The 121,896-nt window shown below is 39.9% G+C and overlaps 1 protein-coding gene across 1 annotated transcript; it reads left to right on the top strand.

Annotated features, from left to right (window-relative positions):
- Window positions 1-2,926: 2,926 nt before the first annotated feature.
- On the top strand, window positions 2,927-92,658 carry TUBGCP3 (tubulin gamma complex associated protein 3). Its single transcript, XM_037140984.2, has 22 exons — window positions 2,927-3,223; window positions 16,572-16,679; window positions 19,967-20,034; window positions 26,487-26,564; window positions 27,520-27,734; window positions 29,630-29,805; window positions 31,963-32,081; window positions 32,856-32,981; window positions 36,043-36,111; window positions 36,473-36,605; window positions 38,305-38,471; window positions 56,243-56,353; window positions 56,677-56,785; window positions 61,023-61,212; window positions 63,309-63,444; window positions 64,295-64,363; window positions 68,521-68,656; window positions 77,440-77,528; window positions 77,637-77,768; window positions 82,364-82,504; window positions 88,994-89,110; window positions 91,545-92,658. The coding sequence occupies exons 1-22, from the start codon at window positions 3,148-3,150 to the stop codon at window positions 91,701-91,703; spliced, it is 2,724 nt and encodes a 907-aa protein (XP_036996879.1). The 5' UTR covers window positions 2,927-3,147; the 3' UTR covers window positions 91,704-92,658.
- The last annotated feature ends 29,238 nt before the right edge of the window (window positions 92,659-121,896 follow it).

Below are 121,896 nucleotides of genomic sequence, written 5' to 3'. Positions count from 1 at the left end.
TTCTGTTTTTGGGGGGTCCCTCTTCATATTTCCAAGAGTGTCAAAGAGGAACCTCCCAGGACTTACGAAGGCTGAGGCTGGGGACTAGCACCCACATCATACTAGGCAAGGTAAATCAGAGAATCTGCCCAGAGCCAAGAGGAAAGGGATTACAAAAAGGTGAGAATTCTGGGATGCATGGTTTATTGGGGGCAAAAAATGTGGAACACTAATTTACAGTGCTTCCTATACAGTAGCATAAATGACCTGTTTTTAAGGAGTTTAATCTTATGGGGTTAATGATTAAAAGTCTTTTTTGTTGTTATTTTTGTCATTTGCCAGTCACAGTTCCCCAAGAAGGTGACATAATTTGCCCTTCTATTTTCCTCTACCTCTCATTACTACTTTCAATTCTGTTAATTTGAGTCAGAGTAGAGGGATTAGGGACAAGGGTTAGAAATCTTTTAATTAACTTGGTATGTGATCATACCTTCCATCAGTAGCGGTCACTTTCTTACTGACCTGGAGTAGGCACCAATGCCATCTCTGCGGCAGGTGTTCAAGACCAACCCTCTTCTGGAATGCATGTATGAATTTTCTTGAGGTTCCCACACAGTGGTTCTTACTTGTACATGGTTTCCTGGCTAGGGAGATCCTGATGTCCCCAAAATAGCCTGAAGACTCCCAGAATCATCTCCTTTTCATCTCAACTGACCGTCTGTGGAGAGACTTTCAGGGCTGGAAGTGTCGATTGGAGGATTAGCAATGCCAGCTTGGCTACATTTTAATAAACCTTGAGGCAGTGCCTGCCTCCCATTTTTTTGTGGTGTTCTTAAAATGTAGAGTCCTCAGTTTTGTATTCTAGTTGCCAATTCTTGGACAAGTCCTTTTCTATATCCTATTACATGCCTACCACACTGGATTTTAGTTCTTTTATTTCCATCTGTAGGTGGGAAAAGTAGAGTCACATTTAGGTAAGTTTCAGTGACGTGGATGGTTGGAAGGACACACTTGCACAATGTCCACAGTGCTGTTCCGTGTATTCTCTAGTCTCTTTTCCTCTATGTGTCTCTCATTGTCACACTCTGGGATGTTACTGTCATGACTGAGACTGGGGCTCAGTCACTTGAGAACCCTGGCAAGCATAGCAGTAGGGCTGGGAAGGAGGAAAGCTATGAACACCTGCTGCTATCTGAAACAGATCTACTTTTGATATGCAGGCCTTCCAATTGCCTCACTCAGAGACAATCTTTTGGGCCTTTGTCTTGTGAGTCTTATGGCTTTCTTTTTCCTAGACTTCAAATGGTAGAAGAAGACAAATGCTTAAATGTATAGTCAAGTGAACAGGGTTCCTTTTAGGGTCTTGACCCTTCAATAGGCTCCATCTGACATCCCTAAGCTCCAGGAGGATGTCTCAGGGTGGTCCTGTTTGTAAGATTTGGCATACTTCTCTCATTCTGGAAAGGGAGGGGTAGAGTATTTTTTTTTCTACTCAGCTCACTTGGTTGTTGGAAGGGGACTTTTTTTTTTTTTGTTATTGTTCAGGCCATCTAGAGTTAAAAATTATTTTGGTCTTAATCCCAAATTCTCTGTGTTGGATAGCAGTTAAGAATGAATGGTCGGGGGAAATAAAGGCAGGGCCCTCATCATTACAATTTAACAAAGAAGGTAATACAGGAGGCTAGAAACAAAAGGAAGACATGTCTCATCAATTAACTCAGCAATCCTGAGCTCGGTTTGATAAGGTTGCTGGGTGTCCCCCACATTATAAACAACATAGTACAGGAGGAGGAGAGAGTCCCTGAGACTGTGTTGTGAAAAGGGGCTTTTGTAACAATCTTGCTAAGATTGTCCAGTGTTCTGAACATCATAAGCAGGAATAGCACAGAAGGGGAAGGTAGTCCTTGAAATTCTATGCTAGTAAAGGGAGCCTCTGTTAACAATCTCATTAACTAAGACAAAGGGCCTTTACTAACTGAGAAAGACTTGGTACCTGTACATTAAACCCAAGATTTAGAAGGGGGAGAAGGAGGGGCACCTCTAGAAGCCGGCTGAGGTATATAACCCCCAAACCCCCATAGTCAGGGCACTTGGATTAGCTGAGTGCCTACTTATAGCTTTTGCTCAAGTGTATAAATAAACTTGCTATTTCTTTTCCACTGAATGTCTCTTGCTTTAATTTGCATCTTGCAAGCAAGACAACAACCAAGCTAGGGGAGGGAGCCTCTTGACTCGGGTCTCTCTATTTCTCTCCCCATCTGTAACACCTATAAAGATAATTAGATTGGCTCAACTTGGGATGAGTGCTCACTGTTGGTCTAATCTACTAGTTTCTAGGATCCCACACCTTGATCAGTCGATGGGTGAATTGGCTCATTTGTTCCTGGTCTGCGCAGTTCTCAGTGAGTGCTGCTTTGCTTGAACTCATGTTTAAGTGTCTATAATTATCTTTATAATAACTTTCAGTTTATCTTTCTCTCTTTGGGCCTTTTCCCTCTCTTCACATGACTGTCTCCAATGATTATAGTTAACTGGGATAAGGTTTGAGGGTGGTGAGAAACCACACTGCTCTTATGAAAGCTAGCCAATGTAGCTGGATAATGTCAGCACTCAACGAAACATGAAAATCATAACATCCTGTATTTTTTAAAGCAGATTTCTTCCATCAAAACTATCACTCTAACCAATGACGATAAAAATATGGACTGTAAAGGCGCCACTGGGCACCTAGCACTTTCACAGCAAGTCAGTGGCTGGTCCTGACGTCGGGGACTCTTAAGGTCCCAAGCTCCGGGGGCAACCAGTGCAGCCAACAGCTGTAGCGGTTGGTGCCGGAACTTTGCAGGCCTGGCGCCGGTGGTCCTCGGGGAAGACCTGAGGACCGCGCCGGGAACTCATAGCCCAGAGCACTGGCGGTATCCACTGCCCGGAAGAAGTGGGGCATTGTGGGAAGGGCCCGCGGTTTCGGCGGGTTCCGTTAAAATGGCGCCCTTGTCGCCGGCGGTTCCCGCAGGGCCTTAGCGTTTTGGGGACGCAAAAAGCCCGCGGGGCGCGGGGCGAGCATAGGGAGCCGGGCGCAGCAGGGCCTCCTGAGCGCTCTTGGGCTCGAGGCAGGTGGGCTCGGGCCGGCGGCCCCGCGGAGCCTCCCGTAGGCAATCGCGGGCGAGGATGGCGACAGCCGACCAGAAGTCGCCGAACGTCCTGCTGCAGAACCTGTGCTGCCGGATTCTGGGCAAGAGCGAAGGTAGCGGGGCTGGAACGGGCGGCTCGGGGTCTGCGGCGCGTCCTGGAGGCCGCTCTCTGCGAGTGCAGGTCTGGGGCGTCCAAGGGACTGGCGGAGCCGGGGCAGGGCGGCCCTCAGCCTCCGCAGGTGGATTGTAGCGGAACGGCGAGGGGCGCGGCGCGCTAGTGGGTTGTGGCAGCCTCCGGCCGGAGGGAAGGGAGGGCCGAGGGGCTCCCGGGGAGGGAAGGACAGAGCCTGGCGTGGGCTGAGTCACCACTCCTCCCGCGCTTGATCCAGAGAGTGAAGCCTGGGCGACGTCAGCTGTCGAGCTCGTCCACCTTCTCTGAAGTCGCAGGACAGGGCAGGACGCTTTTATTTGGGTGGAGAGAGCGGCAGACCAGTCCCCAGTCACACGTCTGTGACATCGCTTAAGGACACTGCGGAGAGAGATGTCAGGTGGTGGCGAGCCACTTCATTTTCACTTTTTCCATTCGAATGTGATACAAAGTGGGTGCTTACGACATTTACCTGCCATATTTTTCTACTACAGCGGGCTGAGGGTTGGGTTTGATATAAAGCTCTTTCTGGGGGGGCGGTTAACATAGCGAATACTGCTACCCAAACCCAATTCTGTACAGTATGTAAAGTCATTCTATGGTTGTGGTACTGTAAAAAAATGGTATAGGTGTGGCGTTTCTTGATATTTGCTTTGGAGGGGGAGTGGGGTGTGAGGATGCACCATGAAGGAATTTTGTGGGTAATCGATGCAACTAGGTTACTTATTCCTTAAGCACCGTAATGTGGAAAAGAAATTGTGCAGTTTTTGCTGGCAGACTTTACGCAAAATTTAAAATATTGGGACTGTGTATTGACCTTTTCATGATTCATGACAATTAGTGTACATAAACTTACTGGATGTTCAGTGATAATCTTAGGGTCAAAAGGTGAAATCTTTTTGTCATTCTATTAAATGACGCTGACCTCACACAGATCTAGCTACATTATACGAAGTTTCACTCTGCCAAGAAATCTTTGGGCACCCCCACCCCCAGCTGCTCTGCTAGGTGCTGGTGATGCAGAGCGATACAGACAAGTCATTCCTCTTACATTCTAGGGGAGAAGACTTGATAAAGTAGCAAGACGTATAATGTTAATTAATGATAAATACTGTGATAAAAATAAAGTAGGGCAAATGGATGTTGAGGAAAGAGGTGAGGGAAAGCCTCTAAGGAGATACTTAAACACACACCTGAATGAAGTGAGGAAGGGCCCTGTGACCGTCTGGGGAGGGTTCTGGGTAGAGGGTGCAGTGGCCTTGTGATGGTGACGAACCTGTGGTGTGGTCTCCTGTGTTTGTCTCTGGCTCCTCTGTTTGTGCATCTCTAGTTACTTATCTTACTTGATGTTCCTAATCATGGAAGAGATCAGAGAGCTAAGATTGTTGGTTATGACATACTCACTTTAACATCAGCATTTTCATCTTACCAGTGGGTCTTAACTTTTCCTCCAAGGATAAACCACACTTTCCTGTTACAACTGGTCTTTGAATACCACTCATGAGGTAGCATGATGTTTCTCGATTTAAAAAAAATTTTAATTTGAGACTTCTTTCAGTTGGCTTAGTTTCTTTTCTTCAAGGAGGTCGAAACACGCATCTTTAGCAAAGTGCTGCACTGTCCTGTCTCTCCGTTTAGAATTGTGTCTAAGTTAAGAATAACTAGGTTTTCTGTGATCCTCTCTGAATTAAATAAAATCTATTAAAGATGGTGCTCTCTTTAAGATGGACAGCAAGGATTGTCAAAACAATCATTATATTCGTAATTACAAATAATGCTATTAATGAAGAATTTATAAGTATTTAATAGCTTGCCTTATTCTATATTAATTTGTCCTACCTTAGAAAAGGAGCAATATTAATTGCTACCTTTATAATTTTGACATTTAAGTTGCTTTTCTCTTCATTAGTGGGTGTTTTATCTGAAAACTAAGTAGAACATTTGATTACTTCATTTTTTAATGACATGATACAGCTAGTCCTATGCTTTTATAATATATTGCTTTTTTAATACTATGAAATTGAGGCATAATAGACACTTGTTACTTTTAATTTGAATTTTGTGTGTCAGTTTTTCATAAAATATTTAAAGAAATTTTTAACAAATTGGTTTCAAGGCACCTTCAGAGACAAAGCACTTACCTATAATGATGCATGACATTTTTATAAGCAGTGATTGTATAACCATTATTTTCTACCTTTCTTATCTTATAACAGCTGGGAATTTGCTTGAAACACATTAACTACCAACCAGTAACAGGAAAGTTTTCGCTTCACCTCCCTGCCCCTCTCTTGCAGCACATTTTACTTATGTCTTTGGTAGTCATTATTTCTGTTTTTGGAAACAATGTGCTTGATGTTAGAGTGTTTCAACTCTGTCAGAGGCAACACTCCTTTTCATACTCCAGTACTTTGTATTCTCTTTTTAACTAAGAGAAGAAGAAGAAATAAAGTATTTTTTATTAGATAAGTATTTCAACATGAATGCTTAGAAGTGTGACTGTGATACACTACATACTGAAGTCAGATGTCTGCCCTAATCTGTAACACCTCTGAGTGTGCTGTGAGCCCCAGTGCAGACAGATAAAGAAATGATGTCTTGGTGATTCATAGACCACAAGTAGTGCTGCTGTTGGTTTTATGATTTTCCACAGAGGTGAAAAGCTGATGATGAAGCTCCAAACAAAATATAGTCTTCTCTTGATTAAATGCCTGGGAAAGTCAATGCACTTTAAGTATATATTAAAACATATTAAATGTATATTAAAGTGTTCACTAAATGTGGATTAACATGTCTATGGAAATTTCAAAGTTTTAGGCTTTTTTTGCAAGTTGTACTTAATGAGTTTATTATTGTTATTTTTAAGTGCATTCACATTTAAAAGTGGTCTTAGTTTAAATTTCCAATACAGTAAATATGATTTTTAAAGATTTTATTTATTTATTTTCAGAGAGGGGAGGGGAGAAAGAGAGGAAAGGAAACATCAATGTGTGGTTGCCTCTCACACATCTCCTACTGGGGACCTGGCCTGCAACCCACTCATGTGCCCTGACTGGGAATCGAACTGGTGATCCTTTGGTTTGCAGGCCAGCACTCAATCCACTGAGCCACACCAGCCAGGGCCAATACAGTAAACACTGATAAATGTAACTCATAAAAATAAATACAAACTTTTAGGGGTCTTCATTTTAAGAATGTAAAGGAACCCTGAGACCAAAAAGTTTGAGGACCACAAACTAACATGTTGTTTTTATTTTGTTTTTGTTTTAGAGCAGTGATTTTCAACCAGTGTGCTGCAAGAATTTTTAAAACATGCAGTACCTATTAGGGGCACTGACCTCTTTTTCCCTTAGATGGGCAAATAAAAAGAATGAAAACAGTCAATGCAACAATAGCCATTCAGTGTGAATGAATCAAAATTAATACCTATTTTTTGGTCAGATTGGCAAAATGTATTTTTTGGTGTGCTGCGTAATTTTAGTAATCAGTTTATATTTGTACCATGAAATGAAAAAGGTTGTAAATTGCTCTTTTAGAGCATTGCTTTTCAACTAGAGCTGTGCATCAGAATCACCTGTGATTACACAAGAAACTGATAATATTGCTTGTGGCAAGAACTGGATGGAGACTAGACAGTAGTTGAGGGAGGAAAACTTTTTTTTACTGTATCTAATGTTACACTTTGGGTTTTGAAATCTCTAAAAGTGATACTTGTTCAATCTAATGGATCTCATCTCCTGTAGATCTCTGTTGAAGCTTGGCATCTGAAACATTCAGTACACAATCAGTCATTCTGTCCTGCATTTAGAGTGGGAAATTGCTGATGTAGGTGCTGGACAGAGCACTTATGGTTTACTGGTTTGTCTGTGCAACTCACTGTCCCTCCTGTCCTTTAGAAAAATACTATCATATACAGACAAGGCAGTGTTTAGAGGAGATGCAGGGTGGCAAAACAGGTAATGTGTTAGTGAACAATTTAGTCCCCCCATCACTTTCTGAACCCCTAGAAAGTATGCAACTGAACAGTTTTAATATTTACTTGAGCTGTGCTTATCTTGGTGCAAGTTCAGTTGTCTTCTTTTACCTGGATGTCTGTATAAATAACCCTTTTGGGACACAAAAGCCAATGTCTTTCATTTAAAAGCTTTCGTGCCCACATCTAAAGGTTCTTGGGAGCCTTCACATTTGGGATTGAGATCTTGCAGTTCCACTGCCTTTCTTGCCCTGGTTTTGCACCTCCTCTAGTTCCTTGCAGCCAGGGTTCCACTCTGCAGCCAGGGTTCTTTCTGATCAGATTTGTTGATTTGTTCCCTACTCGTAATCTATAGGATGAAGACCAAATTATTTTGCTTAAAGTTAAAAGTGGTAGATGCTTTATTGAGTTGTGGTTTTCATGGCTGTAGTAAATAGCATACATTTAAACAACATTTTCAGTGTAGTAATATAAAATTAACATTTATTGAGTATATACTATATGACAGACACTGTGCTTACACTGTAAGGTAGTGTGTGTAATTCTCAAATGACTCTAGGAGGTTGGAGTAATTATTATTAACCTCATTGTACTGATGAGGAAACAGACTTAGAGTAATTACTGGTAAGTAGTTTGCTCACTGTCACCCAGCTAGTGAATTGCAGGGCAAAGACGGAACCTAGGTCTCTGATTCCAGAGCCTGTTATCTTGAATTAACTCATTCCTACCCTGCTGTATAGAATCTGACAGCTTATTTCTCTTTGTGCTGAGTAGAGGTGGGCAAGTCATAGTCCTACCCATGGGGTGGCCTCTCTCCACCAGCTTGTTTTTAGAGTGTTTGTATCAGCAGTACAAACTCTGCTCTGTGGTACTTGTCACACAGTGTATCTTTGGATTCATTGGTGTTCGGTTCTTCAAGAAATATTTGCAGAGGCTTGGCAGAGGAGTATTACCTACCTCCTTTTCCAGGCTGCTAATAATTGCCTATCGCTCACACATACCCAGAGCAGATTGGAGGTAAAAATAAACACATTCCTTAGGTGCTTTGTGTCAAAACATGAAATGCTCTAATTTCTAGTCTTGGATTAAGCCAGATCATCAAAGAGGTACAGTCTGGACCCCTCATCTGGAACTCTTCTTGAAATGACTTTGGGTTTTATGATTTGGATTTTCGAATTCAGTGGCATTGGTGTCCTTTGTGGAGTAGTGTACTAAGAAAAGGAGCCCAGTGAATTTTAATTTTGTGTCCTTTTCATCTGTTTCTTTGACTTTTCACAAGGCAGGCTCCTACCTACCTTAAAATTCACTTCCTTAAAGTTTCGCTTCATGAAATCTATTTCATGAAGTCTTCTGTTATTTGCCACCATGGTGTCCTGCTTGTTTTCTTAGTAGCTCTTAGCACAGTGTAATTATCTTGTGTATTTATGTATTTATTTGTACCCCTCCCCCTTTTTTGTATTCTCGCCAAGGCCACCTTGTTGACCCCTATTTCTCTTCCCTTCTTGAGGCCTATGTGTTTGGCATGTAGTAGGTGCTTAGAAATTATTCATTGAATTACTGATGAGTTTAGTTATATTTAAAAACTGAATGCTATGTGGGTATTATTAAATTAGAAATTCGTACTTGATATTGTTTAATATTTCACATTTCAGTCTTTGATGGTAGGTTCACTAAACAAAGAATAATTGCCCCTGCTATTTTCTTTTAATAGTTTGAGAGATAGTGGGTGGCTGATGGGCTAGGCGCTGACTTCAGACCATCCTAAATCTGCTCAAACAAGCAACAGCTGGGACCAGCCTCTGTACCTCTCTCTGAATGGCCCCGGGCTCAGCACTAGCAGCAGCCATCTGCAGATAGCTTTGACAGGGGTGTCCAATTTGTGGTCTGTGGGCCACATGTGTCCCCGGATGGCTCTGAATGCAGCCCAACATAAAATTGTAAATTTAGTTAAAATATAATGAGATTACATGTTGCAGTGTATTTAATGTGTGGTCCAAGACCATTCTTCTTTCAGTGTGGCCCAGAGAAGCCAAAAGTTTGGATGCCCCTATTAGAGGTTACGCTGAGGGACCCCAGACAGAGAACACAGGTGGAGGCTGACCTTGGTCTGCACCACTTGAGAAACCCAGAACCCGTGCACCCAGTGAACAGTTATAGACCATGTCGGAGCACTACCCAACCACCTCTACAAGCCATGGACAGAGCTGGTTACTGGCCAGGGGTCATAGCCAGTTCTACAAGCTGTCTGGACTGCGTAAATCCCTCCCATTGACCAGCTGACAGCAAGCAAGACTTATCTACAAGAGGAGAGAGTACTTAGCCCACACCAAGGGAGCAACTTGAGTACACAGCTTGGGAAATGGGGAGGCCGTGCCACAGGATCCTACAGGACACCTACTGTATTAGGCCATGCTACCAAGACACAGAGTCAGAGCAGTTCTACCTAATACATAGAAACAAACACAGAGAGGCTCCAAAACAAGGAGACAAAGAAATATTGCCCAATGAAAGAACAGATAAAAACTCCAGTAAAAGAACTGAACAGTAAAGATAAGCAATCTATCAGATGCAGAGTTCAAAACACTGGTTGTAAGAATGCTCAAGGAACTTGGTACTTCAACAGCATAAAAAAGACCGAGGCAGAAATGAAAGATATATTAACTGAAGTCAAGAACAATTTACAGGGAATCTACAGCAGAGTGGATGAAACCAAAAATCATATCAGTGATTTGGAACATAAGGAAGAAAAAGATGTCCTATCAGTACAGCAACAAGAAAAAAGAATCCAAAAACTTGAGGATAGTATAAGTAGCCTCTGGGACAAATTCAAGCATTATAACATTTGCATCATAGGGGTGCCAGAAGGAGAGGAGAAAGAGCAAGAAATTAGAAACCTATTTGAAAAAATAATAAAAGAAAACTTACCTAATTTGGTGAAGGAGATAGACATACAAGTCTAGGAAGCACAGAGAATCCCAATCAAGATGGATATAAAGAGGACCACACCAAGACACATCATAATTATAATGCCAAAATTTAGAGAATCTTAAGAGCATCAAGAGAAAAGCAGATAATTACTACCTATAAAGGAGTACCCATAAGACTGTGAGCTGATTTCTCAAAAGAAACTTTTGAGAAAGTTTGAGGCTAGAAGGGATTGGCAAGAAGAATTTAAAGCGGTGAAAAGCAAGGACCAACAACTTAGATTACTCTGTTCAGCAAAGCTATCATTTAGATTCAAAGGGCAGATACAATCCTTTCCAGACAAGGTAAAGCTAAAGGAGTTTATCATCACCAAAGCATAATTATATGAAATGTTAAAGGAACTTAGCTAAGAAAAAGATCAAAACTACAAACATTAAAATAGAAAGAAATACATAACTATCAACAATTGAATCTAAAAAACAAACTAAGGAAACAGATAGAACAGAATCATAGATATGAGAACATTGGAAAAGTGGCCAATTTGTAGGGGGCCTGAGGGAGTGGAGGAAAAGGTGAAGGGATTAAGAGGTACAAGTAGGTAGTTACAGAATAGGCAGGGGGGTGTTAAGGGCAAGCATAGGAAATGGAGTAGCCAAAGAACTTATAGGCATGGCCCATGGCCATGAACAAAGGAGAAGTGATTGCTGGAGGGAGTGAAGGGTGCTGGGTGGAGGGGGCAAAGAGGGGAAAATTGGGACAACTGTAATAACATAATCAATTAAAAACTAAATTAAAAAAGCCTAAACAAAGAAATAGTGGGTAGTTTTTCATATATTTTAGAATCAGTAAGAAAGATAGACTGGAAATTTTGTTGGCAAGCAGATAGGGAAATTGAAGTTTGGTTGAAGAGGTGGAAATACCAAAGGTGTAGATAAAATGTAGAGACAGAGGATGAGGAGAGTGTTTCTGATATTGAAAAGTTTTGAACCTTTGGTTGAAGAAAATTTATAGTTATGAAACTTTTGGAGTAAGGATTTTTGTTTGAGGTACTTGAGTATGTTGTTAATGAACTATTTGTAAAATTCAGATTATGGTAATCTAAAAATAATTTTTAATTTGAATAGTTATACAGCTAGCCCTTTAAATGAGTAATTTTCAATGGTACTTTTAATATTCATAAAATTAATATATACTCAGTGTGTAAAAGTAAAAGAAAGTAAATACTACCCCAAATCCTGTGACTCGACAGAACCATTCTTTCTGCTCTCCCTCCACCTATGTATGTGTTTATTAAGTATTGAACACTTTTCTGTTGATACCATGGTGTTTATGAAAGACTGTGCATATGTGTGCATTCTTGTGAGTAGTTGTATCTTCTGGAACTAGGAAGGCATTTTGAGGAGCTGACATTTAAACACAACCAGATGAAGTGATGGAATGAGTCCTGGAAAGAGGTAGGAGAAGAGTGTGTCAGGGTTCTGAGCTGGAGCTGAGCCTGGAGTGCTCAAGGAATGGCAAGATTGCAAAGTGTGGCATGGCTGGGAGAGGCAGGAGATGAATCTGATGAGGCACTGAGGGACCAGTTCAGGTAGGCTGTCTTCAGGAGTTTGGATTTCATTATGAGTGTGATGGGAGGGTTTGAGTAGACCTATAATACTATTTATTATTTATGTCTTAAAAAGATTACTTTGCCATGTGGGTAATTTACTCTCAGGGGACAAAAGTAGAAGCAGGGTGATCAGCTACTTAGGAGAGTTATTGCAATTGGATAGTAGCTGTGTAATGATCATATTTGGGATATACTTTTAGAAGTAGAGTCAACAGGATTACTGATCTGAATAATTGCTTAAGAGTCTGAAAATGTCTTTATTTTCCTTTTTTCCTATCCACATACTTTTGAATCATTAATCAGGTGTAGAAATTTTGATTTGAAGTTGTTTTCCTCTGTCCTCTCTGAAGGTATTCCTTCATTACTGATGAGAAGTCTGGTGTTAGTCTGATTATTACTTTTTTAAAGTTATATCTGGCAGCTTTTAGGATTTCCTCTTTATCTTTTACATTATGAGATTTTGCTACATATGAGTTTTGCTTTTATGCTCTGAAATTTTGTCTGAGTTTGATTTGTAAAAGTTCATATGGATTAATACCTGGTGATCATCAATCGAAGACTGTCTACTCATAGAAAAATTTTGCTAGGAATTCTGTTGTCTTTTGTTGTGTGGGATTTCTCAGTTTGCATTTAATTTCCCTTTAACAGCTGTATTCTGCTATCGGCCTATTTTTAAAATTTGTGTTAGCTCTTTAAAAAACTTTACAATTATTCCCTTTGTACTGCTACTTTGCCTTTGGCAGCAATTATCTGTTTAGTTACTATATTTTGCCTGTTCCAGAGTGTCATATAAATGGAATCATATAGAATGCAATTTTCTGAGACTGGCTTTTCTTACTTGGCCTATTTGAGATTCATTGATGGTGTTGTGTATATCAGTAGTTCATTCCTTTAATTGCAGAATGGTGTTCCGTTGTATGAATGTACCAGAGTTGTTTATTCATTCACACATTGAAGGACATTTGAGTTGTTTCCAATTTTTAGCATTTATAGATAACGCTGCTGTAGACACATATACAGATTTTTATGTGACCGTAAGTCTTTATTTCTCTAGAATGAGCACAAGTGTGATCATCAGGTCATACAGTAAGTGTGTTTAACTTTTAACTACACTGCCAAAGTGCTCCTGAGCGGCTGCACCAGTTTTGTTTTCATGTGAAAGAGTTCCAGGGGCTGTGCATGATTTCTCACCAGCACTGGTAGGGGTAGTGTATTTTTATTCCAGTCATTCTAATAGGTGAGTAGTGAGATCTCATTTGGTTTTTAATTTGTATTTCCTTAATGACTAATGACATTGAGTATCTTTTCATGTGTTTCTTTGTCATCTTTCTTCTTGGTGAATTGCTTGTTCAAAACTTGCTTATGTCTTACTGGATTTTACTACCCCCTACCTCCCGACTGCCTGCTTATTGAGTTTTGAGAGTTGTTTGAATATCTGGATTCAGTTCTTATATTGGATATGTGTTTCACAAACATATATTTTTGTTTTTTAACAATGTCATTTGCAGGGCAAAAGCTTTAAATCTTGGATGAAATCCAATTTATCATTTTTTAAAAATAGGTCTTGATTTTGGTGTATTATGTAAGAACTCTTTGTCTAACCCAAAGTTACAGATTTCTTCCATTTTTTTCTGCTGAGTATATGGTTTTATATTTTACAGTTATTATCTTCTGTTCAAGTTAATTTTTATATGGTGTATGGTATAGGATGAAATTCTTTTTTGACTTTACCAAACAAAGCATTAAAATTTTTTTAAAATTGCTTTTACCTTTAAGAGTAAAGGTTTTAAATCAGAAATTAAAAAAAATATTGATACCTTGGCTGCAGACCAGTAAAATCATGATTTGTAAAAAATGGGTTTTAGAATCAGTGCAGAGGGTCCGGCAGAAGTAACACCTGCTCGAGTTTGGTAGGGTAAGTGGTATAGGTATAATAATTTACAGTTTTAATTTGAACATTTCACCTAAAATATCATATGGTGTGCTTGAGTGTGATGTTTTTATGTTACAGAATTACATGCTTATGATTTTGTAACAAAATGGGGTGTTATTTGTGCTGGACCTCATACACACACGTACATATGTATGATTTTATTTATTTTTAATGAGAGAGGAAGGGAAGGAGAGAGGGAGAGAAACATTGATCTATTGGCTCTTGCACACCTCCTACTGCTAACCCGGCCTGCAATCCAGGCATGTGCCCTGACTGGGAATAAAACTCGTGACTACCTTTTGGTTTGCAGGCTGGCACTCAACCCACTGAGCCACACTGGCCAGTACACTTTTTGAAAATAAACTTTTAATATTACAATTTTAGATGTACATAAAAATTGCAACAATAATAAAGAGTTCCTATATACCCCACAACTTTTTCCCCAGCATAAGCATCTTACTTTCGTATAGTATAATTGCTATAATAGTGATACACTAATATTAACTTTGTGCTTTATTTAGATTTCCTCACTTATTAAATGTTCCTTCCCTATCATAGGGTTCCATCCAGGTATTAATATTACCTTTAGCTTTCATGTCTCCTTGGACTTCTGTGGCTCTGACAGCTTTTCAGACTTAAACAGTTATTACTATTTTATTTGATTGCTTTGACAGTTATGAGGATTAAAGTTCAGATATTTTGTATAATATTTCAATTGGGATTTGTCCAATGTTTTTCTCATGGTTAGACTTCTGTTATATGTTTTGGAGGAAGATGCCAGAGGTAAAGTGCCTTTCTCATCATACTGTATCCAGGGTACACATTGTCAGGGTGGCTATCACTATGGATCTTGACCTTGATCACCTGGTTGAGGTGGGTTTGTCAGGGTACTGTACTGCACAGCACAGTTGAGGAGTGGGTATTATGTGTTATGCACCTCCATGAGGGAGTAGTATCTACAAAAATGTTTTAGCCTTTATTTTTTTTCTAAATTTCTGTGGAATCGTTGGTAATGATCCTCTCATTCCTAGATTTGTGTCTTATTCACAAATTTATGTTTATCAATTTTATTAATTTTTTTAATGACCAACTTTTGGCTTCACCTATTTTTTCCATATTTTTGTTTTAAATTTCATTGATTTTTTTGCCCTTCTATTATTTGCTGATGCTTACTGTGAATTTAATTTGCTTTTCTTTTTCTAGATTTTATTGTATAAGCTAATATTATTGATTTGAGACCCATCTTCTTTAATAAAAGCATTTTAAACTATAAAGTATCCTCTAAACACTGCTTTAGCTGTATCCCACACATCTTAATGTCTTGTATCTTCATTTTCATTCAGTTCAAGATATTTTCCAGTTTTCTTTGATACTTTCTCTAGCAAGTGTATTATGTAATAGTGTGTTAATTGATTTTGAAATATTTGAGGATTTTTTAGGTATCATTCAGTTAATGATTTTTAATTTAATTCTTCTGTTATAGAGAACATACTTTGACTAAGTTCAGTTATTTTATATTCAATAAGGCTTATTTTGTGACTCCTCCCCCCAAGTGCAGTTTGTCCTGAGACATGCTCCATGTGCATTGAGAAGAAAGTGCACTGTTTTCTCAATGAATGAAGTCCCCTGTAACTTGGGGGTAGTAGATGGTGGTGTTGGAGTCTGTGTGCTGGCTCACTCTCTCTTCTCTTTTTTTCTGATCACTGAGAAAGACGCTCTTTCAGTGGAGCCCGTGGGATGGGACTGTCTAGGGTTTTAGTTTTATTATTGGTTTTTGTTTGGGGTAGGGTTCGGCTTCACACTGCAGGGCGGTTGTGCTTTATAGTGGGAAGGTGGCGGGGTGCTGCATTTGACTAGTAATTCCTGGGTATGGGAATTTTCACTCCCAGTGTCAGGGAGGGAGGGCTGGATCCTTAACATTCAGGTGTCTACTTTTACTTCGTATCCTTTGCTGTTCTGGTGTTCCATCCAGACCCTGTTTTGCTTGCTTAGGTAGGGCAGTCAGCAGTTGTCTGGTTGTGTGGGATGGGGTAGAAGACTAGGAGTTTTTTTTCCATCTGGACTTTTAGCCAGTCCTCATCCTTCTGCCCTACTTCATCCATGTCTTCCGAGGTACGCAGTTTCCTTTCTGGAGCCTCCTGGGCTTCTTTGTTTCTTCTTGGCCTTTGTATACCCCCACTCCCAGACCCCTTACCTCAGTAGGCAAGGAGCTTCGTGTTTTCCTGTCCTCCTGAATCAGTTCTCACCAATCCATTTGTTTTCTAGTTTCTCACATTTTGTTGGCTTCTCTTATGCATTGTTTCTGCCTTTTCTTTGCCCTTATTTATTTGTGACTTAAAAAAATTTTTGATTCTAATTTAGTGGGTTTTATGGAGAAAGTGTATACAAACATCTGGTTTAAGCCATCATCTTTATCTAGAAGTGCAAACACACAGTTTATAAATTAATTGTCCATGTGATTGCTCCACAACCCACTTCTGGTTTTTGTTGGTTTGTTGACTTGAACCGTGGAGCCTCTCAGAGGTTGTCTTTGAGCGGGTTTACTTCTCTCGTGCATCCTATTTCTCACTGGCTTTAACTGTACCTTTTTAAAAAAAATGATTATCAATTCAATTTTTTTTTCTCTTAGGACTTTTCAGATTATCTGGGCTGTTGCTGCCTTCCTTTTTTATTTTATAGAACTGTTATTTCATTTATTTATTCATTCATTTTGTTTTGATTTCTTAAAAGCTTTTTCATCTTCTCAGTTAAAACCTTGGGAAGGTGGGAGGTAGGTAGATGCGTGTGCCAAGTCTACTGTCTTGAACCAGAAGCTTCAGGTGATCAAAAGGGACTGGCAATAAATAATTTGTGCTCTTTTATTTACCTTTCAGCTGATGTAGCCCAACAGTTCCAGTATGCCGTGCGAGTTATTGGCAGCAACTTTGCCCCGACTGTTGAAAGAGATGAATTTCTAGTAGCTGAAAAAATCAAGAAAGAACGTATGTATTTTTCCTAAATGTTGTCATGTGTTGAATTCTAAAACTTGTCAAAACTTAAGAATACATACACACACACACACACACATACACACACACAGGGTGGGGCAAAAGTAGGTTTTTGGTTTTGAGTATGTGAAACACAGTTTATTCTTGTATTATTATTCATTAATTGTATTATTTTCTGTATGAACTACACCCTCTATGTAGTTCCTGAGGTACTATTATATAAATATATAATTATGTTAAAATAAGGACAATTTAATTCTGTCTTTTGTTAGAACATAGTGCAAGAGGATTATTTTAAATACTGTCAATAACAACATACTTTGGTATAAGAGTGTGAGGAACATAAAAGGACTTAATATAACGTCCTGCTTATCTTGTGATTTGCAGTGTTTAATATTAGCACCTTTTGACCAGATAATATAGAACATTTACTATCTTAGAGGTAAACAACTCTTAGTGAGTCCAATAATTGCTTCTAGTAATTGTCAGCATCCAAACTTAATAGTACTTTAGAACTTACTATGTGAACATTTTAATTCTGAGATGATACTGAAAGCTTTCTTAAACATTGTTACCTTACAGAAGAAAGCTTTCCATTTTCTAGTATCTGGTTACTGATGCATTCTGTGTATGGTGGAGCTCTACCTTCCTTCTGTACTGCGGAGTGTCTAAGGGAGGGAGGCCGTGGACATGGGGGCCCGCCATGTATGAGAACCGCTCTTGTCTGGCTGGAGAGTTGTTTCCTCTGGTGGCCAGTTCCCCCTTCTCAGTTTTCTGGACTGTATGAGCCCAGCTCCAGCTGCCTAAGACGCCATCTTGCCTTCAAGGTCAGTGGTCTTCTTGCTGGGGCCTTGCTGTTAAACTGTGCAAATGAAACGGGCTTTGACTTATTTCTAAGTATGCTGGAAAATGGGTAATGAGACCTTCTGGGAGATCTGTTTTTGATGGCACAGTTTCCCACCCCAGCTGTTGCATTATTAACTGCACTTGACCAGTGCTCTGTGTGGATGTCCTTTTTCAGAGCTGTGTAACTGAGATGGTGAGATAGTTCATGGTAGAGTTCAGGCTGTGGCATGTGAGTAAACGGATCTGGCTGTGACTACATCTGTATGTTCAGAGCTTGATGAGCAATGCAAGTCTGAAATGAGGATTCTGCTGACATGAGTCAGATCTTGGTGTTTACTTAGTGTATATGACTTACTTAAGGTACAGGGGTAAAAGTGCAGTATTTCTCCCCCTATTAACTTATAAGAACTTTCTTGTCTATAAAACCGAAAGTAAGAACACTATTCTTGAACCCTGATGATTATTATACTTAAGATTATTTTTACATTTTATTTTATATGTTTGATTATTAGTGAGAACCACATCTAGTGGGTACTATATTAACAGACCATTCCCTTTACAGATGTACATTTCCAGGCTTTGTGGTCTAAATTCAGAGTTAAATAACTGGCAGCTACATTGTTGCAGTGAATATACTGCAAGAAAGTCTTGGAATTTCTTTTTTTAAAAAACACAACTGTCACCATGTACAATCATTTTCCTGTATGTCTTCTGTGTTTTTGAAATAAGTCTTGCTGTATATTGATGCAGTTTGCTGCTTCTGCCTGTTCCCACCAGCTGTCCACAGCTTCTGTTTGGTACCCTTGCCATTAACCCCCCAGCTCTGCTGTGACTCAGCTATAGTTTGTAGTGTTATTGATGGCCCTCTCATATCATGGTCACCATTGATCCATCATTTTAAAATATTTCTTAGACATAATTTTTATAGTTTAACATTTTTGTAATTTGATTAGTTTTTGTTAGTTGTGTTATGGTCGAGTTGGTATATTAGATTAGTTGAGTTATATGATCAGAACTCATCATGTATGATAAAACTAAATACCTTTTAGTTTCTTAATTTTTCACATTGATAAGTGGGGTAATTGTAACTAAAATTTTATTTTGCTGTGTTTAATAATCTCTTAGATGGAACTTTCGGGGGGTAAATATTCTGTGCTCATTTTTATTGGTATTATTTACTATTATTTTGTTGTCCTGTGACAACAAATACCTATGAATTAGTGTAGTCTCATTCTACAGAAGGAACATCATTGAATTTCATGGTTGTGTTCATTTGGAGTATTTTTATGTAAGCTTTAAAAGATAATAAGGTATATCAAATTTTAATTGCATTAGTTTTGTTGAATGCATTTTGTAAGAATATGTTTTAAAGATAGATTTACCTTTTGGCATAGGAAGACATGAAAGTGCAGTTGTGATTAGGGCGATAGGACCTGCTGTGGTTCATATAGTCAGTACATGATGCCAGCATCATTTCCTAGCTGATGAATATGAAAAAGTGTTGGATGTCAAGTCAGTCATTGTCTTTCTACAAAGGAATTTGAACATTTAAAGCTAAATGAGGTTGGCTGATAAAATTTTAAGAAAGTAGTCCTACTAAATTGGGATAATTAAACATGAAGGTTCTTTGGAGGCTACTGAAGCTGTAAGCTAGCTTTTAAAAATGGTGCTTTGTCTCCTGGGTTTAGCAGGGTTTCTTTGAGGGACACCTGTGCACAGACAGTGTGTGCAGCATTGCAGATGTGGGCGAATGGGGCCTCTTCCCTCAGGGGCCCAAGTCTTGTGTGTAGTCTTCATGGAGTGGAATAGAGCATGGGCCCCTCGTTTGTAATGGGGGCTTTCAGAATATTGTGTAGTGGAAAGCCTATGAAGATGTTTGCTAATAGAATGAATTAGTGGGTGAAAATTAGCTAATGAACTTCTGGTTATTTTGAAACATAATTGACTATTAAGTTTGCCGTATGTGTTAACAAAAATACTTAGAATGTATAGTTTTAAGTCAAACTATTATGAATGCTATACTGTTTTGTTATGCCCTTTGAATTTAGGATTCCTAAGATATTTTCACTTCATATTTCTCCCTCTAGATAGCCATTATTGACTAAAGTAATGGTAGTTTTCCTCACTGGACTGTTTAATTGATATTTGTCAATAGAATCTAAAAACTCTCATTGTTTCTATTACTGTACCTAATTTTTACATAAACTATTTGATTCCAGCCTAAAATTGTCCATGTTTTACAAATACCAGAGAAATTATATGAGTTGACCAAATTCACAAAGCTGAAATGTCACTTATTATGTAGCTCTTTTGATTCCTCAGCTCAGGATTCTCTTTAGACTTCAGAGTTATCAGTTTCTATAGGTGAAATAATGTCATAAATATGAATTTTGGTGTATGTGAGTAACATGCTTACTTTCCTTTCTAACTTACAGTTACTCGACAAAGAAGAGAAGCCGATGCTGCATTGTTTTCTGAGCTTCACAGAAAACTTCATTCACAGGTATCATACAAGTGTTCTGAAAGCCATTCCAGTGTGAATGCTGTGAAGCTATGAGAGGGATCTGGGAACATTTGAACTTTTCCATCTGGTATCATTAAACTTTCCTGTATTGAGTAATGGCTTGTAGTTGTAGACAGAGTTTGCTTTTTAAAAGATTTTCAGTGCTAGAAGTAAGTTTTAACTGGGTTTAATGCGAAATTGCTTATAAAGATGAAAGAAACTACACTGGAAAAATAATCATACTTATGTATACAATAAGTATATATTACAGAATCCTTAATTCTTTTACTGGGAGGAAGCACAAGCAGAAGCTCATCTTGTTGATACAGTTTCTTGTTTATGAGGTCCTAATTTGTATTGTTACAGTGAATAATTTAAAAAGTAATTTTGAACTTTTTGTGATTGGATGTTGATACTTGCTCACAGTGGTTTTCTAATCTATTTTTATAAGAGTATCTGCCAGCCTATACACCAATAAATTAATTGAATCTTAGGGTGAGATTTTTGTGATTCTGACTATAAAGGATCTTAGTTCATTTAGATGCCTCCTTCCATCTTTTTATAGAGAAGAAAGTAAAATATAGAGAAGTTTAATACTTTGCTCAACAAATATTAGGTTAATGTCACAACAGTGAAAATCTTTGAGTTATGCCTAAAGCTGCTGGTAATTTACTCATTATTTTTCCGGTCTTCCTTTTCATTTGTAAAAATAAGCCTAAATTTATTTGCTGACCATTTTGATTTCTTAATTCAACTTGATTCACTTGGGTGCACTTTTTAAGTTTGCTTTTTCTTCTTTGCTAATACCTAGCTGGTAGTAGTCCCTGACTGCCTCGTTACCTCTTGTTTCCATGTCCCTGTGCCGTTCACACACCTCAGCACACAGTCCCTCTACCAGACTCTCTTCAGTAGACTGATCCTGTTTAATACCTGTTCTTCTTTGTTAAAAAAAAAAAAAAAAGCTGACACCACCTGTAAATATGTTGTTTGCTGACTTTTTTGTGCATAGTTTTGTTCATTTTAACAATTTTGTTCATTTTCCACCCCTTATACATCTTTGATTTTCGGAAACAACTGAAGTAGATTGTCTGCACTCTTCCCGATGCTCGCAGGGCATTTTTACACAGACACTCCTTAGGAAACACGGGCTGCTTGCAGCTGAGCATCCCCCAGCTGGAAGCGCAAATGAGAGCATACTTTAAAAATTTCCTACCTCTAGGAGTCCACTCATATCCACCCTTATGCAACCTGTGTTTCCTTTGGTGTTCTCCCTTTTGGTGAATGATGATAATACCATTCATCTATTGCCAAAGACTAGTAGATATCATCATGACTGTACCTCTTTACCTAAATTTGGTCTGTCCCCAAGTGTTACTGATTGTCCCTCTTACATAGGCCTCTCATCTGTCTCTGTGGAATTACACAGACCTGGTTTGAATCCTGGCCTACAGCTTTCATTAAGTTATTTAAGTTTCACCTCTGCTTCACTCAGTTATGGAGTGAAGAGAATAAACCTTGTGTCTCAGTGTGGTTGTGATGATTATGGGATATGAGGCCCCCCTCCCCTGGGCACCAAGCCTCCTTTATTTTAGTTTTTGATTTAAAAATATTTTATTGATTATGCTATTACAATTGTCTCAACTTTTTCTCTGTTGCCCCCCTCCACTCAACACCCCCCACTCCCTCACGCAATCCCCACAACATTGTTTATGCCCATGGGTCATGCGTATAAGTTCTTAGGCTACTTCATTTCCTGTACTGTACTTTACGTCCCCATGGCTACTCCGGAACTATGTATTTGTATTTCTCAGTCTCCTTACCTCTTCACCCTTTCCCCCATGTTCCCCTCTGACAACCATCAAAACCCTTTCTGTATCCATGATTCTCTGTTCTTCTTGTTTGTATAGTTTATTTTTTAGATTCAATTGTTGATATGTGTGTGTATTGCTATTTTATTTATACATTGGATCTTCTTTTTCTTAAATAAATCCCTTTAACATTATACACAATAATGGTTTGGTGATGATGAACTCCTTTAGTTTTTTCTTGTCTTACAAGTTCTTTATTTGCCTTTTGATTCTAAATGATGTCTTTGCTGGGTGGAGCAGTCTTGGCTGTAGGTCTCTGCTTTTTATGACTCTGAATATTTCTTGTCAGTCCCTTCTAGCCTATAACATTTCTTTTGAGGAATCAGCTGAAAGTCTTATGGGAACTCCCTTGTAGTAACTAACTGCTTTTCTTTTGCTGCTTTTAAGACTTTTTCTTTATCTTTAACCTTTGGCATTTTAATTATGATGTATCTTGGTGTGGGCCTCTCTGCATCCATCTTGTTTGGAACTTTCTTTGCTTCCTGGACTTGCATTCCCATTTCCTTCACCAAATTAGGGAACTTTTCTTTCATTATTTTTGTCAAATAGATTTCTGATTTCTTGCTCTTTCTCTCTTCCTTCTGGTACCCCTATAATGTGAATGTTGGAACACTTCAAGTTGTCCCTGAGGCTGCTTACACTATCCTTGTTTTTTTGGATTCTTTTTTCTTCTTGTTGTTCTGATTGTTTTTTTTGCTTCCTTATGTTCCAAATAATTGATTTGATTCTTGGCTGCATCCACTCTCCTGTTGTTTCTCTGTAAATTGTTCTTTATTTCAATGAGTGTATCCTTCATTTCTGACTGGACCTTTTTATGCTATTGAGGTCCTCACTAAGTTCCTTGAGCATCCTTGTATAACCAGTGTTTTGAACTCTGCATCTGATAAATTGTTTATCTATATTTTGCTTAGTTCTTTTTCTAGGTTATGATTTGTTCTTTCATTTGGGTCATGTCTCTTTGTCTCCTTGTTTTGGCAGCCTCCCTGTGTTTGTTTCAGTGTACCATATTTTGCTGTGTATAATGTCCTCCCATGCATAATGAGCACCCACATTTTTGGTCCAAACTTTCAGGAAAAAAAATCTCCTGTTTTAATTTTTTAAATCAATTTTTATTTAATTATATTTAGAAACATATTGATTATCATATTTTAGGGTATTATTTTGCATGTCAATATTGTTATTGTTTTCTAGAGTTATGCTTTAACACATAAGCATAAATAAAAGAATTAAACATTTATATAGATATAGAATTAGCAGTACTCATGTATTGTGCGCATCCTTATCTTCCCTCAAAAATTTGGGTAAGAAAGTGCACATTATACACGGCAATATATGGTATTATGTAGAGCTGCTATGACTCGTTATCTTGGTAGCATGGCCTAATGTAGTAGGTGTCCTGTAGGGTCCAGTGGCACAGCCCACCTTGTCATCCAACCTGGGTGCTTGAGGTGTGCCCTTAGTGTGGGCTGAATACATCCTCCTTTTAAGTTGAGCTTTGATTGCTGTTGACAGGTCAATGGGAAGGATATACCCAGGCCAGGTAGCTACAAGAACCACTGACCATCTGCAGAGGATAAGCTATGCAGGGGCAGGGTGGTGGTACTCTGATGTGGTCCGTAGCTGTCTACTGGGTGTGCAGACTCTGGGGTTTCCCCAGGTGGTACAAGCCAAGGTCAGCCCCCACCTGTGTTCTGCCTGGGCCACCCTGCATGAGCTGTAAAGCAATCTGAGATGGCTGTTAATTGTGCCAGTCTTGGAGATTCCCAGGCAAAGCCAAGCTGTGAATCTAGGCTGGCTGCTACTACTACTTGGCCTGGGATGACTTAGCAAGAGGTATGGAGGTCACTGAGGCTGATGTTTGTTTGATAAGATTTAGGAAGTTGTGAAGCATGAGGCAGGACCAGCCATTCATATGGAAAAGTCACTGGTAACAGCTTGGGTGGGCCCAGTCAGTGGGGTGGGATGGAATCTGTGGGGATCTCCAGGGTGGGGCAAACAGTGTTAGTCAACAGATGGAATCTTCTCTTCGATGTGGCACCCGCCTGCAGGCTCTGTGGCTCTCTGGCTCTGTGAGGGGAGGTTTCTGACAAGGGACAATGGCTTCTGCCCACCTTTATGCCTGGGAGAAAGCTGTTCCTCAGCTCTTGCCTTGATACCAGACGCTTGTTCCTCCCTCTTTGCCACTGGTGCCTTTCAAGCTGTTAGTCTGGTGCTAGAGCTCAGGGGCAGTGAGTCTGAGTGAGTCCATTTGTGGGTTCTTTAAGAGGAACTGCTTGGGGCTCCAGCAGTTTTTTCCACTGACTCAATCTTTGCTTATTTTTGCAGCCAGAAGTTATAGGGACTTTCCTTCCTGGCACTGGAACCCTGGGCTGTGGGTCCTGGTGTAAGGCTGGAACTCCTCGCTCCTGAGATATCCCTCCCAGACTTTTATTCACCTCATGTGGATGTGGGCCCAGCTCTTTCTGCATTTCCATCTCTCCTACCAGTCTGGATGGATGTAGTTTCTTTAATTCTGTAGTTGTTAGATTCCATTCAAGTAGATTTGTGATGGTTCTCAGTGATGGTTGTTTTATATTTTAGTTGTAATTTTGATGTGGCTGTGTGAGGAGGTGAGCTGTGCTTACCTATGCTGCCATCTAGACTGGAAGTTGCCTGACTCCTCAGGCCTCCTCCAAATGGCAGCTGCTGGTGACTGACAGTCCTCTGATGCTTAAGGCAGGGGCATCAAACTCATTTTCATCAGGGCCCGCATTAGCCTCACTGTTGCCTTCAAAGGGCCGAAATAATTTTAGGACTGTATAAATGTAACTACTCCTTAACTGTTAAGGAGTTGAAATTACATTTGACCCTTTGAAGGCAGTGTCGAGGCTGATGTGGCCCCCCGGTGAAAATGAGTTTAACACCCCTGGCTTAAGGAAGTAGGATTGGTAGAGAGCAATTCAATTCTTTGGAGATAAGCAGACAACAGTTAGCTCCAGAGACCCAGCTTATAGGGGGTTGTCAAGGTTGCTTTAGCAGATACTCAGTCACTGAATCCCAGCTCGGCCCATGGTGATTGTCCTAAGTAGGGCCTGTGTGTCTTGCTTTATCTCCTCTGTAGTCTGTCCTTCATGGAACTGTTGTGAGTCCATTCACTTCCCTGTACAGAATCCTTCCCCAGTTGCTTGTTGCCTTTAGCTTAAAATCTATTTTTTTGGCTACAGCACATAAGGATCTCTTTGATCTGATGCTCCATTCAGATTTCAGTTTCTGTTTACATGTCTAGCTTCAGCCATACTTACCTCTCTCAGTTCCTTGGAAAGACCACGCCTATCCCCCTCTCTGCCTTTGTATCAGCCATCTTTCTAGGAGACTCATGTCTCTAGAAGTCCTTTCCTGAGCCTGGAGAACTTGAGTAATCCTTCCATGTCTGAAATGTAATTTATCATACAGAAATAATTTGCCCACTTGTATTCTTACTACTGGACTGAGGAGTCCATCAGAACTGGGCCTCTTCTGGGGACTTTGTTGTTTCTGCTAAATTCAGTTTTATTTTTAAAAAATACTTATTTTTAAAGAGAGGGGAAGGGAGGGAGAAAGGGAGAGAAATAATCTTTGCGCAAGATCGTTTGCCTATTACCGGGAACCTGGACTGCAACCCAGGCATGTACTCTGACTGGGAATCAAGCTGGTAACCTTTTGGTTTGCAGGCTAGAGCTCAACCCACTGAGCCACACCAGGCAGGCGTAAATCACTTTTTTAAAGTTAGACAATATTAAATACTTGTGATGAGCTTATTCTTTAGAGGAATTTCCAAGGAACATTTTATATAGTTAAGAACTTGTATAATGTAAGTAACTATACCATAATTTGTTTTGTAAATAAAGATATTGATATATTCTGTCTTCTACATCCAAAAGGTAACGTTATATGAATAGAGTAGAATGCTCTATAAATCCTGTTTAAATGTATCGCAGGTGGGCTGCTGTTCATGGTTGTAAATCAGGGCAGAGTGCTAGATAATGGAAAGTTAATACAATTTGTAGGACTACTTTACATAGAAACCTAGGGTTAGTTACCCTGACAACTAAGATCTTTAGTTTGGGTATGCAGGAGGCTGAGACTTACATCTTGCATTTTAGAATGTAAAAAATTATATTTTTATAATACTGTATTTTTTGCCCTAAATGGGACATTGGTAAGAGGGGGGCATCATATATTTTATGATGGCATTTTTCTTATAATGACTATGTTTGGGAAGTTGGTTATTATAAGAATTATTTCAAATGGGAAATATTATTATTCAGGAATAGAGTAATATGTTCAGGAATAGAGTAATTTAAAAAATATGTTCTTTTTATGGACTTTGGAGTTAGCTTTCAGGGGGGTTGAGGTTCCAAGGGTTTTAACCTCTTGAGAACATCATCTCTAGCCTTCTGGTGGATAGTGCTATTTATGATGCTTGTAAAATAAACAAATTTGGATTTGATGTTACCATATGAATTTTAAAATGCATTTTTGTTTTGGAAATAAGAATAACTTAGGAGAGAAGAGGATAAAACTGGAGAGTAATACACTTTTCTTTAATATGTTCTTTCCAAACAGGGCGTTTTAAAAAATAAATGGTCAATTCTCTACCTCTTGCTAAGCCTTAGTGAAGATCCACGCAAGCAGCCCAACAAGGTGAGGGGCTTTCTTTTAGCAGCTTCGTGTCTTTTTAAAAGACACTTTGCATCTTTTGTTGGGACAGTTATGCCAAAGTTTGATAGGAATTGGCTTTTATATTTAAGAAAATAATGAGTGAAACAATGAATTGTTTCACTTTCACATTATTTTCACTGTTGAGAAAATAATGAATTGGCTTTTATACTTAAGAAAATAATGAGTGAAACAAAAAAACTGGTGTAGTTCTCCAGGCAGTCATGGAAGGCCAACAGATTTTTTTTTCTTGTTTTTTAAGGGCAATTTTAGTCGCTGTTCTGTGTTTTCTTAAGATTTTTTTAGAATTATGTTATCAAATGTAATACTGTTTTATTAAGTAGGGTATAAATGATCAATTTTTATTTGATCAAAATTTTTATTGTGTGAAGTTATGAATATTAGCATAGCTGCATAATTCTTTTAGGATTTTCTTGTGTTTTCAAATATCATTATGAATATTAATTAGTTATACCAGGAAAAACTTTGTTGTCACACAGGTTCAATTTTTGACCTGTGTAGTGTTTGAAAACAATTTGGCCTTTTTGTGTGGTAGAGAGTTTGTTAAAATACTCTGTTACAGAAATTTGAGTGCTTAAAAATGAAAGAGTGTGGGTGAGTCATATTTATATCTAAAGCCTTATTCTGAGTAATGAGCATTCTTTCAGTATATAAGAATGTCATATTTTTATAAACATTTGAGTATTATCTGAGCTTTAGTTTGCATGGATTCTGAATAAAGTGTAACTGTCACACCATGTGGGAGTTTTAGAGTTCAGAAAACTTCCTAAAACAGTATCATATTTCAAAAGTGTAACTAATTTGCTGTTTAATATGTGTGAGATTAGATTACGGAAATAAAACTAAAATCTAAGCTTTAATTGTCTGTCGGTTTGGGGAAAGTGTTCTGTAATTTTATACCTCTATTTAATTTTTTCAGGTTTCTAGCTATGCCACGTTATTTGCCCAAGCATTGCCAAGAGATGCACATTCAACTCCCTACTACTACGCCAGGCCTCAGACTCTCCCACTGAACTACCAGGATCGCAGCACCCAGTCAGCACCGAGCTCTGGCAGTATGGGAAGCAGCGGCATCAGCAGTATAAGCATGCATGCCCTAAATGGCCCGACCCCCACTCCACAATCTCTTCCGGGGTAAGTCAAGCTTGCATACATAGATTCCTGAAATAGTAGAAATGGGAAAATCCTCAGGTTTTTCATCAGGCATTTTGTGTTCACGAAAACCATTTTTAGAGGCTTGTATGTGCCAGGAACGTTCTTGGCACTCTCTCTGTTACATTTTGTCTTTGGATTTTACTTTCCCTAAAAACTATTTTAGATAGGAATTCTTTCCACTTGTAATCTTAGTTGACTATAGACTTTTGGCCAACTCTCAACCTGTTAAGGCAAATGCATTTTAGTAAGGACCTAGTTCATCAGCATGATGAGGTATCTGATTGACATTTCTCTTGTTATTTTCTCATATTTACCTCTTAGTGAATATTATCCCCTTCGTTGATGTATACTATTCTCTTCAGAGAATTATTTAATTTATATTTAATAAATATAAATTAAAATAAAGGTGTCTCATCCTCAAATGCTGAGATTTTCAAACTAAGAATTAGGGCATCACACAGTGCAAGTGAATTAAGATGAGGAACTGTGGGAGCACACAAGTAGGATGTTATATACTTTGAAGTTTAACCTGCTGTCATATCGGATTACACTTTGAGGAAATACAGACTTGTTATGTGCAAGTTACTAGAAAATAGAATGTATGTAACACACTCGGATTATAAATGGAGTCTAGAGTTCTAGAAAGACAGCATAATACATTCTATAGACTTAATCTCAAAATTGTATTCTGGCTAAAAGAATAAACAGACTTGCTCATTTCCATATTAAAATTTGAAATAATTTTTGTCATGGGATGAAAAAAGTTTTATAGAGAACTTTGAACTGAAGTGATCTTTTAGAATTTTTTCCTTAAATTTAGAACTGTATTCAAAGATGTAGTTTTAGTAGTTGTTGACATTTTTCCCCATTGACAATAGAAAAAAGTAAGTTGTTTCAGGTTTTTGATTTCCTCTCTTACTTCATCAGTGGATTATAGGTGGACCCACTGATATTTTACCAGCAGTAAATCAGAGCTTCGCTGCTTAGAAACAGTGGTGGTGTTGAAATTTTTGTTTTTGCATTTTGCAGTCCCAGGAGGTGATAATGATGTTACAGTTTTCAAAATATATGTCAATGGAAATCAGCTATTGGGTTCTTAGATCTTCAAAGAGCATTTTGGCATAGTCTCCCAATGATTAAAAGCTAACTTTTAGACTTTGGATATGCTTTTGCCTTAGATTTTGTTTGTACATTTTTAAAAAGATTTTATTTATTTATTTTTAGAGAGGTGAAGGGAGGGAGAAGGAGGGAGAGGAATATCAATGTGCGGTTGCCTCTCACACGCCCCCTGCTGGGAACCTGGCCCGCCACCCAGGCATGTACTGTAGACTGGGAATGGTACTGGCGACCCTTTGGTTTGCAAGCTGACACTCAGTCCACTGGGCCACAGCAGCCAGGGCTTGTTTGTACATTTTTGAAATTAATTACAAATTAGGATTATTTTCCCCTATGGAGTAACATAAAGTCTGGGAAATAAGTGAGGACAGGGAAAAGGGACAGTTTTCCAGGTTTTTTCACTCCTGTGCATAACAAATGTTGAATGAATTAATGGTGTTACTATTGAAGTTAAAATTAGTAGTGAATTTCAAAGTGGTCTTAGCTGAGTAGTGTATGTTAATGTGTTTGTAAAGAAAAGTCAAATAGATTTTGTTTTTTATGGTAAGAAATATGTGTGGAGGTGGCAGTAAGAGCCTGAACGTCAGACTGATCATTGTTGTTACAGTGTTTGGGTACGGTTAAATCAGTTGCTTATCTCAGATTTATAAGATTATAATTTAATGTAGTAATAAAATAAAAATTCCTGGAAATGTTTTTGACTCTTCAGTGAAGAGCCTGGGTATTTGAGGATATAAAATGCTCCTTTCTTTTTTTAGACAGTCTCATCAAACTCCAGGAGTAGGAGGAGACTGTCTTAGACAGCAGTTGGGGTCACGTCTTGCATGGACTTTAAGTGCAAACCAGCCTTCCTTACAAAGCACTACCTCGAAAGGTATCCCCAACACTGTTTCTCGCAATACAACAAGGCCAAGGAGAGATGGGGACGCAGGCGGTAAGTAAAGATATATTTGAATGTAGCTTGTTTTTGAACATTTAGAATTTATGCTTCCCTTATTTTAAAATACTGATCAGGAATTTCTGCTTATAACTTTTAAGTGGTTTCTTGTTCTCATGATGAAGTTCAGAATCCTGATGAAGTTCATAATCCTAAATATGGTCTGCGTTGCCTTGGGAAGTCTTCTTTTGTCACCCCATGTAAATCAGAGCTTTGCTGCTGATTCTAAATATATATATTCACCCATCTGCTTTTCAGGTCACTGCCTGAGTGGTTTCCTCCGCCTGGATCACTCTTCTCTTCCTTGTCACGTTTGTTGGTGTCTTTCTGCCTTTCATTTTATTTTGCCTTTCTTTCTGGGAAGGCACCTCCAGGCTGGATCGGGCTCTGCAACACAAGTGACTGTTTTCACCACAGTCTAAGTTCCATGAAGGAGCGGCCATTTCTGTCTTGTTCATGGTGCTAGTAACTAGCATACTGCCTAGAATGATGAAGAAACTCCTTGTGGATTTATTTGGTGATTAAGTGAATGCCCTACTGAGTTTTAAAACTGTTAGATTCCAAAGAAAGTTTGGGTTTCTTACATGAAGACATTACAAATAGCAATATTTGGAACATGATTGTCCTGAAAAACAGAAGAATGGTTTTTTTTTGTTGGTTCATAATCTACTGATTCTGAAATTCCTCCAGCTATTTTCTGTGTGGTATGGGAGGATGAGCTCTGTCTCATAGACTTGTGAGGACATTTGTACACAGCTTGGCCTGCCCCTGTGTAGCTGCTCTCAGTGGCCTAGTTTACTGTCCTGTGACATGTGGCTGCTATGTACTCTTGGGCTTAGAAGCTAGTTTCTAGGTGGAGTCAGAATGCTATTCTCTGCTTTTTTGTTTGCTATGATTTCTGATCACTATCTAGTGTGTTCAAACCTTGGTTCTATACAAAACTAAGAGATAAAGGGCTTAAAAATATATTTGATTACTCCAAAAGAGCAGAAGAAGTACAAAAGCAGAAAGAAGTGGGATAAATAAAAAAATATACCTGAATAAGGTAAATTTAAATCCAAACACATTGGTAATTACAATAAATTCATGGGGATAGACACTTTGTTTAAAAGATTAAAACAAATGCTGTTTAGATAATTATACACTGTTCACAAGAGACATTTTAAATATAGGGACACAAATAAGTTAAAAGTAAGTGGATGGAAAAAGTACCTCTTAAACGAACACTAACCACGAGAAAGAAGGGTGGCTGTGTTTAAAGTTGACAGTGGCAGGAATGTTAGATAAGACAGAAGGACATTTCATAACAATGGAAGGGTCAGTTCTTTGGGAAGAAATGCTTCTAAATATGTATATTCACCTATTGACAGCTTCAAATACAGAAAGAAAAATGGAAATAACTGCAAAGAAAACAGACAGATCCACAATTACAATAGGAAAATTGAACTGCTCTCTCTCAGTAACTGGAAAAAAGTAGATAAAAATGGTCAATAATGATAGATAAGGGTTGAACAGTACTACTGCCAAATTGATGTCATTGATATTTATAGAATATTATGTCCACGGCTGACAAACAACCTGTCTTCGCCTTCAGACTGTGCTCCCTGGGTTCTCAGGGATCAGCACCTGGAGAACCCAGGGTCTGTGCTCTGGTTCACTTTCCCTCCCACTTATATATTGGATTTCTGGGCACTGTCCCCTTGTCATTATTTTGAGTAACACTTACCTTCTGACTTAGCTTTTGTCCCAAGGTTTATGCAAATTATAAATAACTTTTCTGCTGTATTAACTCCTTTTTATGGGTGTTGGGAATGGACCAAGGTTTGTACACTACCTGTGTAATAAGCCAGTTTTTCCAAACAACATTTGAAATAATTATCCATGCTTTTGTAATTGATTCGTTTTGCTCTTTGATTATATATTAAATTTCCACAGATTGCATTGTTTTTTAAAGACTTTTTTGTTTGAAGAATCACATGATCCCCATATTCTTCTCAGAAAATTCTTGTTTCTAATAACTTCATACTCTTCATCTTCAGCTCATTTATTTAGTTTTTAATTTTTGTCTGAATGCAAATATATAATCTGGAACTAATTGTGTCATAAGATGTATTTCATCTTAAATGAGTATTCTCTTTAAAAACCATTTTGCAGGTACTGTGGAGGTTACTGAGACAGCCCTTGTCAGAGACATTTTGTACGTATTCCAGGGCATAGATGGCAAAATCATCAAGATGAATAACACTGAGAATTGTTACAAAGCGGAGGGAAAGGTACAGTAACTAAAACCCCGTCTAAATAATGAAAAGATAAATGTGATCAAGAGCAGATAGGAGCTATTAATTTGTGAGGTGTAATTGGGATAATGAGGGCTGGATTTACAAAAGTTGTGTGTACCAGTCAAGTTGCACCATTAAGTTCTGGTTTATATTTCTCTGTGCAGTTTATGACTTGTGTAATCTTACTAGGGGGCCCTTTGTCAGCCTTTCTTACCCTTTTGCATCCTTTCCCTTGCATTTCTTCCTTTCCTTTTTGTCACTGATGCAGCCACCCCACTTAGCTGATTTCTGTATCCTGTGATGGTGATGTCAGAGGTACCTGAGGGACAGGGGTGGTTTGGCATCTCTGCTGTTGATTTGGCTTCCACATAAGGTGGCTTTGCTTGCTTTTGCTTTCATATTCTAGAATGTGCCTTTCTCACAGCCCCTTCTTGTTGATGTTGTGTCCTTCTGCACCTCTCAGCTGTTTACAAGGTGACTGACATCATAGACTGTCCCCGCTATGCTGGGGGACCCTGGCCAGTCACTTGCTGAGGTCATGCTACTTGACCTTGACATTTATTTGTAGGTGTTTTGCTTCCCTGCCTGCTACCTGATGCTTTTTGTTTTTCAGAATCTCACTGTTTTCACTTTAGTGATGGCATATTAGTTATTTGTAAGTTAAATGTGTTAAAGCCTAAGAATTATAATATTAAAAATACAAATGGTTGAGAGAACAAATTAAAATTCTAGTGTTAATTTTTAACTCTTGATATATTTACTTTTTAGGCAAACCTAAATAAATCTTTGAGGGATACGACAGCCAGACTTGCTGAATTGGGATGGTTACACAATAAAATCAGAAAATACACAGACCAGAGGAGTCTGGATCGTTCATTTGGACTCGTAGGTCAGGTGTGTATGTTCGCTATTACTAGAACATTTGGGATGTTGTTTGCCTTGGGAAATGCTTAACTTACTTAAAAGCTTATGAAAATAATTCTTAAGAAGGTTCTTTTTAAATATGGAAGCTTTACTATTATATCCATTCAAGAAAAATAGAAACCACAATAGGTACGGATAAAAATAATCAAATATAGCAAAATGTTTATATAGCTATTGGAGGACCACAAAAGCAAAAAAATACAAATGCTAATTACAACAGAGGTAAAACTGAGGAGCAGAGATCGAAGGTGTTGGGATTGTCAGGCTCCAGTAGCTCAGAAGAGGGGCTCTTAGCAGAAACAGTGCTCTGAGGAGGGGCTTGCTGGGACACGGTCCTGTGGATTTGGGAATGCTCCAGAAGCTGCAGATGGAAACCAACTGCTGCTGCTGGCCCAAATGGTCACAGCTGGGGCAGTATAACTGCTCCTTAATCTCTTGTTGCCTCTGCACACTGACAGGAGGCAGCCAACAAAGAAGAAGTGAAGTTTGTAGAGTCCCAAGTCCTTTTAAGTGGTTAAGCAGCATAGGATTTTGCCCTCAGGTTGATTCCTGGGCAGTAATTATTTCTAACAAAGTCTTCAAAAAATTACTGAAGGAGAGCAAGTCAGAAGTAAACTGCAGTGTAAGCACTGCAAAAGCACAGCAGCATGGCTCTAAAGTAAAACATTGGCTTCACCTTCTACTAGTTATGTCAGCTTGTACAAGTGACCTCCTCTTGGCCTCAATTTCTGTGTTTCTAGAATGGAGGTGATGATAATGTGTAAGATGATGATAATCTCCAAGGTGTTCAGCACTAGGCTGAGACAGTGCCTAGAAAGCTGCCGTCCCGAGCCTAGCACTGCAGTTTAGACCATGTACCAATGTAGAGAATTGGCTAGAGTCAGGGACCCTTCCTCTCACCTTAATGCGAGTGGGAATTGGTGAGGCCTTCAGGACTCCACCTGGCTTTAATGGTACATGGAGTTTGCAAGCCAGGTGAGCCCATTTGGCCATCCCTCCCACAGCATGTTCTCATTTCTTAGTTGTTCCCTTTTCAAAAGGAACCATTTTATTGTGTCTTTGTATCATTACTTCATGAATGCAAATTCCGCTGATACATCCTATTCAGTGTATTAGATATGGAGTAAAACAAACACAAAACAAATACAGGAAAAATAAATAACCTATTACATAGATACTTCATTAACTTGATTGATAATCACTATAGTCGTGTCATGTAGTATTTTATAGGACTGGATTTAAAAGCCTTTTCTCTCATTTGATTCTAACAACAGCCCTCTAAAATGAGCAGGGAAAATATAATTATCCCCATTTTGCAGATATAAAAGTTGAACTTCAGAGAGTTTAATTGATTTGTTCATGCTGTCTTCATTGGTAGAAGCAGATACAGGACCAGAATATGATGTGTAATTTCTGTAGTTTTTGGCATTCCACTCTCATTTTCTGCTTTTTAAAATCATCGCTGTGCGCTGTCTGGTGACCAAAGAAGAAGTGGCTGAGCTGGGGAGAAGAGGCACTGAGTGCCCCGGTCGGGGTGGTCGTGCACGGCAGTTAGCGTGGGCACTGCTGACCGGGCCTGCTGCTCCAGCGTAGTTGTTATCATTCCCCTTTTACTCAGCAGTGCCCTGGCTCTAGACATACTAAATGAACAGATTTAATCTGTAAAGGAAGATAGTGTTTCCTAAGTCTGCATCTTATATTTGCACTTTCATAAACCAAGGTGAGAACAGCCTCAGTTAACTGGGAACCCTTCATGGTGAATAAATACACAGGGTGCTGAAATCCTCAGATTGTAATTTCGTCATTTTTGGTGGGAGACTACTTATAGGCTGACTTGTACACTCCTCCCTATATTTTTGTTCTAAATGATAGGTTAGGATTTGTTTCTACTGATGAGCAGTTTGGTTTTTAATTTTTATGTGTTTGTGCATGTGTCTGTCATGGGCACAGGGATGAGGTTTTGTAAAAACCAATGTGCCTGAAAACACGCCACGTTGTTTTCTCCATGGATATTGCTTAGCTGACGACTGAAGTAAGGCTCCCTTTGAGTCCATAAAAGTAGTATGTTTTCTGTTCCTTTTTATGGCTTCTAAGGAGGGAAATGTTTGTTTATATTAGATCAGAATCCACAAAACATAAATACACTAGAAATAACCCTATAGATTACTGATTATGTATTGCCTTAAATTAAGCAGAAGTATAGAGCCTGCTACTAAGGAAAACAGGTTCTGTGTTTCACAAGTTCTGTTCTAGGCTCTCTTGGAAACCAGAGTGTCTCATTGAGTATCTCTGGGTTTACATCCCAGCGGTTATTCCAGAAAGTTCTTGTCATAGGACTATGTGAAGGTCCTCCTTGACACTTCTTTAACATTTAAGATTGACACTTTTTTTAGCATTTAAGATTGGAGAGATACAAAGAAGTTTTAATAATACAGATGGGAAAAATAAGCAATACAAACCAAAAAAAAAAACCCCTCAAAACTTGGAAAGAATTGGTATAAAATTGCCAATTAAGTTTTTTTCAATTAAGAATGTTAAGTAAAATTGCGTTTTAACTGTATTAATTTAGAAGGGACATAAATTTAAAATAAAAGGTTGTTGTCTAAAGTGAATGCACTAGTAGTTTTATGAAAAGCATACTTTGTTTTTCTCCATTCTTTATTTCTCTTCTTCAAAGTTCATGCTAAGGAACAAGCTTCCTTAATATTATTAAATATGCATGAGTGGGCAAAAGTAGGTATACAGTTGTGAGTACATGAAACAGTTTAGTCTTATTTATTTATTATTATTTATTTGTATTATTTGTCTTATTTTATATTCTTTATGATCTAACTTTTAGGTAATTATGGCTGGTAATTTAACATACTTTTGCCCACCCCTGTGTATGTTGTGGTGTTAAACCTGTTAGAGGACGATTGACAGAATGAGGATTTGCCGTGCAGGACACCTGGCCTTTGTCTGACAGCGGTGTGCCTGTGCGGCTCACGCGAGCTGCTGTGTAACGCCTATATCGTTACTCCTTTCTACACAGAGCTTTTGTGCCGCCTTGCACCAAGAACTCAAAGAATACTACCGGCTGCTCTCTGTTTTACACTCCCAGGTAAGTACCTTGTTTTTATTTTAATTTCTTCATGATTTGAAGTGTTACAAAACGGCAGCTACGTAGAATTTTAAAGTTTTTTCAGACATTGCTTTTATAAGAGAGAAATTTGTTGGATATGTTTGTAAATTCTGGATATCTACAAAGTTTCACTATATCCTAGAGGTAATTAGTTGCTAATTTTCAGGTTAGTTGCTACCATCTAAACAGGTCATTTGTATCTCGAAGGAACTATTGTTCTTTCAGAGGTGGTCCTTTGCTTCATTTTTATAAGAATCCTCTTCATATTCACTTTACCTGGATTAAGAAATGATTTACTTAGTGACATGAACTTACACATTATATCTTTATTGTTTTTCAGCTGCAGTTAGAGGATGATCAGGGTGTGAATTTGGGCCTTGAGAGTAGCTTAACACTCCGGCGCCTCCTTGTGTGGACATATGATCCCAAGATAAGACTGAAGACCCTCGCGGCCCTGGTGGACCACTGCCAAGGTTGTTCTGCATCTGATGGACTTACTTTATTTCAAAGCAGGTTTTAGGAAGTATCATCTGGGTTTATTTTTGTGCCTGTCTTGTAGCCTTATTAGCCATAAATAAGCTGCCGATTAAATACAAATTAATAGATACGAGCTTATGGGGGAAAATAACAAGTTACCAGTGTGGCCCAATATTTATAGTTGTGGAAGCTCAGGATTTCATTGAAATAAAGGAAGAAAGGAGGAGGTTTTATAAAGATTTCTCTCTTTCCCTTTTTGTAGTTTTTGGTATTACAGTTGTTGATGTATATCCCTCTTTTACTTGTCTTTCAACCAGCAACCTTTTCTAGAGTTTCCTTCCTCCTGAGGTTGTGGTCTGCGTCTGGCTGTATGTTGTATGAGTTCCCATGTTTGCACGTCTGGTTTAGGTCTCTGCTAGGCTCTCAGTCTGTATTTCTAGTTGCCTTTGGGACCTTGTTTGCTCGCTCTTTTTACTCTCTTGACCAAAACCTCTTTCTTTTTTCCTCATCTTTAACATTGGGGCACTAATAGTCGTGCTTCTTAGGATTGTTAGGACTGAATCAGATGAGAGATGCCTTTCGTCTGCCCATAGCTCACTGTTTGCTGCCATCCTCCTGTTGAACGATTCATAAAGACCAGAACTTCAGTGTGTCACAATCAAAGTTTATCATGTCATTTGTGCCCTGCCTTCCCAACCACCTGACACTCCCCCTCAAAAGAAGAAGTTGAGCACAGTGAATAAATATCTTTTCTTTCCAATTACCAGCACTCCCCATAATTACATTCCCACCAGACTCCTCCTTTATACTCTCCCCAGTCCTCTCCTCCCATCTCTCTCAGTGTTTAGTTAGCCACTGCAGTCCTGATACCTCTGACTCTTTCACATGTCTCAGGTCACTGCCTCTCCCGAACCAGTGTCTGCAAACAGGATGCCGTTGAATCCTGCTCTGTGTCTTCTCTCTGTGCTATTCAATAACCCATTCCCGACTCCATCTTCAGCCTTATCTGCCTCCATTTGGGGGCATACATTCTGGAATAAGCTTATTAAAAATCAGATCTCATTAGTCTTTCTTTTCTTAAAATCCTTCAGCAGTCCAATAAAATTCTGGATCTTAACAGAAGAAATTCTTCATGTGTTTATAGTTTGGACTTGATTTCTGCCCCTCGCAATACACCACACTGAGCTGTGCTCCCAGGACACTGGGGACTGTTATCACAGTGTAGTGTAGTGTAGTGTTTTTCAAACTGCCTGTAAGTCACAGCCAATTAATGGGTTATGAAATCAGTGAGTTGAGATGAACATATTATATCAAGAGAAAGAAGGAAGAAAATAGAAAATATCAAAGTGTGAGTATTATAATAAAACTTTCATTTTTTACATATATTTATTTGTATACTTGATCAAGTATAAAGTGGGGGTCTTAATGTGTTTCTTAGTAAAAAAAAATTGGAAGTTGTGTTCTGGGTCATATAACGAGTCAAGTATTCACCACTAAAAAACTCTGTAGGGTCGTGGAGGGATAAGTGACTCTGACACATGTGAACCCTCGGGGAGACTCTGCTTCTACGTCCAAAGTGGTATTAAGAAAACAAACACACTTTATATCTTCCTTACTTGGCCATTTTGGTTAGTGTTAAATTACTGGTTTCTACCGTGAGTCTGAGTTTGTGTGTTTTCTATGTATTCCCCTCAGGAAGGAAAGGAGGGGAGCTGGCCTCGGCTGTCCATGCCTACACGAAGACGGGAGACCCGTACATGAAGTCCCTGGTGCAGCACATTCTCAGCTTGGTGTCGCATCCTGTCCTGAGCTTCCTTTACCGTTGGATATACGATGGGGAGCTTGAGGACACTTACCACGAAGTAAGGAATGCTACTCGAGAGTCAGACTGGGATTTTTGAAGCATGGGCACTCAGTTACTTGTTTTTTCCCCGTCACTTCTGTTCTCTTGTAACAGTGATGCCACCACACTTCATTTGAATGCCATGCATATTTTGTACAGTGCTTTGGAAGCCAGTTACCTCATTTGTCAGTGGAGCTGTATTTATTTAGTGATTGTTGTCCCGTTAATAATAGTGGGAAACTCAGCCTGGTCAAATCTCTTACCCAGATTTACTAATGACAGTGAGTTTATGGCAAAACTAGGACTGGGTCTCTTAAGTCTTAGTTCAGTTTTCTTTGCAGAGCAGCATTATATGTTCTATTGCTGTACATGATTACATGAAACTAAGTTAACTATGATGCTAACAATTTTAATGAAACAAGTTACTTGTACATATATGTACCTAAGAAATATAGTTGGTTTTGCTATAATGCAGCATATGTGTTCCTAAAAAAATCACTGTGCTAAAATCCCAGAATACAAACCATAGCACTTCTGACAAGAAGTAGAATGAGGGGACATCACACTCAAAAACTTAATCAGGGATGTTAAATTAAAAACGGTGTAGGAACTTAACAGAGGTTGTTGCACAGTTTTAAATACATATTAAAAAATACGTAAATTCTAGAATAAATATGGCATTTACCTTGAACAAGTCCTGCTGTTGGCTTTTGGACATGGGCTGAAGGAGGCCTGTCTGAAGTGGAACAGATAGGTGTGGCTGCCGACACACATGTTGGTGGATTAAGGTCACTGCTGGGCTTGAGATGTGTCTGTGTGTGCGATTTGTGGATTCCCATGTGGCTGGGTTGCTGTTTTCACCTAGTTTCTTATGAATGAAATTGCTCTTAAGCAATCATGAAATTGACATTATGCTCAAATTGTTTGCTGATTATTGATTCAATTGTGTAATAATAAGTTGTTTTGAAAACAAGCATGAGCCCTGGCTGGTGTGGCTCAGTAGATTGAGCACAGGCCTGTGAACCATAGGGTCTCTGGTTTGATTCCCAGTCAGGACACATGTTTGGGTTGCAGGCCAGGCCAGGCCCCCAGTGGTGGGGAGTGTGAGAGACAACCACACACTGATGTTTCTCTCCTTCTCTTTCTCCCTCTCTTCCCTTCTGTCTAAAAATAAATAAAACCTTAAAAAAGAAAACAAGCATGATAGTAGAACCAAACCATATATAGTATTATTTTGTGGGTGCTTTTAAAATACATAAATGCATTCTGTATGTGCATATGTATTGTGTAAGTCACTCAGTATATCCTGTAACTCCTTCCATGACAGTATTATAGTTGTACTTTGTTACTGCATATTATTTCATTGTATGGGCATATATTTAGCACCTCTCCTATCAATGGAGATCGTGTTCTTTGCACATGCCTACACAAACCTTATGAACATTATTAAAATGAACATCCTTATATGTACCTCTCTGTGCGCATTTATAAGTTTCTCCAAGGTGAGTACTGGGCGTTGGGATTGCTGGGGGTGTGGAACGCATAGCATACTTTAAATTTCGATGGTGCCATTTGAGCTCTGGAATGGCTCTACCAGTTTTCCTGACAAGCATCAGCTTTCTGTTATGGTTTTTTCCTCCACCCTCATCAGCATTTCACATTACCTAATTTTAATAAAAGTGTTTTTAATCTAATGTATGAGATGTGGCATCTCCAATGGTATTTATTTGCATTTCATTTGTTACTAGTGAGATGGACCAATTTTTCACATTTACTAGTTATTTTTATTTCTTCTACTGTTGCTATTCATATTCTTTGCCCAGTTTTCCTATGTTTTTTTAGAACTGAGTTATAGGATAGTTTTATACATTTGGATAACTTGTACCTTTAATAGCACTTTTTTCCTTTAATTATTTTCTTTTAACTTTATTTTCACATTATTCAGACTTAGAATTATCAAAATAGCAGAAAGAATCATAGTCTTGAACAGAACTCCCCAAATATTAGTTTTACCACATATATACCTGAGTTTTCTTCTGGACAGTTTTTTCCCCCCTGAGTTTTACATTTTGTTGGCTATTTGTCAGTATTATTTAAATAACCAAAGTTTAAGGTTTCATATTTGATAGAAGCAGTTTGTTCTTTTTCACAATTTCCTTGATGTTTTTGCATATTTCTACTTAGATATGAATTTTAAATCAGTTTTTGATTCTGCCGATTTTTAAAATATTTATAGGTATTGTACATTGACTTGATAGATTATTTTTATGCTTTCTGTGTTTTTGCTAAATAAGCAATTAAAAAACTAAGTTGAAAGCTTTGAAAGGTAGTATATATATATGTTTTCATTTCACTAATGGTTACTTTAAGTTTTTCAGAACTTTATTTTAAAAAAAATTTTATAACAGAAAGAGAGGAAGGGAGAGAAAGAAATACTGACTTGTTGTTCTACTTATTTATGCATTCATTGGTTGCCTCTTGTATGTGTACTTATCAGGGATTGAACCTGCAGCCTTGGTACGTTGGGATGATGCTCTAACCACTGAAGTTCCTGGCCAGGGCAGAGCTTTCTTTAACCTATATTTTCTAAATGCTAAAGTCAGGAGTAAAGTAGTTTTTAAAAATCTGCTCCTGAAGTTAAGATCAAGATTTTGTACCCCCCCCAGGTTCTTTTCTGCCATATAGTTAATCTCTATAACTTTTGCAACATTATTATATTTCAGATTTTTATAGCTAATTTTAAAAAATTGCCTGCTCTTTAAAGATTTTGATTTGTTTTGCTTTGCCTTTAGATTTGTGTCAGTTATTTAAACATACTTTTATGCTTAACTGGTATTATTTCTTACCACCAAGCTCAATTATAGTTTCCGTTACTTAGATACGCATATGGAAAAGTATGTAAATCTTAAGAGTAATGCTTGATGCTTTACGACAAACTGAGCCACCATCCAGGTCCTCGTGCGTCTGCCCTGCCCGCACTCCCCTCACTGCCTTCTTCCTTATTCCTAAAGGAACGCTTTCCTCACCTCCAGTGGTATAGTTTTGTCTTATGTTAAGTTGTATGTAAGTGGAGTCTGATTTTATGTATGCCAAAATACATTTTACATGAAGCATCCCGTGTATTCATCGTAGTTAAGTATGAATCTTTAAGTTTAAATTTCTGGAAAGCATCATACAGTTGTTTGTTTAATTAGAATTTTAAATCAGACTCAATTGTTCAAGATTAAATGGAGACTAATTCTTACATAATTCAATTTTTACCCATCACTTTCATGATAAGGAATCCTTTAGGTAGTGCTTTCACTTTGATAGAGTGAAACATCATTTTTGATTCATTGAGTTTTGTTACTCTCTAATTACAGGATGAGGTGAACTTTGGAAGCTGTTTAAACACCTGTGTAATTGATTGTTTACAATGATTATTAAATATCTTGACCATTACCACGTTAAGTAAAATGATCTGGGTTTTAGGAATTTGTCATTTACGAGCTGAAGTGATCGTATGGTTAAGAAAATGAAAAAAATAACCGTCCTTTTTATATTATAATTTGTGCATGATGGGCCATGTTTACTATGCAGATTTATGAGAAATGGCTTCAACAACTTATCAATCAGAAATAAAAAGCTTTGTATATTACATTTTTTAGTTTCGAGGCTTACCTGTTCATTACCCACTCAAATTGTACTTATAAAATTAAAAAAATCATCTTTTAAGGCAGCTCTTAAAAATGACGATTATTAAAAGATGAAAAATTTACTTTTTATTTAATAAATTTGTATTCTAACCCCTCCCTCATGCAGTAATTAATATGTTAGTTATAATATAAGTTAGGATGTTAAGAACTTTTCATATAGCTGCTGATCAGTTGACTTGAGGAACCTGTTTTTTTCTTCAGGGCTTGGGTTGGGAATTGTTGTCTGGGGTGTATATGTATAAAGTGCTACCAGTTAAAGCCACAAACTGCCTAATTACCTTTTTAAGTTCAGGGCCTATTTCTACTTTTGTCTCTTTTTTGAGAATAATTTGTATTTTCTAGCAACTAGACTTGTTTTTTAATTGATTATGCCATTACATTTGTTCTATTTCCCGCCCTTCATTTCCCTCCACCCTGCACACCCCTCCCCCACCCCCCTTTAGTTCATGACCATGTGTCTCAAGTTCTTTAGATTCTATATTTCCCATACTATTCTTACCTTCTCCCCTATTTATTTTCTATCTACAGTCTATGCTATTTATTTCCTGTACCTTCTCCCCACTTCTCCTTCTCCCATTCCCCTGTTGCTAACCCTTCATGTGATCTTCATTTCTATGGTTCACTCCAGATCTAGCTGTCCTCTTAGTTTGCTTTTGTCTTAGGTGTGGTTAATAACTGTGAGTTTGCTGTCCTTTCACTGTTCATCTTTTTTATCTTCTTTTTCTTAGATAAATCCCTTTAACATTTCATATAATAAGGGCTTGGTGATGATGAACTCCTTGAACTTGATCTTACCTGAGAAGTACTTTATCTGTCCTTCCATTCTAAACGAAAGTTTTGCTGGATAGAGCAATCTTGGTTGTAGGTCTTTGGTTTTCATGACTTGGAATACTTCTTTCCAGCCCCTTTTTGCCTGTAAGGTCTCTTTTGAGAAATGTGCTGACAGTCTGAAGGGAACTCCTTTGTAGGTGACTGTCCCTTTATCTCTTGCTGCTTCTAGGATTCTCTCCTTCATTTTAATCTTGGCTAATGTAATGATGATGTGCCTTGGTGTGTTCCTCCTTGGGTCCAACTTCTTTGGGACTCTCTGAGCTTCCTGGATTTCCTGGAAGTCTATTTCCTTTGCCAAAATGGGGAAATTCTCCTTTATTATTTGTTCAAATAAGGTTTTCACTTGTGGCTGTTCCTCTTCCCCTTCTGGTACCCCTATAATTTGGATATGGGAGCGTTTAAAGATGTCCTGTAGGTTCCTTAGCCTCTCCTCATTTTTTTGAATTTTTGTTTCTTCATATTTTTCTGTTTGGTCATTTTTTCCTTCCTTCTGGTCTGCTCCCTTGATTTGATTCCTAGTTTCCTTTCCATCACTATTGGTTTCCTGTGCATTTTCCTTCATTTCAATTAGTTTAGCCTTCATATGTTCCTCTAATATGTGGCTAAAATCAACCAGTTCTGTGAGCATCCTGATCACCAGTGTTTTGAACTGTGCATCTGATAGGTTGGCAACTTCTTATTTGCTTAGATTTATGGGCTCTGGGGCTCTGAGTTCTTGAGCCATGTTTTGATCTGTTCGCGCCTGTTACATTTGTGGAAAGGCGCTGTAGTTGTTCACCAGGGCGGGGCCCCCCAGGTTGCTGGTTTGTGACACTGTATGTGGGGGTAGGGTCAGAGAGGGAGCAATGGCAGAATGACGGTCCTCTCCCCTCCCTCCCGCCTGGTCTGCCTCACTGCTTGCCAACCCCCCCCCCCCCGCCTGTTTATCTTTGCGCAAATGTGCGACTATGGCCAGCCTGCCGTCTTGTGCTGGAGCCTGCGCGGTCTATCTCAATGCTCCTCTCTTCACTGGTTTATCTGCATGCAAATGCACGACTGTGGTCAGCCAGCTGCCCTGCTCCTTCCCTGGGTCCGCCCGTCACTACCCCGCACCTGGGATCCGTGCCCTCGGCTGCCAGTGTGCCTGGGGGTGGGAGGATCTTTTTTGCCCCACCCGCTCTACTGGTGGCTCCGCCCCTCTTACTGGTTTAGCTGAGGGGTTCGTTGTTGTCAGACTCTGTATTGTTCGATTTTCTGTGTCTTGGCTGAATTTATTGTTGTTAACACTTTGCTGTTTTTAGACTTGGTTGTGCGAGGAGGCAAGGTGTTTCCACCTACGCCTCCATCTTGGTGGAAGTCCTCTCGCAACCAGACTTTTAAAACTAGTCCTTAACTAAATTACTAATTCATTATAGGCATCTATGTTTTTAAAAGAGTTTCAAATATACCACCAATTTTTTACTTAGTCAGTGTGCCTTATGTGTTATTCAGGCTTATTTATTTTGTTGATAGTAATTGTGGGAACCAAGAGTTGATAGAAATTGTAGAGAGAGAGAACTGGGCACAAACTTCCAAAATTGATCTTGTTCTGGAGTTTTTCTTTATGATTTTTGAACATCAGTTCACTGAGGTAAAACAAAAGCAACCTCTTTTTTAGACTAGTATAGCTTTAATTTGGTTTACTTTTTTGAAGAACTCTTTATTTTATAGAATATGTATGAGACATACTTTCAGGTTTAATTTGTTTAAAGATAAAATGCTAAATAAGTATCCATGATTATTGAATACAGTATTAGCATTAGTAGCTCAAATGTCAGTTAATTAAACTTAACTCAGATCTTTGGAAAGTTACTTATTTTTAAATGTTTTTATTTAACTGTATACTTCTGAAAAAGTTGAAAGAATTGTACAAGATGTTCCCAGGTACCCTTTCCTCAGATTACCTGAATGCTAGCATTTTACTACAATAAATTTATCTTTTTAAAAAGGTTCTATATTTACTGGTATTTATGCTTAGGGTCTGAGTTTAGATGGGACTTAAATTCAAGATTTGTAAATTTTTTTCCCTAGTATTATACTCCAGATGTTTCTGTTTGTTTCACTAGTTTTGCTTGTGGGGTTTTTCAAAAACGCAGTGTGATTGAGACAGCTAAAATTAATCCTTCTTGACAGAATGTCTTTTATGTTTTTGCAGTGGGCCTGCGTGGTTACTACTCCTAGCTAGGCCAGTGGGCTTTACCGCCTAGCAGTGCCTTATTTCTAACTCATCTGCTGTATTTCTATGGGGTAGAGCTTAAGAGCGCAGGTTCTGGAGTCATGTGACTTGGGTTTGACATTCAGCTTCAGTTTCTAATGGGTCTGTTTCAGGGTGAGTAATTTAGCTTTCTTTAGCCTTGCCTTCCACATCTTTCGTATGCGCAGAATAGTAGTGCCTATCCCAGAATAGTGGGATTTTTTAATGTGTGAGGATTGAGTCAGGCAAATAGTAAGCATTCAATATATTATCCACTGTTAATATAAGAAAACATTGGATAAGATTTGCATATTCAGTGGCCCTAAGATGTCTGTGGCCTTTGTCTTACTTGCATTGTTTTCTGACTTCTCTGTTTTCTTTTGAACCCTAAATTTATAAATATTCATTTAAGTCTGATTAATTTTAGGAATGTTCTATTCAGTTTATTCCAAATCATAATTTACCATAAAAATTTGATAGTTTAGGCAATTGCATTCTTTGTTTGATACCAATGTAATTAAAATTTGGCCTCTGGCTGGTGTAGCTCAGTGGATTGAGCGTGGGCTGTGGACAAAAGGGTCACCAGTTCAATTCCAGGTCAGAGCACATGCCTGGATTATGGACCAGGTCCCCGGTGGGAGCCATGTGAGAAGCAAACACACATTGATATTTCTTTCCTTCTCTTTCTTCCTCCTTGCCCTTCTCCCTAAAAATAAAAATAAATAAAATCTTTTTTTTTTTAAGTTTAAAAAAATAAAATTTGGGAATTTTTGTTTCTTCAGTTTTTACATAGGTTAATTTTTCCTTAATCTGTATAATGAGTTGTAACTTGGTTACAAAATTGTATTTCTTCAAGTGTATGTATAATTATCTCTAAATACCTCTACATGAGCTTTATAACTACTCATTTAAAGTAGTCTATTACATATTTGCATAAGGAATTGCTATTTTTTAGAATAAATGAAAGCACAAAATATGAATAAACAGATAAAAATTGTAAAAAAGAAACCAGATAGAATTTTGGAGTTGAAAAATACAATACATTTTTTAATGAAAAAAATTACTCATGGGCTCAACAGTAAATTCAAACAGAAAGAAGAAAATAAGTGATTTGAAAACAGATCAATTAAGATTATCCATTCTGAGGAACAAAAAAAAAAAAACAAGGAAAAAAATGAAAAGAGCCAATGAGACCTATGGTCTCAAATTTGAGAGCCAATGAGACCTATGGTACTCAAATTTGATGAAAAACATTTATCTACATATTCAGGGAGTTCCACAAACTCAAAGTAGAATAAACTCAAAAAGACCCACAATAAGGCACTTTACTATCAAACCAGAAAGACAAAGACAAAGAGAGAATTTTGAAAGCCTCAAGTTTAAGAGAACTCATCATAAAGAAAGGATCATCTATTATGTGAACAGCTGGTTTCTCATAAAAACTGGAAGCCAGAAGGCAGTAGGATGGCACATTCAGGATGCTGAGAGAAAAAGGCTATCGTTCAGGAATTTTATAGTCTGCAAAACAGTCTCTTTCAAAAATAGTGAAGGAGATATGGAGATATTTACAAATAAATAAAACCTGAGAGAATTTCTAGAAACAAAATCTCAAAACTGACTAATGAAGAAATAAGAGAACCTGAATAGACTTATAGCAAGTAAAGAGATTGAACCAAGAATCTAAAAAATTTTGCAATAAAGAAGAGCCCTGAATCAGATGGCTTCACTAGTGAATTGCACTAAATATTTAAAGAAGTAACCTTAGTCTTTCTCAGAGTCTTCCAAAAAAAATGGAAGAGGAAGGAACAATTTTTAACTCCTTTAATGAGGCTAGTGTCACTCTAATACCAAAGCCAGACAAAGACAACACAAGAAAAGGAGACTACAGACCAATATCCCTCATGTGTGTAGATGCAAAAAATCCTCGTAAAAGCTGTATTGTACACCACAACCATGTGAGAATTATCCCAAGAATGTAAGAGTAGGTCAGCATAATCAAAATCAATGAATATAATGTACCATATTAATAAAATAAAGGAAAAAAGCACATGATCAACTCAATTGTTGCAGAAAAAAGCCTGTGGTAAAATTCAGGACTTTTTCATGTTAAAAACATTCAAAGGAGGAATAACATGGAACTCTGACCTACTAAAAAACATCTGTAAAACAGGATCATCATACTCAGTGGTGAAAGAATATATGCTTTTTCTCTAAAATCAGGAACAAGGCTGGGTGTCTATTTTTTCTACTTCTCTTTAGCATTACACTGGATATTCTAGCCAGGGCAACTAGGTAAGGCAGACAATGAAAAGACAAAGCCACCCAGATTGGCAAGCAAGTAAAATTATTCCTGTTCACAGATGCAGAGTAAGATCATATGTACATGATCTTACATATAGTAAACTAAAGTATCTACAGTATATATCTAAAACTAGTTCACCAGATTAACTGGTATAAGATCAGTACATAGAAATCAGTCGTATTTTTATATACTTGTAATAAACAATCTAAAAATAAAAGTAGGAAAACAATTTCATATATAATGGTATCAAAGATGATGACATATTTAGGAATAAATTTAACCAAGGAAGTGCAAGACTTGAACATTAAAACCTATGAAACAGTGTTGAAAGAAGACCTAAATAGAAAAATGTTGTGATTTTAGAGTTAATGTAATCTCTATCAAAATACCAGTGGCTTTTTTTTGCAGGCATGGGAAAGATGATTTGCAAACTGAGAGTCAAAATACTTTTGGAAAAAAAAACAACTACGTTGAAAGACACTTTCTGATTTCGAAACATATTAAAATGTAAACTAATCAAAACAAAATGGTACTGGCATAAATATAAACTGGTAGATCAGCAGTAAAATTGAGAGTCCAGAAATAAATTCATTCATTTTTGTTGAATTTGTTTTTAATAAATGTCCAAGACCACTCAATGGAGAAAGAATTGTCTTTTCAACAAATTGTGCCAAGACAACTGGATATCTGCATTAAAAGAATAAATTAGGACCTCAGTGGCATTCCATATGTAAAAAATTAACTCAAAGTAGATTATACACCTAAAGCTACAAAGCTTTTAGAAATAAACATAGGTATAAATCTTTGCGACTGTGGATTAGGCAATGGTTTTTAGATGTCACCAAAAGCATGAGCGGCAGTAGAAAATAATATTTTGATTTTATCTTAATTAAAAACATTTGTACATCAAAGTACAAGATTAAAAAAGTAAAAAGGCAACTCACAGAATGGAGAAAATACTTGCAAGTCACATAGATGGTAGGGTGTCATATCCAGAATATGCAAAGAACTATTATTGCTTGATGAAAAAAAAGTAACCAAATTAAAAAAATGGCAAAGTACTTGTAGATATTTTTCCAAAAAAGATATACATATGGTCAGTAAGCACAGGAAAAGACTGTGATCATCGTTAGTCCTTGGGGAAATTGGGGAAATGTAAGTCAAACCACAGATACCACATCACTCTCAATGGGATGATATTTTAGCAAAAAGGTCAATATTGGTGGTGATTTGGGAAAACTGGAACCCTCATACATTGCTGGTGGGAATACAGAATGGTGTAGTAATTGTGGAAAACAGTTTGGAAGTTCCTCAAAAAGGTAAACACAGACTCAGCAGTTTTAGGTATATACCCAAGAGAAATGAAAACATACATTCATATAATAACTTGTACATGAATATTCATAGCATCATTATTCATACTCATAATAAGTAGAAATAACACCAATGCTCATCAACTGATGAGTGGGTAAGCAAAGTATGTATCCATACAGCGGACTACTATTCAGCCTCAGAAAATAATGAAATTCTGCAGGCTGCAACATGGATGAGTCCTGAGAACAAGGGAACTACCTAAGACAGGTCACATACTGTATAACTTCATTTATATGAAACGTGCAGAGCAGGCAAATTCATAGAGACAGAAATTAGATTATCGTCAGCAAGGTTGTGGGAGGAAAGGGAGAGAGGAGATCATAGCCTAATGGGATGGAGTTTCTCTGTGGGTGATGAAAATGTTCTGGAAGGTAGATAGTGGCGATGTTTGCTGAACCATATTGGAAATAATACTAACAACTGCTGTATTGCACCCTTTAAATTAGTTAAAATGTGACTTTTACATTATGTGACAGGGTGCAAGCTACATCTGCTCCTAAGAGTAAACTTTCTGGTTCATTTGCTGAGTGTTCTGCCTCATTCATTGCTGGTTTAGAGAGTTCTGTGCTATCTACCATGTATTTACTGACCCTAAGTAGAGCTCAGTGGGTCTGACTCTGCACATCCCTCTGGCTGCATGCACTTGGGAACCTCATAGGGAGGTTTGGCATGGACTGTGATGAGGATTTCCAAATCTCCATGGTGCTTGTGATGCGCAGCAACGCTGGAGCTGGTGTACCCACCCTCTGATCCCCCGCAGTCCCAGCCAGACTGAGTGGGACAGGTGTAGAGTGTGTCCTGAAGGTGGGGGGTGACAACATGGGGAAGAGTTCAGAGTGCCTCCTTTTATCACAACGGCAATCGACTGTGTGATATTCTCTTGGGAGTTTTTCTGTGAGGAAAAAATGTTTAGTGGTCAATGAAGAATAGAAAACAGTACATACTGGAGAACTTCTACAGTAAAGAACTTATCTAGTGTTTCCAAACTTAATTAGTAATATAGTAATAGGTGTGTGTTTTTGTTACTATTCAATGAGAAAGATTAGTGGCTATTTAAAGTATGTGTAACAACTATGATGTGACAGTCACAGGAACTCTGCTTTGTTGTTCAAAGGAAAAGCTAAATTTCATATAGAGGGTAGTGCAAATAAAGTTGTAATTACCTTCCTTCCAAGTTCACAGACCACTCTGCATTCTGTGTCTCTGCACCCCAGGTCAGGAAAAGTGGGGAACTGGCCTCGGCGTTGCGGCATGGAGAGTTAACTCTACTTTTCTGCAGAGTTAACCCAAGTATGAAGGTGAACATCCATCTCTAGGTTTCCTGCCTCAGAGTTGGTGGAATGGCAGTCACATGTGGCGCTTCCTTTGTTTTGTTGGGATTCTTGGGCCCTCTTTGTGACCCAGCTGCACTCCTCAGTAACTTTCCTGCAGTGGGCTCTCCATAATGGCTATTCAGAGCTCACTTCGGTTGTAAAGTAGCTCAGTTGGTGTTCTCCGGGAAGCTCTTTCAGATGCCCAAGGTTACCTGTGTCCAGGACAGTCTTTCTGGCTGCGGAGTGATACTCAGTTTCCTGCCTTAGCTGCCTCTGGGTTTGGTTGATTTGCAACCCAAGGATGAGTTTCTACTCATTTTACCTGAACTAAAATCTTCCAGGTTGCCTCTGAGCTTTGCTGTTCTTGGTGTGGGATGGTTAAAATCTGCCTCTGAGTCCATTGGTTGGCATTTTACTTTTAGCTATAAAAAAAGATACAATACCCTAGCGCAATTAAGTGGTGTCCAACTTTCATTTTTCTTGTATTATGATAAAATGCAAAGGCAGGCAAAAATATAAGGCTATAAGAATTTATAGGTATCCTGAATATTTAATGTAGAAAGTACTTTCAACATTTGGGGAGAGGTTTTTAATTATCTTGGACTCTTAAAAGTTTGCACTATAGAAGAAAACGAAAAAAAATATTTTTGGGGGGTTCGACTTTTAAGTAGTTCATATGGATTCTCTCCCTGGTAATCTGAGTGAGGTAAACAGATATGCCAGTGTGTTCAAGGTAAGGACAAGGTAGCTCAATGTTAGTTTATTTTATTTTTTGCCTTTTGGGTAAATTTGGCCGTGCTGTAAAGGATAGGGGCCCCAACTAGGCACAGGAAAAGAAAGGACAAATTAAAAGTAAACTCTTGCTTTTAGATTTGAAAATGTTCAGACTTGCTTCAAATGTTTACTTAAATGCTCTAATAATCTCCATACTTGAATTGGTAGGCAAGTGAGCTATAGAAACACAGGGATTGATTTTTGTCTCTGGATTCATGCAGCTCTGTTACTATTTTACGTATATGCTTTTTCTGGTAATTATTGAAATTTAAAAGTTTGCCATACAAATATTTTATTGTTTTGGAACTTTTATGCCCCACCACTGGAGTAGTGTAATTCATCACTTGACCTTGTCAATTCCCTTTGCATCAATTCCTCTGGTTCAGAGCCTTTCTAGCTTCTATAGGTGTGGATCTCTTGGTATTTGCCTGCAGGATTGACAGGTTGAAGTTAGGGTCTTTTGTGGTCTGTATTAATGGATCTGATTTTTAGAAAAGTTGCTTGCTAAGAAAATTACCCTCTTCATTTCTGTTTTTAGTAGGGAGGCCTTGGCATTTGTCCAACAGTTAATGAGAAATCGTCGTACAATTATGTTTTATTTTTTCCCTCAGTTCTTTCTGTGATTGACATAATGCTGAAAATTAAAGAACCTTGAATAGAAAACGCATCAATAAAATAAAAGCATATGGCAATTACATTCTGACCTTGATTTTTCCTCTATAACTATATATTTTTCACAGGATTAATTAAATTCTAAGATGCACCTATTCCTCTCAGTGCTACTAGATGTTTTCTAGCAGAGTAATTGCATGCTACTTTGCCCTCGGATGAAGTGATGCTTTCATAACTTCTAAAGAAGAGAAAATTGTCTAGGGTTTTTATCTTTTAAATTAAAATTTTTTATTGTTCATACTGATAAAAATCCTGCTGCTCTCTAACTCTCAGGATAAATTAGTGTGTTGTCTGTAGGAACTAGCTCTTCTAAGTGAGTAACAGATAAATACAATTTATGTGCAATTAATCTAATCTGTTGAATGGCAAGCTACAGAGCAGTTATAGCGTGGTGATTGAGTAACCTTTTAGATTAGTACTCCTGGTAGCCTCATGACATGTTTTTATTTCTATCAGGGATAATTAAAGTATATGTTCAAGTGATGATAGTCTCATTATAGTAGTACTGTTTACCCGCAAAGCAGTCATTATGTGTTTAAAATTAGAAAGAGAATATAAATTAAAAACTAAAAATAAAGATCAGTAATTACTTTTGTAATTTAAATTAGTACATAATGACAAGAAATTTGAATTGAAAATAAATAGTGATCTCAATGTGATCATAAAAATGTTGGCATTTATTCATTTATTTTAAAGATTTTATGTGTTTATTTTTAGAGAGAGGGGAAGGGAGGGAGATAGAAACATTGATGTGTGAGAAACATGGATCGGTTGCCTCTCTATTGCCCCCAGCTGGGCACCTGGCCTACTTATTACCCAGGCATGTGCCCTGACTGGGAATTGAACTGGTGAACTTTTGGTTTGTGGGGCAATGTCCAACCCACTGAGCCACATCAGTCAGGGCATTTATTTAAATACCTACCTATAAATGAGACTGTACATAATTGATACCTTTTAGCCCTAACTTACAAGGATCAAATATAAGGTCTTGACATCATTAAAAATTTTGTTTCCTTAAATATTTACGCTTGGTATTAGATTCGTGTGAACAGAAGGCACATCGTTTTCAGTTGGTTGCCCTAGGAAAACGATGTCACAAAAAAAATTCTTATTGGTGCCGTATGTCTGCTCATTGGCTCGAATCACTTGATTCTTTTGAATAATATTTTTTTCTGGTTTTAAAATATCTGTGCAACTAAAACTTTTGAGAATATAAACAGACTAGAAAATTAATTAGTTATCTCATCATAAACCAATAATGTTAATTAATATATTTATATATGTCCCTTTTTTCTAATATATTCTTGTTTATTCCTGTGTGTATATCATACCATGTGTAGTATTTTGTCAACTTTTATATAAAGTAAATAATGAAACTAATTTCATGCCATTAAATATTATTATTTTATACCATGTCTCCTTAAAATGTGATCTGTGAAACTTCTGACTAGTACATAAAATTATGTATTTTTGTGGATATATGCATTTTTCCTAGGAAGAAAATTTGTGCTGTTTGTCAGATTCTCAGAAGGGTTTGTGATAGTTAAAAACAAACTTTATTTTTAAATGACTACATGATAATGTTTTATAATACATTATGTATTTCCTTGCTTTTAGATATTTAGGTAGTATAATGTGCTCTGACTAAAAGTATTTTAACCGTATAATGCAAGGATAGTATTTTATTTAGAATTTTATCTATATTTACAAATGAAACTGGCCTATAGTTTGTACTTTGGGTATTTTGTCAGTTTTTTTTTCCTTTTTTCTTTTAGATTTTATTTATTTATCTTTAGAGGGGAAGGGAAGGAGAGAAACATCACTGTATGATTGCCTCTTGTGAGTCCCCTGCTGGGAACTGGCCTGCAACCCCGGCATGTGCCCTGACTGGGAATCGAACTGTGATCACATGGTTTGCAGGCCCGCACTCAATCCACTGAGCTACACCAGCCAGAGCTTGTATTTTGTCAGGTTTTGATAGTGTTATACTGGGTTCATAAGTTAAAGTGCCGTATTCTGTACATTTTTCTATGACTGAGAACACTCCAGCATAAGAATGATAACTTACAAAAAAGCAGGCCCTTTATTTGTTTTCATTATACTTCAGTTTTAAAAGTCTGGGTTTTAAATGCCTCAGTGATAACATCTAAACATATTACTCTTTTTAAAGCCCCTCTTCCTTCTCTCTTTTCTTGGGTTAATTTGGTTATTTAAATGTTGTTAGAAACACATTAATTTTGTATTGCTGTATGAATACTAATATTTTTTAAATTCTTTAAATCCATTTTGTATCTGCGAACAAACCTTCCTAGTCAGGGCTGTGTGTTGTTCACCTATTTGTGATTTGGAATTTATGTAAATATCACCAAGAAGGTGCTTTAGGTATGTTATGCCTTAAATGGATTTTACAGTTTTCTTGGGGAATTCAGCCACTGTGTATAACTTAGTGCTGAGCTTCCAACCATCCAGTTTCCAATAGAAAACTCTGTCAGGTACTGCAGTTGCAGTCCAAATGCCATTTCCCCCTAAAAGTTCCTAGGGCTCCTTAGAGAATTCACTGATTTTAGGTCTGGAGGAGAAGTGAACTAGATGAGCATTAGGACACTTTGCAAACCAGGAGGACAACTCAGGTGAAGTCTGAAGGATGCAGGAGCCAGCTTGAAGATGCTTCCTTCATCCCAGATTGGGAATCATAGAGCATCAATGAGGATTGTAACTGATGAATTGACACACCAGATATGTTAAATTCACATTCATGATAATCAAACAAAAAGCTAATTGGTCACCATTGGGGGATGGTAAAGATGTTATCAAATATCTCCTCTCAATCTCTTGATATAGTCAAATTTCCCCCCTTTTAATCTATTGATACAGTTATAATGGTATTTTCTGATGAGGCATCTCTATCTCAGAGGAAGGTAAAAGGAGCTGACTTGGCCATTAAAGAGAAAATTCTACCCTGGCTGGTATGGCTCAGTTGCTTGGACCTTGTCCAAACCAAAAGGTCCCCGGTTCAGTTCTGGATTGTGAGTTCATTCCCCGGCTGGGGCACCCAAAGACAATCAATCTATGTTTCTCTCTCACATCAGTGTTTCTCTCCTTCTTTCCCTCTTTTCTTTTTCTTAAAAAAAAAAGTACATTTTTCTTTGCACCAGCAGTTAGTTTAAAAAATAAAATAATAATAAAAGAAAATTTTGTCTAGAAGGAAACAGACTATATCATACTATATCCAATATAATGTCTAAAGGTTAGAAAGATCTGAATAAAAATAACACAATCAGAATACTAAAAGAAAATAAAGGAGAATATTGTGTAATCTAGGAATGGGAAAATCTTAGGGCAGTAGGAAATTCAGAAGCCATAAAGGAAGACACTTACGTATAAAACACAAAAATAGAACAAACATGGAACATACCATAAATAATGGCAAATTATTTTTGAAAAAATTAAATTGTAATACTTAATGATTCACATATAGTCACTATCCCTAATACAACAAAGAATCTGTTGATAAGAAAAAGACAATCTAGGTCAAGGCTAAGAAAGACAATTCACAGGAGAAGAAAAAAACAAATGACAGTCAGCACTGTGAGAACATGCCCAGCTTCCTTTGTTGTCCGTTCAATTGCAGTGTAAGCAGTCATGGTTTTACCTAACTGATTGGCAAAATCTAAAGCAAGGATGCAGAATACTGAGTATCCTGCTGTTAGGAATTTTGATCGATATAGCTATTTGGAAAGGAAATTTGGCATTATCTATAAATTAAATATTACTTTGACTCAGCAGTTCTGCTATTAGAAATTGAGTTTGTAGAAACAAAAGTACAAGTCTGTTAGGATATCTGAAAAATGAGAATGGTCTTGTTGGGATAGCAAAAGAAGTGGAAACAATAGCAATTTAGCTTTCTCCTTACCATTCCATGTTCTTTCTGATGTCAGCGATCAGGCTGATTGGTGGGGAACGCAAAGGTGAGAAACACAGCAGACCGGAGAAGCTTCTGAGCTTGAGAGGTTCTGGGGAGAGCTAAGAAGAGAAGGTCACTTCCACTTAGTAACATGGTGCTTGCCATTGCCCTACATCATGGTCTGCCTGTAGCCGACAGGCTGAGGAGAATACATTAGCTTAAGCACCTCTGTGTTCCAGACTTGGCTCTGGAGGAGAGTCTACAGAGGGCTGGCCCACTGGTTGAAGGAGATAGAGCTGAGTAGATGGATGTAACGTAAATGGAAAAACTATGAAGCAGCTTTGAATTGAATATTTAAACAGGTGTAGTGGTCGGTATGTTTTTACTTAGGACTGAAGCAGATTCGGTGGCCCTCATGCTTAGATCTTCAGTGTTACACAGCAGAGGCCATAACTGATACTCATAATGAAGATCCTAAGTTCAAGAAAGCTTAACATGTTCTTGTAATACTTTGGTTTTAAAAGTCTGGGAAGTATGTGATTATGTTTAGAGAGATCTATCCAAATGCTTTTTAAAAACAAGTTTTAGTATATGGTCAGTTTCCCTATATCTGGAGAACTTTGCTTCTAGAATAACATTCTGTGATGTTGCTGTTAGATGATGTTTTACTATACATACCACTTTTTGATGTTTTGATGCCTCTTTGTTTTCAGTTTTTTGTAGCATCAGATCCAACCGTTAAAACTGATCGACTGTGGCATGACAAGTACACTTTGAGGAAATCAATGATTCCTTCATTTATCACGATGGATCAATCTAGGAAGGTAGGGGTAGAAGAGATTTGGGGGGCTTTGATGTTTTAATGCTATATCTACCTGGATTATGTGACAAAATTAATCTTCAGTTCAACAAAATTTTGTTGCATTTTAGGATTAGCATTCTTGAGGTGAAGTATATATTACTTAGATATACCAACATAATATATGTGTTTATTAATAACATCTGCAGAATTCATTCCATGCTATCCTACATGTTCTTGTTAGTTTTTAAGCAATAGTTGATTGGTTTCTTATGGATATTTGTTGTAGTTGGATGATTGATCATTTTGTATAAAGGTGGGTGACTCTAGGATATTTTCCTTTTTTAGGTCCTTTTGATAGGAAAATCAATAAATTTCCTACACCAGGTTTGTCATGACCAGACACCCACTACAAAGATGATAGCTGTGACCAAGTCTGCAGAATCACCCCAAGACGGTATGGCAGTGGAGGTGGTGGGTGGTGGGTGGTGATGGTAGTGGTGGTGACGGTGGTGACGGTGGTGACTGTGGTGGTCCCAATGGTGGTCCCGATGGTATATATTGCCTGAAGTATTTCTTGTTCAACAGGACTGACACATTTTCTCAATTATTGAAAAAATCTTAATACACAGTGTGATGTATATTAAATGTCTGTTACTACAAAAATTTTGAATTCCCCTTTTTACACAGGGTTAAATAATAAGTGTTGGAATAGGTGTAACTGTTTTACTCGTATTCATTACTACTTTTTAAATGTACTGACAGTATGCCAAAATAAGAACATAAGGGAAAAAGTGTTGCTAACCATACTTTGGAATGCAGAAGCTTGTCTGAAAATCAGCAAGGATTTACAAGTGTTTATTGTATTGCAAATGCTGTATAAATTTATGCCTTCATTAAATGATGTATGGTTATTCCTCATTCACTGCTGTTTTCTCTCCTGTTTTCTCCATTTGCCGTCTGCCCCAGCCTCAATGATTTCAAGATATTTTGTGTGTAGCTGACTTAACACATATAAGATTCCGGTCTTGTGTATATTTGCTGTTTAGATTGTCACCTTGGTTCATTCCCATTCACTTTGCATATGACGTTGTGGTCGCTATAGGGGAGATAATACGAAGTTACCATGGCTTTGCCTTTCATCACTTTATAATGTAGATATGGCGATAAGGTGTGCAATAGAATAACATACTAAATAAGTGATAAAAGATAGAAAGTGACAAATGAATTGAGTTGTATAGTTAAAGTGCTTGAAGTGTTTAATACAGTATTGTTAGCTATAGGTACCATATAGATGACTGTGTAGATCACCAGAATTTACTGGTATAACCAAAACTTTGTACCCTTTGACCTCTACCTCCCCATTTCCTCATCCCCCAGCTCTTGTCACCATCTTCTACTGTCTGCTTCTGTGAGTTTAACTATTTTAGATTTCACGTATAAATGATACCATACAGTATTTTTCTTTCTGTGTCTGGCTTGTTTCACTTAGCATAGTGTCCTCTGGGTCCAACCATGTTGTCACAAGTGGTAGCATTGCCTTTTTTAAAAGCTAACTAATATTCATTGTATGTATATAGCACACTTTCTTTATCCATTCGTCTGTTAGTGGACATTTAGATTGTTTCCATAGCTCGGCTATTGAAATAAGGTCACCGTGAAGGGGGTGTAGGTATCTTTTGGAAATCTGGATTCCAGTTCCTTTGGATAAATATCCAAAAATGGAATTGCTAGATATATGATAGTTCTATTTTTACTTTCTGAGGAGCCTCCATCCTGTTTTCCATATGACTGGTTCAATATACATTTCTGCCAAGAGTGCACAAGGATTCCCTTTTCTCCACATCTTTGTCAACATTTGTATTTTCTTTTTTTTTAGAGATTTTTATTTATTTATCTTTAGAGGGTAAGGGAAGGAGAGAGGGAGAGAAATATCAATGTGTGGTTGCCTCTCATGCATCCCCTGCTGGGAATTGGCCTGCAACCCAGGCATGTGCCCTGACTAGGAATAGAACCACGATCCTTTGGTTCACAGGCCGGCGCTCAATTCAATGAGCTACACCAGCCAGGGTTTTTATCTTTTGATAATAGCCATTCTCACAGGTGTGGATATACTTCTTTGTGGTTTGGTTGCATTTTCCTGATGATTAGTCATGTTGAACATCAGTTCATGTACCTGTTAGCCCAACATGATTTTCAGTATCGGAGAGTACTCACTAAAGGGAGATTTCCAGAATGTATTGGAAATGCAGTACTGAAAATCTGTCCCAGGTCAGGGCCAGCTGTAGAGACTAGGAAGCAGCTGCAGTCACTGTGTGGTTTAGGAGAGGGCTCCATGGCCCTGTGGCAGCTCCCCCTGTCAGACACCTCTCCCTTTGACCCTCTGGCCTGCCTCCCCAAGGGCGTTTATTTTTGTTAATCCTCATCTGACAATATGTGTTTATTGATTTGAGAGAGTGAGAGAGAAACATCGATGTGAGAAGCATTGATCAGTTGCCTCCCATTCACTCCCTGACGGGGAATGGAACCTGCAACTTGTTGGTGTACAGGACGACGCTCCAACCAATGGAGCCACCTGGCCAGGGCTCTAAGGACACTTACCAGTAACACATGACAACTTTGTATATACATTTCAGAATCCATAAATATATACGTGGACCCTAGGTTAGTTGCTAGAACAGGAGAGGGATGTGACCCCAGTACAGAACTTTGAGAAATACCTATGTTTAAGAGGTAGGAAAAGCAAGAAGAGCCGGAGAAGAGTTGTATTGATGGATTTTGACTTTTCCTTAGTGGCTAGAGAAGATGACCCACTTGAGAGTGCCAAGTGGCGTGTGCCCACGCTCGCCGTGGAGACGCACAGGCGGGTTGTGGGGCAACAGCACTGGGAAGCAGCTGGTCAGTGCCTGGCGCGCAGTGCCTCCCTCGAGACGGCTGCTGCGGTTCCGTTCCCGCCGCTGCCCTTTCTCAGTTGTAGCGAGGACTGCGGGCCTGCTGTTCTCTCTGCCACTGCATCTGCAGGACAAGGTGGCTTTTCTTTGCTATTAGCTTATAGTACAGTTGGGAAGATAAAAGATGTAAATCCCGAAGGACCGATAATAAGAAAAAAGCAATAGAAGAAGTCAAATTTGTATTTCTCTTTTTTTTATGAGATTTTATTTATTTATCTTTAGAGGGGAAGGGAAGGAGAGAGGGAGAGAAATATCAATGTATGGTTGCCTCTCATATGTCCCCTGCTAGGAACTAGCCTGCAACCCAGGCATGTGCCCTGACTGGGAATCGAACCCCGATTGTTTGGTTCGCAGGCCCGCGCTCAATCCACTGAGCTACACCAGCCAGGGCAAATTTGTATTTCTTATATGTGAAAAGTTTTGAAGACTTAAAAGTGCGACTAAAGAATAAGGAATAAACTTTTACAAACAGGAGCATAAGAGATGCCTAAATTGTTAAGGAATGAGTGTACAAGGGAGCTCTGTATGGTAGGTCTTCTGATAGAACACTTTGGGCTGAAATTGGTTAATTTTAAAACTTTAGAATGAACATCCTTAATGACTTGAACAATGGTATAGTAAAAACATTTCTGAGGGGAGATATTTACATTTTTAAGAATACATAAATTAGCAGAAATATAACACCCTCCTCCCTCTCCCTTGATATAGGCACAGCTCACTGAGTATGTCCTCGTGTTACTGCATCATGAAACTTCCCCTTCTGCAGAATATAGGGCATGTTTTACTCACTTGTGAACACCCTGGTTTTCTCAAGTGAGTGTGAAATTGGAGTAGTGGCAATGCTAAAGTAGGTTTTTCTTAGTGGGTCTTTTATTCTGAAGAACAAACAAAAAATAATCCTAAAGTTTTCTGATATTTTCATATTGGTAAACGAGGTAGTGGGGAAGACTTAAACTGGACTCTAAGGACCTTGCCTCTTCTTCCTTGACCTTGAACATGTATTCTACCTTTTTTGAATCTTAAATTGTTTCTTGACATGGCTAGTGCAAGTATTATGGTTTTTAAATAAAATCAGATATTTAGATATAAATGGTTTTGTAATGTAAATTAGCATTAAAAAGCTCTATTAATCTTTACATGCAATTTTTTTCAATATAAAGCTATGGAAATGCTCTTTTTTTTTAAAATGTTAGGTTTTTTTGTTGGTGCTCTTATTACATGTCCCCTGGAAAACCTTGAAAGCTTTCCCTGGAGTTTACTCTCCAATCCTCTGTCATGACTGCCCGACAGCAGCACCTACACTGAGTTTCATGATTCACAAAGCTCATTACATGCACCGTTTTGGGTTATTCTTGAAACTAGTTTTGAACATGCCTTGTAGACTGACCTGGCCTGTTGTTTGTGCTTTTCACCAAAGTGCCTTAGTGAGATTTTGAGTTAGTTACATTGTAGAAGGTAATTTGAACTGAAATCTGTGAAGTGTTGGATAGTGCCATTCTTCCTCCCACAGGCCACAATGCAGATGTCTGCTCTAAATCCAGACAGACACCAGCATTTTCATTTCCGTGGGCTCGGGAGTCCGGCGTGCCTTCCTGGCCACAAACATGCCTGTTTGGGTTACCACCAACGCCATTTGCAGGCATTGGCAATGACTTTTGTACAATATGTGTGCATCTTCAGTTTTTCCTTTGTTAAAATACAAATTATGTATGTACGTGGACTTTTTTCTTTTGTTCTTTACAGCTGCAGATTTATTCACAGATTTGGAAAATGCCTTTCAGGGGAAAATTGATGCGGCTTATTTTGAGACCAGCAAATATCTATTGGATGTTCTCAATAAAAAGTATAGCTTGCTGGACCACATGCAGGCCATGAGGCGATACTTGCTTCTGGGTCAAGGAGACTTCATAAGGCACTTAATGGATTTGCTCAAGTATGACAATTATTTTGATTTTTATAAATATATAGTAGATTTCAACATGATAAAGAGTCTTACAATTTGTATTTAATGAATAAATGGTGTTAGAGGAAAATTTGTTGAATTCTTACACAGTATATTGGTAAGATAAAATCAGAAAAGAAAATTGTCACATTGTCATGTTCAAGTCTTTTTGCTTTTGCTTGCTCTGAGCTTTGCTCTCTGGAGGAGCTGGGCCCCTGCCGGACACTGTAGCACTCACTAGCAGTCCGGTATGTGGGGGACATGCAGCATAGTTGCAGTTTGCTTAGCTTTCCTTAGAAAGTAGTCTTAACAACAAAATATATTTTTAAACTGAACTTTTTAGTTTACATGGCTTCTTGTTTTAAAAATAACTAAAAAAGCCTGATCACTGTTTTTGTTTCATTGCATAACAGTACTGAGATGTGTGTCCTTGCCCTCCCCATAGAGATGCAGACAGCTGTGTACCGGAGCTGGTCGTGCTCCTTCCTGGCTCTAGCGTAGACAGGTAGACTCCCTCATGCAGCGGGGGGAGCCCAGGCAGCACTGGCAAGAGTGAGTGTGCTGAGGGTGGGCCACCGCATGGACTAGTGATTTTCACTCTGTATCGGAATGGAAATTATTTTTCTGGTGTTCCCTTTAGGACACTTTAAAACGCTACTTTACCTTTTGGTCATTTCTGTGCGAATCAAGCAATTGTTTGGGCCTCTGGTCCTCAGACTTCAGTATGCATCAGAATCCCTTAGAGAGCTTGTGGAAGTGGATCACTGGGCCCATGCATAGAGTCTGGTTCTGTAGAGCTGGGGGTAGAGCCCAAGAATGTGCATTTCTAACAGGGCGAAGGTGATGCTGCCGGTGTGAGGACTGTGCTTTGAGAACCCTTGTTTCAGTCATAAGCTTCTGTAGCTCCATCTCTAACTAGAACTCAGTCTCCAGTATAAAAAAGCTTTGGGGGCATATATAACAATAACTGACTTTCTGCATGCTCATGGGTAATGCTGTTTGATTAATTAGCTTATGAACATGTTGATTATCTGCTAAATGTAAATGCTTTGTGATTATACTTGCTCAAGTAGCATGTCTCACTCTAAGTAGAGAAGGGGTTTGCTAGTTAAACACTGGTCATGAGGTCAGTGTCTGTTGGAAGTGTGAGTGATAATGAGTTTTTAAAGGGGAAATGTTCTTTAAATGCGAGGGCTAGAATTGGGAGTACCTGTGAGGATGTGGAATGAGTCGACCGATAGGAGTGCAGGTGGATGTGGGTAGATTAGCAAGGCATTTCTTAAGGTTAAAGGCAAAGCAAAACTTAGAGGTCGATGGCAGCGTTACAGATACAGCAGTCAGCTGACTTAACATGTTAAACCTTAGGGTAGGTTTTCATAGTCAGAGTATCTCATATTTGGGATTAAGTGAAAAAATTTACTTTTTCTCAAAGGCATGATGTTTTAAGTCTCCAGTTTTAAAGGGGAATGCCGTCAGTGTCTCAGTTGCCTCAGATGTATTGGAGCGAAGCTTACGTCCCTTTTCACCTGTGTGTGCCTAGTGTTTGCTGCCATGAGGCCTGTGGTTGACAGGGTTTACGTGCACACCTGGGGCTGGTCGGCTGTGTCCTCAGCTCGGTCATCTCTTGGTCACAGAAGTGTTAGCTTCGTATCTAGGAACCCAGATATCAGGACCCCTTCAGGAATATTTACTGATAAAGCGGTAGCTTTTAGCCTTTACAGTCATGGCATCCACCTGTCTGATCGTTTTGATGAATGCAGCCCTCTGCTCCCATTGGATTCATGTAGGAAATTGCTGTAGGCCACTTATAAATTGGAAAACTTTATTTGTTGACATGTATGGCACATATAAGTATTTTCGATTTAAACTATCAAAAATTTTTTTTTGAGAATTTAAGAAGATGCTTTACTTCCCTAAATACTTGGTGAATTCCTATTTATAGTTCATTCTGTGACTATTTTGTTACCATGTCTTATTGGTTCCATTTGTCTTTAGTTTTTATAATGTGAGCTCTTTTTATAATTTCATGTTTCTACACAGCTCATTTAGAATTCAAGTAACATTTTATTTTTAAAAAATCTGTGCAGACCAGAACTTGCCCGTCCAGCTACGACTTTGTATCAACACAATTTGACTGGCATTCTTGAAACTGCGGTCCGAGCCACCAACGCCCAGTTCGACAGTCCTGAGATCCTCAGAAGACTGGACGTGAGGCTGCTGGAGGTACTGCGAGTCTGGGTTCCGTGCAGTGCACGCAAAGCAGTGGCTCGTACTGAGACCCGCACGTTCCCCCCGATGTTTCCCAGGTTTAAGGCACATCTGGTCTCTAGTGGGTAAGAGGAGTTACTGAAGGATTGGACAGCTGTCACCTGTTATGATGTCATCTCCGACCAGTCACTGCATGTCTGTACCACACTAGGCCTCAGTTCTCACCTTACAAGGAGGGCCCCTCACAGGGTTGCTGGGCAGAGAACATACAACGCTTGTTACAGTGCCTGGCGGCATATCATGGAAGCCTAGCGAATTGTAGGTCCTGTTAACGTAACGTTGATAAGGAAGCATAGAGATGACATAGAATAATAATAGCATTTATCAAAATAGATGTTTTTAGTTTCAGCTTGATAGATGTTTCTTTGGGGAATGTATCATAAACCTCAGCAATTTGACTCCATTTGCTTAGTTATGAAGGACCATTACTAACCCAGCAGAACCTATTTTTTTTTAATGTTGACTTTTAAGGATTTGGAACATATAAGGCAGTGGGGTTTTGTCATGAAGAAATGGTGATGAATTTTCCACACATTTTACAGTGTTCATTTAAAAATATTTCATTCATTCCAGATTATTTGTAGAGCACCTACTGTGTGCCTCTCATTGTCTCAGTGCTGAGGAGCCAGGAGGTGACAGAAAGATGCAGTTCTCTGTTTTCCTGTAGCTGACTCAAAAGTAGTGAACAGTTTTTAGAAGTCATGCTTTATTTTTTTGCCTTTTCTTTGAGGATTTGACAACTTCTTCAGCATTAAGCTTAACCCTGGCGCTGGAAAGTCCTGCAGTTGTTTGTTTTTGCTCTTAGGTGTCTCCAGGTGACACCGGGTGGGACGTCTTCAGCCTGGATTACCATGTCGACGGACCCATTGCAACTGTAAGACTCTGGGGGTTTTTATCATTGTCTCTGCTGTTCAGGTTCTTAAGCGCTTTGTTGTTTTAGAATTGGCTTTCTATAAGAACTTTTAATTAAAGTGATCTCTTGACATCTACAATATACCTGGTGAATTAATACTTAAGCCAAAATTTTGTGTGTTTTAAATAATCATTTGTGAGTGCTGAAACACTGTATTATTGGTATTTTTAAAATTCTCAACATTTGTTCTATCACAGGTTTCAGCAAATATTTATAAATGGATTATTCATTTTGCTCATTTTTTCTGGATTGTAGCAACTAATTTATGGTAATTTGAAAGGAACAGTAAATGTATTTTAGGGGAGTTGTGTGTTTACCATTGAGATACAATTTGATATTTTGTATTCATTTCAACTGGTAAAAAATTATCTGTAGTATTGTTCATAGTGCTTTTACCATGCTTAAAGGAAAGTACTCGTTCTTTTAATAGTTACAGATCATAAAAGTTGTCTTCAATAGAGTTGTCTTTTTTTCTGCCTGCAGTTAAAATGCCCCTCAAGTGCTCATTTTTTTCTTTATTCAGACTTGCATAAATTCTTCTTGATCAGGATACCTCTTTGAACCTACTTCAGTCATTTTTATATCTGAAATATTGAGAAAGGACTTTAATTTTTTTAATTACTGGGAAAAGTATTCTATGAAGAAGTAATGTAATTTGGGTTTAAAATTTCTCCTTAGCAGTTCTTGCAGAGTTTTGACTCCATGGCTGTTCCTGCCTCTCAAGGTATAAATCAAATCTTCTAGAATCCTTTCGTCAAAGCCATACTCTGCCTCTTTTCAGTCTGGAGCTAACAGGTTTGCTGTTGATAAGTGCCTCTGCTGTGTCTCCTGGGAAGTGGTAGCTACCGGTGCAGTCCTTTTCACAGCTCAGTCACCGACGTTTAAGCTTTGCCAGAACAAATCTGCCATATTTTAAATGCATTAATGATGGCTCTCAAATTCAGTTTTTGGTCAGATTCAAATTTGTTTTTCCACCTTCTTTTTTTTTTCCCCTAAAATTTATTTCTTAAAAAAGATGAACATCTGGAACTTTATTTAAATATCAACTTAATATAATAATTTTTATAGTTTAGCAAGACACACTTCAATAGTGGTATGTGTACCTAGCAAATGCAAATTTGGACATTTTGAAAATTCATAGTTTAAGAATTCAAATTTGTCTTATTAAACAATAAGCTAGGTTATTAAAATATTTAAAAGATAAATACCTTGACCACAACAATAAATCAGTAGTTAAACAGGTTTTTGCAACCTATTATGAATCTCAAAGTATATATTTTAAGCATACATAGTTTTTTAGAGAGACAGCTAAGGATTGGGCTGGCCAAGGACAGGAATAAAAGGTTAGTTCTTTTCACCTTTGACTTGTATCTGAAACAGTTTTAAATAATTTTAATGTACAAAACAGGGTATTTTAACAAATTATAAAACTAGAAATTTTCTTGTTACCTTATTTGTTAATATTGTATATATTACATTTTTCATGGTGTAAAAGATATAGTAAAATCAGTTATACACATTACTTTACAAAATGTACGTGCCTTGAGTGATTGATATACTGAAAATGGTCTATTAATACAATATTATTTCATAATATTGCAGCTCTTACTAGGAAGCATTAAAGTTAATGCATTACATACCTTGTGTATAAATGATTGATCATACAACATCATATTTTTAAAATTTTAGATTTTTGAAAGCTCTAGTAGAAAGAGTCAAAGGACATTTATGTTATACATTTATTTAAAAAAACAAATTTATGGCTAGTAGGTGCCAACTTCAGTGGGTTGGTGGTATAGCCTGGGGGGCTAAATGGGAAGGAGGAAGGGATCTCATAATTGGTTAGTAAGATCTGCTATTGATATCACCTGGGAAATGATCTTTTGTATGTCTGGCCCTTTGCCATTTCAGTCGCAGGGTCTGTCTGTGTCATGGGTGGGTGTATTTTCAGCTAAATGGCCTTCCCTGTCGCCATGTTGTTGCACAGCTGCAGGTGTTCAGGCTAATATTAGAAACTGAAATGCTTTTTAAGGATCAGAGGTTGAGTTTTATGCAGTTGTATACAGAAGATAAAAGCAGGACTATTGCATTTAAAACTATACTTTTAGAGTCAGATTTTAGGAGAAAATGGGTTTTCTGCTTTTTCCCTATTAAATTTAATTTACATATTATCTATTTCTTTCCTGTTCTCATTAATTGAGATTGTCATTTTTGTGTAGAATTTAGTTATAATAGGTACATATCTTAGTTATATAATTATGTCTTATATAATGTATGCAATTTTAGCTTCTTATTAACTCTGATGTGGAAAGATCATCTTTAACCTTCTCTTTTTGACAGTGGGCAGGGTGAAATCCATTCATTTCTGTCATCGATTCCTTGGGCGTTAGAGGAGGTGTGAGGAGCTTATTTGCTTAATTTTACCTGAACTTTATTCTACAGTAGGTGATGAAGGGAAAGAACATATACATAGCAAAACTAAAATGTTACAGGATGTTTTCCTCTATATAAATGCAGTGGAATGTGAATCTCTTCCTCTTAAACAGTTAATATTTCTGGAGAATTGTTATTAAACTGAATTTTTACAAATCAGGTCACATTAACTGTACTCTGGGAGCTTGGTATTTAAAGGAGTCCTATAAGGTATCATTACATATAGCAAAGAATACTTTATTGGTGAAATTATTTTATTGGGTCACTGTTCATGTGAACAATTGGTAGAATGTTAGTAGTGTGAGTAGATCAGCAAAATAGATAATCTCTAAAACATTCATAGTTGGTGTTTGAGTTTCTTTAAAGCAGCTCCTGATCACTCCTGTTTAGACAGATAACCATCAATATTGAGCACCTACCCAGTGCTGGCACAAAAAAGTCATACAGGAGGATAACAGTCCTTGTAACAGGTGAAAAGTGCCAAGAATATGAGGCAGGTAAAACATTCTACAATTAAATGCTAACATGTAAGGCTTAAGCAGTAAATGTGTAAGTGTCTGAAGAGAGAAACTGGTGAGACCAGGGAAAGGTGTGGCCTTTGTCCTTGAGCGACAGGTGGATTTGGGCAGAGGAGAATGGTGGACGAGGCACAGGGCAGCAGTGTGAGGCGAGGCCTGCGGGTGTGAACAAACAGGTGCGCGCTAGAGTGAGAGGCAAACTGCAGGAGCAGAGCCTCGGCCCGCTGCTGAGTGCACAGGCCCTGCTTGGACCAGTTGCTTTCAGTAGCACCTGTAAATGGGCTCTCAGTAAATGAGGCCAGTTCAAATGTGCTCCAGGCGTTCGAAAGGGATGAAAATGTGCTCCTGTCTGGGCTGCACACGTCATTGGTGTCAGAGAAGTGTTCGGCTAAACTCTGCAGGAAACCCTGTTCCTTTATGCACAGGACATGCTTACACTAGAAAATTATTCATGGTTTATCAGACATTCAAATTTAACTGGGTTTCCTGTGTTTTTATTTGCTAATTCTGGGTAGCATAGGAGGGAGGTGACGTAGAAAGCCTTTCTATGGAAGGAATTGGCCTTTCCCAGTTCCTACCCACAGGGCTCGTCCTCCCTGGCTGTGCATCTGCAGTCTGTTTGCCGTGAAGTGGTCCTCAAAAAGCAATAAGTAATAAGCACATGTGTTAAAATAACCTGGAGGCCTGTTTCCAGACTGGAGATTCTCCTAGGCCCTGCTTCCCTGAGATTCGCTACCCTCTCATATCCTTCAGGTGGGTAGGATTAGAAAACACTGCTGCGCATCTGGGTTTGTTGTGAAGATTCAACATTTTAGACCAGTATTAGGCTAGGTTTAAAAATCCCAGTACACCATTTACTAGTTATGGGGCCGTACTTAGGCCTCCCTCTCCCCATCTGTAAAACTGTCATAAAAACATCTGCCTTCTATTATTGTGGATTTACTTGGCATGCTGCTTAGCACATAAGAAATTGTTGTGGTAGTTACAAAATGATAGTTTCCTAAAATGTACCATAGCAGTTGCTTACAGACTACGTAGGATCTGTTGAAATCGATTGTGTGTTCTCTGGCTTTTTTGTTAAAAAAAAAAAAAAGAAGAAATTACCGAGATCTGTGCTGGGAGAATCCTTATGTCACAGAATATCAGACTGTCTTCTGTTCTTTTTAGGTGTTTACTCGAGAGTGTATGAGCCACTACCTAAGAGTATTTAACTTCCTTTGGAGGGCTAAGCGGATGGAGTATATCCTTACTGACATACGGAAGGGACATATGTGCAATGCGAAGCTCCTGAGAAACATGCCAGGTAACCTCCCTCAGAAAGCAGTTAGGGTGACCGAGTCACAGCCAGTGTGCTTACCAGCAGCTTAGCAGAAATGAAGGTGCACTTAAAAGTAATTGACCTGAAAAGTGATTCATTATTGTGCTTTTGGATTGGGCTTTCGTGATAAGGTTCGTTTGTAATATTGCTTATCTTGGCTTCAGTGCAAATCAGGAAAAAAAAAATTGAGTCAAGTTAGATTTTTTAGACCGTGAAATTTATTTTAGAATCACATTTGTTTTTCACTGTAGTGTTTTTATGTGTACTTTAGTTTTTTTAAAAAAATTACTTTTAAGGAAAGAAAGCTGTTTAATAAAATCGCTGGCTCATTTACATTCACTTAGTGTTTAATTAAAGTCTATTTGGGAATTACCTTACTGTGTTGGTTCATGAACCAGGAGATGGAAATATTTTATAATATTATTTTATGATTTAAAAGCTATAGTAAAAATTCTCATGTCACATAGTCAAAGTTTATTTTAATGTTACAAATATTGAATGATTTCAACTGAATAAATTTGAAATCTTTGCTGGTATATTGAATTTGAATTTGGTTAAAGCCATTAACAAAATATTTTAACAAATATGTCTCTAAAGAAGAACTAAACTATTATACTCTTAATCATTTAATTGGTGAAAGTAACTAAAAAGGAGCAGTTGTTTGAAGAAAGGTGTACGTGATCTCCGCTTGCTTCCTAGGTCAAGGCTCGTCCTTGAGCAGCTCCCAGAGTTCCAGAAAAGGGCTTCCCCAGAAGGCTGGGCCCAGAGGGTACCTGTCTGTGTGTTGACATAAGGGACTGGCAGGTTCTTCGTAGCGCCCATGTTTTCTCTGTTCCCTGCAGGTCTTTTCCGGTGGTTGGGATACTTCTGCTCGTGGCCTAGCTTCCTCTGGACTCAATTTATAGAAAATTAACCATAGGGATCCTCTGAAATAGCTGAGAAGGATGTGAGGGGGGCATTTTCTTTTAAATACTGTAATGGTTGTGAATAGTAAATACTGCTTTCAACATCCACTTCCTAGTAAATGTGGGTTGACTAGCACGTGGGCGCCTCCTGGAAGGAGACCGGAGGAGGAATCAGTTGTGGAGAGAACCTCACCCGTCTCCCCGGCCTGCACCTGTTAACTCTTCCCCGTTTTCTCATGATCCTCTCTCGTTAGTGCGTCACAGGTTACTCCTTATTGCACTGGATGTGCACTTGCAGGTTATTCAGTTTGCCTGCAGTTCTCCTTCTCGGCATTCTTTTTAATACTGTTGAGTGGAGCACTTCTTAGCTGTCACTTCTCTGTGCCAGCATCTTTCTTATTGTCTGATTTAGATCAGTTCAGTGTGATGCAAATACTTTGTCATTGTATCACTCTTCTCCTTTCAAAATAAGCATCAGTATTGTGTTTAGCCCTGGGAAATCTGAGCTCTGTAACAATTTTAAATATTAGCTGGTTGTGATACATTTTTCTGATTTGAATATCAGTTTAGCAATGTCTATCTGAATTTGCTTTTCTCTTTTATTGAATAATCAGCAATGAGCTGCCTGAAGATAACTAATACATTTATTTGATTAATTTTCTGTGTGTGGGAAAAATACATATATTTATCTTTTATGAAATTAATAACTTGAATTTTACTCAATTCTATTATATGGGATTTGATTTCAGCTTCTCTCATTAATCCTTTTTCCTTGTCATTAAAACTTCTAAAATATTTTTAATAGCATATTTCCTCATGTGTACATAATTTATTTTTTCTTTTTGGTCGAACACGTAGGGTTTTGTTTTTGTTTTTACTCTTTTTCCACTAATATAAATAATGCCATAAGGTTTTTGTAAATTTCTATTTTATAAGTCTGCGAGTATTTCTTTAGAATAGATAAATTGGAAATGGAATTGCTGGGTTAACAGGTATGAATTTTAATTTTCCTTTATATTTGCTAATACTTAGTGTTTCTATTTTAACTTTGTTGGTACCTACTGTTTACTTCCGGAAAGCTGTACCAGTTTACATCCTCACCAGCACCGCTCTCACTGCTTGCAAGTGGCCTGCATTGCTGCTGCAGTCAAACAGATTGTCGGTTTGGTAAAGGAAAATAGAAGTTCATTTCAGTTTTTTAAATGCTTTTAAAATTATTGATCAGTTTAAATGCTTTCTCCTCCTCATCCTTATTCTTCTCCCTTCTCCTCTTCCTCTTCCTCTTCCTTCAGGAAAATGATGTTTTTCATCTTTGTTTCATCTGGGGTGTAATGTTCTTGCCTGTAGCACAGGGATATCAAACTCATTTTCACTGGGGGCCACATCAGCCCCGCCATTGTCTTCAAATGGCCAAAATGATTTTAGGACTGTATAAATGTAACTACTCTTTAACAGTTAAGGCGTTGAAATTACATTCAACCCTTTGAAGGCAGTGGCAAGGCTGACGTGGCCCCCGGTGAAAAGGAGCTTGACACCCCTGCTTTAGTATATAAGGAAGCATTTTAAAGTTGTTAGAGGCCAGGCAAGTCAGCACACAGAAATCAGCCAGGGAGACAGTCTTGTTTATACAGCGGATTTAGAAATGCCCCACCAACCATCAATCTGAGGCAGAAATATAAAAAGATTCTATGAAGTGCTTCCGTAAACTCCCTTTGGAGTTCTGCATATATGCACAGTGTGTATAGAGTTTGGTCACATGCAGAGTATAAGTAATTGTCACCCTGGGAACTATTTTAATAATAATCATAAAAAGAAATGGGTTGGAGTAAATAGTTACCCTTGAAAATGATGTGCTTAGGACAAGAGTTTAGATAATGGTCTACCAAGATGTTTACACCCATTTTTATATGTTTGCCATTCGGTTGTACAGAAAATAATTGTTGGTACTAAAATGGTTTAAAGATCCTGTCCAGTGGTGTGGAATTTTTTTCTGTTATATTCAGTTAGTCTAAAAAGTATCCCTATTAATGGAAACTGAACTCGTATTTCAAGTAACGTTTAACAAAATGAAGTAGAGAGATACAGGTGAGTTTGTATTCTTGACCTTTGCATATTTCCAGGAGGGAGTGAACGGAGGACCCTCTCCCCAAAAGAGTAGTGTTGAAACAATTTCCTTTTTGGTCCTTATTAGAAATGAAGGTGAGCGTGGTGGGGTGAGAGAGGTGGTCGGCTCCCCTGTGAGTGACGAGTTGCTGTGGCCTTCCGTCCGCTTCATGGACCGCTGCCTTTCATTCTCAGTGATTAGTGGTGGCGCGTCTTCCAGATGACACTGTGTTCCAGACTGAGTGAACTAGCTTAAAGATAAACAGACGTTTCTTTCTTTAAACGTTTCCTTTTGTCTCTCTCACTGTTGTATGTATGGATGAGTAGTAAGTAGTACTGAATAGTGACACATCTGTGAGATGTTCTCCCTGCTGGACTTGGAAGCTGCGGGCTCAGTTTGTCTGCACAGATCCCAGACTGCATTGTCCGGCTCAGGCCCTGCTCCACCAGCATCAGGCTGTGCCCTCAAGCTGATTTTCTAAGTTCTGCCTCGGTTTCCTCATTTGGAGGGCAGGGTGATGGTAGCACTCACCTCCTAGGGTAATTACAATGAAATCTGTAAGGTACCCAGACCAGTGCCGCTTGGGAGAGCCCCGTGTGTCCAGACATTGCTGCTTGCCTGGTGGCAGTAGCCACCAGGTGATGCCTGCAGGAGGACTGCCACCACAAGCAGAGATGATGAACACAGGAAATGCAGCAAATCCTGGTTCTTACCAATATCGTAGAATCCTTAGCCTTGAGAAATAAATCAGATGGGCAGTTTGATGAAGTCAGTTTTAAATATGGTAGCATCAGTTTAAATACGGTTGAAGGAATTATGAAATTGTGGGGAAAAGGTTTTAGGGTATTTTAAGACAGGAAACTTTCATAATTTCTAATAACACTCAGTGCTGTTTATAGTACATCTCCACGCAGGCAGATGCTTCTGACTGAGGATGCCTGAGCCACATGGTCAAGTCCTTTAGGAGCCATTTGTGTTTTTAAATCAAAGGTGAAATTCCTTCGACAGCCTTTAGAGGGCAGTAAAGAACTACAAATGAATCTAATACTTAGCTCTTAAATAAAGGATAGAATGGTCATTTTTGATGTTGTATATAATACTGTCTACTGTTAAGTTAGCCTAGTGGGAGATGTACTGTATTTGTGTATTTATTGGAGCTCCGTGCAAATGTTGCTTTGGTTTTGGGATTCTTAGCATGTGAGTCAACCATATAAACACAAGTAACTTATATTTTAACTTTGTTTTAAATGTATTTTCAAGGTGCTGGGTGAAGAGAGTTAAGGGGTGTTTCAGGTATAAGTTGTTAAATGGTATTTTTTTAGGAATTAAGGGATCAAATTATACCTTGTAAATTTAGTCTGCCTGTGAGTTGGGTGTGTAGTCAGTGAGAAATTCCGAAATACAGCATGTGGCATTGGGCTGATTTTGCACATTTGGAAGAGGAGGGACCGTGGCGGTGCTGGGACTCCAGACTTTTGTTACATGGCTCACGTTACCAGATTTCTCTTCCTCAGGCTGTGTCCTCATGGCAGCAGCCACGGGTCTCTTTGCTCTTGGAGACTTTCTTTTGGGAGAATGCCACTAAGATGCTGGGCTCCTTTTAGACACAAGAAGAGATGATTTTTCAAGACAAAACATATTATTTGGTAGTACTTTAGGACTATAAAAGAGAAGAACACATTTTAACATTGTTAAATTTGCCTTGGTCATGGAAACCTTTTGAAAAGTTGTTAAATAGTCAAGACGTAAATGAATGCAGACTACCTGCTTCAATTTTGAGGCTCTAAATCACCTACTCAGTAAATGATTATGGAGGGCCTACTCTGTGCTGCCTCTTCATATTCACTGACAGATGTGGCAGACAAGGTCCCTCTGGTAAAGAAGTTTATTGCCTATTAGGGCAAGATGTACATTTAAACAAGAACTTTAATACACTGTGATTTGCTGTTTGACATGGAAAAGACCAGGTGCTCTGGGAATACAAAAAGCAGACACCTGACAGATGTGGGTGGCATTAAAAAGGCTTCCCAGAGGTGGCGACACCGGTGGCATCTAGAAAGGAGTATGTGAGTCAGGGGAAGAGTGGGAGTGGGGAGCAGTAGGTCAGTCATCTGTCAGAACTGCGTTCTCAGAAGGGGGTGGAGGGCATGGGGCAGGAGAGCTAAGCAGAGACCTCTAAGGCTGTTGGTTTGACTTTAATGGCAGTGGGAGCCATTGGAGGCTCTGTACTGAGGCTGACATGCTTGGATTTGTGTTTTCCAAAAACTCCTCTGGGATCACTGAGAGAACTGGATCTGCAGGGTGAGAATAGAGGTCAGCACCCCAGTCACTTGTAATAATGTGTAAGGAATGGCACTGACCTTGGCGAATGCAGCAGCTCCAGGACTGGGGTGAGTGGATGGATTTTTTGAGAGAAATGTGGGAGGCAGGACTTGGTGCTTCAGTGTGCGGATGACAAGTTCAGCGGCAGCCTGGTCTTGGGCTCTAGGAGCTGGCTGGTGGGTAGTGGTGTCCCTAAGCAGGCCAGGGAGTGCTAGAGGAAGAGGATGCCTAGGGGTACTGCTTCCATTTTAGTTACATTGGTATGAGATGTTTTTAAGGATATATGTTGAATATTTGGTTATATTGACCTGAAGCCCAACACCTCCAAACTGGTGATAAAGACTTCAGACGTAAGTAACTTTAGATGATACTTGAAGCTGTGGACTTAATGAGGTTGCCCAGAAGTAGAGTGAGAAAAGTCTTGGAGGAGAGAAAGTGGAACCAGACCTCCTAAGGTAGATAAAGAGGAACCACCAGAAAGGTAGCCGAGGACTGGAAGGAAGTAGTGTCTCTGAAACCAGGGGGAGAAGGATTTCAGTGACAAGGGAAGACAACTATGAGCACAGCTGCAAGAAGCCAGCTAAGGCTGAAAGCTGTCCTGTCACTTGAGGGTGACTTTGACTAGGGCTGACCAGTAGCACCCACTCTGCAGTGAGAGGGTGAGGAAGGGAAAGCAGTGGGCACTAGTCACTGATGCTAGTTAGGAAATCTCTCGGGTGCAGAGTTTTGTTTGTTTAAAGGGTAGTTTTAAATGCTGATGAGAAGAAGTAGAGGTTGGTGAATCCTAGAAGGAAAGGACATTGGAGCACAGAGCTGGGGCTGGGATTAGCTTTAAAGTGTAATGCTGGCGAGTGAGTGGGCTCGGGGGCCAGAGGTTGGGGGAGGGGTTTGCACCGCCAGCTGCTTTTCCTGTACCCTGTGAGGGAGAGTGGTGAGGAGGAGGTGCATGGAAGAGTCCAGGACAGCAAGAGCTGAAACGGCTGTTTCTGGGGTAAGGGAGGGAAAAGGGAGGATTTCTCAGCCTCGTGGAGGATTAGCTGAGGTTGGAGGCCATGAATGTTAGGTTGATACCAATGCAGCGTGATGCTTTTTTTTGTAAATGTTTTTGTTTTGTAGTCATTCACTTGTGTTTTCATTTTCAAATGTGACATGAAAGACTCTAGAAGATTAATCAGTAGGGAAGAAACTGTACACACAAGTAAATCAGAGATTATAAAACAGAATTAATGAATTAATCACTGCATGTCTATGTATCAAACTGTCTTAATACCAGAAAAAGTTCTGGTTTGCAAAGGAGTTCAAAAATGAAATGGAAAAAAATTTTAGTAAAACCTGCTACTAGAAATCAGTGTGTTAGATATCCAAGTATTGCTGGTTTGATTGTTGGTATGAATCCAGTGGGAAAACTCTAGAAGAGACCCCGAAAAATAGACTGAAAGGAACAAAAAAAATTGAGTTTTCATGGAATTGAGCTCCTTTCATTAGGTATAAAAATTGACATGGCAGTACGTGGAAAGTGGCCGCAAAAGGTGTTTTATGCTTCTAAAGTAAACATAGGGTTCCCCCAGAAATAGTGCTGACCGTGGTCTCGTTACCATTTTCATGAGTCATCTGTTGGGAGTATACGAATACATCTACAGTTTTGTCAGTGATGTTCAACTTCCTCTGACAGAAAAATGTCAAGATGCAAAAGTGTAAACTGTGTAGTTGTTCCCAAGGCTGAAAAGTAAGTTGACGGTGTTCGCTGTGAATATGTGCAAAGCAGTGCATTTGAGGGAATCCAGAGTGCACGGGGGCCAGATTCAGAGACACTGCGTGTCACAGCGAGACCTGAGTGTCATGTTTGGTGTGCCAAGACCTTACTCAGTTTCCCTTTTAAAAAGCCCGCCAGATTCTGTGATAAAATTAAGAACATTAAAAAAAACTTCCAAAGATTATATCTAAACTATTTTATATAACTTTGTTTGTCACAGTACGAAGAAACCAAATCACACCCTAGAAACATCTTGACCATATGTGTTGGCACAGCCGTAGTGCTGAGTGTTGTAATACATACAGACAGTGATCCGGGCAAGATCGCCTGGCTTCAGGGCGGAAGAGCTAGCCCTGGGTTAAAACCCAAAATGGAAATGGTAGTTAACTGTAGAAATGATAGTAAGTGGTAGTTACTTCCCTGAGAAGCTTAAACCATAATATGGATGCCTATCTCTTAAAACAGCATGTATTATGCTGTTTTGCATTGAAAGGTAATTTTGGATAAATAGGCTATGAGTAGGAATCTTAGCCCCGTTTTGATAGTCTTAGTAGAAAAAAGTGCATTGTTCATTCTAGGCTTACAAGTGAAATGTGAAGCATATGACCTGTTCTTCAGAAGAGTATTTATTACCACAGTCAGAGATTACAGATCCTGGCCGTGTGGAAGGTACGCCGTCAGGTGTATTTGGAGCGTGCGCTGGTGTTCCCTGGTGGCCATGCTGCGTCTTTGCTTGCTAAGGAGTGCACGTTAAACCAGGCCAGCAGAACCCAGTGTCGCTTAGTTACTAACTTGGAGAAAGCAGTATTGCTTAAAGCATGTATTGTGACTTTTACTTTTTCATACCTGTGCATATAGTATACTTCCATATTACTCTCTTAGGAAGGAAGAAGAATGATATTTTCAGTACCTGCATGCAGTAACGATATTGATCTAGACAGCTGATTAATTAAATAAAGGCTTTTGGAATGGTAGCAGTACTGTGTCAAGTCTGACCCATGTGAAAATCTCTTTGTAGTCTTTCCTCCGTGGACCCATCTCTGACTGAACCCTCATGTACAATAGTGTTCCATCATACTCTGGTGGAGTCTTTGAACAAAAAAATTAAAAATGCGAGCAGAGATCGGCTGCTCCATGGTGACCTTCAAGCCTTTTGATGGTTTTATAATCTTGTAAAGAATAGATGCAGAGTCTGGGCTCAGGCCTGCCTCCCTGCAAGGTTCATGTTTTTCCCAGGTGACAAGGTCACATTCAGGTCCTTAAGGAAATGTCAGTTTTGTTTCCAAATAGCTAGGGAATAGTAAATGTTTCATGCATAGCAGGCAGGGTAATTGTAAAGAAGCCATAAAATTCAGCTTACATTTGTTCAAGATAGTGCATTATTATAAGATAAAATTTTTTATTTAATTTTCAAATACAATTATTTTATTTTATGCCATTCTTTATTAGGTCCTTATATTCTGTAAAGTAATATATTGCTACTTGATGAGATAGCTAAGTCTTTGTTTAGCTTGAATAGCACAGAAATTGATTATGTAAAGGTTGTTTCTTGTTTTAAGGGGCCAGGAGTTAAAGCTGGTGATTTTTTTAAAGATACATTGCAGATATACAGGGGAGAGCATTGTGTTGATTTTAAGTGTATTTCCCTGTGGGGTCTAACATCAGTTCTTTGACTCTTTTGCAGAGTTCTCTGGGGTGCTGCATCACTGTCACATTCTGGCATCTGAGATGGTCCATTTCATTCATCAAATGCAGTATTATATTACATTTGAGGTATATACAATTCATTCATTGATTTTAGTTTAAGTAAGTCATGTCATAGGACTCTGTGGTGTTATAAGAACACAACCTCATTCCTAAGTTTTACGCTGTTGCTCCTAGGTGCTGGAATGTTCTTGGGATGAACTTTGGAACAAAGTGCAGCAGGCCCAAGATTTGGACCACATCATTGCAGCACATGAAGTGTTCTTGGACACCATCATCTCCCGGTGTCTGCTGGACACTGAGTCCAGGGTAAGGCTGATATGCGGCTTAGAATCAAGAAGTAGAAATAATCACAGTCTTCTTTTTTTGGGTTCCTGTCAAATGGAGAATCTTAGAAATTGCCTGATGCCCACATTAGTAGTGATGAGGGCAGTTTTATCAATAGTTTTATGTTCAAGGTGCACTGTTTATGAACAGAATTGTAACAATAGTGCTGAAACTAGAATGTGCTCTAAAATGGAGGTCAAAACAGTAAGGAATATAATAATGCCTATTCATTTCCTAGGTGTAATACTATCCTGTGGTTGTTCAAAAGAGAAATACTAATCATGAGTGATGACTTTGATTTGTGGAGGGGTAATATGTGAACAAAATAAACCAACTAAGGCACTGTAAAAACAAAGCAATAACCTGTCTGAAAGTCCGGAGAAGGATGTGAGAAAAGGCAGGGCCCTCCCAGCTACATGCTGATTTTCTTAATCTGGGTAATGGTCGTCTCTGTGTTTTGCCTTCAGTAAGTCAGCATCTGGCTGCGTGAGTTAGAAAATAGGCTGTTTGCTAGATAAACCCTACGCGTTTCTCAGGCCCCACGCTTTTGTGCTAACATTCCTTTCCTTAGACCCCTATTCTAACAGTTGCATGTTCCATGTGGTTAGTCTGCTGGGAGTTTTAATTTTAAATGTGGGGAAACAAGGAACACCTTGTTTACACTTGAACAAATATATTATGAAATAGGAGACAAAATTTTAAGTGCTTTTTGACATTAAATGTGCAACTTCAAAGAAATTTTAGGATTTGCAGAGGGCTGCCTACTACTAACCCTCCACTCTCTTCAAGGATCCTTCTGTGGAAAACGCAGTGATTGACAGAGCTGTAGTTTTGTCTAAACTATTAGTATGTCTCGGTTAGCTAACTCTGGCTGGGAAAATAGGTATTTGATGAAGAATGATCGAACATACGCATGAAAGAATTGCTTAGGTCAGAGATGCGTCTCTGTAGAATGGTTTTGATAAATGTATTGAGATACTGGCATGAAAGTAATTTAGAATACTCTGAATGTAGTTAGTAATTTAAGAAATGCACATTCAAACCGTTCAGCCTCCATGACTATTACTAAACCTCGTCTTTGTGGGGCTGAGGTCATAGAAGTTACAGTTCCTGTGAAGTGTGTCAGTTGGCACGTTTGTGTTTCAGTGGATGAGCGCCCTCAAACACTGTTAACAGGTTGAGCTGACATAGTAACACGCACGACATTTTCCTGGGCTTGAGGCATGCGCTGTCACGTGCGTGCCAAGAGTCCCGGTCAGACAGCATGGGGGCTCCTCAGGCTGACAGATGGGTTGAGGTCTCAGTCCCACTCCCAGCTTTGACCCCAGTGTTCTCAGTGTCTTAAAAGGGCACCGTTACTTATCTCTGCTGCAGAGACGTATGAGAATTGCACTATGTAGTTCGCTTACACTGTTCATCATAGTACCTGGAACATAAGTGTCAGTTGTTAGAGTTTGTAAATGATTAAAAGTCATCTTGTGTGTGTGTATTTTATAAGGTTTTATGATTGTTAGACTTAATGCTTTTCAGAAAACATGGAACTACTGAGGCTTATGTCCACACTGACATCAGTCTGACTGGTAAATATGGAGCACTCATGTAACTGATGACACAGGGATTGTAACCAACTTCCATGTGTGGCTGTCCTGTACGAAACAAGTTAAGTAGTCAGACCTCTTGCCTCCGAAACATTCCCACTGATATGAACAGAATGAAAGGGAGGAAAAAATTTGCAGGTGACATTATTGCCTTGTGATGATAGAATGTTTATGTGTGAGTTGGTCCCGAGTAACTTCCCCGAAGGAGTCCTTGTGCTGATGGCTTAACGATCTTTTCTGGAGCGGTCCCTCACTGACGGTTTCACTCTTCATTCGGGGGTTTGTCTAAAATACTAAGACTGTAGGAGTTTTGTTTTTTAAGGACCTTGATATACAGTGGTTGGCAATAGGAGATTTACAGTTGTAATACAAATAAATAATGTAATAATTAATAAACAGTAATACAAGAATAAACTGTTTATTTACTTGCAACTGAAAACCTAATTTTGCTTGCCCTTATATTAAATAATCTGTTATTGACATAAATTGAGTGTTCTTTATTATATCACTTAATGAGAAAAACAAGGCTGTTTCATACACATAATTTTGAAGTTGTAGGTTGTGGCATGACGGTTGCAGGTGTGTGTGTACGTTTTTGCAGTTTTTATTTGTGCATTGCTGAGAAAAATCCCGAGTCGCACAGTAAGTTGTGCAAACTGACGTCGCCACAGAACACACTGCTGTAGTTAATCCTCCCTGAACAGATTGCTGACAGAAGCCCATATTGCACCCTTAGCTTGAAGTAAACAGCACTGAATACCTTACAGATTGATTAGTTCCATCAGAAGTAATGAATTTTTATTTCACTACAATAAAGAAACAAATTAGAGGAAATAAATCTTTATTAAGACAAAGTATCATACCAACTTCATCTTTTGTTTCGCCTTTTTTAAAAAATAAAATATCCTTTCAAAAGAACAAACAACTTTAAAAAATATTTATAATCTTTATTATATTTTTTCTGTTACCATTTAGTCCTCTTATGCCCCTTCCCCCAGCCATCACCACCCTGTTGTCCATGTCCGTGAGTCCTTTTTCTTTTTTGCTCAATCCCTCCAGCCCCTCCCTGCCCCCCCCCCCCCCCACACACACACACTAGCTGTCATCTGCTCTCATCTGTGAGTCTGACTCTGGTTTGCTTGTTAGAAGAGCAGACAACCTTTACAGTGAGCACAGCGATTACTGCCTGCATGGATCTCAGAGCGGCCTGGGCAGGTCCTGTCAGAGGAACCAAGTCTGCACCATTGCTGTTTCCCGCAAGTGCCTTCTAGTAAATTAGGATGAACACGGACTGTCCGTTTTGCAATATCTGAGTTCTCTTGAATTAGGTGGTTTTGTCATTTCAGTTTTGTTTTACTTAAGCTTCAGACATTAGCTCAACTGTTAATAAATGAAATTTGAACCCAAGTATTTCTGTTGCCTCACAAAGGGAAGTAGGACATCAGAGGACAGGGACGGGGATGGTCTCACAAATGTCTTCGCCATCTCTGAGATTGTTTTCAACACAGAGTTAGTCCAGCCTTATCGTATCTTCCCGTCCATGAACTTGGAGCCTCTCTAGTGTTCTAGGTTTCTTTTATGCTTCTCAATAAAGTCATACCATTCTCCTCCCGTAAACATCTTGCAAATCTGTTGTTAGATTATTACTTTGTGGAATTTGGCTGGTCTATAGGAATCCTATTCTTGTCTTTGATCTCTTATCCATTTTTTATTCTGTCATTTCCTAGATCCTCTTTTATTCAAAGAAAGACAGTTTTGTGTCTTTCCACAGGGTATGCCTTCTGCTGCTTTTTCTTGCCTTAGGGTCTTAGCTTAGGTTGCTAGGAGCACCTGTGAGCCTCCTTGGCTTATTGCTGACATTAAAGAGATGTTTTATCATCCCACCATTGACTGTGAAGTTTGCCCAGACATCTGATAGGACCTTTATCAAATCCAGGTCCTAGTTTGTTTAGATGTTTTATATAAATCATGAGTGGGTGTTAAATTTTAATACATGGTTCCCCCCCTCCCCCGCGCTGAACTATTGAAATTATCTTTTTTCTTCCTCAAATGTTAATGGTAAAAAAAATCCCCAAAACCTGAGATGGCAGAGTATAGAATTAATCCTTTTCAGTTGAGGCACGTTGTCGTCGTCAGTCTGGGAAAGACCTCGTGTTTGTTGGGAAAGACCTTGACCCTCACTGTGGGAACCCATGTCAGTTATAACCTTGGGGGGGTGTGTGTGTTTTGTGTGGATATATTTTTTATTTACATAAATGATTTTGTACTGTAGATCTCGGTCTGTTCCCTTTCTCTTCCTTTGCTGTACCAGGAGAAGGACTGACTAAAATACGGTAGCTGTGCACTGGGGGCCACTGTGCGGCACATAAGCAGTGGACTAGAGAAATGTACTGTGGCAATGACACGTTTTCAGAACATTTAAAGTTCAGCCATCGTTTCATTCCTCTTATACAATATAACACCTGTTTAAAAGCCTTGCTGAATTTTTTAAAAAAATGTTTTATTAAGAATTTCCTTCCTTGTGGTCTCAATATTTGGTTTTGGTATGAATCACCAAACAAAGAAAAAGAAAAGAAAAACCTTGAAATACTTTCGTTCCTTCCTTTCTGAACTGTAGAATAGTCCAACTCCTAACTCAGCTACTTCCTGCTGACTTTGGAAGGCGGGACAGCACTTCCGAGTTTATGAGGTTTTGTGAGGTTTGGAGGTAATCTGCATAGAGAGGTTAGGGTATGTCGGACAGCTGTTGCTATGGTAATACGGAATTATGGGATTTTTCCGGGACCTGGTACAGTGCTGCTGCATAGTAGATGTTCAGTAAATGTTTAATAATGAGTGAACAACTGATGAGCATTTTGAGAATGTGAGTTGATACCTTGTTTTATAGTATCTTATTACTAATTACTAACATTTGGTTTGATAAACTTAGTGATAAGTATGTTGAGGCTCCACTCATTAAAAAAAGTCTTGTTTCTTTAGACACTTTTGAACCAACTTAGAGCCGTGTTTGATCAAATCATTGAACTTCAGAATACTCAGGATGCAATATACAGAGCTGCCCTGGAAGAGCTGCAGAGACGATTACAGTTTGAAGAGACAAAGAAGCAGCGTGAAACTGAGGTATGCTCTTTATACTCGTGGATTTATCCGTTTAAATAATGAATGTATTGCCATTATGATCGCAAATGCAACAAGTAATTTTCATGCTGAAATAAATGTTCTGAATGCTGAGACCATGTGCACATCCACACTTGGAGTCCTGAGGAAGTGCTGTTGTAAAGGATGTGGTCACCCTCACTACCGTCATGTTTAACAGGTAACAACAACATACACGAGAATCAAACATCTCTTGCCACTTTTCATTAGTGTTGAGATGCTGGTATTTGTACTTGTGTGTGGTGGTACCCCTCAGAGTGTGACCCCAACGGCTCTGCATTGCTTTATTGTTTGAAGCTGGTGAATACGTATACATATATGAATCGAATTTTTGCATGATGGGTATTTTTAGTGACCTTACTAGAGTATTTTATGTCCTCCATGACCTTGAATTATGAAGAATTATTGAGCAGGTTTAGCTCTTTATGAGATTTCTTGTATTTGATATAATTTGTATAATCTTTTACTTTTTCAAGATGCTTATTCTTGGAATGCTGACATTTTTTCCAGTTAATACCATTTTGGTTAGTTTTATTTTTGAGTCTTTTTTCTTTTAAAATTAGTGATAGAGGGTCATGTTTAACTTAAAAGATTTACAGTTTGGAGCTCAAGTTGTTTCTCCTGGGTGTTTTAGAACCAGGAATGCTTGCCTCACCCCTGTTGCAGACAGTGGTGGCACGTGACTAGGAGCTGACAGAGTCTGCGTGCACAGGGACCAAGCCGACTCAAGTTCAGCCAACTCTAACTTGCTGGCTTGGTGCCTTCTGGTGATTCGACTTCTCTGAGACGTAGTTCCGTTTTTGTAAAACAGGAGTGAGTTACTAATTTACACGTGGTAATATATGTCAATTATTTAGCATTTAGTCAGTGTTTGGTAAATGCTAGCCACTGCTGTGATTTTTAGAACTGCCCCATGCTCCAGAGAATTGACCCTTTCAGAGAATTACTAAGCTGTATAACTACAAAAATCAGTCCTTAGGATTTTCGCACTTTAATAATAATATAGTGGCCAGTTGTATGGGAGCTGATGATTCTCTCTCAAGATTGTTAACCATCAGTGCCAGAGTTGAACAAGATCTACATAATAAGTCAGGTTTATTCAGGTTGTTTTATTCAGATATCCTTAGGGATTCTGTAGCTGAAACTATCTGAGAAATTATTTTAACTTAGTAGGCAAAATGACTTATGAAGCAATCATTTAGACTTAAGGTTCACTGAAGTTTTGAAGAGTTTATGCAAAAAGACCCACAAAAAGATTTCAGAATTCTGAGATTTCTGAGAGTAATCAACCCCGAGTCTAATGGAAGTTGGTTCTGCTTGCTTCTCTCTCTGCATTTTGCCTTTTTTTCCCCTCATGCTGCTATTGGGCAAAAAGTTTCCCTAAGTACCTACTTTTTTTTTCAGAAGTCCTACTTTTATAATGATATTTTAAATTCAAATTTGGGATTAAAGGGCTTTCTTTTTTAACATCTTAAACGTTGGAACTCTTGGTTTCTAGCAGCATACTCAGCTATTTGCTGTCCGACAACACTCACACAACACACAGAACATGACTGTACACACAGCTCCTCAGAACAAGAATCGGGTCCCACTGCTAACAGTGGGGCCGGTGCCAGTGCGGGCACTGAGCAGCGTGTCCAGTAGGCACAGACTCCATGCCGTGATGCTCCCATAAGGTTATGCCACCAGCTCAAAGCACAGTTAGACTAACTGGTTTTATTTTTTCTTTTAATTTTTAGGGATAGCTTTATTTATAAAACAAAATTGAATTTAATTGTGTGAAATAATTACCTGGTTCCAAAGTCAAATGTGCAGAAAAGAGCATTTAGACAAGTCTGGTTTTGTTGCTCTCTGCCAGGAACGTGGGTGTGAGAGCCCAAACAGTATCCCTAAGCAGTGAGTTGTCAAAGGACAGGACTTTACAAACAGGTTTCCATTCATTCCAAGAATACAAAGCTCCGTTATCATTCTAGTAAGTATATTGTAATTCACCGCATTTACAAACTGAAGGGGGGAAATTGTGATCATTTGAATAGATGGAGAAAATTATATATAATACCAAGTAAAATTTGATAAAAAGTTTGTCCAAACAACCAGAGCATGCTTAACGGTCCTGTGTTAGACGTGCCTCCCGGGTGCTGAGCGAGGCCTGGTTTTTCCCCTGTTCTCGTCAGCGTGGCCCTGGCAGTCCGGCCAGGCTCAGACACCAAGGAGGCGAAACACAAAAGGAAGGAAAGAAAGCTGCCTTTTTCTTTTTGCAAAAGTCATGGTTGTGATACAGAAAAATACAAAATAGTATTTAGATAAATTACTAGAGTTCATGTCAATTTATCAATGTAGCAGGAACAAGGGCAGTATGCAAAAATAATTGTATATCTTCCTGTCAGCAACAAAGTGAAAATTTAAAAGAAATGCCATTAATTGAACATTAAAATGTAATAAAATACGTGCAGGTCCTCTGTACAGAGAACTATAAAACAGGGTTTGGCAGTCTAAGGTTTGCAGGCCAGATCTGGTCTCCCATCTGTTTCTGTTGATCGTTCTATTGGGACAGTCATGCCCTCTCATCTGCATGTTGCCTGTGGTTGCTTTTGTGCTGTAGCAGTGGAGTTGAGTAATTGCAACAAAGGCCATATGGCCCACAAACCCTAAAATGTTTGCTCTCTGACCCTTTACAAGGAAAGTTTGCAGACCACTGCATCACTGAGCGATATTATAAAAACTTGAGATAAATAGACGAATGTATCAGGTTCATGGATTAGAGAATTGATACATAGATTTAGTGTAATCCCAGTTCTAATCCAATAGTTTATTTATTTATTAGTAGAAAATGATATACTAATTCTAATACCTGTGTGGAAATACATAGGATCTAACATAGTAAAGATAATATTAAACAAGGACAAAATTAGAAGATTGATAATTGAGTATACCTGCATACTCAGAACTTAAAATTGCAGTAGTTAATGATGTTGCTCAAGGAAGGACAAGTCAATGGGATGGAGGAGTTTCCAGAAACAGCCCCACACAAGTAGGGATCATTAATTCCCTACAGAGATGGCACTGAGAACAGAGGGGCGTGCATCATCAGTGAACAGTGTTAGGTAACTATGTCCTGATGCTGCCTCACACTCACACACACACACACACACACACACACACCCACTAGAAGGTGGGTTGTAAATCCGAACATGAAAGGTAAAATGCTAAATAAAGCTTTCATAAGGTAACAGAGAGTAACTGTAAAAGAAATGAAAGATTAGTCATTATGCTACAATTAGTTATGTCTGTTAGAGACTGCTTAGGAATATGAAAAAGTAAGCCTTTAGAATGTGAGAAGATATTTATATAAACACGACAGTTTATCCAGATATATACAGAGCTTCTATAAATCAATACGATAACCCCATTGAAAATAGGCCTTAAATGTGTATAAAGGTACTGACTCTCATTAACATCAGGTACGTGAAGATGTCAAACCCCAGTGACGTACATTATACCACCAGCAGAATGGCCAAAATGTTTAAAGTAGACAACAGCGAGTGTTGGTGCAGATATGGAAAACAGAACTGCCACAGCCTGCCGGTAGAGGTCAGTTTGTGGAGCCACCTTGGAATTCTGTTCGGCCTTGGACTAAAGCCGAATTTAGGGACAGTCTGGCCCAGTGTGTTCACTCTTAGCATCCACTCATCAGGAATCATTCTCAGATACCCCAGGCCTCCTTCCTCATAGCTACAGGGTGGACAAAAATACATTTATGGTTGTCTGGGGGGAAATAATATGATAATAAAAAATAGTGATACAAGAATAAACTCTACCTTGTGTACTGAACTGGAAGCCTGCTTTTGCCCGCCCCTGAATACTGCCTCCTGGAGGAGGGTGCGGCAATGGGCGGGGCTGCGGCAGGCCCTCCTGGATGCTGGTCGGGCTCTGTCTTCATCCGATGGGTGCCTGGGTGGGTTCATTTCATGACAGTTCATTTCGCACTGTCCACTTAGGATTCTTACACTTTTTAATATGTATTACACAGAATAGAATAGTATATTTTAAAACTTTGTTTGCTCTGGCCGGGTAGCTCGGTTGGTTAGAGTGTTATCCTGATATGCCAAGGTTGAGGGTTCCGTCCCCGGGCCGGACACATACAAGAAGCAACCAGTGAATACATAAATAACTGGAGCAACAATCTGATCTCTTGCTCTCTCTTTCTCTCCCCCCAAATTAGTAAGTTTAAAAATTATTTAAAAAATAAAAGGCAAAAGCTGGTAGGGGAAAAAGAGATAAGAGGTAATATTTTTTGTAATTTCATCATTTTTTTAAAGCCCAGTGTCCAAAGATAAATTTTTAAAGCTCATAGAGCAAGTAAAATAGCTATAAATATATTAGAAGATATAAACATGAAAAATGTCTTCTAAAATCAGGTGGCTAAAAGAGGACACTAATTATTATTGCTCAGGTTAGAGTGTTAATACCATTTAAAGGAATAGATTAGGGAAGTGATAAGTTTTGTGAAGACATAGTTAATAATAAAGGTAACCATCAGGACAAAAATACAAATCTTGAAAGGTTATCAGAAGAAAGACAAATAACCAAAGATTTCCGCCCTCAAGTAAACCAGAAAGCGTGTTATAAATATGATGACAGAGTTGAGACCGACATATCCATCCTGTCCATGCAGGCGACTGGGTTAAACCCATCTGATGAAAGGACAGGACTCTCAGTAAGAGACAGTGTTTGGACTGGATCGCCCACTGCTGAGGGTGGCTCATTAGAAGACCGAACAGCTCATTGTCTGGGCAGACCTGCTAGTGGGGAACTGGTGGAGGAGAAGAGATGCTCAGAACAGAGTAACATAGAAAGAATAAAAGGAACAGACAAGGAGTACTAAGCAGAAGAAATTCTTTGAAGGAAAGCAGGTTGCACTTTGGGGTGAAAAGCAGTAAACAAGAACGAGGATGCCTTGTGATATAAAAGGTGCAAGTCACAATGAAGACTGAAACAGCATATCAGTACTCATAAAACAAGAAGTAGGAAATACCAGAGGAAATGGGTCCCGGCACACCAACATTAGAAGTGCAATTTAATTCCTCTTAGACCATGAAAGCTTGGGGGCACAGAAGTAGGTAGTACATAATTTTGAAAATCCCCAATGCTTATATTAATCAAGAGAATGAATGACAGTAGGTAAACTAAACACCCCATTCAAGACATTAGAAAACTAGCAGTAGAATAAACCTTAAAAAGGCCAGAGGAAGTATTTGGTAATGACAAGAGTAAAGATTAGTGAAGTGGAAAGTGGTCAAAAGAAGTGAATACCATCCAAGAGCTTGTTCTTTCTTGGGGGCCCAGGGACAGGTGGGGAAAGAACATAAGCCATTCACTAATCTAGTAGATAATGGGAGGAGGAAGCACAAATATGTAGAACAGGTGAGAAAAAACCATCTGTAGGCCTGAACGGAATTCGTCATTTTCTCAGGTTTCCAAAACTGACCCCAGGAGAGAAAACAAATTCAAACAGAACAACTACTACATAAGAAGTGAAGTGAAGTCTCTCTGCGACCTAAAATGTACTGGGCTGGGCAGCACGGAGAAACCCTACCAGACTGGCCAGCAGTGGTGAACTGTAGTGCCCTGAAAACTGTTCTAGGCATAAGAAAGGAAAGTCTCCAAATCCTGGTTGTGAAGTTGACACCAAACGGAAAAGAGATCAAATCTGGATCATAAATATCAATGGAAAAAATCTTACATGAAATATTGGTGGAAAATATTTAATGGAATATTAAAAGAATAATTCACCAAGACTGGGTGTATTTCAGGAATGCCAGCATTCAGGAAATCTATTAATGTCATTCGCTTTGTCAGTCGATGAAAAGACTCCTTTGATAATTTCTGTGCTGCCTGAAACGGTATTTAGTCAAATTCACCATTGATTGAGAACAATCTTTTAAAAATAAAGTAGGTGGAAGTATCTCCAGTACAAAAAAAAATACATCATGCTTAGGGGAAATGGTAAAAGGCATTCCCATTACAGTCAAGAGTTAATTCAGAGTTTGAGGGGTGCCAGCCTTGGACCCATCTGGTCCCACTGTTATGTGCACTGTGCGTATTAAAAGCATATGCAAGATGATGGAAAGCACAAGGCTGTTTATTACAGCATCATTAGTAATAGCAAAAGACTTTTGTGACAAATTCTCTAAATTGTTACGTTATAAAGTATAATTCTATAGTTATTAAAAACAATTGGGGAGGCTCTGTGTTTACTCATGTGTATTGGTGTATTTCCAGGGTACATTATTAATTGGGGAAAAAGTAAGCTAGAGAGAAATTTGGCATCAGAAAGCTCTTACCAGTACTGAGAGGGACGGACAAAGCACGCATCTCCCCACTCCCGGCATTTCCTCTCAGTCCCACTCTTCCACCCGATTTTAATTTTGTTTGCTACTTCTGACTCTTCAGGGCCAGTGGGGGGTGACAGCAGTGGAGGAAGAGGAGGAGAACAAGAGGATTCAAGAATTTCAAGAATCTATACCAAAAATGTGTTCCCAGCTGCGAATATTGACGCATTTCTACCAGGTACATATTAGAGTAACAAAATGCTGTCCAGATCACATTGCTCATTTTCTGTAATTGGCAGTTGGCTGTCAAAATGATTAAAAAGAAGTTACTTCAATAACGTAGTTGTGGGTAGCACTCACAGTGGTTCCCAACCCCTTGGCTGCGACCCTTCCCAGAGATTAGGTCTTAGTGCCCTGTAGTGCAGCCAGGTCTGTGGTGCCTGGAATGGTTCCACTGTCATCGGGGGGCGGAGGGGACGGGCAGCTCTGGGAGGACCACTGTATATCTCTGCAGCTCAGGCTTCTTTGTGAGCCCTGGAGAGACAGGGCTCAGGAGCTGTGTTAGGATCATAAATGTAAGAAGGTGCTTGTGTGTGAAGCTGAGTTGCCAAGGCAGCCAGGGGGTGAAGCTCAGGGAGGACAGATCTGAAGTTGCTGCTGAGAGAAGCTGATCGGCGGGGTCCCTGTGTGCTTGTTGCTCTTTGTTTCATTTTGTGGGTCTGGTTTCTGATTCGACTTGTTTGTCAATGAGAGCTTCACACTGAAAATACAGATGAGAAGATTTTCATGAAGAATTTTTCATTCCATTGCTAATAATTAATTAGACAAATCAAACTTTTAAAAATTATGTTTTTGCATGTTATCATCGTGTGGTTCAAAATTTAAAATGAAATATCACCACACCCTCCCATGGGCATATAGTTTGCTTCCTGGGATACTCGTAGTTTTTTAATTATATATTTTTTCTGAGCGTCTCTAAGGGGGAAATTCGTACCTTTAGCATGTGGTCTTACTCTAACCTTGACCTACTATTGCGTTTTTGTTGAAAACATGTTTCATAAATGGTGGTAATGACTGTATTACGTTCTGTGCAGAAATACCTTTATTGGATTGTTTTAATAATAAAGTGCCCTCTTGACTCCATGTTGTACATACAATATGTATTTATATTTCCTAAAAATGGACACCAAATAATTAGTTCCACACTGTCATCTAAGATCGTTGTACAACTGCAGAGGAGTAATATGGAGCTTAAAACTGTGTCCTGTGTTCATTTCTAACAGGGACAGTGATGGTTTCACATTTTCCTGATAGACTTAATACATTTTTTAAAAAGTAACCTTAATCAGCATAGTTCTGATTTCACCTCTGTTACAGTCTTAATCTTCTCCGTAAATCAGATTTCTTTTCTCTCTGTGTCAGGGGTTGCAATGGCAGGGCATTAGCAGCCGTCACAGACTGCTTACGAATGGACAGCCAGAGTCCCGGCCCTGTGGGAGGAGGCGCTCCTCAGATTTCCTTGTAGTGGACTTCTCCCACGTCATGTTTCATCACTTAAGAAGTCACTGTATATATTTTTAAATAACTTTTTCAGTTACAGTTGACATACAGTGTCATGTTAGTTTCAGGCATACAGCACAGTGATTAGACATTTATAATTTTAACAATGCAGTTCCTTAAGGAACTTTCTTATAAGTCTCTGTCACCTAGAAAGACAAAGTGATATGCACACACGCACGTGCCACGTGCTTGCTCGAGTGTGCAGTTACTCTGCATGCGCCTCTGCACGTGCCAGCTCTCCAGAAACTCCTCCAGAAGCCGGGGGAGGGAAAGTGGCAGCTGCTGGAGTTTGGAAAGGATTGACACGTATGGTGGTGTTTTGGTAACTTTCTCTGTTCAGATAAGAACTTTTCCAAACCCAAAAGTGTGGAGAGGAACAGCACTTCCTCGGAGGAGGTAAATAAATGCCTGCCAGCTGTGCCCTGCAGGCTGTGGAACCTGACGGGGGCGGGGTTTGCACCTGCCGAGGACCACCCTGAGTCGGGGCAGTCAGTGATGTTGTCGTGTTGAAGTTGAAGTAAACTCTGACATACAGTGTTACCTTTACGAAGCCCCCTCTCCTTACTTTATGGTAAGGAGGTGACAGGCATACTCCGCCCCACCCGGTAGGATGGCCACTGCGAAAGGCATTGGGACCTTAAGAAATAGGGTGTAGCACATGTATCCATTTTACATGTTTTCAACTTATTTTCCCACCAGGGCTTTGTGATTAAATCCTCTTTTATAACTCATATGAAAGATGAAAAGTGTAACACTGAAGTTTTAAGATTAAAAGAATAGGATGTTTAACATCAGTTGCTTTGCTGTTTTGATTATTCTTGTAGAACTCAGGGCAAAATGGAAACATCTATTGATTAGCTCTTTTAGATAAAATGTATTGGCTGCCAATTTGTATTTGTAAAAATGGGCATCTCTTCCAATTGCGGGTTCCATTAATCAGTTGGGTGTGAACTCTGGGGTTCCCAGAGAGGTTCTCATCGCCCAGGACGCTGCCATCGTGGGCGTTGTTTGGAAGGAGATAATAACTCTGAATGGGATTAAAATGGGGGCCACACGTTTTGTGAATCGTTCCTTTTTGCAGTGACTATTTTATTATTTCTGTTTCTTCTTAGGGGATTGTGCAGCAGTTTTTGGTGTTGCTGACAACCAGTTCAGATGAAAGTCTCCGGTTCCTTAGCTTTCGGTTGGACTTTAACGAGCACTATAAAGCCAGAGAGCCACGACTCCGCGTGTCGCTGGGCACCCGAGGGCGGCGCAGTTCCCACACCTGAACTGCCCTCTGCCCGCTCAGGATCTGCAGATGCTGTTAATCGCATTAATGACATAACATTCACATTTAAATTCTCAAGGCAGCTGGCATGCTGCGGTGTCACCGTTCCTGCCCACAGATACTTCAGTGTTTCAGTGGCATGGCGTGTGGGAGAAGCAGTCATGTTTCTATACATTGGAGTTGAAAATATTTGTAATGGCACTAAATTAAATAGGCTGGTTTGCACTATTCACATTTATTTTTTAAAGTCTTCGTATTTAACAGATACCACATTTTGTTGAGGCTTCTTAAGCTCTCCATGATATAATTTATATTCGTCACTTTTTTAAAAAAAATCAGTTTCTTTTAGAGAAAATTAGGGCAATGGATACTCATCAGTTAAGATGGTAATGTCATTGGTATTTTTTTAACATCCTCATTAGAGGTAATTTTTGTTAATATAATCAAATCTAAGCAAAATGTCTCTACTAAGAAAATAGAGCATTTTATTTTGTTTCTTAGTGTTGTAAAATATTAACCTCTATAAAAACCTTTCTATCTTAGTGCATTTACACGTTTATTTTTCTTTTCAGAGTTCACATTTTTTATATTTAGTTTATTCTTTCAGATAACTGCTAAAATAGTATAGAACAAAGTAAGAGTGATGTGGAACAAAAACATCCTTAAACTTAGGTTTTTTGAAACCATCAGCTGAAGCAGTGTGTAAATATGGATGACTAGAAAGTTATGAAGTATTTTATTTTCAAAATTCCGATAAGCATTGGGAGGAAAGTCACTTGAATAATGAAGATTTCCTTTTTCCTTGCCTATTTTTTCATTGTAAATATTTATATACTACTGACCAGATGTTGGAGGAAAATGTTTTTGTAAAAATATCATATCAAGTCACATAAATCTGCCTTTATTCTGTTGCTTAAGTGAAAACTTAGAAAATTAAAAGCAATTATCTTTCACACGTACCGGTTCTTTCTTGAGGTCCATGGAGACGCAGTCCCTGTGCTGGAGTGGAGGGGCAGGGTCAGCAGAGCTGGGTTTAATGCGCTTCAGTGTGTGAGTTACGTCGTCAGCGAAGCCAAGAAATGTGACCGTGTGTCACTTTCACTGCAGAGCCGACAGGGACACCACCACTCAGTGTCCACATGCGGCAGCTGGCCTTTCATGTCTCTGGTTCTCTACCTGCAGATCTGACAAACCACAGGTCAAAGGTATCAGTAATTTAGGAAAGTTACATTGTTGTGGACATGTGATTAGGCCCACGTGGTTGTGTACTGAATATATACAGACGTTCTTTTTTGTCTTTATTCCCTACATAATACAGCATAATTACTTACATAACATTTACCTGTCATTAGGTATTATAAGTGATCTAGAGGCAATTTAAAGTGTACATGAGGATGTGCATAGGTTGTGTGCAAATACTGTGCTGTGTTACATAAGCAGTGTGAGCACCCTTGGGTGTGCGTGTGGAAGGGGGGCCTCCCCAGGTACCTGTGACTGTGCTCTTAGTCACTTTATGTCCACATAGGATTTCTTTAGAGTCCTGGCTATGCAGAAAGGAGTCTGTGCTGAAGGTCAGAACTTCTTAGGATATGCATTTTATTTCAGCATAAAAATTTATAACATCAGAACTTTGAAGCAGGGTTCTCTGTGCAGACCTTCCCAGAAATGATGGTGTACTGTGTATCTTCAAGAGAAATTTCCCAAGGTGTTTTTTGTACTTTGGAGCCTGTTTATATTTTATTTGAAGCTTTCTCCAGAGATTAAGCCTCAGTAGAAACCATTCCAGAAAATTCTACTTTGGGGACTAAAACTCCATCTGAATTTAGGAGCCATCGGGGGATTAGGCCAGATTTGTGGGTGTGGAGGAGCTTCTGAACAGGGGGCCCCTGTGTGGAGCTGGGACAGTCCTGGCAGGGGCAGGATGCAGGTCTCACTCAGAGCAGAGCTGAGGGGCTGGAAGACGGAGCTGTGCACCACAGCGGGTCAGAGCAGTGCAGGGGTGGGGGTTAAATGAGGCCTGTCACAGAGCAGGGTCCTATTAACCAGGGTCAGCGAAATCTTTATGGGGGGGAGCCCACAGTGGATAGTTGAGATGGGAGGGGTGAATCAGCTCTGGAGGCAGATGCCCCTGGCTTTGCCCTGAAAGGGTCACTTCGTCACCCAGAGAATGCTACTCACTAACATTTCAGGGCTGTAAAGATTAGAGAGAATGTTTGCATAGGGTCTGGCTTACAATAAATTCTTAGTAAATGGCACTCTTATGTTCCAGTAGAGTGAAGCCTCTTGTCCTTGGCAGCTCAGACTAGCTTTACCCTAGCTCTTGTGTCACTGAGGATGCCTCTTATGCCCAGGAAGTTTGGTTCCCATGGTTGAAAGCACAGATACCCTCAGGTTGGAAACACATCCCTCATGTCCTGTTAGGTTAATAGGCTTAACCGAAGAGGGGAAAGGCCTGCCTTTCCTCCATGTGCGTATGTCACCAGCAGAGTTCATGGCGTTGTGATTTCTCTAATCCTGTGGAGAATGTGTCCTCCAGACTTGAATGTATAGACAGAAGGGTGCATACAGCCAACTTATTAGCCATTTATTAGGAAAAGAGCACTTGCACCCAGTAGCCACGGGCCTACTGAGGCTGAAGCACCCGGATTTCCCAGCATGATTGCCTCAGGCTCCTTTGGTTGCACTGGCCACCACCCCCCTACCCCTTGAGCAAGAGGGGTGGTTTACGTAGTGGTCCCTGCACTGGATGCTCACTCACCAGGCACCTCCTGGTGCGGTTTACCTTTCCCTGCACAGCCACCTGGTTTCTGGGCCTGTGTAATTTGGGGACACCCAGGTTCAGGAGGTAAAGTGGTGTGAGGTCATGGAGCCCAGTGAGAGCGGGCCACGAGGTCCTAAAGCCTGTTTAGCCCCACCCCAGGCATTAGAGCTGTACCCAGCCAGGCTGTGATCTGCACAGGTGCCCAGGGGACAAGCCAGGCTGAGATCCAGCCCAGCTTCTCCCACCACGCTGGCTGCTGCCTGGAGGAGGTGTCAGGAAGGTACTGCCACTCATTTCCTCCCGTTTTGCTGGGGAGGGAGTTGAGGGCCTCAACACTGGGCCTCGGCCCTGCTCAGATGTGGCCTGACACACCTCTGAGCTCAGTAAGGGAGATGCGTGGTCGCTGTGGGGCTCCCGGGTGGGGGGAGGAAGGAGAGAAATTACACACAGATCTCTCTGCACTCTGAGAATATACCTCAGCTTTCCAGAAAATTGAATCAAATGGTATGGAAATTTGGCTAAGTGATTATGGATATTGTTCTGTGGACGTGTTGCCAGGTGTCTCTTCAAGAAGAGAAATAAATTTGTATTTCTCTGCCTTTATTATGGGTTTAAGGTTTTAATAAAAATGCAGCCAGGGAGTATCACATAGCAACTTGCCCAGAGCAGAGATTCACGTTGCTGACAAAAGCTTCAGACTCGGAGTTTTTGGGCTTCCATTGGCAATCTAACCTTGTCACCCTGAGAGACACTGTAGAGCCGGCAGCCTGCATTTGTCCCCGCCACGGGATGAAGGCCCAGCCGCCCCCCCCCCCACCTCTGCTCATCAGAACACTTTCTAGTCTGAAGTTCAGCTCAGAACTTGTATTATTTTTCAACTGAAAAAGCAAAATGGAAGGCACATTTCATTAATATTTAACACATAGAGGGTTGCCGGTGGCAAGACACAGCCTGGAGGCAGGAAGGACACTGGAGTTGTCCCAAGAGGAAAGATGGGGTGGGGGGGCGGGTCCGTGAGGAGCAGGGGCCACTTGTGGACGTGCTTTAATTTTTTGAGGAATATTTTTGCTAAGTAAGGATATCGAGGTTGACACTTCCATCATTTTGAACACCGTGTTTCATGATCTTCTGGCCTCCTTTATTTCAGACAAGAAGTTGCGGTGGTTTGTATCTTTGTTCTCCTGTCTGTACTATGTTTTTTCTTTTCTGGCTATTTTCCAGATTTGCTCTTTATCCCTGATGTTTGGCAGGTTGACTAGGATGTGCCTTGGAGGGTGTTTTTTGTGTTTTTCCTACTTTGGGTTCACCAAGCTTCTTGGGTTTCCATTCTCTATCAATTTTGTCAATATTCTCGCTTGTTATTTTCTTAGCCTTTTTATTATGCCCCAATTTCTCTCTCTCCTCCTTGTGGATTCCAATGACATGTATGTTGAACTGTTACTATTTACCCAAAAACCTTAGAAGCTCTATTCTCTTTCTTTTCCCATTCTATTTTTTCCCTTATGTTTCCATTAGGATGATTTCTTTTCACATGCCTTCAAGTTCACTGATTGCTACGTTGCTTTCAGTCTGCAAATAAGCCCAGAAAGAGGGTTCTTCTCTGATATCATATTTTTTATTTCTAGCATTTCCATTTGGTTCTGTTCATGGATGATACCCATTTTTCTAGGGTTTCAAACATATTTGTCATAGTTAAGGTTTCTCTCTGAAATTCCAATGTCTGAGTCATTTTCAGGTTTGGTTCTATTGACTATTTTTCTGTTCTTGGTGGGGTACATTTTCTGCTCTTTGCTGTGTTTTGTACATTCGATTTTACCAAATTTGCAGATCTTCTTGGTGAGGGGAAATGGCCCTCAGTCTGCTACCAAGCAAATATTTTCAACAATATTTATACATCTAACCCCTTGCATGGTAAAACCTCACTAATAATTTTTTTAATTTATTTTTTATTCACTAATGATATTTTGATGAGTGAGGAAGCAGCTACTTTTCCAAAGAAATGTGTCTGAAGAGAAAACATTTGAAAACGAATGTTTAGAAATGTTATTTTCTTAGTATGTGGTTTTGTTGCTAAGCATTGTGTATGTCTTTTTAATTTTTTTTAAAGAAGTTTGACTTAAACACTGAAAAAAAAAAACCCCTTGGAAACATCGTTTAAAAACTTGTTTCAAAATGCTCCAAGCAAAGGTTTTCGTTTGGTTGGATCCACTTGTTAAAATTCTTAAAGTTCAACACATTCTAAGTAGTCTGCAGAAACAGCAACCAACTGCTGTCATGAGCACAGAAATGTGCCGCCCCGTTCACAGGACACCCTGTGGGGCCGGCCCCGGGGGCAGGGGGCAGGGGCAGGGGCAGGGGCGGCAGGGTCAGAGTCTAGCCAGGGATGTGCCACTCGGGTCCGTGGGTCCTCACAAGGAATCTTCTTTCAGACATGACAGTCTGGAAGGTCCAGTGTCAGAATTAACTGAATTTAAACATCATGCCGGATGGTGTACTGCAAGGTGCTGACCGCAGTGCTTCATGAAGAAGTCCTCTTAAACATAGCACTTCCTCACATCATAATACTTATGCCATGCATTAGTAAAAGCAAAGATGTTAACTGATAAATTCAAAATTATTAAAGATTTTAAATTTCATTACAAACTCCTCTAAAAGTTCTGTTTTCTATATTGAATTTTGTTCTGTATAATATACTAGTACTTCTTGTGTACAATTTGTAAATAACTGTACATACTGTGAGGGTTGATTCATGCTTAAAGTTTTAAATCCCAGTTCTTGTTAGGAAGTCGGAGATCACTATTTTAGATCAGTCCTTCATGGCACCATCAAGAAGGCTGGTGTAGTCAGGGTTTGGAGAGATGCTGTGGATATTTCTTAGTAACAAAGTACCAAAGGTAGAGCAAGATTCATTTCCTTAATTAAAAAAAAAACAACATTGGAGGTTTTCCCCGTGGTGGAATTTCGTTCCTTTGCATATTAGAAATCCCTCAGGTGGAGAAAAAGAGGGGGAGGAGAGGCAGGGAGGACACGTTTGTGTTACCACTGCCGGAAAACCCGGAAGTTGGAGAAGCGTGGGCGTGGACGAGTTTCCCTGAGGCCACCACGGCTCCGTCACACGGTGCACTGCCTGCCTGCAGCCTTCATTCTCCTGGTGCTCCTGGCCCAGTGCAGGCTGCTTCGTCCCACGTTCTGCAGATTGCAGCAAAGGGGCCTTTCCATTAGTGCAGGGGTTGGGATAGGGTGCAGGAGTGACTAGCTCACGGTACCGATTTCTTCCCACCATGTGCAAGAAGGGATTCTTAGGTCCTTCGTGCCTCTATCGACTTCTGTATAATTTTATTTCTGGGATTCAAGACCATAGGGCAGACAGCAAAGTGTCTTGGTCACCAGGGCACTGTGCTCTGGGACTGGGCGGACTTTGCTGCCTGGGCTGGCGTCTGGGTCCACAGCAGAAGTCGAATGGCGAGCAGAAGTCACAGCTGAAGCTCTGCTGGCTGGCTCCTCGGGGCCCTCAGAGTGGTACCCAGGGCTCTACTCACCTCAGCAGGACAGTCATTAGCACAGACTGGGTTCCAGCGGCAGACACACGTTCACACTAATGTTCCCTCCCTGAGGGACCATTTCTGTTTGTCTTAGTGTTATAACAATGTAAAGATTAGTTCACAGGGTAAGGCAAGTTTAGCCTGCAAGTTCGGTTCCCCGTAGCCTGGTGCTTCACTTCACCATTCAGGATGGAGGCAGATTTGGGCACGTGCTGCCAGTCGCATCTGGTAGAGCCGGGACTCCATCGGCCGGGACTCCCCGGCCGGCCCCTGCCGTGCCTGCCATCCCTCCTGCCCCGGGTCCCCATGAACATGAGGGGCCGCTCCACCTGGATGTGCTGTGTCAACTGGGTTCTCACAGATGACATTATAAATCATCAGTCCGGGAGCTAATATATATTTTTAATAATAACCTGCAAATATTTTTATGAACTTCCTCTGAAGAAGGAAGAAAAACCTTGCCTCGGTACCAAGCGAGGATATAGCTCCTGGCCTTGCCCAAGCTGATGTGTTATCTATCGACCATGCCATTGGCTTGCCTGCTTTATCTGCATGTCCTTGCTTAATATTTCATGTCACTCTATGGCCTTTTGTGGCAGGATCCAGGCAGCTGCGAAATATCCATTCATTATGTCCCCAGAAACTCATGGTTGATGTTGTTACTACTCAGCAGTTTATAAACATTGAAAATCAGAGACACATTGGTTAACTGACCTGCTCGTGAACAGCCACCCAGCCAAGAGGGGAGGTCAGCACCAAGCTGTGGGGTCACTGGCTCCTGCCTTTTCTTGCTGCTGTGGGCTCATCACTCGGGGCCTCTGTGTGCTTGTCTTCGAGGGCCACGGGCTGGGCTCGCTGAAAAGCAGGCTGAGACAGGAGTGGGAACGTCACACTGAAGGGTGAGGCCCAAAGAGGACCAGGCGGGTATATGCTGGCCGAGGACCAGCCTCTTGATGCTCTGGCCAACCCTGCTCATCGGTGAGTCCGGCATCAGGCAGAAGGGGCCAGGCCCTGTGCCACCACCTCGCTCAGTCATGACACGTCATCCCTACGGCTGAGGCCGATGCGAAGGCACTGAGAGCTGGCTGCTGTTCTTGGAGGGGTCTGAGCTGGACTCTCCTGTGGGCTGTGGGTCGTGGCTGTTTCTGGGTGCGCCATCTGATATGGTGCAAGGAACACCTGACTTCCTGAGGGGAGTTGATGGCGGGGCAGTGGGAGGAACCAGCCCTGTCAGAGCAGGTGGGCTCAGTGCCCTACTGGTTCTTGTCTTTGCCCTGCAGCTTCCTTTCTAAATCCTCAATCTCAGCATCGCCTTTGCTGGATTTGGCGGCTTACCTGGTGGTGTGACCCAAACCCACATCCCTGAGGGGCTGAGGCCCAGCTAACCACACGCTTCTCAGGTCGCTTCACCTTCCATTCCAACTGCGCCAGGGGCTGTTGGATCCCACATGCTCCCCCCACAGCCCGGTGTCTCCTTCTGTCCAGGCTGGTTCTTCTGGAGGATGGCAGTGTCTCCTCTTGTCTGCTCCTCCCTGGACACCAAGAGCTCAAAGAGGCAGCTGCTGCTTGCAGTCCAATGTTGCATGTGGGATGGGATTAAATTGATATCACCTGGCAAGGATGTGCTAACTGATGGGAATCTGTGTGTCTTTTATGTTGGGACCCCAAAATACATATCTACATCAAATTCCCTGGAGCCTGCCAGTGTTATCTCACTTGGAAAAAAGGTGTCTGAAGATGTCATTCAGTTCAGGCCCTGAGATGAAATCATTCTGCATAATCAGGGTGGGGCCGGAAACCTAGCAGCGTCCTCCTGAGAGACGCACGGATGGAGGAGGTGGAGGCCACGCGAACACAGAGGCAGCAGTCGGGGTGGTGCAGCCACAAGCCAAGGAGCCACCAGGAACTGGAAGAAGCAGGAAGGATCCTCTGCAAGAGCCTCCGGAGGGCGCACACCCTGAGGAACCCCAGTTTCAACCTTCTGGTCTCCAGAACAGTAAGAGAATAAATTTCTGTGGTTTTGAACCCCCCACTTTCTGATAACTTACTATGGTAGCCCCAGGACACACATGGGGACACGCCATTCTTATCCATTAAAGACTGAGCAAGTGCTGAGGGACAGAGAGATGGACTCTACTGAGCATCTTCTATTTGCCACTCCAGGCACACTGTCCACCCTTGTCTACCAGCCCTGGCCCGGGAACACTAACCTTCTCAATAGGTCGATCATGTTAACAGACTCCTGTTCCTTCTCTTTCCTACGTAGTGTCTCCCCATGGATGGTTCCTCCATCAAGCCCACGCCTTCCCCCAGGTGGCCCTCACCTGCATCTGGAGCCATCTGGGTCCTGCCCTGGTGGTGAGGGGTCTCTGCCCCCGCTCACTGAAGGGCACCTCTCCATCCCCATCACTTCCCTATCCAGGCTCTGCAGCACCCCCTGTATCACACTCTCAGGTACCCACATTTGAGTCTACTTTCTGTTCCCTGAGGAGGTTCTGACTGGTTCATCTATCTTGACCACTGAAGATAGATGCCATTAAATGGCACCTAGACTTTTGGACACACTGGATGTAATTCTAGAAAAAGTCGCATCTTTTTTTCTTCCTTTCTTTTATTGCAAGTGGCAAATAAAAATGGGTACAGCATTCACTGATGACTGAACTATGAAATCTGTTGATTTGTCCCGGTCCTGGGGGAAGGCTGGTGTGGAGCTGCAGGCGCTCCATGCACTCCGCACTGCTTCCCTGGGGATTGTCGGGGATCTCTGCTGATGAGGGCTGGTCAGGCAATTCTTCAGAACCACGAGGCCACAAGCATCTGTAAAGATGCCGGTGGTCCAGTTTGTCTTGCTTTTACAGTCTCTCTGTCTTGCCCTGGTCAGGTGGCTCAGTTGGTTGAGGCAACATCCCGAACACCGAAGGGTGGCAAGTTTGATCCCTAGTCGTGGCGTGTATGGGAGGCAATCAATGGACGGTTCTCTCTCTCTCTCTCTCTCTCTCTCTCTCTCTCTTCTCTCTCTAAAAATCAATGAGCATATCCTTGAGTGAGGATTAAAAAAATACAAATAAATAAAGTCTCTTCTGCCACTTTCAGGGTTCACATGCCCCTGGTTCCAGAAGAAAGAGTGTCGAGGTCCGGCCCTCTTGGGAACCTTGTACTGGACACTTCAGAGACAGCAAAGCCACGGCCCACTGTGACATCCAAATCCTGTGTGTCCAAGTCAGAGGTGTTTGTGAGCAGGCAGTGGGCGCTTCGGCTTCCACTGCACATATCTGTCCGTCTGTGGGCAAGCTGGGCACCGTGCGGGGTTCACTCTAGGTTCTAAGGGGTGTGAGGGGAGCTGACCTTCCACTTCCCCAAGAGTGTGTGTGCCCAGGTGGAGAGCAGAAAGAGCTGTGGTCATAGCCCACGATTGCTGTTGTTAACTTTCTGTGCCATTTTGTGGCTGCTCCAAGCCTGAGCCCTCACACCGACCAGTGAGATTAGCCCCACGAGGCATTAGTGCCCCTGTTTCTTTATGGAGGAGTGTGGGGGCTGGGGCGGGCAGTCTAGAGTGACTAGGGCTATGAGGCCTTGCAGGGGCTCAGGGAGGTGGCTGTTGACCCACCAGTAGGGAGGTACTTATAGATATTGTAATAGGCACTGCAGCCCAGCTCCCCCTCCTCAATGGCCACGTTCCTCTTGTCCCTCTTAGCTATATTTCCCTTTCTTCTCTTCGCATCAGGACGCCCACTCAGTCACTCCACCAGAGGGCCTCCCACCGCTTCTTTCACTAGCAAGTCTTTGAGAAATGCTCCCCTACCAGCACAGGTGGGGTCCAGCCCGCAGTGTGGCCTTTAGCCTGCCCTTCATCTGCTTTCTCTCTGGGCCATCTGGGCCATTTCTAGGGGTTGCATCAAGGAGCTTTGGGGCTCTGTTGGAATAATTCAGCATCTTGTGGTTGCCCTGCCCGTCCAGACCTTCTGGACTTTTTTGCCCTGTGCAGTGATTCCCCACTTCCCACCTTTCTGCAGCGCCAGGATGTGGAGTGGAACCCTGGACGAGATCTCCACTGAGTTCTTCAATCTCACACATGAAGTTTGGGTTGCCCAGGGTGGGTGTGATCTGATGGCTGCTTCCTTTATTCTTATTTTCACCTCCTCCCTAACCAGTATTTGCCTTCATCCAGGGTCTAGGAGGTTTGCTACAACTTAAGAGTGATATTCTAGCTTGTTTGATGCTACAACTAAAGACACACAGCTGGTTAGTAAATCAAACTTAGTAAATAAATAAACCATTCTCTTTTAGTATTGTCTTTAGGTCTTATTTCTCATATTTCCCTTCATTTGAGGTTTTATTGTCATCTCTTTGACTCAACAAAGACAATAAAATCTGCCCTGTTAATGTTGTAATTGAGGTCTATGCAAACATATTGCCATAGCCATGAAAAAATGTTTACTGTCTTTCAGCTGAACACACAGTACATTTTTAGTTGAATAAGATCCAACTGAAAGGCATAAATCAAGGGTTTAAAAATAGAATGAGGATCGCAAAAGCTTAGTATGTCAATAGACTAGTCAAGTATTAAATGACAACAAAGCAGAGATTAGACTACCTGGTGTTGCTGGTAAAACTCACTTTGACCTCCTCAATATGTTATTGTATTTACATTTATTTCTCATTAAAAATTAAAGAAAGTCTTCTGAAGAATGAGTCAGCACTGGGAGCTATACATTAACAAAGAAAGCAAGAGAGTAAAATAGTTAGCATTTTCTTTATTCAAAAGCTAAAATCTGCTATTTTGTGTGTGTGGAAAGAAACAGAAATACTTATCTGTGTAGGGTGGCTTCAGGCAGAGTTCAAGGTTGGAGCCTGGTGGATACATCTTGGCCAGGATGGCGTTCCTGTCAGTAGAAGCTAAGACATGTGAGGAGAGAGGGGGAAAAATCGCTCCCTCAAAACACTGTGATTAGCTTATGTTTACCGAATCACTATGTATCTGGAGACAGAGTGGAAGTCAGTAAAGAGAGGATTGTCTAAACACTCAATTAAGAGCAGAGATAAAAAACAAGGCCTTGAAGGCCCTTGGAGATGGACCACATTTTCCAAGTACTAGCCCGGAATTGCATTTGTGGAAACCTACCACCTTAAATCAACAAATCAACAATTATCTATTGTTATAACTGTAAATGTTCATTTTCAAAATTTCATTTTGCATACAAAAAAACCAAAAGCTTATAGATACTAACTTATCCAAGGGTCACAGAACTATCCAAAATGCAAATCCAGGTCTCTGTCCTGGGCTTGTGGGGATACGAGGATGAGTCAGACCAAATCCCAGCCGGTAGGGACCTCAGTTTAATTACAGAGGTGGGAAGTGTGTGAAATAATTGTAATAAGGAGGAGTATCCAAGTGGTAACAGCCAAGCGACACCAAGTGAAATAGAGATTCAGAGGAGTGAGGTTTGCTATGTGCTGGGGAGGGGGAGACTGGATCAGACTGGGTTTGGGAGCATGAGACTAGTGTGGCTGGAGAGGGGGGCAGGCACAAGTGGTGGTGAGGGAATGTATGGGGTCTTTTCAACAACAAGGACGACGATGCTGATGGTTTCCAGAGTTTTTAATGCTCTACATTACGACCATAACTTGATTGACAGCAACAGGGTCCAGAATCACAAATGATGGTAGCTCTCATTTGCTGAGCATATTTTTTGTGCTCCAATCACATGCTAAATGCTTGAATATCATTGTCCCTCAATTCTATTGTTTTCCCACTTTGTGGATGAAGAGCACAAGGCTCAAGCAGGGGAATCACCTTGTATATGGTCACTTGGATTCTAAGGGGTAGGGCAGAGTCTCACAATCTGGTCTGACTCCAAATCTAGGAGCTTATCGCCACATAAAAACACCAGCCTACCCAGACCCCTCATGGTGAGCTCTACCTGGTGCCCCCATCACTCTGGTGCAACCCAATGCCTTGGTGCCTGGAGAGCTGTCTTGTCCAGGGCCAACACATTTATTTGTCAAGGGATCTTTCTCCTCTTTGGTCCCATCTCTGGGGAGGAGGTCACAGTGGTCTGAACAGTCTTATTTTCTAGTGGAGGTGGAAGGTGCTGGGGGTGAGGGCTTTCAAGTGGAAGACGCGTGTCTAGGACAAGTCCTTGACCACCACTGTCCACTATGTGTCCAAGTCTGAAGCTAGGGGTAACACCCATCTAACATAGTGTGGACTTTCCCCATGGCATGGTGGTTGTTATTCTTAGATGAGCCATGGAGAGGCAGTGTAGGGCAGTGATTGAGGCTCTGGACCCCGGAGCCAAGCCCACTGGCTCTGCCTCTGGCCCCATCCTTCCTCAGCCTGTGTCTTTGCAGCCCCATTTGTTTGTGTGTGAGGCAATGAGTTATGGGGTGGTTGACTTCACATGTCATCTTGGCCAGGCCATGGACCCACATGTGTGGTCAAATGCTAGTCGGGATGTCACTGTGAAGGCATTTTTTACTTGAGAATAACACTTAAATCAGTAGCATCTGAGTAAAGCCGATCACCCTCCGTGACATGGGTGGGCTGCAGCATTTCATTGAACCCTTGAGAAAGACACTGAGTGTCCTGCATAAGATTCTCCTTTCCAGATGGACTTTGGAATTGTATGTTCCATACTCTTCCCAGGTTTCGCCAAACTCAGCAGCCCCTCAATTGACTGAGACAATTTCTTAAAATAAATATTTCTCAAATTCACACACATCCTGTTGTTTCTTTTTCTTTGGAGAAGACCGACTAATACAGGCAATGAGAGTGGGATACTGTGTGTCCATGGCAAGGCCACTGGGAGGATGGAATGGTCACTGTCAGTAGGTGCTGGCAGGTGCGAAGTGACAGCAGGTGATGGAGCAGGTAGGTGATGGTAGTGTGTTCCTCCAGGTCTGTGGGATGCAATCTGCCAGTTTGAACAAAGACCCTTCGGACAAGGCCAGTGCATAATCAGCCCTTGATGATAGCAAGGTGGGGAGTCAATTTTCTTATTAATGATGGCTGTTTTTTTCTTAAACTTGTTGTTTTCATTTTTCATAAAGGCCTAAATGAACTCTTAGAACCACCCACAAGCTGAATGTCATTGTCTTCTATTTTGAGGTTAAAGACCTGGAGCCAAGTCTGGGGATGTGGCGGTGCCAAGCACATAGGTGGTCCACGCTGGGTTGGGTAGATCCAGCTGTTCGTCCCCCCCAGGCCAGGCCTGCTCCCTGGCCCCACGCGTGACAGACCTCCCTGCTGGGTGCTGTCTGCCAGCGCTCTGTGTGGAGGGCTGTCAGGACTGCCTTTATAAAGCTCTATTATCAGTGATTTAGATTCAAGCAGGTAGAGTGCATTCTGAGTTGAAAAACATCATGTGGGCTCTTTAGTTGAAAAACATTTTCTAACAAATATTTCTAAGGTCTATTTGGCCACTTAAATAGTGATGTCTTTTTTTAAAGGGTGTTTGAGCAAATGGAATTTTTTTCTTTCACATAAAACTATGCTGCAATTTAGTCTGTCGCAGGAAACAAGCCCTTTTTGGGGTCATAAAGGAATGATTGAGGAGAAGGGGTAATAATGCAAAATGGGCCCCCATGCACCCACAAAACTGGCTCTCATGGAAGTTGCAGAAGAGCTTTGAACTCCCAATGACAGATTTCAGTCACAGGAGTTTCAGAGCCTCACTCAGGGCTGGGCTGTGAGACAAGGGGGCCAGCAGCCACATTGGTCATTTACATTTGAATAACTTAACCTTAAATAAAATGTAAGACTCAGCCCTCAGTCACACTAGCTACATTTCAAGTGCTCCTAGACCCCAAGCAGCCAGCCAGTGGTTCCCAAACTGGGTGGTGCCCATAAAGAACATCTCCTTCGATGAGAAATTCTCCCAGACATTGCTGCTCCAAGCTGGCCAGCTGTGCCCTTGGGCCAAATCCAGCTCCTTGCCTGTTTTTGTAAATAAAACTTTATCAGGACACAGCCACACCCATTTTACAGATTGTCTGCTGCTGCTTTTGCTCTACTATCTCTGAGTTGAGCTGCAGCAGAGACCACATGGCCTGCGAAGCCTAAAATATCTCCTGTCTGGCCCTTTGCAGAAGGTGACTGCTGATCCTGCTTTAGACCACATGCTTGAGGTCAAGCTGAGTGCATCTGTGAGGGTGGCATGTTGGCCTGCCTCACACTGGTCACATGGACCTCATGAGCACCGGCCTCCCCTGGGGTACAATTGAGTGGGCAGGTCCAAGATGTGTCATGGCAGGACCACGATGGGCTCTGTTTGGCAACTCAGCGCAAGTCACAGAATGTGCTGGGTGGTAGTTGTAGGGACAGATGGCTTCATGTGTACACATGCACATGCTTGCCAAACGTGCTTACGCACATGCTCACACATGTGGTATGTACATGATGTACACCTGTAGTGTGTACATGAGTATGTGTGCATGTGTGAGTCATGGAGTATGCATTTAGCTGGCTTGTGAGCAACGCTTCTGTGGGTGTTAGCTGTGGGGCTGCCAGAGGCTGTTTCCTTTTCCAAGGCAGAGAGAGAGGACCCCACAGAACAGAAACTACACACCCCCTTTTTTTAAAAAATAAGGAAAAGGCCACTAGATTATTTTCCAGAGAGACGTGGGAATAATGGGCCTCCTGGGTTTCTGCCCCCTGGGGAAAGAGGCACTTTATTCCTGATCACACTGGGAGACAGATTTCTCTCTGCAGGGCTGTTTCTAGAAAATGTAGTTCACTGTAGCTGTACAGTCTCTGGAAGAAGAGAAAGCTGACTCTTAGAATCAAAGTGATGACGATGGTGCCCAAGGCTGATGAGCGACATGTTGAGTTTGGGGCCAGCACAGGGCTGTGAGGGGTTTGTTTCAGTCACTTGGAGGCTGGACCAAAGAGAGAAGCTGCTGGCCAGTGAGAGACGAGGTGAACCACTGTGTTCAGTCCTTCTCTTTGTGGGAGGGCCTTAGTGTGGGGCACACCAAGGGGATTGCAAACAGCAGCCATGTCCTGAAAAGCTCTTGTGTGGGAATTATACAAAAGCAGCATCTTTTTGAAAAGTGGATTATATTCCTGGAATGGGTTTAACTGCAGAGTGTACACTTTTGTGAATAAATTAAAGGGGTGTGTGAATGTGCATTCAGTTAAAATACTAGAGAAGACACAGACTCTGGAGTCAACTACATGTAAGCACATTATCTAGATTCTTTACATGACTACTCGAACTGCTTACATTTTCCAGTTATTTTTTTTTACTTAGAGTTTTAAGTTTCTCACTAAAATCACTGCAGGGTGAGAGGATGCTTTGGGTCCCTTAGCTCTGAAAATGCAGGATTAATATCAATTCATTTAAGCGCAACCATTGGATTGTGATGCAGACTTCTTAATGGAGGTAAATTCCTTTGGCCAAAAGTTGAAATATATGACTGTCCATCAGCATTTGAGTTTGTTTTATGCTTTAGAAATATAATAGCCTGAGGCAGTGGCTCTCAGCTTGGCAAGTGCCAGAATTGCCTGTCTCAGGGCAGGGCCCTAGCACTTTTGCCTCCAATAAGTTCCCTGCAGTTGTGGGTGCTACTCATCCAGGAACCTTGTTTTGAGAGCCACCAGTCTGAGAGACAGAGCTACCAGATACATCCTGATGCCTGCAAGGAGGGAAGGGTTTTGCTGAAAACAGGCAGAGCCAGAGCATCTGCATTTGGAGCTGGGGAGAACATAGATAAGAGCAAACCCAAAGGGAAATGGGTTTGTGCATGGCAAGGAGTGTTGCAGGAGCACCGGGAAGAGCAGGGGTGGCTCCAAGGTCTTTGCAGCCATTCTAGCATATCGGCCGGGAGTTATAACTCAGTGTCTCACCTGCTACAGGCCCAGCACTATGTAGATCTGAATAGTGCCAACTAGGAACCAAAAGAGTATGAGCAGCAATTAGTCATATCCTGAGCTCTGTGTAATTTGTTGCACATGTGCCAGGAAGAGAACAGTAAGACCTAGGTGATCAGAAGAAGTGAGGGAGGGGCCTCAAGACCAGGACAAGTACCCATATGACCATAGCAAGGTATTTGCAGAAAGCAACTGCTCAACATATATTTGGTGAAGGAGTGATTGTGTGCATGAGTGAATTGCTAGCTAGAAGCTCTACCAATGAGGAAGAGTTGGAACTCAGCACCAGAATCACAAATAATTATACCTGTACATTATTTGAAATTTTTCTTTTGTATTTATAGGTTAAATAACCTGTCAGCAAACTACACATTGTTCATTCTTTTATTTGGGTTTCTCAATCATTTTGTTGTTCTTATAAAGAGCTTATTTAGGATCCTTTCCTATGCTATTAAAAATACACACTTAAGTGTAAAATTATGTGACATTGCATTTTGACCAGATGTATCTGGGGAACCACTTATGGTTTCACCATAACAGGAAAAACTTCTCACCTGCTTCCTCATAGCTCCTTTTGTAATTCTTAGGGGACATTTCTAGATAACAATATATTTCTTGTATGCCAAAATAAAATGGATTGTTTAGGTCTTTAATTTTTTATCTTTGTAAATTTATTTCTTTTCGATCTTCACATCTTTACTTGGCACACAATAGCAAAGGCAACAAACTTTCCTCCTTTCTTTTGGACACATGCTGAGCAGACACTGACACACACTGGGATTAGAGTCTAATGATTATACACCTTTAAGACTCTTAAGGAATGATGCCCAGTCTAGAAGGGGATTCTGGGTAGGCTGACCTGTGGTAAATAGTAGGTGATGCAGAAGAAATCTTCCCCTGAAATAATTCAAAGCATTCCCTCATGATAGCCAATAGTATCACTTTTAGATAAAAAAAATATGAAGACAGAATATTGTTTTGTGCTATTTTTCTAAATATAAAAAATAGACAAGTCTTATAAATCTTCCCCATAATATTTTTTCTTTCATAAACTATTCTGACTGCCCAGGATAGATCAATGTTTCTCAGAGTTTCACTTCTGGAAGTGGTGAACTAATTTGTAGCAGACCAACTATCCCACTGAAAATAACTAGAAAACCTAGATACAGTATAAATGTGTACAATTGTAAGCTACCGTGAACTCAAGGGGTCAAGATTCCAGAAAGAAGGTAGGTTCACTGCCGTGACCTTTGTACTCTAAGCTCATTGTCCCCCAAGGCCTTTGTTCATTCTTATGCAATCACAGAGTGGGTGAGAAACACAGAAGAAAGCAGGCGCTCAGAGGTTTTCAGTAATTTCCCTGGGCTGGGAAGACAAAATTTTGAGTTCAGGGCTTTTGAAACAGCAAGGACTTGAGGTGCCAGAAAGAAGACATGTGAAGTACAGTGAGTCTAACTAGCTGAGCTGCTTGTCTCCTCAAAGCATTTTCTAAGTCCTTAGATGAGATAAGAGCAAAAAGTGAGAGCCATATGACCTTGGCTGAACAGTGAACTAGAGCTGCAAATAGTCTCATAGTGTAAAAATAAAAATAATATTCAAGGGCCCAGGCAAAACTCCTGAGATTTAAATTAGAATCCCATTAGAAAAAAAAGAATAAGAGAAACTGGAAATAGGTCAGATTTTGCAAAAACTAAAACCTGATGTTAAAATAACTCAGGACAATCTATCCTTATTCTAATCGGATTCCAGAACTAAAGGCTCTCTGGGGTCTCTGCAGTTTTTCACAATGTCCAGCATTCAGTGAAAAAGCATCAATCATATCAATGGCTAGGAAATAGAAACAGACTTTGAGGTAATGTAGATTTAGAGTTATTGAATACAGATAAAAATAACTATGACTAATATAATTTAATAAAACAGATGACAAGATGGTAAGTTCACAGAAAATTGGAATCCATAAAATTTAATCAAATGGAAACTTTATGATTAAAAAGCTCAATGATTAAAATTTAGAACAAAACAGAGGATTAACTACAGCTGAAGAGAATAAGTTATTTGGAATTAGTTCAGTTGAAATATCAAGGTAAAAGCCAAAAACACTCCACCAAACAATGAAAAATAAAAAGAATTTTAAGACACATATAGGACACATTAGAAAAATCTAAGAATTATAATTGGAGGAGAGGAAAAAATAATAGTGCTGAATCAATATTTGAAGAGATAACCTAGAATTTTCCAAAATTCACAAACCAAGCCAGAAATTCAAATATTCCTATAAACCCCAGGTGTAATAAGTGTAGTGAAAATATATCCAAGCACATCATTGTAAATCTGCTGGAATCAAAAGGAAAAGAGAAATTCTTTAAAAAACACACATTACTGTCAAAGGAACAACATCGACAGTGACAGCAGACTTCTCTGTGGAAATGATGAAAGTCAGAAGACAACAGAAACCCATCTTTAAAACAAAATAACTGCTAATGTAGAATTCTGTATTTAGTAAAACTATATTTCAGAAATAAAATAGACATTTTTAGACAAATAACAACCTGATAATATATCTACCACATGCACATTAAATACTAAATAAGTTCTTTAATTATAAGGAATATACTATCAGTTAGAAACATTAAGAATGCATAACAGAATAAAGATCTAAGAAAAGGACAAATATATGGGTAAATCTAAATGAATATTAACTGTATAAAGCTAGAACTGTAATGTCTTATGACATTTAAAATTAATGTATAATTAAAATTTATGATGAAATTAATACAAAAGATGGTAAGTGGGATTAAGTATTCTCTTGTATTTGCAATTCCCAAAAAGTAGTGAAAGTACTAATTTATTTTTATTATAATAAATCTAGCATGTGTACTGTAATCTCTAATATACCAATAAAAATAATATTAAAAATGAATAATTAAGAATCTAACAGAGAGCAAAGTAGAATAAAAAATACTTGATTAATACAAATAAAATAATGAAGGAGAAAATTTGGGCAAATCAAAAAATAATAGTGAGATAGTAGGTGTAAACCCAGCTATATCACTAATTACACTTAATGTAAATGGATTGAGTAATCTAATTAAAAAACAAAAAGATAGAATAAATTAAAAATATGTCCTTCTACATAAGGGTATACTGCCTAAAGAGATATACAGTAAATATAATACACAGAAATGTTGAAAGTTTAAGGGTGGAAAATGATTATCACACAAACAGTAACCAAAAGAAAGTTAGTGTGGTTATGTTAATATTGAGTAAAGTTGATGTAAGGCAAGAAAAGATATCACAGGTAAAAAGAAACATTTTACAACTATAAAGGTTTTGGTCCTCTAAAAAGCTATAACAAGTTAGTCTTTATGAACTTAGTAAGCATAACTTTGAAATACATAGAACAAAATTGACAGGATGATTAAGGAATAAGTCCCTCACCATCACAGCAGGGGAATTTTACACACCACCCTTAGAAACTGATAGACCAAATGGACAAAGATCAATCAGTAAGCAGAAAATTTTGTCACATAATTGACATTGTAGGACACTGCACAATGCACATTCCTCTCAACTTCCAAATGAAATAGTCACCAAAATTGGCCATGTTTGATATGAAGCAAGTCTCAACAAGTTTCCTAAAACTGAAGTCATACAGAGTATGCAATTTTTATTTAAATATCTTTTCCACCCCATAATATGTATTGGGTGATCACTCTGGCACCCAGAGCTATAGTGCCCATATGCACCCACTTGTGCTTCTTACCTTGAGAGGGTGAAATCTCTTCCATGAAGTGTCTGTCCAATTAGACTCCAAGACCCAGAAGATGGCTCACTTCCAGCTCAGAGGAATGTCTTTGCCTCTTACAAACTATAAGCCTATTCATCACTCGATTTTCCTTAGCTAATACTAATTTTTGTGTTTTTTGTCAATAACTTTAGTTTCTCAACTATATGTTAAACCCCCTGGGAGTAGCAGCTCTATGTCCCCTACAGCATTCAGAAGTGGTCTGGACACTACGACTGTCAGTGACATTGAGAGCCAACATTTGATTTGACCATTTTTGATGTTATCGCTGAGAGGAGGCACTTTAAATCATTAAAACCATTAAACTATTTGATGCAAACTATTAAATCATTAAAATTTCAGCTTGTGGAAATCACTGTAATTGGCAATCCCATGGAATCAGGAATACAGTGAAGGAGGAGAAGCCAAATCAACAATGTTTTCATATTCTGTTTTTTCTAGGCCAGTCCTATTCTGTCAAAGGTCCCCTAGGGACAAGCACTGGAAGGTTCTGCCTAAAAAGAAAGATGGTATTGACTGTTGGATCATCTAGCAGGAAGATCCTGGCCTGTGACAGAGCACTGGGTCCACCACAGTAGTGGTATGACAATGAGTGTCACCTAATATCTGTGAGTGGAGACAAAGTAAGGAAGACACCTCCCTCCCAGCAAGCACTATGGTGAGGATTTAGTGGCACTGTGTGCATGGAAACCATTTATAAGTCACAAAGCACTCTAAAAATTGCAATTGCATGCACAAAAGAAAACACTGAGCCCTGGCTGGTGTGGCTCAGTGGACTGAGTGCTGGCCTGTGAACCAAAAGTTTGCTGGTTCAATTCCTGGTCAGGGCATATGCCTGGGTTGCAGGCCAGGTCCCAGGTAGGGGCATGCGAGAAGCAACCACACATTGATGTTTATTTCCCTTCCTTCTCATTTGTCTAAAGATAAATAAAGTCTTTTTTTAAAAGAAAGCCTTAAAAATGTAAAAATAAATAAAACAACACAGAAATATCCCTTTATTGGTAGAGGGGATGCAGAATGGTGTTGCAGAAATAGCACAGGATTAGAAATCAGAGATATTTGTATCTTGCCCTGCCAGTGACTTGCTTGGTAGTTAGCAAGTCTTGTGACAACTTCTCTCTGCCTCAGCTACCCTCCTCTCGGATCACAGGGACGGATTAAAGGTCTCAAGTCTCTTATAGTAACCCCCTATTCCTCTGTTTTACAGTTGACTTGATGACACCAGAGAAAGAGGATAGATCTCTCCTGCAAAGAGGATATAGCCAGAAATTACAAATAAAATGGCTTAGCTTAATTCACATTCCAACTGCCTTTGCAAAAGGTGTTTTAGAGTGAATACCAATCCATTGCTGGGACTGTAGCTAGGGACAAGAGTTCTCTATCCAGAGTTGTTCTAAGACATGATTTATGAACTTCTTCATATCTGCCTTTCCAGGAAAAAATGGGACAACCACATTATGTTTTAAGTAACTCCTTTCAACCTAGTCACCGCATGAGTTGAGCAGAGGAATAACTTGTCTGCAGTCAGAATGTGTCTGGATTAAAAACCTTGCCCAGAGATATGTTCTGGTCACTGCGCCCCTCCAACTCCAGAAAATGCTGTAGGTCGCACACCCCACTTGAAGCACACTTTTACCTTCTACACCACAGAGACCCAGTATTGCTTTCCCAAGCCTGGTGAGAATTATGATGCATTGCCATTGTGTGTGTTTTGCACACACTTGTGCACTTTGCAGGTGCTACAGCAGCAGGGCCACATGGGAGGCCTGACATTCAGGACTTCATGGATAGCATGAACCTCTGGGGTTAAGCTTCCTTAAATCTTACTCTATTAAAAAAGAGGGATCTTTTAATGCTTTTTCTCAGACTCAATAAACAAGTCATTGTTTCTTGTTTCCTTAAAAAAACACATGAAAAGAAACCCACATACCCTCTAGCTTAATGTTTAAATAAATGAACTGTACTTGGGAGAGTAGAGTAGAAGAATTTTCTTTGTATATGAATAAAATAATTTTCTTTGTAGCAAATGGTTAACAATACATACATATGTGTATATGTATGCCTTTTATTTCTAAGGATAGGGTGGATGAATGTGTTCTCATTCAGTCAGTATTTCCTGCTTTACGGAGATCCCTCGCTGGCTGCCATGCTGACTGCTCTCTGTTCTTTGAGCCTCAGTTGTCTTCTTCAATTTATTGGAAAGAATTCCTGTTTGGAGACAGGAGATTTTCTTGAGACATTCGAGGTGTTCTGCTCATTCGCATGAGTGTGCATTTCAGAGCCTCTGGTGGAGGTCCCACAGCTGCAGAGGCTAGAGAAGCCTGAAATCAGCTTCTAGTATCTCTGCTGCTGTGTGAACTGGAAAGAAATGGTGAGAATAGTGGGTCATGGGTGGCGAATTGAGGCCATTTGGGGGCATCCCATGGGTAAGGTGCAGACTTCACCCTGGAGATGCTCAGAGTATGTTAAAGAGGCACGACAGAAACATCACCGTGGTAAGGGTTCACATGGACATGCTTTTCAGAGAGGGAAAGGTGGAAGTGTGAGTTTAGATGAGAATGGCTGTGACTGAGGTGGAGGAGAGAGAACAAGCAAGTTCTTGGGGAGCAAGAGGCCCAGATGGAGGAGGAGTCAGCAGAGGTATAGGAGGAGGGAGAGGAAGAATGGAGAGAGGAAAATCTGACAGGTCAGGCTGCAGTCTGCTTGTCCCAGCTAGTCTGTTTCTTTCTTTTTTAAAAAAATATTTTATTGATTATGCTATTACAGTTGTCCCATTTCTTCACCTTCATTCCGCTCCACCCTGCACACCTCCTCCCTCCCATATTCCCCACCTTTAGTTCATGTCCATAGATCATACATACAAGTTCTTTGGCTTCTACGTTTCCTATACCATTTTTACCCTCCCCCTGTCTATTTTCTACCTACCATTTATGCTACTTATTCTGTGTACCTTTTCCCCTTTCTCTCTCCCTCTCACTCCCCTGTTGATAACCCCCCATGTGATCTCCATTTATGTTCTTGTTCTAGTTGTTTGCTTTTGTTTTTATTTTATGTGTGGTTGTTAATAACTGTGAGTTATCTGTTCTTTTACTGTTCATATTTTTATCTTCTTTTTCTTAGATAAATCCCTTTAACATTTCATATAATAAGGGCTTGGTGATGATGAACTTCTTTAACTTGATCTTATCTGAGAAGCACTTTATCTGCCTTTCCATTCTAAATGAAAGCTTTGCTGGATAGAGCAATCTTGGATGTAGGTCCTTGTCTTTTATGACTTGGAATACTTCTTTCCAGCCCCTCCTTGCCTGCGAGGTCTCTTTTGAGAAGTCAGCTGACTCTCTTATGGGAACTCCTTTGTAGGTAACTGTCTTCTTTTCTCTTGCTGATTCTAAGATTCTCTCCTTATCTTTAATCTTAGGCAATATAATTATGATGTGCCTTGGTGTGTTCCTCCCTGGGTCTAACTTTTTAGGGACTCTCTGAGCACCTGAACTTCCTGGAAGTCTATTTCCTTCACCAGAGTGGGGAAGTTCTCCTTCATTATTTGTTCAAATAAGTTTTCAATTTGTTGCTCTTCCATTTCTCCTTCTGGTACCCCTATATTTTCGATGCTGGAACATTTAAAGATGTCCTGGCGGTTCCTAAGCCTCTCCTTATTTTTCTGAATTCTTTTTTCTTCATTCTTTTCTGGTTGGATGTTTCTTTCTTCCTTCTGGTCCTCTCATTGATTAGAGTCCCAGTTTCCTTCTCATCACTATTGGTTCTCTGTACATTTTCCTTTATTTTACTTAGCATTGCCTTCATTTTTTCATCTAATTTGCTATCAAATTCACCCAGTCCTGTGAGGATCCTGATTACCAGTGTTTTGAACTCTGCATCTGTTAGGTTGGCTATCTCTTCGTCACTTAGTTGTATTTTCTCTGGAACTTTGATCTGTTCTTTTATTTGGGCCTTTTTTTTTTTTTGTCTCAGTGTACCTGCTATGTATAAGGGGCAAAGCCTTAGGTATTCATTAGGGCAGGGCAATCCAGTCACTGCATTGTGACGCTGTATGTGGGGAAGGGTTGGAGAGGGAACAATGCCACTTGCTCTGCTCTCTGCTGGATTTCAGTCACTTTCCCCCATACCCACAAGCAAAGTGGGCTTTCCTGGTGCTGATTCCTGGGTGGGTGGGCTTGTGTATGTTCTAGGGCCCTGTGGACCTCTCCAATGAACTCTCCTGTGAGGCTGGGAGTTTATCCCACTGCTGTCTCAACCCTCACAGGTGTTTTTAATCAGTGGTTTGAAGCTTTATTTCCCTGCACTGGAACCCCAGGTTGCGAGGTCTGTCTCAGTCCACAGACATTCCTCCCAATTTATCCGCACATGAATGTGGAACTGTCTGCTCCACCAGCTGCTGCCTTGCTGGTCCACCAGCTGCTGCCTTGCCAGCCAGCCACTGCCTTGCCTGTCCCTGTCCTCTACTGCCGCTTTGCTGTGAGTCCTCTCCACCTGGCTGCTAGTCTCCACCCCTCCTACTGGTCTGGATGGATGTGTCTTCTTTAACTCCTTGGTTGTCGGACTTCCATACAGTTCAAATTTCTGTCAGTTCTGGTTGGTTTTTTTTTTTTTTTAAATTGTTGTCTTTCTTTTGGTTGTGTAAGGAGGCACAGTGTGTCTACCTATGCCTCCATCTTGGCCAGAAGTCATTCTGTTTCTTTTGATGTCTCATTTCCACTGCATTCTGCTTCAAACTTCAGTTAGAACCTTCTCTGAGTTTGAGGCACTGGATGGTCCCCTCCCCCCTTTTCCTGTCTATGCATTGCTTAGTCCCCAAGCCCTGTATGCCTGCACTGTCATTCAAGGAATTTACATTGCCTGTCCCCAAACATATAGGTGTTGAGGTAACTTACAGGAGCTTCATCAAATGGAGAGGCCCCTGCCTGTAGTCATATGGGTTATAGGAGAGTTTATTGTTCTCATATCAGAATACTCAAATCCCAGAGAACTGAGAATTTGACAAAGTCTATCTTGAAATCTGCACCAAAGTAGCAGAAATTGGCTGGATGACAGTGCAGCTGCTCAATCTGCAGCAGGTCGACCACCACTAACCTTCCTTTCTACCTCTGGTTGTGCTGGGCTGGTCCTGCTGTGGGAGGGCGTGCAGACCATGAGGCCTGATGCTTTGTGGCCCCAGGACTGGCTCTGGCCCTGTGAAGTCAGAGGTGGGGAGAGTCTCACTTCAGAGCAGCTCCAGGCCTGTGCCTGATGACAACTTGTACAAGAAAGAGGTTTTTGATGATGTTCCCAACACTCCATCCTTAGTGGCATTCAAAGGACAAGATGGCAGGCTTGCCACATTCAGGGTAATCAGGGGCTTGGATGGGGCCACTGATAGGAAGAGTCAGGATTCTGGAATTTCCCAAGGCTGGAGTGATGCGACACATCTGACCCTCCCTACAATGTGAGCTCCATGAGGGTAGAGGTCTCTGTGTCTATGGTGATGAATCCCAAGAACTTAGAACAGTGCCTGGTATGTGGTAAGTGCTCAATAAACATTGAAGGTTGAATGAAGATAACCAAGTTTAAATGTTTGGTCATACACTTGGATCTACAAAAAGCCAACCACATGTGGCTTAGCAACAGCCCATTTCCCAAGTCATTAGAAGTTTTCATTAACATTAGCTTGAAATTAGTTGTGTGATGTGTCCCCAGAACCAATGCAGTCTTAGGGCATGTGGACAGGACTGTGGGATGTAGAATGCTGGAGGTGTTGAGCCGTCAGTGTGACTGCAAAGTCTACCTCACAGAGGCTGGGAGGACAGGAGGACTGGCCTGGAGAAGAGGCTCAGAGGTGTTCTGGAAAGTTCTGGGAAGAAACATGGAGCCAGGGAAAGAAGTCACAGGGGAAATGCAAGGACTAACATCAACAGTTAGGAAGTAGTATTTGAAAAGGCAGTGGAGGAGGGTGAGAGGTAAGGGTCCCCCACTGTTATGAGACTCAGCCCCAGGTGGGAGGCCACCCATATGGAGAGGCTGGTGTGACAGTTGGTTTGGGGACCTTTCTGAGCCTGGTTACAAGGAGCAGGCAACCACCACAATGTGGGTGTGGGACAGCAGCTTCACATGTCCCATTTATTCCTGGGAAAGAAGAACAGTCTCTTGATCACTTTGGCTAAGAAGGAGAGGAGACACCCATACATGGCCTATGACTCCTTGAATCTGGTTGTGATGGGCCAGGTGTCCCCATACTGACAACCCGGAAACTCCTGTGGGGCTTATAGCTGTTCTACCAGGGGACTGAGTCGCTTGCTCTTTCTGAGAGCTGCTCAGAAGAAGTGGGTATCTATCGAGTAAATGCTTTACTTTTCTCCACACCAGTAATGTAACCCCAGAACCAGGAACCACTTATTTATTATTCTAGTTTACCTGAATATTTTCTAATATTTTCAAGGATTTTGTCCAGAATTGATAAGTTTTCATCGTGATCATTTTTTGAGTTCTTCGTTTCTGTGGAAAAAAATAAGTACAATGATCAAGCTTTGGTAAATAATTAAAGCATAATTCCAAACATCTTTTTTTTTCAACTTTAGAAAACCATTAACTTTGACAAAGCAGTGTCCTATTCACAGAATACTCAGTGGTGGCACAGACTCAGGGAGGCCCTGCAAACGTCTTTCCTTCCATGAGCCCAGACCAAGAATGTGTGGCCTGTGCTCAAGCCCTGGGTGGAGACAGGCATCTTCAGACTGTCTCTCTGCACTGTGAGGATATGCTAGCCTGGAGCTACTTTGTCCATCAGATGTGGGAACAGTCCCTCATTCCTAGTGGCGAGCACTGGTTCCTCCTGGGGAGCTAATATTAGCTCCTGATCACTTGTTTGGACCCCTTCCTTGGACCCAGACACATGTCACAAGACATTACACTATTCAAAAATAGGTAACGTCCCATCCTTCCCTCTGTCAAGTCCTTTACACCAATAATTGTGTGGGACTGGTCCTGCCACTAGGGAAAGTGTGCAGAGTGTAGGGTTCACGGAGCTGGGAGAGGCTCTGCGTGTGGCCTGGCCCCAGGACCGACTCCAGTCGGGCAGAGTCGGGGTGGAGGGGGGCCCACTTCAGAGTCAGAACCACTCCTTCTCCCAGTACTTGGTACGACCTTCACTCAGCCCTGCACTGCTCTTTCACCCTTCTCCTTCCCTACCCTCCTGCTCTCAAAGGGTATGCAGAAGACCCACTTCCCTTCAGTCTCCCACGGCTCCATGTCAGTACAACTTGGAACCCCTAGGGAAAACCTTTAAGTTTAGCACATTTGTATTTGTTGAACACATGAATAATAACTAGTGGGTCTTCTGCTGGCCTGTGGGTTCTTGGAACACAACAACCCATTGTTTACCTGTCAGCACTTAGGTGCTCAATAGGTATTGAGTGAGTGAATAAATGAATCTTTTGTTAAAGCTAATATTAACAGGAAATTAATGATTATGGCACAAAATTATATATGCCTCATGGGACATTTAGATTTTAACAGAGCCCAAAGTCTTGGACTAAAGTCTTGGCACAGTCCAGATATCAGGGATGGTGTTGCAGGTGATGAGGACTCTCAGACATGCCAGAAACTACATAGGGCAGGCTGGCTATCCTGGCAACAATAAAGGGAAGATGTCTGCAGATATATTTTCCTTCAAGCTGTTTCAGGCTTTTAAAGTATTAATATAACTTATTTTAAGGCATAAAATTTATATTTTTAAAAAGTAGTATAAGTCCAAGATACAATTTTTAAGTTAAAAAACCCCAAAACCATCTGTGAAAAGCAAAGCTGTTTCCAGTAGTTGGCCCCTCATTTCCAGTTTCCTCCTGGAGGTCACATTTGTTACCATTTCTGGTGCGTTCAGAAATAACACACCAGATATAATCTATATCTGGTAGAATCAGATGTAGATTCTACCAGAATCTATAATCTTTCAGGTATAATCTATACTATAGTGTAGTATAGATTGCCAACATCATACTTTCACTGAATAGACATACATATATGGCTCTATATGTCTAAATATGGCTTTATATATATGCTTATACACACACACACACACACACACACACACATATATATATATATATATATATATATATTTAAGTAGCTTAGAAGATTTTGGCAGATAATTCAGGCAGGTAAATTAGCAGATGAAACAAATAATTGATTTGTGGAAACATAATTCATCAGTAAATATAAAAAACTGTATCTTAAGTTTGCTAATTTGTAGACTATAATCTTTGGCCTTTAAGAATCCCCAGTAAGCACAAATCATGATAACATTTACATTGTCCCTATGTAGGTGTGGTTCCATATGAGCTTATGAGTAATGTTTACTTTCTACTTATAGATGAGACCCCAGTGAGGCAAAGAAGCTTTTGCCTAAGGTCACTGAGGCGGCATTTGGCCCAGCTGGGAGAGATCCTAGGGGTTTAGGGTCTCTGGCATCTGCTTCCTCCAGGCTCCCCTGAAGCTTCTCCCAAGATTAAAATGCAGCTATTTTATAGCTACAGAATTTCAGTAGAATCACATGAGTAAGAGTCTAATATTTAAACTTTTGTGTCTGAACAAAATGAAGTAACAAGGACCAGATTTATCCTCCCAAGTTAACTAAAATACTAGAAAATATATAGAAAATAATGACTTCCCATACATCAGCCAACAGGCAACATGGTCTATATGCTGAACACTAAAAGACACTGATGAGATTCAAAGCAGACCTAAATAAATGGAGTCATTCATAGGTTAGAAGACTGAATATTGTTGAGGTGTCAGTTCCTGCCAAATTGGTCTATAGATTCATAGCAATCCCAATAAAGTTCCATCAAATTTTTTGGTAGAATTAACAAGTTATTTCTTAAATTTATATAGGAAGGAAAAGGAACCAGAACAACCAAAGTGAATTTGAAAAGCAAGAACCACATGGAAGGATTCATTCCTGCCTGGTTTCAACCTGATTTCAAATCTCATTACCAACATACAATAACCAAGACAATGGTATCAGAAAATGAGTAGATCAATGGGACAAAATAAAGAGTTCAGAAATAAACTTAAACATGTATGATCAACTTATTGTCAACATATGTGCAAAGGCAATTAAACAGAGAAAAGTGAGGGTTTTTTTTTTTAACAAATGGTGTTGAAACAACTGGAAGTCAATATGCAAGAAACCAAACCCAGACAAAATAATCCATACCTTTAATGATATACACAAATTAGCTCAAAATAGATCATAGTCCTAAATGTAAAACTTCTAACTTTAAGACTACTAGAAAAAAACCATAAAAATATTTTTGATTTTGAATTGGGCTAAGATTTATTGTATTTGATACCAAAAGCATGATCCATAAAATAAAAATTGATAAATTGGACTTGATCAACATTAAGAATTTCTGATCTTGGAGAGACACTGTTATGCAAATGAAAAAGCAAGCCATAGACTAGTAGAAAATATTTTCCAATTAGATATATGAGAGAAGACTCACATCTGGAGTATATTTAATGCCTCTAATAAAAAGTGGGCAAAGCATTTGAATAGATACTTGACTAAGGATGATATATGAGTGACAAATAAACAAATAAAAAGATGCTTGACATGATTAGTCATTAGGGAAATGCAAATTAATACTACAATAAGATATTGCTGCAAACCTATTAGAATGGCTTAAATAAACAAACAAAAAAACAAGAAAATATCAAGTTTTGAGGAGGACCCAGGTCAACTTGAATGCTGCTAGTAAAAATGCAAAATCTGTTTGATAGTTTCTTATAATGTAAAATGTAGTTACATACCTCTAGCCGTTTACCTAAGTAAAATGAAAACTTATATTCATCCAAAAACTTTTATGTAAATGTTTGTGGGGGCTTTATTAGTAATTTTCAACCTGGAAGCAAGTCAAATGTCATTCAAATGGTGAACGAATGAACTGGTTACAGTGGAATACTACTCAGCAATAAATGGAAATGAATTACTGACAGACACAACAACATGAAAAAATCTCAAATTTATTTATGCTACTTGAGGAAAGCAGACTCAAAAGTCCACATAGTAGAAAATACCCCTTAAATAGCACTCTGGATAAAGCAAAATTGTAGGGACAGGAAACAGGAAGTATGTTTAGGACTGGGGATGGTAGAAGGAACTGACCACAGAGAGGCATGGACTTTGGGCATTATGGGCCTCGCTGCCTCTTGTTTGTGGCA

The sequence above is a fragment of the Artibeus jamaicensis genome, unplaced genomic scaffold (genome assembly GCF_021234435.1).
Source record: "Artibeus jamaicensis isolate MK-2021 breed Jamaican fruit bat unplaced genomic scaffold, CSHL_Jam_final scaffold_833, whole genome shotgun sequence".
Classification (NCBI taxonomy): Eukaryota; Metazoa; Chordata; class Mammalia; order Chiroptera; family Phyllostomidae; genus Artibeus; species Artibeus jamaicensis.
This window is presented reverse-complemented; position numbering and strand designations above follow the sequence as displayed.

Bases quoted from the DNA above. Each gene is read 5' to 3' on its own strand.
- TUBGCP3 (XM_037140984.2), top strand. From the start codon at position 3,148: ATGGCGACAGCCGACCAGAAGTCGCCGAACGTCCTGCTGCAGAACCTG. The intron at 29,806-31,962 runs GTAAGTAAAGAT...ACCATTTTGCAG, and splicing joins GAGAGATGGGGACGCAGGCG to GTACTGTGGAGGTTACTGAG. The intron at 36,606-38,304 runs GTTGTTCTGCAT...TATTCCCCTCAG, and splicing joins CCTGGTGGACCACTGCCAAG to GAAGGAAAGGAGGGGAGCTG.